This window comes from Theropithecus gelada, chromosome 4, assembly GCF_003255815.1.
Source record: "Theropithecus gelada isolate Dixy chromosome 4, Tgel_1.0, whole genome shotgun sequence".
Classification (NCBI taxonomy): domain Eukaryota; kingdom Metazoa; phylum Chordata; class Mammalia; order Primates; family Cercopithecidae; genus Theropithecus; species Theropithecus gelada.
Window position 1 is genome coordinate 125510162 of NC_037671.1, and position 144179 is coordinate 125654340.

Below are 144179 nucleotides of genomic sequence, written 5' to 3' on the forward strand. Positions count from 1 at the left end.
TCAGGAGTTTGAGACCAGCCTGGCCAACATGGTGAAACCCCATCTCTACTAAAAATACAAAAACATTAGCCGGTTGTGGTGACAGGAGCCTGTAATCCCAGCTACTTGGTTGGCTGAGGCAGGAGAATCGCTTGAATCCAGGAGGCAGAGGTTGCAGTGAGCCAAGATTGCACCATTGCACTCCAGCCAGGGCAACAGAGCAAGATCCTTTTTTGGGGAAAAAAAAAAGTTTCCATTTACGGTAGCAATAAAAATTATCTAAGAATAAATTTGGAAAAATATTTGCAAACCCTTCAGGGAGAAAGTTATTAAGCATTGTTAAGAGACATTTTTAAAAAGACCTAAATAAGTAGAGGTGCTGCCTTCATGGGTAGAAATCCTATATGTTGAAAAAGTGTCAGTTTTCCATTCTGATCTTGAGATTTAATGCAATGTTAATAGTTTTTCGCGGAACTTGATAAGCAAATTCTTAAGTTTATATAGAAGAGCAAAGATCTGTAATAGATAAAACATGATAGTAAGTGGTGGGAGCTTGTCCTACATGATATCAAGCCCTAATTTAAAGCTGTATAATACTCAAAATGGGACAGATAAAAGTATTGATGAATTAGAGTAGGAAGCCCAGAATCAGACAGCCTAGAATCAGATGTAGAAATGATTTATGTCAGATTTGTTGCTGATCTTTGGTAAAGCAATGGATGATTCAATGAACGATGCAGAGATGACCGGTTTTCTACACTGAAATTGGATCTCTATCTCATCTTAGGCACGGAAGTCAATGCTAGGTGGACTAGTGTCTGAAATGTAAAAATGTAGAACTATACAATGTTAAGAATATGGAAGACTATCCTGGGGGTGGAAATGGCTCTTTCAGATAAAGCCACAAAGAGCATAAAATGGAAAGGAAAAGTGTGATAAATGTGATTATATTACACTGGGAATCTCTGGTCACAAAGAACATTATTAAGGAAGTGAAAAGACCAGTCACAAAGTAGGAAAATGTTTTTCTACTTATAAAGCTGACAAATGTTTAGTACCGGCATTGTAGAACTCCTGTAATTGATTTTAAAAAAAATATTCCATGGTGTACTCAAAAAGATTTTGTTGGAAAATTGGAAAAATGTGATTTAAAACCATGACATCCTTTTTTATATGCCTCACACTGGAAAACCTCTTAAAATCTGACAATATCGAGTATTGACTAGGATGCAAAGGCAGGGGAACCCTTCCTCAATGTTACTGGAATACACAATTAGTGCAACCTCTTTGGCAAACAATTCAGCATATTCTAAAATTACTGAAAATACTGAAGACAGTCACTACCTAGAAATGTCCCTTCTAGGCTTATATTCACCTACAGGAAATTTTGCACATGGGTATCAAAAGATATAATTTTCTCAAGAATCTATGAGACAAATAGGAAAATTTGGACACTGGCTGGTTTTCGATGACATTAAGAAGGTCTTGTTTATTATTTTTAGATGTGATAATGCTATTATGGTTATGTTTAACCAAAAATAATCCTAGGTTTTAGGGATACATGCTGCCATGCTTCCTTTATGGATGGAAAGATGTCCAGGAGTCCCTCTAAAATCATCTAGGGGTGGGGATGATTGGGGTTGGGGGACAGATGGAGCTATATTGTCCATGTGTTCATTACACTATTCTCTCACCATCACCCTCCGGTCTGGTCTGCATGCCCATGCTGTTAGCAGGGAAAGCCAGTGCAGCAGACAGCCAGAAAGTGCGGATGGTGCAGAAATGAGGAAGTGAGGACCTTCCACGCAGGTGTGCTGACCGGCCCTGCCTCTGTTCCTTTGCTGCTCACCGTGTGGTTTAAATGAATACATTAAACTTTGTGATTTGAGGATCTTAATTTGGCTGGTGAGCTATTCTGCTTTGTGAGCTCTGTGACAGCTTTCCTGGGGGTGAACTGGAAGGCTACCTTTGCTTCAAAGTTCACTTCCCAGGAGCCTGTCACAGCCCCGCTTTCAGTAACCGCGTCCTCAGTCACTGTGCCATGTGCACTCCCTTCTAGCATGGGAAGAGAATGGTGGGGCCAGTTACTCATTTGCCTGATTTCTTAAACAAACTCCTTTAAGAGCATATAAATATGTTTTTAGTTTTCAAATAACATGTCTAATATGTTACATGTATGACAATCAGTTGAGGGGGGACCCACATAATGACGCCATCACACAGTGTGGGAAGAGGTGCCGTGGGTGGGATGAGGAGGACGGACATTAGTTTTGGGTAAGGGAGATTGGATGAGTAGGCACTAATAAGTAGTCAGTTAATTAAAGACTAATTTAATTTTACGAGGACTTCGACTTCCCTACACAATGTTGATCTCAGATAAAGACTTAGGTGGCAAGACCCCCTTGACTGTCCAATTAGAATCAACAGATTGGGGTGAAAGTCATTTTGGTTAAGAAAGGGGGAACAAAGAATTTCTGAAAAGACAAGATGCCTCTAATAATTGTTAACTGTTAATAACTGGTAAATATCTATTAATTCAGACCACTGTTAATTTCAATCTAATCTCTAAATTTGAGTACTCTCCACCAAGAAAACGTGAGACTATTGTCCAAAAATGATGGCTTATTACAGTAATAAGGGCCAAAGAGCTCTAACTCAGGTGAATTCAACTATAAATGTTTAGCCAAAACCAAAACAAAAATATATAAACTTCGTACCAAAATGCAAGTCAATAACTTCATCTAGTGCAATGTAAAAGCTAGAGGAAAGCTTGGCTGTGTTGGGTTTATTACAAAATGCTATGCACAAAAAATGTATTTTCTTTGTAAGCAAATAAAGTTTTAATGATATTTGAGCCACAAACTTCAACTTTAAAACCTGCCCCTTTTAGATAAGGTTTTGGTCTCTTCTCCAGGTAAGGAAAGAGCAGGCCCCAAGTTTCCAGCTGGCCAGACAGGCTGTGGGTTACATTTCATTCCCTGGTAACATGGGAAGAAGAGAAGCAGCCAGTGCCTTGGTTTCCTCATCTCTAAGCGAGCCATCAGATCACTGCATGAGAAGGCTGTGAAAGTCCTTGATGACTGGGATAATTTTCTTAACGCGCTTGGAACCCAGGCCCTTCCAGCTTTCCCTCCTCCTACTCTGCCTTCCTTGAGGATCTGAGTTACACCCCCCTGGTTTACCTCCAGTGCTATTACCTGGTGATGACCAGTCAAGGCTCTAGATTCCCACAGGAGGAAGTTCTGGCTCCCAGGTTTATGATCCTTATTTCTTTTAATTTAATTTTTTAAATTACTTTTTATTTTTGAGTCTTGCTCTGTTGCCCAGGCTGGAGTGCAGTGGCATGATCTCGGCTCACTGCAACCTCCACCTCCCGGGTTCAAGTGATTCTCCTGCCTCAGCTTCCTGAGTAGCTGGGATTACAGGTGCACACCACCACATCTGGCTAATTTTTGTATTTTTAGTAGAGACGGGGTTTCACCGTGTTGACCACCGTCAAACACCTTACCTCGTGATCCACCTGCCTTGGCCTCCCAAAGTGCTAGGATTATAGGCATGAACCACCGCGCCCGGCCCTATGATCCTTGTTTCTAAAGAAGGCCAACGTGTGCTTTTTGGACAACCTTGAAAGCTCTGTAGGCTCACATGAGACCTGTGACTGGAAATGCAGGCGTGAGCCCTCTGCTGGTGAGCTCACCCAGTTCCATGACTCCATACCATCCGTGTCCTGCCAACTCCTGGATGTATCACCAGCTCGGACCTCAACCCTGAGTGCCAGGAGATCCCACGGCCTAATGGGCCTCTCCATGTGGGTGTGTCTCTCAACCTTCCACATTCAACCTGTCCAACAAACCCTGTGGGCTCTACCTTCAAAGTTTACCCAGGGTTCAACCGCTTCTCCCTGCCTACCTCACTGGGCCAAGGAGATGATGTGTCTTACTCTAATCGCTGCAGTGGCTCAGTTAAGTTTCCTACCTCCAATCTTGTCCCTGTCGTTCTCAACACAGCAGCCAGAATAAATCCCCTCCTGCATCAAATCACATCAAAAATCCAATTGTAATCTTCAATATTACATATTCCTGTGGACTGAATTGCAAGGGCACTTGGGAGAATTAAAAAGTTAATGAGCTATGGGGACGGAGCTAGGAGTCGCTAAAAATTTAGTCGTGTATTCTTCCATTCCATTGGCAATGAGTAAATGTCTACTGTGATACCTGGTGGATTACTGCTGTCATAGGCATGCATTTTTTTAAAAAGAAAATGTTGCCACTTTTCCTCTTCCCCATCTGACCAGAAGACAAGAAAAGACTTAAGAAAAGAAAATAGCGTAAGTAGAATATAATCCTTAAACAATATTTTGAACTCCCAGAGAGATATACATACATTACTGTTTCCAAAAGAACACAGAAAATTTGTCAAACCTATTTATAGTGAAAGAGCAAATGAGGCCGGGCGCGGTGGCTCAAGCCTGTAATCCCAGCACTTTGGGAGGCCGAGACGGGCGGATCACGAGGTCAGGAGATCGAGACCATCCTGGCTAACACGGTGAAACCCCGTCTCTACTAAAAATACAAAAAACTAGCCGGGCGAGGTGGCGGGCGCCTGTAGTCCCAGCTACTCGGGAGGCTGAGGCAGGAGAATGGCGTAAACCCGGGAGGCGGAGCTTGCAGTGAGCGAAGATCCGGCCATTGCACTCCAGCCTGGGCGACAGAGCGAGACTCCGTCTCAAAAAAAAAAAAAAAAAAAAAAAGAACAAATGGAGAGGAAAGCCAAAATGCATATAAAGAATTTTCTTGCTTGGGCAAGGTGGTTCACACCTGTAATCATCCCAGCACTTTGAGAGGCCGAGGCAGGAGGATCACTTGAGCCCATGAGCTCAAGATGAGCCTGGGCAACATAGCGAGAGCCTGTCTCTACAAAAAAATAAAAAATTAGCCAGATATAGTGGCATGCACCTGCGGTCCCAGCAACTTGGGAAGCTGAGTCAGGAGGTTTGCTTGAACCCTGGAGGCCGAGGCTGCAGTGAGCTATGACTGGGCTACTGCACTCCAGCCTCAGCAGCAAAGTGAGATGTGGTCTCAAAAAAAAAAAAAAAAAAAAATTATAGATCGGGCATAGCTTTTGAAGCTAAGGATGGGGGAAATAGCTGAGCATTCATCATTCAGTGCACGTGTTCTGTCTTTCTCAGGGAAGGTGTTCCCAGAAGCACATTTTGAGGGTGAAGAAGATACTAAAGACCTCCATCTTCTGCAGGTCTGTTAATTGAAGCACCTTCTTCTAAAAGACTCAAAAAATAAGTCTGTGGTCCTATGCCAGGCAGGCAGTGAACCAATGTATTTTAGAAGGACCATTCCTCACTTCAGGGTATAGCTGAAAACAATACCCAGAACTAATTTTTTAAACTTCAGAAACCTTTGTATGGAGCCAACAATCCCACCTTATAAATTGTGAAAGAAACTTGGGTAAAGATACCAAATGATTTTCACATTTTAAGGCCACGGTTTACCTGATCTTTAGTCCTGTACTCTAGCCAACTAGCCAACTATTTCACTATATGTATTTCCTGTTGTAATAATAAAATTCTCACATTTTTAGGTTTCAAGGTTTCAATTAGCTTTGGTCATCTTAACACAATTTTGCTTTCCCACACACATGAGAAATACATGAAAATATGTGCTGTGCATTCAAACCTCTCCAGGCAGCACTGCACAAAGTCCCTGCGGCACCCCCCTGCTTTCCTTTCATTGCCTCTCATCTTAATCCCTCTAACACTCAAATGAAGCACTGTAGTGATAACCGTGATTCAGGTTTCTTTTTAAAGCCAGCTCCTGAAGTCAACCATGTTTGAACGTTATACATGAGCTGACACTCATACAATCATACAAGGAGTTAATCCTTGTCTTCCTATTCTTGTTTTGGAATTATCACAGTTCATTAGCATAATTTGGAATTCTAGTTACACACTAACTGTAACCTTGGGCAAACTTCTTCACCTCTCTGATGTACATTTCCTTTTATTGTGACCTTTTTTAAGGAGGGGGTTAACAGTACTGACTTCACAGGGTTCTTTGGAAACTCAGGATAATGTGTTTAGGCTTAAGCATGGTTTGGCATCTGTTTTTCTCTCTAGTGTCCACATCTGTGGTTATAGTTCAGCATCTCAGCCTGGATTGGAAGTTATTTACGTGGTGGGATTTTCTTCCCCCGGCTCCTATTATTGCCTTTCAGATTACTAAACTTTTTTTAGATTTCAAAAGTAAAGTCAACTAGTTTCCCCACCACCTCTCTTTTCCAAACACACACACTCGAGTGCAAGCACACACATACACTCTCTCACACTCGAGTGCAAGCACACTCATACACACTCACACTCGAGTGCAAGCACACTCATACACACACTCGAGTGCAAGCACACTCACACTCACATACTCACTCGAGTGCAAGCACACTCACACACTCACACTGGAGTGCAAGCACACTCACACACACTCACACTAGACTGCAACCACATTCACACTCACATACTCGAGTGCAAGCACACTCATACACACTCACATTCGAGTGCAAGCACACTCACACTCACACACTCGAGTGCAAGCACACTCATACACACATTCGAGTGCAAGCACACTCACACTCAAGCACACTCACGCACACTCCCACTGGAGTGCAAGCACACCAGATTCCTTTCATATGTGGTTGTATGAATATGGTGGGTGAAAGAAAAAAACTTGTTTCTACTTTTCACATACTTTGCTTCTACTTCTCATATATTTAACCTAGTCTAATGGAAATGACCTGTGGTTAATAAGACAAATCAGAAATCGAAATGCCACTCAATCTTTCTTACTCTTTTCTCTGAGTTGCCTTATATATACAAGAGGGAATACTACCTCCCACCAATGTCTAAATGGTAATGTATGCACAATTCCTCGCACACAATAGGCGCCAGTGAATGTCACCTCCTTCTGGGGTTCTGGGGCTGGGACAGGTTGTCACCTTGGAGCTGTGAGTGTCCGACGTAGAATGTGCTAATTCTAATTTCCAAATGGGCTTTTCTCCTCCGAGGTGTCTTTTCAGCCGAAGTCCCTGTGGTGGGAACCACTGATTCTGAATCTGTTCTCACAGGTGTGCTAAGTCCTTCCCCTTTGTCCCATTTTTACTATCAGTCTGGTACTTGATCTGTAGGGAGGACAGCCCTTTACTCCCCACCCCCATTGCAGCCTCAGCCCTAGCTTCCCTCCGAGCTTCTGTCTCTCACCCTGGTCCTCCCATTACCTCCCGACTGCAGCCTCCTCCCCTCTCTCCCGCCACTGACAAGTCCTCCTGCAGATTTCAGCTCTGTTCTGACCTGTCTTCCGTTTCTTCCACTAGCCTTCAATAGTCCTTTCAGAGTATTCTTATAATTCAGTCACTTTTTTTTTTTTGGTTCATTGTCTTTGCCTATAGTATTGATGGGAATTTCTATAGGAACCCTCTAAAAGTGCTCCATTTCCAGAATTATTGCAAGTCTCTTCTAGAGTTCTTCCTGCCGGTTCCGTTGAGGGTATTGCAATCCCATCCATTTCCGCCCCTGTTTGATCTCATCTCCTCCTAGTTTATGTTCCCTCACCACATACTCAGCACTTGGTCTCACCTAACATTTCCTGCCAGGCTTCACCCCTCCTGCCGTGACGTCCCACTTGTTCTTATTAAATAGGCGATTGTGACTTTTGAGTCTCTACTGTTATTCAAATTAGACTGTCTTCTCTCAGTTTGTTGATCTCAAGTTTGCTACAGATGCGTACACTTTATAAACCTTGTAGGTTCTCCTTCCTCAGGTGCCCAGGGGCTCTGTGGGTCCTGCAGCTCCACTCGGCCTTCCTGAGTATCCCTTGTTCTTCAACAGTAAGAGCTACCTCCCTCCACTCTGGGGCCAAGCCCCACCCCTCTCCTCTCCCCAGTGTCCTCTGGGGACCTCCTGCTGGTTTCTCCCACCCCTGCTTCCTCCAGCAAGTGTCAGGCCCTGGTGCAGGGCTCAGAGCCTGCCTGCCCTGCGGATCCCTTCAAAACAGTGATCACAGCATGTTCTGATTAGGGACATCATGTCAACCTTTCCTGCTAAATGGTGATTATGGAAGTTGGAGCTGGTCCAGCCAGAGTATGTGTGTGTGTACGTCTACCCGCATTTATTTCCAACATTCTTTTCTGCCAGATAATTTGTGGGGCGCTTCATACTTTATTCAGGGGCAAAGTAGGATTTTTCAAAATTAGTTGTAGAGGAGGGAGAAAGAAAATTTCCAGTAGTATGACATACATAGCTATATAAATATGAATTAAACGATTGCATGGGGTCCCCAGTCATGATTACTGGAGTCATTTTCAGCCTGCAAGCATGTTCCTGCCTTCTCAGCTTCAAGCTTCCCTTGGAATAGCTCACTCATAGTAATTCTTAATGTTTCATTTAATACACAATTTTCACAGGAAACCCTTCCTTGACTCTCTCCAAAACACCTGACTATTTGAATGAATGAGCGGGTTACTAGAGAAAGAGCCTTGGAGTTACAGAGGCATCCTGCATTTTAGTAAATGTGAAGGATTGTTGTTTTGTTCTTGATGAAAGTGCTCAGTAGCATATGTCCAGTGGATTTGAGTACAGTGCTACTGCTTCTTCTTAGATAGACTTGCTACTGCATTTCCATGTTGCCAACGCGGCCACTCAGTGACGGCCTGCTGAGTCCCTGTCATGAGTCAGGGGCTGGTTTCACCGTGAATAAGGCAGGCTCCACATCTCTTTCTTCCCAATGTGGCTGTGAAAGAGGCATCCATCCAGGGCGCCTGAGAGTGCAGCCCTGCGGGAGGCATGCTGGGCAGTCACCCCTATATAAGAGGAGGAGGAAGGAAAAAGAAAAGACTGTGGAGACTCCCAGAAAGGGCTGAAAGGGAAGCGGGGAAAGCGATTATTCAGAAGACACAGAGGAAAAGCAGCCTTGGGAAAAAAATAAACCATGAGTACCAGAAGATGCAGAGAATCACGGCCTCTAAGAAACAGAAACAGGACATCAAGAAGCAAAAAGCCTGCTCTAGAAGACAATGGAATAAGATGACAAGGGACGCCGAAGAAATAAGGATTACCAGAAAACTGAGGCTACAACAGAGAAATAAAATCTGCATTGGAGGCAGTAAAAACCAAAAGTGACATGGAGGCGAATTGACAGAGTGGTGTGGAAAAAACATTTCACAAGCCATTTAATATATGCAGAAAGATCTAAGAGCCGAAACAACACCGGGGGAGGAGGCGGGAGAATAGGCAAGGATCCTCAGATTCGGAAGTACAGATAACCCCCGAAGTGGAAACAGTACTCACCGTCATACCAACCAGAACTAAAGAGACTTGTTGAGTTGGAAAGGGCTTTTCCTGTATGCCAAGCAAAATCAGTAAAGGCAGATTCCCACTGAAACATATCACCAAGAAACTTATCCACAAGGGATTGAAAAGATTAAGTATCCGGGCAGAAAAACTCAAGCTACTCTTCTCCTTTGAGGAAGAGATCAAAAGCCAGCAGCCCACAGATTTCTCCTCTGGAACCTTGAATTCCAAAGAGACGGGAGCTGAAGCACTAGAGTTTTAAAGAGAAATGTTTGAAATTGTCACATTCCCAAACATTCAAGTGGGCAGGTTCGTTTGTTGTTAATGTGTGAACTCCTGTCACTAAAATAACCACACACTGTCATGTGTGACAAAGCCCACTGACTCCAAAAAATAGCTTGGATGGGATCTGGTTCTGAGATGCAGCCTGAGGCTGACAGTCATCCCTGCGTCCACCCAGTATGGCCACAGCCTCCCTGCAGATCAGGGAGCACCTCACCAAGCCTTCTCCCCAGAGCAGCAGGGAGGGGCCGGCTGTGCACAGGGTAGGATCCTTGTCCTGAGAGGAAGACTTTAAAAAACCAAGCCTCTGTTCTTTCCCACGAAACTACAATCACCCCAAACAACCCAATAGGCTTTTAAAATTTTTCAGTGGTAAAGGTCTAAAGAATTATGTTACACACCTTTGAAAGCAATAACAAAAGCCATTGGGCTTCTTTTAATGGGAGAGACAAATAAACCAATTGGTGGCAGAATTATTGGCCATGAGACACGGCTGTTATCTCTAATGTAGAACTTGTGAATGTTTGTGTTCGGTCCGCTTAGTCAGTGTGGGAGAAGGAGCTCATGAGAAGAACAAAACGAAAAAAAGACGAGGAACACACCCCAAAATATGAACATTGCTTAGTGCTTAAGGTTAGCATTTATATACATAGAGAGATATAAACATACAGCCAGCCCTCCATAGCTACAGGTTCCATATCCGTGGTTGGTTGAATTGATAGAAAACATTCGAAACTCCCTCTCCCCAATAATAAAAGAATAAAAATTACACAAAATTAAAAAAACACAGTACGACTACTATTTGCACAGCGTTTACATTGTATTAGGTATCATAAATAATCCAGAAGTGATTTAAAGTTCATGGAGGAAGTCCATAGGTTATATGCAAATACCACACCAAGAAACTATGGCATCCCTGGATTCTGCCATCTTTGTAGGTCCTGGAACCAATCCCCCACAGATACTAAGGGTGACTGTTTTACATGTATATGAAGACAGATACATACATAATACTTCTACAAGGAGTGCATATATAATCAGGAAAGAAATTCATTTTTTTTCTTGCAGAAAGAAAGGGACTAGAGTATGGGGTAAGAGTCGCGTGAGGCTGTCCTCCACCCCTCCTTGAGCCTGTTATAGCTTCACTGTTGCCTGGTCCTGAAGATAAATGGCTTTGCTTTTTCAGAAGAGATTGGGCCCAGGAAAACTGCCTCTCTGGGAGTCGAGTGGGGTGTGTGTGTCTGTGTTTTCTTATAAAATGTTTCAAGCATGTTTTCGGTGGGACAGTTGTATCCTGAGGCCCAGCCATAACGCTTTGTCCTGTTTTTCTCTGAATGGCTGGGCTTCCCAAGAAGAGATAAACCCTGGGAGCGAAACAGCTGGCAGTGCCTCTGCCCTTCTTTCCTCCCAAGGAAGCGCATTGTTATTAACTGGGAATTCTTTATAGCCGGGCTGGAGGAAGTTTTTGGCTGTAAACTGTCATGCACTGCAGCCTTCGCTGAAAAGGTGGAGGGAGTGGGCCTGGTCCTGGGAACTGAGGAACAAAGATCAGAAAATCAGCCACAGAAAGGGGAGGAAAAAGAATCGTTAGAAAGCGAAGACAGGTGACACTACACAAGTGCTGGCCAAAGTTGGTGACTTCCAACCTCTACCTCCCCCGACTTGGGTGGTTCAATTCCTGGGTCGTACTCTTCAATGCTTCGGACATTCTCTCTGGAAAGTAGAAATTTTATTACGCATGTTAGAAACGGAACATTCTTTCCTGCTGAGGTTGTATTCTTATTTGGCCGTGCCCCTCCTGTTCGGAACAGTTTTAGAGGGATCTGTCAAATCCTCCAGTCTTCTTTGGCGCTTCCCGACTGTGGGAAAAGCGGCCGCGACGCCGTCCGAGCGCAGGGAAGGATTTGGCCTTAGGGACACCGCAGAAGAGGTTTCGATCTCGTGCCTGAGGTTCCGAGGCCCTCAATTGCCTGGGACCCACCCTCGTTCCTCCTTCACCTCCCCTCCACTTTTCCCTTTTATCCTATCCTTCGGAGGCCCTGGGCCAAAGCGATGACCTCTTAGACATTTTAATACCCGGAGTAAGGAGAGTGACACGCACCACGCTCTCCGCCAAAGCCCATGGCCCGATAGGCCAATGAAGGCGTGTTAGGAGGGTCCGGCGCCAGGAGCAAATGAGGTCCTTTTGGTGCCTCTTTCCAGAAGGAACGTCCCCCCTTGGGTCAGCCCCTTGGGAATATCCATGCATCCCAGACAACAAAAGACCCTGAGAAATGCGGACCGAGACAAGCCGCCCCGGCTTCCTGACTCATCGGTCTAAGTTGGAGAAGGGCCGGAAGGAGCCGTGTCCCCCCGGGACGGCAGGCACCCTCTCCCGGGACTGCCCCTGGGAACCCTCCGCACACCGCTAGGCGGGTTGATCCCTCGCGTCCCGGGCGGGGATCCCTCGGGCGGCTTCCCCAGCCATTCCCGACCCCGGAACGAGCCGGGCTGGGCGAGGGGCAGGGGGCAGTGGGGACTTAGTGCGGGGCGCAGATACCATGTCCGCGGGAAAGCTCCCTTGCTGGGGCTCAAGACTCCTCTAAACCCGCTGCCCCACCGGATGCGCCGACTTTCTCCAGAGGGGCTGGGGCTGAGGTGCCCGCCCAGGAGACAGGGAAACTGAGGCTGCTACCCCAGGCCCTCGTCCAGCGAATGGCGAGGTGTGCAGAAGCGCAAAGCCAGGCCTTGGAAGCGGGAGCTTCTGCCTCCTTCCCCCTTCCTGGGCTCCCGTTTTAGGAGGAATGTTACTGTTTAAAGAGACCCCACTGAACTATTTCCTGCTCATTGTCACCTCTCCTTCGCTCTCCTCGCGTAAGTTCTCACCGAAAGGTAATAAAACAACCGCTGCTGACACCGCTTGGCGCTAGGCCGGGCGCGGAAAGCGCCCCGAGTCCCGCTCGTCAGGGACCACCCCGCTAGCCCCGACCCTCTCCCACCTTCTGCGAAAGCAATGACACAGCAGAAACCACGCACACGCCTGGGCACACTCGGTGCGCGCGCAGACCTCGGCATCAAGTCCTGTTTTTATAAGGGAGCGAGGAGGACACTTCCCAGAAGGGGTCGTTTTGCTTTTGCTTATTTCCATCCATTTCCCTCTCTGCGCGCGGAGCTTCCTTTTCCAGATGGTGAGAGCCGCGGGGACACCCGACGCCGGGGCGGGCTGATCCACGATCCTGGGTGTTCGTGACGCCGCCTGGGGCTCCGTGAGCGAGGGACGTGTGGGGACAGGTGCACCGGAAACTGCCAGACTGGAGAGTTGAGGCATCGGAGGCGCGAGACCAGCACTACTGGGGCGGGACGAGCGCGGCGCATCCCAAAGCCGGGCAGAGTGCGCTAGTGCCTGGGGGGGGAGGGAGGTGCGCCTGGAGCTGGGACAGGTGAGGCCGCGCGGAAGTTACAGGCTGTAGCGGCTGCGGGATCCGGGCGTGCTGGAAAAGCGAGCAGGAGCCCGCGCGCGGGAATCGGGGAGCATCGCAGGCTGCCGGGCCGCCCCTCGCGGAAGTGTGGGCTGGGGCGGGCCGGGGCGTCCAGCTCACCTTCCTCGCGGGCTTGCCCCGCCGCTTTGATGGAGGTGCAAACATTTGGGGAAGGGCGGGGGTGTAGGGGCTGGGCCGGGGCTCGGAGGGCTGGGGCCCAGGATTTACATGAAACAGGCGTGCGGGAGCCCATTGTTGGCCCCCGGCCTCCCAGACCCGCCCGGCCGGGTCTGATATGGCCGCGCTCGGCCAATGGGCGGCTGCCCGGCACTTCAAAGCGTGCGCGGCCCAATCCGCCGAGCCCCCCATCGCTGCCGCCGCGGCTCTATTTATGGGGAGGGCACTGAATTTCCGTCCCCAGAGACCTACTCTAGTAGAGCCGTGGGGAGTTCAAGTGGAATAACCTCTCCCCACCCCTCTGCCCCTGTCCCCTCCCCCCACGTCTTGATCCGCGCCCTCCTCCTGGGTCTGTGCTGGGACCCGGGAGCCGTCACAGGTCTCCGCCCGAGGGGCCCCTTTTCTTGGAAGGGCGGCGGCCAAGAAGGGGGAAGGTGGCTCTCAGGTAGAGAGTCTGGGCTTCGGGGACGGCGGGGAGGGGAGCCGGACAGGAGGATGAGCTCCCCCGGCACCGAGAGCGCGGGAAAGAGCCTGCAGTACCGAGTGGACCACCTGCTGAGCGCCGTGGAGAGCGAGCTGCAGGCGGGCAGCGAGAAGGGCGACCCCACGGAGCGCGAACTGCGCGTGGGCCTGGAGGAGAGCGAGCTGTGGCTGCGCTTCAAGGAGCTCACCAACGAGATGATCGTGACCAAGAATGGCAGGTGGGTGCGCGTCCGGAGCCCGCGTGCACCGCGCTCTTCAGCGCCTGGGCAGCCTGGAGGGCCTGGCAAGTTCCTGGAGGTCGAACTCTTTTTCTCCTGGAGGAGGGCTTTGTGTTTGCTCCCGCTCTGGTTAACTCCCTGGAGCGCATTTCTGCAAGCCCCTCTTTTGGGGTTTTCTCCGCGGAAGCTTGGGGAGGAGGAACGCGCACCCCAGGGTCCCGACCTCGAAGGCATCTGCCTGTCCCCTTGGGTTGTGGTCTCCAGCATTGAAACTCTTCGCCAGGTCCTCTCCGCCCTTGCCTCCTGAGGCCGTGGAGATGGTGGGGAGGCCACCCGGACCTGGTAGGGCTCGGGGAAAGGGGAGCTTGGGAGTCACCCTTGGACGTTCCCCAGGGGGCTCCTCCGAGCCCCGAAATAACAGAGGCCTCAGTGCCCAGTTCCTGCCTCTGGCCTACCCGGTCAGTGTCGGGGTCCTCCTGCGCCCGCCCCGTGTTTTCCAGGCGGATGTTCCCGGTGCTGAAGGTGAACGTGTCTGGCCTGGACCCTAACGCCATGTACTCCTTCCTGCTGGACTTCGTGGCGGCCGACAACCACCGCTGGAAGTACGTGAACGGGGAGTGGGTGCCCGGGGGCAAGCCGGAGCCGCAGGCGCCCAGCTGCGTCTACATCCACCCCGACTCGCCCAACTTCGGGGCCCACTGGATGAAGGCTCCCGTCTCCTTCAGCAAAGTCAAGCTCACCAACAAGCTCAACGGAGGGGGCCAGGTAGGTGTGCGGAGCCCGCCAGGTCTGGGACGAACGAGGGGGGTCCGCGTTACGCTTCTTCTCCGGAGTTGTGGGAAGGGACGCTGCTTGAACGGGAGGTGACGTCTGCCCTGGAGAAACTGCCACAGCCTTCTCTAATAAGGCCTTTAGTGCTGTTTATACTAAGCTGATAACATCCACGCCTGGCGAATGGGGAGCGGGAGCACTCCCCTTCGAAAGTCTGGAGCTTTGGGGGAACTTCTGTGTCTAGTCCTAAACTCTCCTAGGGGTGGAAAAGATATCAGCCTTGATGGCAAAGTCGCATTTAAATTTAAATATGCGCCACAGTACTTACTGCGTGGAGTCTGAACAAACTTGTAAAGTCGTGCTTTTCTAAAGAACATTCTTCAGTCGGGATTGTTCCTGGAGGACCCCAGGTTAGGCAAGTTGCAAACAAGCCCAGGCTTTTAAAAATGTCTATAGCCTTTCTGGAAGCCTTAGTACTTTATTCCACCAGGTGAAAGGATTTTGTGATGAGCATTCATTACTTTTAATGGTGTGTAGCATCTCCCATCCCGTTTCCAAACAAGCTGTGGGAATAGCACATATACACCGCGGAGAAGCCTCCCCTGGTAGAACCCCACTTCCCTCAACAGTAGAGACACTTTCCTGGGATCCAGAGGACTTTCTGCATCCTGGAGAAATGGATGTTTTGCCGTTTTAACGCAGGACTTTCTGTGCCACCAATCCTGTATCTGTCTCCCTCAGATCATGCTGAACTCCTTGCATAAGTATGAGCCTCGAATTCACATAGTGAGAGTCGGGGGTCCACAGCGCATGATCACCAGCCATTGCTTCCCTGAGACCCAGTTCATAGCGGTGACTGCTTATCAGAACGAGGAGGTGAGAAGGACACCCGGTGTGCTGCTCGGTGGAGATTCCGGGGGAGTGGGGAGACGCGCTAACCGCACCGAGAGCTCGGAAGGCTTCCTGCCCCTTCAGATAATTTTCTATAACTTGAAATGGAAGCACAGGGGACAACTGTCTAAAATAAGTCCCCATTCAAGATTTTCCCCTTGATTTCTCCATGAAAGTGTTTAAAACTAGAAACTTCTCAATGCTCAAAATCAAAAGATCTATAAAGTATTCAGGTAAAATGGTGTGAGAATTTCTTGAGAACAAGATTTGAGTGAGAGAGGGACATATCCTTCCTTGGAAATCTTCCCCAAAGGGTGGGGGGGGGGCAGCCCCTCAAATCTCTGCAGTGTGAAGACTCAACTAGATACAAGCTACTGCATAGGTGCCTGTGAATTTATCCCTAAGCCCAACCCCAAAGTACAGCAAATTGGGAATTAGTTGGATACCAGTTGTTGGTGTTGACCGAAAACTAGAACTTCCAGGTCACTATTTCCTGAGCGGCCCCAGCTTGTGTTTTCAGCCATTTCTGATTTATACACATGGACCATTGTTAGTAGTAGGCTAAATTTATTGTGAATCCCACTCAGAACATTGACATTGAAAATTTTTCATAAACGTGCTACTCTTTACAATTACTCAGCTATTTTCAGTTCCAAATAGAAAACTGTATGTGGAAAGAAGTCTGATTATATTTGAGTATTGAAAAGTGGTACTGGCGTTTCTCAATTTCTTGGTGCCAAATTAAATTCCCTGACTGATAGGGAATATATTAGTAAATGCAATTTCTTGTTTTTCAGATCACAGCTCTTAAAATTAAGTACAATCCATTTGCAAAAGCTTTCCTTGATGCAAAGGAAAGGTGAGAGAATTCTAACTATAAATACTCTTGGGCAAAGAAGTATGCAGAAAGATGATGTTGCTGCACACCCTCTTTTCTGACTTTCCTTCTTTTCGACAATTCGATATACTTTTTTGTTTGTTTGTTTTGATAGAAGCGATCACAAAGAGATGATGGAGGAAACCGGAGACAGCCAGCAACCTGGGTACTCCCAATGTACGGTTTGTTGCACTCTGTCATGGCATTCTGTGTCATCCGGACTAGACTTGCTGAGAGCTGGGAAGTAGAGATGGAGAAGAAGGGGGTTTCTGGGTGCACCTGAAATGTGAGATCACCTTTCTGTCGTTCAAGGCTCTTTGCCCTGTGATGTTGAAGCTGTGTTGCCAATCTAACCTCTGCTCTAACTGGGGCTGTGGATACTCTCCTTAGTGCTTTTGTTTTGCCCTCAGGCAGCTGCCACCATGCCTGGGGTGGATCATTGAGACCTAGCTAGGTGTTTACACTCTCCTGTGTTGGGCAACAGGAGAATCTAGCTCATTACATCCTCTTTGAGGCTTTCATTAATGGTTGAAGAGCCATCTTTCCAGTGACGCTTAGGAACAAAATTTTTCCTTAGCCCTTTGGTTCTACGAATGACTCACCAGCTCCTGCTGGTTTTGGTGGAAACAGTGGCTCTGAGGATGAGAGAGTTGGATTTAAGTCTAGCTACCTCTAGGAGTTCCAGGAGTCAGAGTGCAGGATAGAGGATTATATAGCAGCATCTGTTGGGAGAAACGCTCTGTCTCACCCTAGGCCGTCCTCTCCACCCTGGGAAGGGACTTGGAGATGTTAAATAATGAATGCGGTAGCGCTGGCTGGTCAAGAGGCTGGATGAATCAACAGGGCACACTCCTCTTTACACAGGCGTTTTCTATTCTGAATATGTTTTTCATCATTTCCTAGGCTGATTGAACAACCAGAAGGGCAGTCACTTGAGCAGAGTGAGCCACTGCTCTGGCCAGGGCCGGCTGGGTAGCGAGGCACGTCTGCACCCTTCCTTTCAGTGCTGCCTGGAGAATTGTTAGTAGTTTGGAAATTGAAGCCAGAGTTGTTGTCCCCCTAGGGGTTGCTTTTTCTCATTCAAAACAACAAAGCTTAAAGAGTATAGAAGAGGCTGGGCACAGTGGCTCACGCCTGTAATCCCAGCACTTTGGGAGGCCGAGTTGGATGGATCATTTGAGGTCTGGGAGTTCGAGACCAACCTGGCCAATATGGTGAAACCCCATCTCTACTAAAACTACAAAAATTGCCAGGTGTGGTGTTGGGCGCCTGTAATCCCAGCTACTTGGGAGGCTGAGGCACAAGAATCCCTTGAACCTGAGAGGCAGCGATTGCAATGAGCCAAGATCACACCACTGCACTCCAGCCTGGGTGACAGAACAAAACTCCCAGTCTCAGAGGAGAAAAGATGAGTGGAGAAGAAATTGTAGTTTTAGAGGAAGGAAGGGGAGTCTTGCAAGCACTTTCTGATTCTCCTGGGGCGAACGGGGGGAGGCTAAACCAGGAGAGTGAGCAGTAAAGGGGTCTATCCCCAGCTAGGAAGGCAGCTCCCAAGTCTCTGTGGGTGGTAGGAGGAGAAGGGGAGGGCACCCTTGTCTAAGCACCACCTCACCTCTCTCAGCGTCTCTCACCTGCTCTCTGCCTGTGGTTACATTGTATTCATGCTCAGGGGAGGAAAGCTGACCTGCCTTGGGGAATAGTAAATCTCAAAGCAATCCAGAGGATTCTCAGGAGGAAACAGCTTAGGTTGCCTGAGGCCAGGCTCCTGGGTTTACTCAGGTAGGATTGGAAGCCTTGGGTAACCTGTGGTAGTGAGTGTGGGGCTGATGGCCTCAGAGGTCTTGAGGCGGACTGTGTCTTAAGTATGAGACACTCAGGGTGCTTCCTCCATCAGGGTCCCTGAGGGAAAGGTGGGAAGTCCCTAGCCTGGGCTCTGCTCTCTGGAGTGATGGAGGGAGAGTCCCTGGCCTGTGCTCTGCTCTCTGGAGTGGTGGAGGGAGCACTAATGCTGGTTACTCAGCTCTCTCTCTCTCTTTTCTCACAGTAGGGGGGTGGCTTCTTCCTGGAACCAGTACCCTGTGTCCACCTACAAATCCTCATCCTCAGTTTGGAGGTGCCCTCTCCCTCCCCTCCACACACGGCTGTGACAGGTACCCAGCCCTGAGGAGCCACCGGTCCTCGCCCTACCCCAGCCCCTATGCTCATCGGAACAATTCTCCAAGTGAGTCCTAAGCCTCATTCTGCCAGGGGTTGGTGGGTGGCCGCACGACCACTTTGGGAAAGGTATTCTGCAGGGGTCTAGAATCTAAAAAAAAAAGAGACGGTTTCCTGGAACCCACACCCAAGCCCAGTTTTTTAGTAGCTCAAGAGATGACCTTCAATTTATGTCTATGCCACTGCCACCGCTGGCAGAGCAGCCACAGAGACCCAGATCAGAGGCTTGCATCCTTGCATGGGCCTTAGAGCTGGTGCTTCAGCTTTTGAAAATGAGAGATTCCTGGGCCACACCACAGAACCATGGTTGATCCTTATAGGAGGAGAGCCCAGGTTCGAGTCTTTTATGAACCTCTCTAAAGTGACAATGACGAGCAGCTAGGCTCAAGAATTCCCGACTAGACGAGCGATTCCCTAAATATGGTGCCCAGGCCAGAGCCTCAGCACCACCCGCCAGTGGGCACAGTCTCAGGCCTCACCCCAGACTGACAGGCAGCAGCTCTCGGTGGAACCCGCAATGTGTGCTTTCAAAAGCCCTCCAGGCCATTCCAATGCATGCTCCAATATTAGGAACACTGGGATAGACCATAAAGATCCCCTGGCCTAATTCTCTCTATAACACTGTATATGTCTAGACTTAATTTTGTCTGACTCCAAAAGAAGGAAAATAGCTAAAGAACACCATAAAACAATTAAGCAATTAAAGCTGATTTGAAATGAAAGGACCTTATTGGGTTAGGAAGTCACTGGGACTTGTTCAACCAGAGGCTAGACTCCGAGGCAGGAAGGCCTTAGTTCTAATTTTGCCTGGAGTAATGGTTTCTATCGCCCATTCTTATGAAGTAATCACTGGAAAAAAGGCAGGGTAAATATATATTTATTTTTAAATATAGGTAATTCCAAGTCGAGTGATTGTAAGATTCAATGTCTGCAGGGCATCTACTGATACGATGATAAGGGAAAAAGCTTGGGTTACCAGGGTATGCTTTCAAATACATACATTTGGCAATAAATCTTAGCCCCTGATAACCACATAAAGACTAATGGATTGTTTTCTATAGTTAATGTCCCAGGTACATTTTGTTTTCAGTGTTAGGTAGCTTCAGTTATTGGTGATATTTCACTGTACTTTCTTGTTCTTGGAAGACACCATCTATAATTGCAGTTTCTTACCTTCCCCCCTTAGCCTATTCTGACAACTCACCTGCATGTTTATCCGTGCTGCAATCCCATGACAATTGGTCCAGCCTCGGAATGCCTGCCCATCCCAGCATGCTCCCCGTGAGCCACAATGCCAGCCCACCTACCAGCTCCAGGTAATGTATGTCCAGGACATGGTGCAAAGCATCCTGGGAGCTCTGCCTGTGACCTCACGCTGTTCCCATTCCTATGGGCCCTTAGTCCTTATTCTCCTTGGCCCCTGTGGGTGGTTGGGTCTTTATTTAGAATTCTGTATTAGCCAGCTATGCCCAGGGATCGCAGGTGACATGACTGCGGAGTTCCTGTTTGCAGTCTGTTCGCTGGAAGGACTGGGCTCCTTTACAACCGAGGTGTGGAATGGGAGCTGTGCTATCCCATCCCTGAATGAAACCAGGGTCCCCATCCTGGTTCTGCCACTTACTGGTTCATGTGATGGACAAGTCTTTTAGCCTCTCTGAGCCTCAGTTTCCTCACATATAAAAGGAAGGTGGTAAAAAAAAAATAACCCAGCCTCGGCCTGTCTCCTACAGGGTTGTTGGGATCAGTAGGCAGAGCTTAAGGAGGTATTTTCAGAACCTTTTCCAACAGGAGCTATTAAATTAAGGAAATAAATGTGTTGGCTTTTCTATGGATACAGGATCGAAGTCTTTAATGTATGTGCTGGCTAACTGGTAACGAACGATGACTATGTTGTTACCAACTTGCAAATTATGCAGAAGCAGAATGGCTTAAAAATCAAGCAGGCTGGTAAATGTCTTACATTTCTTCATAGGATGAATATAAAAACCTAAAATACCAAAGCTAGACGTCAACCCTCATTTTCCAGGGAGGAAGGAGGGCCAAAGATACTAAATGACTGGACCAGCTCACAGCAGAGCGAGCCTGGAATTAAGTGATCTTGACCTCAAAGGCAATGCACTTCATTTTCTAGAATACCAAAATATGCCTGAGATCTTAATTCTTGTCTAGAAAACAGTTCCTTCATAATAAGAATTCCATTGCCTGTGATTAGAAACAGAGCAACAATGCATAAACAAGGGAAGCTTTCATGGGCTCCAAGAGCATCGCCCCAGAAGCCTGCACCCGATCAGATGACCGGCACACTGCAAGCTGCTGACAGGGGCCCCACCCAAGGGTCTCAGTGTGGCTCTAATTGGGCATCTTAGAACCTGAAGCTTTCATCTGTAAAATGGCATAATAATCTGCCTCGATTAACTCAGACTTGTTTAACAGTGTGGTGATGCAACATAAGGTCTCATTATTCACTTACAGAAAGACAAGATTATTTCCCAAAATAAAATCTTACCATAATTGAATACTATCCACTTCCATGTGCTTAGACTGGAGAATTCAGTAGTCATTTCCACCTTCCTCATTTTACACGTTGAGAAACGCAGCCTCATAAGTAGTCTCGGGCGAAGTGTAATGCGACAAAACTAGGTAAAGGAGGAACTGGGGATGGCTTCCTAGTCTGACTGCCAGATGCTTTTCTTGCTGCCGGGCACCATGCTAGCACACCTATGTACTGAACAAGACGAAGTGCAGGGAACTGTGTCTGGACTGGAGTTACTCTAGGGAATGTCTGCTGCTTAGTGTTTTAGGAGAGGCCGGTCTTCATTGTGAGAATGACTGCAGTGTTGGGGGTGGGGTGTGCTAGATAAAAACATGTGTACTTAAGCCCATCCTCAGTAACTTTTGATTGAGAATATCCGAAAAGTTTTCTTCTGAATGAGAGTGCAAAACTACTGGTCTGAGTCTTTTCTGTTTTGTTTGTTTGTTTGATGGAGTTTCGCTCTTGTTGCCCAGACTGGAGTGCAATGGTGAAATCCCGGTTCACTGCAACGTCTGCCTCCTGGCTTCAAGCGATCCTCCTGCCTCAGCTTCCCAAGTAGCTGGGATTACAGACATGCACCACCATGCCCAGCTAATTTTTTTGTATTTAGTAGAGATGGGGTTTCACTATGTTGGTTAGGCTGGCCTGGAACTCCGGACCTCAGGTGATCCACCCACCTTGGCCTCCCAAAATACTGGGATTACAGGCATCACCCACTGCGGTCTGAGTCATAGGGAAACTTAACAGCGCTCTTCCATGAGCTCTGAATATGTGAATAATCTTTTCAGTCATCTTCCTGATGATTTTGTTTCTTATTAATAGATATGACAGTAATTTCTTTTATTATTATTATTATACTTTAAGTTCTAGGGTACATGTGCATAACGTGCAGGTTTGTTACATATGTATACTTGTGCCATGTTGGTGTGCTGCACCCATCAACTCGTCAGCACCCATCAACTCGTCATTTACATCAGGTATAACTCCCAATGCAATCCCTCCTCCCTCCCCCCTCCCCATGATAGGCCCCGGTGTGTGATGTTTCCCTTCCCAAGTCCAAGTGATCTCATTGTTCAGTTCCCACCTATGAGTGAGAACATGCGGTGTTTGGTTTTCTGTTCTTGTGATAGTTTGCTAAGAATGATGGTTTCCAGCTGCATCCATGTCCCTACAAAGGACACAAACTCATGCTTTTTTATGGCTGCATAGTATTCCATGGTGTATATGTGCCACATTTTCTTAATCCAGTCTGTCACTGATGGACATTTGGGTAGATTCTAAATCTTTGCTATTGTGAATAGTGCCGCAATAAGCAAACGTGTGCATGTGTCTTTATAGCAGCATGATTTGTAATCCTTTGGGTATATCCCCAGTAATGGGATGGCTGGGTCATATGGTACATCTAGTTCTAGATCCTTGAGGAATCGCCATACTGTTTTCCATAATGGTTGAACTAGTTTACAATCCCACCAACAGTGTAAAAGTGTTCCTATTTCTCCATATCCTCTCCAGCACCTGTTGTTTCCTGACTTTTTAATGATTGCCATTCTAACTGGTGTGAGATGGTATCTCATTGTGGTTTTGATTTGCATTTCTCTGATAGCCAGTGATGATGAGCATTTTTTCATATGTCTGTTGGCTGTATGAATGTCTTCTTTTGAGAAATGTCTGTTCATATCCTTTGCCCACTTTTTGATGGGGTTGTTTGTTTTTTTCTTGTAAATTTGTTTGAGTTCTTTGTAGGTTCTGGATATTAGCCCTTTGTCAGATGAGTAGATTGCAAAAATTTTCTCCCATTCTGTAGGTTGCCTGTTCACTCTGATGATAGTTTCTTTTGCTGTGCAGAAGCTCTTTAGTTTGATTAGATCCCATTTGTCAATTTTGGCTTTTGCTGCCGTTGCTTGTGGTGTTTTAGACATGAAGTCTTTGCCCATGCCTATGTCCTGAATGGTACTACTTAGGTTTTCTTCTAGGGTTTTTATGGTATTAGGTCTAACATTTAAGTCTCTAATCCATCTTGAATTCCTTACTCCTTATACGATACGACAGTAATTTCTATACATCACAGGATGTGCTTGTGAATCCTGTAATAACCTGGAGAAAATGACGGTTTGAAAGAAAAAAACGTCCTATCACACAGTCACTCCGAATGGGATTTCTGGTGTGTTTTTCCGTCCTTAGCTGGCCTGCAGCCCCTGCCCAGGCCCTGCTCACTGGTGTCTTTCTGTTGCAGTCAGTACCCCAGCCTGTGGTCTGTGAGCAACGGTGCCGTCACCCCAGGCTCCCAGGCAGCAGCCATGTCCAACGGGCTGGGGGCCCAGTTCTTCCGGGGCTCCCCCGCGCACTACGCACCCCTCACCCATCCGGTCTCGGCGCCCTGTTCCTCGGGATCCCCACTGTACGAAGGGGCGGCCGCGGCCACAGACATCGTGGACAGCCAGTACGACGCTGCAGCCCAAGGCCGCCTCATAGCCTCATGGACACCTGTGTCGCCACCTTCCATGTGAAGCAGCAAGGCCCAGGTCCCGAAAGATGCAGTGACTTTTTGTCGTGGCAGCCAGTGGTGACTGGATTGACCTACTAGGTACCCAGTGGCAGTCTCATGGGTTAAGGAAGGAAATGCAGCCTCAGTAACTTCCTTTTCAAAGCAGAGGAGAAGCACAGGCCGCGCTGTTCCCCGGAGTCCCAGCACCCCTTGCTCACACCTGCAGTAGCGGTGCTGTCCCAAGTGGCTTACAGATGAATCCACCTACGGAGATGCTGCAGTCGGCCCAACCTGATTCACAGTGAAAAGATGTTTGCCAGGGTCCAGAGACTTTTTCTGGTTTATTTCTTATACGGTGTATCGGCAACTTTGGCACACCAGAATTTGTAAACTCCACCTGTCCTACTTTAGTGAGATAAAAAACACATTCTTAATCTTCTTCCTTGTTGCTTTCAAGTAGTTAGAGCTGAGCTGTCAAGGACAGAATAAAATCATAGTTGAAGACAGCAGGTTTTAGTTGAATTGAAAATGTGACTGCTCTGCCCGCTAGAATGTGTGTATTTGGAGCACATGTAGCTAATCTCTTGTGTTGTTAAACTATAGCCATTTCATACTTTTCTTTTGACAAAGTAGACAAAGACAATCAGCAGAAAGCATTTTCTGCAAAATAAATGCAATATGCAAAATGTGATTGGTCCAGTTATTAGTCAAGCCTCTCCTTTTGTAAGTATTTACTGTTTATTGTAGCTGGTGGTAAAGACCTTATCCCCAAAATGCATTTTAATCTATTACTGACTTTAATATTGTATCTAATTTGTTGCAAAACTGGAAGTGAAATTTGCATAGACTTAGTGCTAATTGCCACAGCAATTTAAAAGATGTCAAATAATATTTAAGAGATTTACTCAACATCGAATCATGAATGACATGGATAACGACAGAACCTAGAACATACTGATGGCTTCAAGATGAATATAGGATGTCCACCCTATTCAAGCTAAAGTACTATCCATAAAATAAATGGATAAAAAACCACCATTTGTCAATGTAAAGCGTAGTTACCATAGTACTTGGAATAAAATGGCATTTGTAAATGTCTTTCCCACTGCTTTTTCTCAAAAGCAAAACAGAACTGCAATGGTGCTAGATTGGGACAATTTCTCCATCTAGTGGCAGAATCCTTAATGTTGACCCTACTTCCAGCTTAGTATTCCAAATCTTGTATTCCTTACTATTCCAAGTATACCTTAGTATTCCTTAGTATTCCAAGTTACAGGTGGCCAGTAGGTTAGAGCTGGGTTCCTAATGCAGGAGTGTCAAAGCGGCATTATGAATATACTAGCAACATGGACATTAACGGTTAAGTTAAAAGGTTCAGGGGTTTGAAACCGCCCACAGGCATAGCAAAAGTTGTTTTTTCCAAGTCAGCATTGCTGACTTTACTGCTTGTCCAACTCTGACTTCTTTAGACTCCACTTAACAGTTCTAGGACAAAGTGGTGTTTTGTTTGTTTGTTTGTTTTTGCCTTATTGAGTATAAACCCAGAACTGAAGTGTAAATAGCTAGGTTTTTAGCACCATTAGTGCCTGCTTTCCAAGCGGGATGTGCTTATTGTAAGTTATCATTTAAAAGTTTTTCTTGGTTTTACTACTACTCATTTGGCAATACCCTCAAATCAGGAGATTGATTGATGTATTTTGGGAGAATATATTGAGTAAACCCACTGTCCAGGTAGCGTTGGGAAGTAGAACTAGTTCCAGTCATCTGGACTGTGGCTTCTAATTGCATAGGTGCTGGTTCTGCTGGAAGAGGGCTGGGGGACATTTGAGAAGGGGTTAAGGGCAGGCAGTGCCACTCTGTGATCCCAGTGTCCGGTGATCCCTCTGCACAGTCGACCACCTCACTGAACACTTGTCCATCTCCATGACCCTGACTGCCCGGGTTTTGTATTTTCAGGGTCTGTTCCAGTGCTGGCCCCTTTGTGGACGTCAGTGATGCTAGTGTGGGAATAAGAGGAAAACGTTGCTGACTGAGCTTGGGCAGCGGAAGCGCACAACTGGGGAACGTGGCCCCACCGTGAAGGCTGTAGGGAGACTGAGTCACATGCCCCTTCCCTGGTACCTTAAGCTCTGAGGTTGGGGGGGAAGACCATTTTCACACGTGAAAGATAGATGATGACTTGAGAGTTTGAGTTTCTAAAGATGCCCCAGAGTTCAAATTCTAGGAATTAACATTTTAATAATTCAAACAGGGTCTTTTTGGTTATGCAATGTGGGCAGTGGCAGCTGTATACTGGAAAGAGCCTGGAATTTGGTATCAAAGGCCTGGATTTCGGTGTTCATTTGGCTTACTTGCTATGAGACCCTAGGAAAATTATCTACTCCAAAACTTCAATCTTCTGAACTGTAAAAATGGGGAAGAAAATGCTTAACCATCAGGGTGGTTATAAGTAACAAAAGAAATAATCGCCGGGAGCGGTGGCTCACGCCTGTAATCCTAGCACTTTGGGAGGCCGAGGCAGGCGTATCACCTGAGGTCGGGAGTTCGAGACCAGCCTGAACAACATGGAGAAACCTGTCTGCACTAAAAATACAAAGTTAGCCAGGCGTGGTGGTGCATGCCTGTAATCCCAGCTACTCAGGAGGCTGAGGCAGGAGAATCACTTGAACCTGGGAAGTGGAGGTTGTGGTGAGCTGAGAACCATTGCACTCCAGCCTGGGCAACAAGAGCAAAATCTCTGTGTCAAACAAACAAACAAAATATAATCTCAGAGAGTTAGACATCGCAGTTAGGATTCTGAGCCCATAAGGCTCATTGTAAGCCCAGCTCTGTTTATGAAGCCCTTATAATAAGATGCTTCTGCATAAGAGAAACTCACATGAAGCTCTCAGGCTTCCTGCCCCAATTTGGAATGCACATCCCTCATGCATGCTGGGAAATTCCTATGAATTAGCCTAACATTCAGGTGAGTGCTGAACGACCCATGACCAAAGAATATTTAGTTCACTCTTTAACACGGAATTATACAATCTGAGCACCATGTCCTTGTGGTTTCAGTGGAACTGACCAATATGTAAGGTGGGAGTGATCTTTAAACCCGCAACTGTTTTAGTATCTGTGACCTGATCCCGTTTTTTATTTTTTTATTGTCTTTGTGACCAGGTCTCCGTCTGTTCCCCAGGCTGGAGTGCAGTGGCCTGATCATAGCTCACTGCTTCCTAGAGCTTCTGGGTTCAAGCGATCCTCCCACCTCAGCTTTCCAAGTAGCTGGGACTATGGGTGCACACCATCACATCCGGTTAATTTTTAAAGTTTTTTTTTTTTTGTAGAGATGTAGCCTCACCATGTGGCTCAGGCTGGTCTCAAACTCCTACGCTCAAGCTATTCTACCACCCAGGACGTCCAAAGTGCTTGGGGTTATAGGTGTGAGCCACTGCTCCTGGCCTCTGATCCTTTTATTATATGTGTTTTCCTCTGGGAAGAGATAGTAGTGGTATATAGGAATTATGATTTCTAGAAAGACTTTTTTTTTTTTTTTTTTTTTTTTTTTTGGAGATAGGGTCTTACTCCAGTCACCTAGGCTGGAGGGCAGTGGTGTGATCTTGGCTCACTGCAGCCTCCACTTCCCAAGCTCAAGCGATCCTCCCACTTCAGCCTCTGGAGTAGCTGGGACTACCTGCTCACATCACCACGCCCAGCTAATTTTTGTATTTTTTGTAGAGGCGGGGTTTCACCACATTGCCCAAGCTCGTCTTGAACTCCTGAGCTCAAGCAATGCACCTGCCTCAGCCTCTCAAAGTGCTGGAGATACAGGTGTGAGCCACCTCACCCAGCCAAGAAAGAAATATTTGAATCATGCGTTTAAAAGGTGAATTTGATGAATACATTCCTAGTTAGGAATATGGGCAAGTCAATATGTGGCATCTGTACAAAGATTAAGACAGTTGACTTATAATCAGGTTTAAAACAGCCTAATCATTAAAACTAGAAGCTAATAGAAAGTTAAAGAGATCCACTACTGTGTTAGTCATGGTTCTTCAGAAAAACAGAACAAATAGGAGATAGATGCTATGTATTTGTACTTATGTTTATATTTCTATATACGGAGAGGTTTATGATGAGAATTGGTTCATGCAGTTATGGAGGCCAGTAAGTCCCACCATCTACCATCTGCAAGCTGGGCAGCGAGGAAAGCTGCCGGCGTAATGAGTCCAAGCTGAAAGGCCTGAGAACCAGGTGTGCAGTGTCTTGAGTACAGGCAAAGATGACCGCTCCGCTCAGGCAGAGAGAGTGAATTCAGCCTTCCTCTGTCTTTTTGTGCTAAATGGCCCTCAATAGATTGGAAGTTGCTCACCCACATTGGGGAAGGTGATCTTCACTCTGTCTACCAATTCAATACTAACCTCTTCCAGAAATGCCCTCAGAGACACCTAGAAATACTCTCTTACCCATTCTCTGGGCATTTTTTAGGCCAGTCAACTTGATGCATAAACTTAACCATTGCAAAACCCCAAATCTATTTTCTAGCATACTATTATGTTTTAGAAAGTCTTAGTGTATTACTAAACAGGAAAATTATGGTGCTGTATAATATAGATACTCCACTTATTATGACAACCTACTGAGAAATATGAGTGGTTTGATATTAAAGCTCCTCTCCAATTTCCAAGGCAATAGTTTTGAGAATAATAGCTTATTTTTCTTATATTTATGCTTATAATTCTAATATCTTTCTTATCATTAAAAAGAAGAGGCTACACTAGGCATGGAGGCACACACCTGTAATCCCAGCACTTTGGGAAGCCGAGGTGGGAGGATTGCTTGAGCCCAGGAGTTTGAGACCAGACTAAGCAACATGGCAAGACCTTAGCTCTACTATAAAAAAAAAAAAATATATATATATATATATATATATATATATATATATATATTTGGCAGGTGTGATAGGACATCTGTGGTCCCAGTTACTCAGGAGACTGAGGTGAGAGGACCACTTGAGCCTAGGAGATCCAGGCAGCAGTGCCATGATTGTGCCACTGAACTCCAGCCTGGGTGACATGTGTCTCAAAAAAAAAAAAAAAAAAAAAAAGAATTCCAAAGAAATAAATAATTATACAAGTATCATATAATGAGACTGCAAAAATTTAATATTTCTCAGTTTGGGAATTTTCTTCTTTGATATATATTCATGTAACCCAATTATTGGTAAATCAACTTTCTAAACTCAAATCCTTTAAAAGTGATTATGTTCCATCTTTGTAACAATGATGCACTGGAGGATATAGAAATGAAAATACAGAGATGACATCTTTTGATCCATTTAGAGACTTGTACAACAAACAATATGTCAAGTTTTGTCTGTAACATTTAAATTTCCTATACTTTCTTTTAGGAAACCCTCTAAATGTATCATTACCCCCTAAAGCTATCATTATCTAAAACAGTACTGGAGGCCATGCATATTTAATGTAAACCTGAGTCTACCATTAAGGTTAGCCATTATCTAAATACCTGGAGGCTAAAGCCAACCCATTATTTGGGCACACATCAGCAAAATAAAAGCTTACTATTATATGCCACTCGGTTATTGTGGCTGTTTGGTCAATTGCCGTCTTCCAGGAAAGCCTGTTCATCAAACAAAGCTGATTTTATTAGACAGGAAGGCATAACATCACCTCTATAGTTATAGTTGTGTCTAAAACAAGGGAAATCAGGGTTTGAGAATCTAGGTCCTACAATTTAATCAGACACTGCAAGGCGGAGAATCAGTTGGTATTTGGTGGAGGTTAGGACACAGCTCTGGGGTGGAGGCTGCCGTGGGTGGGGTCCTGTCCTGGAGTGCGTCTTGATGAGAAGCTATTTCAGCTGGCCCAGTTTCATCTTCCAGGTGCAAAGTGTGTCCTGGAGCAAGCAGCTATTTTTTTTTTTTTTTTTTTTTTTTGAGACGGAGTCTCGCTCTGTGGCCCAGGCTGGAGTGCAGTGCTGCAATCTCGGCTCACTGCAAGCTCCGCTTCCCAGGTTCACGCCATTCTCCTGCCTCAGCCTCCCGAGTAGCTGGGACTACAGGCGCCTGCCACCGCGCCCAGATAATTTTTTGTATTTTTAGTAGAGACGAGGTTTCACCGTGTTAGCCAGGATGGTCTCGATCTCCTGACTTCGTGATCCGCCCGCCTCGGCCTCCCAAAGCTATTTTTTTTAAATGCATAATTTCAGTATTTAACATAAACAGTGAAAATCAATCCTAGTCTCATACTGCTTAAAACAGGGACAGAAAATTCTGTTGGTTTTAGTTTCCGTTATACAGCAAAAGCTAATTGCTACAGATGGTCACACAAAAGACAACTGCAATATTAACTCTTGGCATTCATTAGTAGTTTAATTGTTATAAACAACAACACTTGTTATTTTTAACTTATACATATGTCGGTAGATAAAACAAATAACTATAAGAACTCTTACAGTAATAACATTCAAGTGTTTTGGTAAAATAATTTATGCTCACTATAATTAAGAATAACTTGATTAACACTTGAGGGTGAATTCCTACAAAATAATGGGTGTATAATGATGCTTTTGCACAATTGCTGTTTTGAGTTTATCCTAGACAGAAATAGAGAGCATGTACCCTCTTGGATAATATTGCAGTTTATCTAAAAATTTTCCAGACAAACTAAAAGGCTAAGTCATCAAATTATATCAGAACAAAGGTTGAGACTTTTGCTCCCATGATAGTTCATTGAAAGGAATAAAAAGACAAATGGCATAGATATTATAATTTCCTCTTATGTACCAACAATGTTGATGACACATCCCTTCAATTCTGTCACCAAAGAAATATAAAGAAGTTCATGAAGGTAAACTTTTGGGCAAGCAATACATATGTCCACACATCAAGTTAAACAGGAAGAGGGATTGGGTGGACATGAAGAAACTAATTAACCTTCGACATAAACACCAGAGAAAGGAATTGGAAAATACATTTTTTATTCTTTAAATCTCTCTAAAAGATAATTGACTGTTCAGCAAAAATAATGACAATGCATTGTGGGTTTATGATACATGTTTAAGCAAATATATAGTAGAAATAGCTGTAGGGTTGGGGAGAAATGAAACTATAATACTGTAAGGTATTACACTCTACATTATACTCTATGTTTTATATCATACATCATGTGGTATAATGTGACTTGAAGGTCGACTAATAAGTTAAAGATGTCTGCTATAATCTCTAAAGCAACAATTAAAATAACAAAGACAACAAAGGAGATAAAATTCAATTATAAAGAATATTCAGTTCAAAGAAGGCAGAATAAGACGAAAAAACAAATAAAAAGATGGGACAATTGGAAAACAAACAGCAAGATGGTAATTTTAAACTTAGCCATAGCTGGGCATCGTGGCTCATACCTGTAATCCCAGCACTTTGGGAGGTTGAGGCGGGAGAATCACTTGAAGCCAAGAGTTTGAGACCAGCCTGGGCAACAAAGCAAGACTGTCTATAAAAAAATACTAAAAGAATAAAAAACAAGCAAACAAAAATTTAGCCATATCAATCATCACGGTAAGTGTAAATGGTCTAAACATTCCAAATAAAAGACATACATGGTCAGATACAATTTTTTTAGAAAAGATCCAATTATATGCTCCCTACAACAAATGCAGTTTAAATACAAAAGCACAGGGCTGAGCATGGTAGCTCACTGCGGTAATCCCAGCACTTTGGGAGGCTGAGACAGGAGGATCACTTGAGTTCTGGAGTTCCAGCCTGGGCAACATAGGGAGACCCCGTCTCTACCAAATAAAATAAAATAAAATAAAATAAAATAAAATAAAATAAAATAAAATAAAAATTAACTGGATATGGTGGCATGCCTGTGGTCTCAGCTACTCAGGAGACTGAGGTGGCAGGATTGCTTGAACCAAGGAGGTCAAGGGTGCAGTAGGCAGTGATTGCCTCACTACACTCTAGCCTGGGCAGCTGAGTGAGACCCTGTCTTAAAATAAAATGAAATAAATAACCACAGGTGGGGCGCAATGGCTCACACCTGTAATCCCAGCACTTTGGGAGGCTGAGGTGGGCCGATCTCCTGAGGTCACAGATTTGAGACCAGCCTGGCCAATATGGTGAAACCCTGTCTCCACTAAAAATTTTTAAAATTTTTTTTACATCATGAACTTGCTGACTTGGGCAAGGTGCTCCGACACAGAGCATTGTGAGCTCAACCAGGCTCTGCTCAGCTGGTGTGGTGGCACATGCCTGTAATCCCAGCTACCTGGGAGGCTGAGGCAGGAGAATCACTTGAACCCGGGAGGCATAGGTTGCAGTGAGTTGAAACTGTGCCACTGCACTCTGGCCTGGGTGACAGAGTGAGACTCCATCTCAAAAAAAAAAAAAAAAGTATATATATAGGTGTATATATATATATATATATAGAGAGAGAGAGAGAGAGACAGAGAGAGAGAGACAGACAGACAGACAGACAGAGGTGGTGGGAGAGAGAGAGAGAGAACCACAAATAGATTAAAAGTTAAGATGATGGGAAAAGATGTGCCATGCTAACAGCAGTCAAAAGAAAGCCAGAGTACCTATGTCAACAACAGAAAAACTAGATTTCAGGGCACAGAATGCAGCCAGGAGCAAAGCAGGTCAAGCAGGTTTGTTATGCAGTGAAAGCAAACTGTTATAGAAATTGGTACCTATAAGTGGAGCAAGAACTGAAAACAACTGGCAACACAACTGAAAACTAGTGGCATTGGCTTTGAGATATCTGATGTGAGGCAAGGGAACTGGTTTAAATCTGAGAGAATGGCCACCCGTATTAACTAGCACAAAGTGCTGGGAAAGCTGTTTACCTGCGGTAACCGGGAGGAGAGGGGAAATATATGTCATGAACTTGCCGACTTGGGCGAGGTGCTCCGACCAGAGCATTGTGAGCTCAACCAGGCTCCGCTCAGTTGCATAAGCCAAAGACCTACAAGACAGACATGAGCTCAGGGAGGAAGTGGCCAGTTTATAGACAATATTGAGAGGGGATTTAGAGATTCCAGAACCTGTTGGGAAAACGAAACAATTTCTCATCCCCAGTCTGTACAGACAGGGGACAAAGATCAAATCTAGAGTACTGCCAGAATGATGTGGTTTCAGGATAAATTAAAAATAAAGATTGAGACTGAAACAACCTTTGCAAGACCTGTAATGTATTTTGGTGGCTTACAGAAAATCCTTCCAGCTGGACTAAAGTATCCTAAAAATCGTGAGGACACGATCCCACAACTGCCCACCAAGGCGACCATGCAGCCTGAGAGTCCCCTCACCCATTGGGTGTTTTCTGAGCTACCCAGGTTAGGGGGTGCACAGCAAGCATCTACCCCCAGATGGAAACAGGAGTTTTCTCAATTCTCAACATTGCCTCAGCTGAGCTTGTGATGAAAGTGGGTGTGAAGGGAGGAGAGGGGCAGGAGCTGGAGCTGCCACTCCTCACCCCAATGCAAGAAGTACTTTGGATCTCAACATTTCCCCCAAAGAGAGAACCATTACCTGTCACAGATCAAAGTTGAGGATAAGCAAGAGGGAGCGCCAGGTGGGTATTACTGGCCAGGTCTCAGACTGGCTTTGTTCTCCTTGGTCACCGAGATTTAGCAGAGATGATGCCAGGTTCTGGTCAGGAGCTGGACACTGTTAGAAAATATATCTGTTTTGCTCAGAAGAAGCTCTTTTCAGTGGAGCGATTTGTCTCATTGGCTACTGCTAGGCCAGATGAAAAATGCTGGAAAATCCATTTAGTAAGAAGGTGCATCTGTACATCCTGAACTGTGGGATGTCAGCTTTAACACTAGCCTGCATCAGGACCTTCCTGCCACTGCCTATTAGGGTGATCGTGCATTCATTTCCTTCCTCCTGCAAAATTACCTCCCTTCATGGAATCCCATTCAAAGCCAAGGTTTCTTGAGCACTTTCTCTTCCATGAGGTCTTGTGTGTTGGGCTGCTGGTGTTTTAGAATTTGCTTTCTATTCCTGCTCGCCACTGTCCATGTTGTTCTGCAGCTGGGCATTGATCAGGATGCATTTGAATGACGTTAGCAAGATCCCACTTTCCTCAGCCCCTTCTCTGTTTTATTTACTGTTGAATATTTCCAATGATCCAAATCAAAGTGAATAAAAAAGAGCTATTGTATTGTTAAAAAAAAGACGGTACATCTTTTCAGTAATTCACCAGAAATTTTAATCAACAGTGGACAAAGAAAAAGAAGATTGTATCATACCGGAGGAAGAAAAGGCCACCAGAGAACACAGAAGCAGACATTGTGAGAATGAAAGTGTTTGAAGAGATTTCATAATGTTGGAAATGGCCCTACCTTCAATTCCATGTTATATTAGAGACTCCAGAAGATGGCCTCAAAATAGAGAAGAGCCATCGAGCTTGATACCACCTGATGTTAAAGGTTGGAATATTAACAAAACATAGAATAGACAAAAAAGCTATGAGAGATTCAGAAATTAAACATGATTCTGATGACTCTATGGTTGAGCTTGTCTTTGGATGTAAGGCACAGGACTTGAAGAAAACACTCTGAAACTCTTGAAATGTGCTGACCTTTGAATGTAGGATTCAATAGCTAATAAAGATGCCACTATACTGGAAAGCCAGAAATCTACAGACACGTTATGAATCTACAAAGAATTATTTAAAACTAAAGAAGTAGGCTGGGTGCGGTGGCTCACACCTGTAATCCCAGCATTTTGGGAGGCCAAGGTGGGTGGATCACGAGGTCAGGAGATTGAGACCATCCTGGCCAACATGGTGAAACCCTGCCTCTACTAAAAATACAAAAATCAGCTGGGTGTGGTGGTGTGCACCTGTAGTCCCAGCTACTCAGGAGACTGAGGCAAAAGAATTGCTTGAATCTGGGAGGCAGAGGTTGCAGTGAACCGAGATGGTGCCACTGCACTCCAGCCTGGGCGACAGAGCGAGACTCTGTCTCAAAAAAAAACAAAACAAAACAAAACAAAACAAAACTAAACTAAACTAAACTAAAGAAGTAAAAGTATCTTAATGAATTCAAAGAAAGGATGTTCAAATTATCAACTTCTCTGGGCATAAAGGCAATGTCAGATTGCAAAGGGCAGTTGCTACCAAGAGCAGAAGGCTGGGTGAGCTCCATACAGAGCTAAAACGCAGAGCAGATGCTATTGGGTGACCTAGGAAGCCACAGAAGAAGATTTCACTTACACTGGGAGTGAAAATGGATTGTGACCAATTTTGATTCTCAGGGCAGCAACATAACTAATAAAAAACAAGCAAGCAATGGAATGTATTAGCAGTGGAGAGCCAGCTGATCACTGGAATGAGAAAATAAAAGTTGGAGAAGAAAAAGTAACAAATATTTTCTAGCTCAACCTGTATTAACAATACATGCTAAGAAAATGTGTACACAAAACCAAGTGAGGAAAAGATTCAGTTAGGCAAAAGCAATGTGAACCTTGTTTGGAGTTGTATTAGTTAGGGTTCCCTGGAGGGACAGGATGAATAGGATAGATGAAAGGGAGTTTATTAAGGAGAATTGACTCATACCATCACAAGGTGAAGTCCCACAATAGACAGTCAAGCTAAGGAGCAAGGAAGCCAGTTCAAGTCCCAAAACCTCAAAAGTAGGGAAGCTGACAGTGCAGCCTTCAGTCTGTGACCAAAGGTCCAAGAGCCCCTGGCACACCACTAGTATAGGTGCAAGAGTCTAAAAGCTGAAGAACTTGGGGTCTGATGTTCGAAGGCAGGAAGCATCCAGTATGGGAGAAAGATGAAGGCCAGAGACTCAGCCAGTCTGCTCTTTCCATTCCTGTTTTTATGCTGGCAGCTGATTGGATATGGTGCCCACCTAGATTGAGGGTGGGTCTGCCTCTCCCAGCCCACTGACTCAAATGTTAATCTCCTTTGGCAACACCCTCACAGACACTCCCAGGAACAATACTTTGCATCCTTCGATCCAATACTATGAGCAGATGGTGCTGCCTCTGCAAAAGCAACTGAGTATCCAGGTTGCGAGTGGAAGAGGAAGAGCAGAAGCTTGTAGGAGACAGAAATAAAAAATGTGTCTCCAACACATTTCATAAAAGGGATTCTAAAAAATCAGGTATTTATTTTAATGAGAGCTTATGATTACTAGCCTGTGGCTTATGCTGCAAGAAAGAGTTAGTGCTGAGCAGAGGAAGCCAGAAACCAACTGAGAAATCACTCAAGCCAAAAATTAATCCAATCAGGAGACAGCAGTATTTCAGAGACCAGAGACTGAAAACCAATTTCGGAAAGATCTGATCATCACATTGTTCCTTTGAAAAGTCTTCTTCTTCTTCTTCTTCTTCTTTTTTTTTTTTTTTTTTAGACAGAGTCTCACTCTGTCACCCAGGCTGGAGTGCAGTGGTGTGATCTCAACTCACTGCAAGCTCCGCCTCCCGGGTTCATGCCATTCTCCTTCCTCAGCCTCCCCAGCAGCTGGGACTACATGTTCCCGCCACCACGCCCGGCTAGTTTTTTTGTATTTTTACAAAATACAAAAGAAGGGGTTTAACCATGTTAGCCAGGATGGTCTCGATCTCCTGACCTTGTGATCTGCCCGCCTCAGCCTCCCAAAGTGCTGGGATTACAGGCGTGAGCCACTGTGCCTGGCCTCCTTTGAGAGGTCTTCTAAGGCAAGATGTACATCATGCTCTTAAGTGTTGGAACACACAGCTCACCACTGCAGACAGACACAACCATCACATTCTTCTCACCTTCAGTCCAAAGCCAATACTGGAGTGAACCTATTGACTGGCCTCTGCCTGGTTCGAGGTGGCTCTTAGCTAGACAATCATCTGCCTCTGTTCAAGGTCCCAGTTCTGCCTCATTGAATAATAGTAACTAAAATGCTTCTTTTGATCCACCTGGTGTGAGTGACCAGGGCACTCCATCTTCCACTGACATACACGAATACATTGTCTTTCTTTAAATCCAAAAGATGCACCAATAAGTGCCCCCTGTGGAGACAGCTAAGATACTTCATCCAGCCCTGGGCCAGTTCTGTTACTGTGAATCATCAAGTCTTCTGTTTCTCATTCAGTATAAAGTAATTTTGAGATTTCCTTTTTTGGTCTTCATTTACTTAGGTTTGGGGTTATGGGGAGCCTCCATGTCTCAACAGTAGATAACTTTTGGATCTAGAAGACCATACCAATCTGTTCAGAGCCTTATCTCAGGAAGGATGTTACTCTGATATTTCTTATCTCCTTGTCAGAAGGAGCAAACAATCCACCCCTAAGGAAGGAGGAAATCACTTATGTGGATACCCTCTTTCACTCTGCTTCTAAGAACAGAGCCTGAACTAGCACTTGAGCAGGGGATGGTGGCATCTGATCCTAGTATGTCATATTTGACGTCTTGTACAAACACTTGTCTCTCGTTGAACCTCTATGTATCCCCTACTACTGACGATGACTCTACAGGGAGATATGGTTTGGCTGTGTCCCTACCCAAATCTTACCTTGAATTGTAATAATCCCTACATGTGAAGGGAGGAGCCAGGTGGAGGTAATTGATCATAGGGGCAGTTTCCCCCATAGTGTTCTCAAGGTAGTGGATCAGTCTTACAAGATCTGATGGTTTTATAAAGGGGAGTTCCCCTCCACAAGCTCTCTTGCCTGCGGCCATGTAAGACATGATTTTGTAAGACATGGTTTAGATAAAGTATCTTTATCTAAATGAAGACTCTTCATTTAGATAAAAAATTCATATGCCTCTGAATTTCTAGTGAGTTTTATATTGCTTACAGTTTCCCAGCTTTGTAAAACCAAATTCTACCCTTAAGCTGTGTTGATTGGTTTTCATTAGGATCATGCTGGGTAACAAACAACCTCTAAATCTCTAGAGCAGGGGTGTCCAATTTTTTGACTTCCCTGGGCCACACTGTAAGAAGAAGAATTGTCTTGGGCCACACATGAAATACACTAACACTAATGATAGCTGATGAGCTAAAAAAATAAAAAAGAAAGGTCCATGCATAAATCTCATAATGTTTTCAGAAAGTTTACAAATTTGTGTTGGGCTGCATTCAAAGCTGTCTTGGGCCACATGCAGCCTGCAGATCGCAGTTTGGACAAGCTTGCTCTAGAGCTTACGAAACAAATATTTCTCTCTCCCACACATGGCATGGCAGTGGCTACAGCTTGGGGTCTGTGGCTCTGCTCCAAGCAGGGTGGGTCTACGTATTAGTCTATTCTCACGTTGCTAATAAAGACATACTTGAGACTGGGTAATTTATAAAGGAAAGAAGTTTAGTTGACTCACAGTTTCACATGGCTAGGGAAGTCTCACAATCATGGCGGAAGGCAGAGGAGGAGCAAAATCATGTCTTACATGGCTGCAGGCAAGAGAGCTTGTGCAGGGGAACTCCCCTTTATAAAACCATGAGATCTTGTGAGACTGATCCACTACCGTGAGAACACTGTGGGGGAAACTGCCCCTACGATCAATTACCTCCACCTGGCTCTTCCCTTCACATGTGCGGATTATTACAATTCAAGGTAAGATTTGGGTGGGGACACAGCCAAACCATATCAGTCTAAGTTCAGGCTATGGGTCTTTTCACTGGGGCCCCAGGCTTCCCGACCACACTAATCTGGGCACAGTTCTCAGGGTGGAAGGTGAGGGCTGTGAAGCTGGCAGGAACTCACCAAGCTTCTTAGACCTGGCAGGCTTCCACTTTTGTTTTCACTCTTGTTCTGTTAGCCAAAGAAAGTCACATGGCCTAGCCCTACATCAATGGGACAGGAATTACATTCCTCTTATGGAATTTGGTAAGAATATTTGGAGTTAATTGTTTAGAAATGATAATACCGTTTACCTTAAACTGTGTAACTTTGAGTCAAATAATTCATTTCCAAGTACAATAGTAATTTTTACCTATTACAAATGAATACCCTTATGTGGAGGGATATCTTCATATAGCTGTTGATGTGTGTAATTTAAAAATATTGTGTTTAAGTTCTAATTACTGCAAGTCATGTATTTGATACATGATTCCAAATGTAATTAAAATATACGATATAAAATTTAAAAAGTACAAAGCAATACAAGAACAATTTTGAGCAGATGGAGATGTTTAATACCTTGATTTGGTGATGGTATCATGGATGTAGGTATATGTCCAAACTCATTGAAATGTAGACATTAAACATGTGCCATTATTTGTATATCAATTATACCTCAATGAAACATTTAAAAAGCACTTAAAAAAGGAAAACTTATCCTTCATTTATTCTTTCTTTCATTTCAACCTGCAATTACTGTACACCACTGATTACAGAGGACTTGTGTTAATAAATACTATTCTTAAAATAAAACTTGCTTCTAAAAACAAGGAGGAAAAACTTTGAATTACAAAGGTATTTATTAATGTGGGTAGAAAAATCCCTTAGAAAACAAACAAGGCAAACAAAACAAAACTTAAAGCTTGATGCTCTTATGTGAGGAGCCAGGGTGTCTCTTGTGCATTTGAATGAGAAGGGGATCCTAGCATTATGTTTTATCCCTGAGAGAAGAACGAGAATGGGGGACACACACCCATTTTTCTCTGCAGAGCGGATTTCTCTGATGAATGTTTTTGTTTTTGTTTTTTATTTTTCTTCTGAGATAGAGTCTCGCCCTGTTGCCCAGGCTGGAGTACAGTGGCAGGATCTTGGCTCACTGCAGTCTCTGCCTCCTGGGTTCAAGTGATTCTCCTGCTTCTGCCTTCCAAGTAACTGGGATTATGGGTGTGTGCCACCACGCCTGGCTAATTTTTGTAGTTTCAGTAGGGACGGAGTTTTGCCATGTTGGCCAGGCTGGTCTTGAACTCCTCACCTCAAGTTGTCTGCCAGACTCCCCATGTGCTGGGATTATAGACATGAGCCAACACGCCCAGCTGAAAGTTTTAATGAGAAAACATTTTTCCAAATCCTCAACTTCCACGTATATTCTTTCCTAAAATTGATCTGCCAGAGAAGGTTCTTGGGGTGGAAGTTCTCCCATCCCACCCCTGTCATGGTTGCCTTCTTCCACTTCAGAGAGAAAGGGTTCCTGCTGGCTCACTGGGACCTGCATTGGCCCAGGTGCTAAAACCTCCAGATGCCCAACAAAGGACAACTGGACAATTCCAAGGCATCGTGAAGGTCCCAACATTTACCTCCAATAAATCCCAAGAAGAATCTCCATGATAGAAGGTGCTCTCGTCCCAGAACCCAAACGTGTAACTTTGGTTCTAGTCACCTGCAGAAACAAACTGGTTGATCTGAATGCCAGGTTAAATTCCTGGGACACAAAACCTGTTACCATTTCGGGTACTTATTATTTGTGTGTCACTATTCTAAGTGCCTTACATATGTGAATTCAACCTCCTCAGAAACCTATCCTATTTCTATAGAAAGGAAACTGGAGGTGTGGAGAAGTGAGCTGTCCTGTGCAAGGTCCTGGGTACACTTGTCAGTGGAGCAGGCGGAGTGCAGAGCCCACACTCAGGTGCACTTCCTGATCTCACCTTGGAGGGTCCGAACAGGTACAGACATAGTGCTGCAATTCTAAGAGGAAGAAGATCTCTGTGAGTTGGTAAACTCTCGAGGGGCAGCCAGCACACCAGGTAACAGAGGAAGAATGGCTTAGCCTAGCCTTACAAAACCCAGGACTGGATGCCAGGTGGGAGGTGGTGGGTGGAGGAAGAGGCAGGTGGTGGGGGTGAGGGTGACGAGTGGTGATGTCATGTGGCAGATGCAAAATGCTGTAGGTCTGAATGGAGAATGGAGGCACGAGAGCGGCAGGTAGGCCCTGCAGAGCACCAGCTGCAAATGCGTTCACTCCCCAAACCTTCAAATGCTGCTGCTGTCACTGTCCCTCCCTCCCTTCCTTTCACGAGCATGTACTGAACACTCATTATGCACTTGGCTTGGCATTAGGTGTGCAGTGGTGAGGAACAGGGAGGGGTGAAACCTCACTGCGTTGTCTTGGCACTTGCTGTCTAGTGGAGGTAACCCACACTCAACGGAAAAAAGCTTTTAAAAGGAGATACATTCTGATGATGATAAATGTTACCCCCAAAATAAGCAGTGTCTTGGGAAAAAGGGCAGCTTGGATGGGGAGCATTTGAATCAATGTTGTCAGGAAATGCTTTCCTGGGGAGTTGACCTTGAAGCCAAAACATGAAGGTCAGAAAGAGCCAGAAACCTGAAGACCTGTGCAAGCCTCTCCAGGGCATGAACTGCACACAGAAGGACTTCAAAAGGAAGAATTGCTTATTGTACTCAAGGAGTCCGAAGGCCCACAAGGACAGAACATGGAGAGTAAAAAGGGGGAGATGGAGGAGAAGTGGGGGGTGAACAGAGAGTGGTCCTGTGTGCACTAGCAGGCTTGTGAAGCGTTTGCATGTTGCACTGCATGCACTAACACCACGTTCCGGAGGAGATGAGTTGGACTTGCCTTCCCCTCCACCGCAAAATAGTCTGTTGTTTAAGAATGTCTTGTTGTAGGGGAGCAGTAGCAGGGGACGGAGTCAGGAGGCTACTGCGACCTTTTACGTGAGGTACAATGATGCTCTAGACCTAGGGCTGACGTGAATTTCTGCTTGCCTGGCCCTTCAAATAATTTTTTAAAACTTTACGCTTTCTTGGACATTTGTTACATTGGCTGGTAAGGCTTTGATAATAAGTTTTTATAGTTGTAAAGGTTGCAATTTCCTCACAGACCTAAGTACTAACATTTTAGAATAAAGAGGTTATAAAATGCCTTCAGACTGGGCGTGGTGGCTCACACCTGTAATTCCAGCACTTTGGGAGGCCAAGGCAGGCGGATTGCCTGAACTCAGGAGTTTGAGACCAGCCTGGGCAACACAGTGAAACCCTGTCTCTACTAAAATACAAAAGAAATTAGCCAGGCATGGAGGCATGGGCCTGTAGTCCTAGCTACTCAGGAGGCTGAGGCAGGAGAACGTCTTGAAACCTGGAGGTGGAAATTGCGTTGAGCCGAGATCACGCCACTGCACTGTAGCCTGGGTGACAGAGTGAGACTCTGTCTCACAAAAAAAAAAAAGAAAAAAGAAAAAAATTGCCTTCAAATGTACCCAGTGGAATCTTGGTATCAAAAACATTCATACTTTATATTCATTCATTAGCATACATAGAGCTAAAATAATTAGGGATTTTATTTTTTGTTCTTCTTATTTTTTATTTCCATAGTTTATTGGGGTACAGGTGGTATTTGTTTACGCAAGTTCTTTAGCATTGATTTGTGAGATTTTGGTGCACCTGTCACCCAAGAAGTATACACTGCACCCTATTTGTAGTCTTTCATCCCTCACTCCCGTCCTACAGCTTCCCTGGTGTCCCCAGAGTCCATTGTATCATTCTTATGCCTTTGCATCCTCATAGCTTAGTTCCCACTTATGACTGAGAACATACGATGTTTGGTTTTCCATTCCTTAGAATGATAGTCTCCAATTCTATCTATTTCTCTGTGAATGCCATTAACTCATTCCTTTTTAATGGCTGAGTAGTATTCCATCATATATATATATATGATGGTATATATACATATACCACAGTTTCTTTGTCCACTTATTGCTTGATGGGCATTTGGGTTGGTTCCACGTTTTTGCAATTGCGAATTGTGCTGCTATAAACATGCGTGTGCAAGTATCTTTTTTGTACAATGACTTCTTTTTCTCTGGGTAGATACCCAGTAGTGGAATTCTTTTATCGGTTCTAGGAGCTTTCTGGAGGAGTCTTTAGGGTTTTCTAGGTAAACGATCATATCATCAGCAAATAGCCACAGTTTGACTTCCTCTTTACCAATTTGGATGCCCTGTATTTCTTTCTCTTGTCTGATTGCTCCGGCCAGGACTTCCAGTTCTATGTTGAAGAGGAGAGGCAAGAGTGGGCATCCTTGTCTTGTTCTAGTTCTCAGAGGGAATGCTTTCAACTTTTCCCCATTCAGTATTATGTTGGCTGTGGGTTTGTCATAGATGGCTTTTATTACATTGAGGTATGTCCCTTGTATGCCGATTTTGCTGAGAGTTTTAATCATAAAGGATGCTGGATTTTGTCGAATGCTTTTTCTGCATCTATTGAGATGGTCATGTGATTTTCGTTTTTAATTCTGTTTATGTGATGTATCACATTTATTGATTTGCATATGTTAAACTATCCCTGCATCCCTGGTATAAAACCCACTTGATCATGGTGGGTTATCTTTTTGATATGTTGTTGAATTCAGTCAGCCAGTATTTTGTTAATCAGGGATACTGGTTTGTAGTTTCTTTTTGGTTATGTCCTTTCCTGGTTTTAGTGTTAGGGTGATACTGGCTTCATTGAATGATTTCGGGAGGGTTCCCTCTTTATCTTGTGGAATAGTATCAGTAGGATTGGTACTAATTATTTGAATGTCTGGTAGAATTCTTCTGTGAATCTACCTGTTCCTGGACTTTTTTTTTTTTCTTTTTCTTTTCTTTTCTTTTCTTTTTGAGATAAGGTCTATCACCCAGGCTGGAGTGCAGTGATGGGATCATGGTCATTGCAATCTCTGCCTTCCAGGTTCAAGTGATTCTCATGCCTCAGTCTCCTGAGTAGCTGAGATTAGAGGCACATGCCACCACACCCAGCTAATTTTTGTATTTTTAGTAGAGACGCGATTTCACTATGTTGGCAAGGGTGGTCTCGAACTCCTAACCTCAAGTGATCCACCCACCTCTGCCTCCCAAAGTGCTGAGATTATAGGCATGAGCCACTGCACCTGACCCCTGGACATTTCTTGGTTGGTAAGTTTTAAATTACCACTTCAATCTCGCTCCTTTTTCTTGGTCTGTTGAGGACATCTAATTCTTCCTGGTTTAAACTAGGAGTGTTGTATCTTTCAGGAATTTATCCATCTCGTCCAGGTTTTCTAGTTTATGCACGTAAAGGTGTTCATAGTAGCCTTGAGTGATCTTTTGTATTTCTGTGGTGTCAGTTATAGTATCTTTTCTTATTAAGCCTATTTGGATTTTCTATCTTCTTTTCTTGGTTAATCTTGCTAACGGCCTATCGATTTTATTTATCTTTTTGAAGAACCAGCTTTTTGTTTCATTAATCTTTTGTGTTTTTTTTTTGTTTCAATTTCATCTAGTTCTGCTCTGACCTTGGTTATTTCCTTTCTTCTGCTGGGTTTGGGTTTGGTTTGTTCTTCTTTCTCTAGTTCCTTGAGGTGTAACCTTAGATTGTCTGTTTGTGCCCTTTCAGACTTTTTGATGTAGGCATTTAGGGCTATGAACTTTCCTCTTAGCACCATCTTTGCTGTATCCCAGAAGTTTTGATAGGTTGTGTCACTATTATCATTCGGTTCAAATAATGTTTTAATTTCCATCTTAATTTCATTTTTGACCCATTGATCATTCAGGAGCAGGTTATTTAATTTCCATGTATTTGCAGGGTTTTGAAGGTTTCTTTTGGAGTTGATTTCCAGTTTTATTCCACTATGATCTGAGAGAGTGCTTGATATAATTTCAATTTTCTTAAATTTATTGAGGTTCATTTTGTGGCCTTATTATGTGGTCTATCTTGAAGAAAGTTCCATGTACTGTTGTATAGAATGTATATTCTGTAGTTGATGGATGGAATGTTCCATATATATCTGTTAAATCCATTTGTTCCAGGGTATAGTTTGAATCCATTGTTTCTTTGTTGACTTTTCATCTTCATGACGTGTTTAGTGCTGTCAGTGGAGTAATGAAGTCTCCCACTATTATTGTGTTGCTGTCTATCTAATTTCTTAGGTCTATTAGTAATTGTTTTATACATTTGGGAGCTCCAGTGTTTGGTGCATATATACTTAGGATTTTGATATTTTCCTGTTGGACAAGGCCTTTTATCATATAATGTCCCTTTTTGTCTTTTTAAACTGCTGTTGCTTTAAATTAAAGTTTGTTGTGTCTGATATAAGAATAGCTACTCCTGCTTACTTTTGGTGTCCATTTGCTTAAAATGTCTTTTTTCACCCTTTATCTTAAATTTGCGAGAGTCCTTACGTGTTAGGTGAGTCTGTTGAAGGCAGCAGATGGTTGGTGAATTCTCATCCATTCTGCAATTCTGTATCTTTTAAGTGGAGCATTTAGGCCATTTACATTCAATGTTAGTATTGAGATGTGAGGTATCATTCCATTCATCCTGCTATTTGTTGCCTGTATACCTTGTTTTTTTGTTTTTGCTTTTTAAATTGTATTTTTATTTTGTAGGTCCTGTGAGATTTATGTCTTAAGTAGATTCTGTTTTGATGATGTTTCCAGGATTTGTTTCAAGATTTAGTGTTCCCTTTAGCAGTTCTTGTAGTGGTGGCTTGGTAGTGGTGAATTCTCTCAGCATTTGTTTGTCTGAAAAAGACTGTATCTTTCCTTCACAGGCAAAGCTTACTTTCACTGGATACAAAATTCTTGGCTGCCAATTGTTTTGTTTAAGGAGGCTGAAGATAGGGCCTCAATCCTTTCTAGCTTGTAGGGTTTCTACTGAGAAACCTGCTGTTAATCTGATAGGTTTTCCTTTACAGGTTACCTGATGCTTTAGTCGTACAGCTCTTAAAATTCTTTCCTTTTTCTTAACTTTAAAGAACCTGATGACAATGTGCCTAGGTGATGATCTTCTTTGTGATGAATTTTCCAGGTGTTCTTTGTGCTTCTTGTGTTTTGTCTAGATCTCTAGCAAGGCTGGGGAAGTTTTCCTCGATTACTCCCCCAAATATGTTTTCCAAACTTTTATAAATCTTTCCTTCCTCAAGAACACTGATTATTCTTAGGTTTGGTCATTTAACATAATCCCAGACTTCTTGGAACTTTGTTCATATTTTCTCATTCTTTTTTCTTTGTCTAGATTGTATTGGGTTAATTCAAAGAGCTTGTCTTTGAGCTCTGAATTTCTTTCTTCTACTTGTTCAATTATATTGCTGAGACTTTCCAGAGCATTTTGCATTTCTATAAGGGTGTCCATTGTTTCCTGAAGTTTTGATTGTTTTTTTATTTATGCTATCTATTTCCTTGACTCTTCCTTCACTTATTGTAACATTTTGGGTTTTCTTACATTGGGCTTTGCCTTTCTCTGGTGGCTCCCTGATTAGCTTAATAACTAACCTTCTGAATTATTTTTCAGGTAAATCAGAGATTTCTTCCTGGTTTGGGTCCATTGCTGGTGAGCTAGTCTGATTTTTTTGGAGGTGTTAAAGAACCTTGTTTTGTCATATTACCAGAGTTGGTTTTCTGTTTCCTTCTTATTTGGGTAGGCTCTGTCAGAGGGAAGGTCGAGGTCTGAAGGCTGTTGTTCAGACTCTTTTGTCCCATGGGGTGCTCCCTTGATGTAGTTCTCTCCCATTTTTCCTATGGATGTGGCTTCCTGAGAGCTGAGCTATAGTTATTCTTTTCTCTCTTCTGGATTTAGCCACTCAGCAAGTCTACCAGGTTCCGGGTTGGTGCTGGGGGTTGTCTGCACAGAGTCCTGTGATGTGAACCATCTGTTGGTTTCTCAGCTACGGATACCAGCACGGTATTTGGGGTGTTGCCTGGGTTCTGCAGGAGCAATCTGCTTCCTTCAGGGTGTCTGTGGGTCCTCTTAGCAGGGATTTTAAGATTTTCTCTTTGAATTTGTATGTTCATTTCACTTGGCCTACAAAAGTATATTCTAATGTAATATGCCATGAATATTAAAACTTTTTTTTTTTTGAGATGGAGTTTCATTCTTGCTGCCCAGGCTAGAGTGCTGTGGCACGATCTTGCTTCACCGCAACCTCCCCTTCCTGGGTTCAAGTGATTCTCCTGTCTCAGCCTCCTGAGTAGCTGGGATTACAGGCATGTGCCACCATGCCTGGCTAATTTTGTATTTTTCGTAGAGATGGGGTTTCTCCATGTTGGTCAGGCTGGTCTCGAACTCCCAACCTCAGGCGATTTTTCCACCTTGGCCTCCCAAAGTGCTGGGATTATAAGTGTGAGCCACTGCACCCCGCCTAAAACTTTTTCATTGATCTTTCTATCATATTTCTAGACACACACACATACATACACACACACACACACACACACACTGCTATGTATCTATTTACCCATTCATCCTTACAATGTATTCCATTTTTTTTCTGTTTACTTTCCTTTAAATATAAGATGTTAAATGTTTTCTTCTGGACTGAGGTATCATGATATAATTAGTACACAACTTTTCTTTTTTTTTTTTTTTTTTTTTTTTTGAGACGGAGTCTCGCTCTGTCGCCCAGGCTGGAGTGCAGTGGCCGGATCTCAGCTCACTGCAAGCTCCGCCTCCCGGGTTCCCGCCTTTCTCCGGCCTCAGCCTCCCGAGTAGCTGGGACTACAGGCGCCGCCACCTCGCCCGGCTAGTTTTTTGTATTTTTTAGTAGAGACGGGGTTTCACCGTGTTAGCCAGGATGGTCTCGATCTCCTGACCTCGTGATCCGCCCGTCTCGGCCTCCCAAAGTGCTGGGATTACAGGCTTGAGCCACCGCGCCCGGCCCAGTACACAACTTTTCAATATAGCATAAATATAATACAAAATTCAGTAAACAACTTAAAAAGTTTACAAGTAAAATTTTATTTGAAATCTTAGCCCTGATAAGATTTTACTAGTGGTGGTGATCAGTGGGAATATTGAGGTTTTTACTTTTCACTTAAGAGAATTTTTAAATTGTCCTTTTCATACAATGCCCGAGGTTTTTAAACCTTAGGTCAACGTCTTGATGGGTGAACTGTTAGCCTTTCTCTTGTAAAACTGAAAAAAAGCAGTTTTGAAGTGGGATTGGAAGAGGAGAACATGCTCCTCAGCTTGGGGCTCAGCACCTCTAAGGAGCTATTCTGTGTTTATTTCTTATGCTTCCTTTCCTAACTCACAAATAGTGTTCCCTTGTCTTCTGTTCTCAACCGATCTTTTCTCATAGTTCTCCTATCTCTGCTTTATGCTCTTGTTTTTTAGAGTTTATCTTTTAATCATCACTTTTTCTTCATTCAAAATAATTGGCCCCAATTTTAATATTTTCCTTGGTGCATTATTTCTGTTGTCTTATTATTATCATTATTGAGATATAATTAACATCTAATAAAATGCACTGGCCTTTAGTGTTCTTAATGCATTTTAACATTATATCCACCTCTGTAACAATCACTCAAAACAAGATAGAAAATATTTCCATCATCACGAAATTCCCTCACATCCCCTCCAATCAACTCTCCAACTCCCTCCACCAAAAAACCACTTTCTAACTTATATCATTATGGATGAATTTAACACAACTGGAATCATAAATTTGTACTCTTGAGTTTTTAATTTAACTGTTATATGTCTGTTTATTTATTCTTACTTTGAAATAATTTCAGATTTATAAAAAGTTGCAAAAATAATAGATAAAGGATCTATAAGTTAACATTGCACATAACCATAGTAAACTTATCAAAACCAGAAACAATACTACTGGTATCTAGTAAATAATCTACCAACCTTATTCAAATTTTGCCAACCATTCCACAAATGTCCTTTTCTAGTTAGTTAGTTTCTTCTTCTTCTTTTTTTTTAATTACTAAATACATTCCATTGTCTATCTGATCTCTTTTTGGGCCACAGAATTGTTTTCAGTTTTTATCCATTAAAAATAAAGCTGTGATGCATATTCTTGTACATATCCTTTTATGAACATATTTTCATTTTTCCTGAGTATATACCTAGAGAGAAAATTGCTCAATCATAGGGTTAGTGAATATTCAACTTGATAAGAAATTGTTGAACAGTTTCCCCAAGTTAATTGTACCATTTTAAATTTCCACCAGCAATGTGTTAGCGTTCTAATTGTCCCACTTCCTTGCCAATACATGGTGTTGTCATCATTTTTGATTCTAGTAATTTTAGTGAATGTGAAATGATATCTCATGGTTGTTTTAACATGCATTTGCCTGATGTTGAGCACCTTTTAAATATCCTTATTGCCCATTCATATGTTTTTATCTGTGGTGTCCAAGTCTTTTGCTTATTTTAAATTGGGTTATTTGTTTTTTCATTGTCTAATTGTTTCATCATTGCCAGCTTGTCAGAAGTCTCTACATATGCTGAATGAGTTCATTGCCACATATATGTGCTGTGAAGATTTTCCCTAATCTGTGATTTACCTATTTATTTTCTTAGTGGTAGACGTTCTGAGTAGAAATTTTAAAGTCTAGTTTATCAATTTTTTTCCTTTTATAAATAGTGTTTTTCATGTCCTAAGAGATCTCTGCTGAATTGAAAAATTGTGAAGCTATTCTCCTCTGCTTTCTTTCTTTTCTTTTATTCTCTCTCTCTTTCTCCCCTCCCTTCCTCCCTCCCTTCATCCTCCCTTCCTTCCTCCCTTCCTTCCCTTTTCTTCCCTTCCCTCCCTCTTTCTCTCCCTTTTCCCTCCCTCCCTCCCTCTTTTCCTCCCTCCTTCCTTCCTTCTCTCCTTTCCTTCCTCCTTTTCTTCCTTTCTTTCTTTCTGCAAGGATCTCACTCTGTTGCCTCAGCTGGTGTGCAGTAGTGCGATCTTGGCTCACTGCAGCCTCAACCTCCTGGGCTCAATTGATCCTCTCACCTCAACCTCCCAAGTAGCTGGGACTACAGGCGTGCACCACCACACCTGTCCAATTTTTGTATTTTTGTAGAGACAGGGTCTCGCCATGTTGCCCAGGCTTCGGATATATTACTGCGGAAGTTCTGCTGCTCTCAGTTTTTTGCTCAGGCCTACAACCTGCTACGTGTTATTTTCTGGCTATGGAAGGAGATGGGGTCTGGCGTTATCTCTTTTTCCCTGGGGATATCTAGCTTTTCCAACTATAGTTTTATTCTTTTTTTAAAGTTCATGAGGTTAAACAACACCAACTATAGTTTAAAAAAGAGGTTCCTTTTCACACTAGTTGAAAGTTAATTGCCCATACATGTGTGCTTTACTCTTGACTCTTTATTCTGTTCCACTGATCTATTTTCCTATCCTTATGCCAATATTTTACTGTCTTAATTACTGTAAATTTATAATCATTCCTAAATCCAAGGAGCGTAAGTTCTCTAAACTTGTTTTCCTTTGTCAAAAATTATGTGGCTCTTTTAGATTTGTTTTCGCATTTCCATATACATTTTAGAATCAGTTTGTCTGATACTAAAACAAAAACAAAAACCCCTGCTATCCTACTGCAGTTCTGCTGGGGTTTGCATTAAATTTATAGACCATTTTAGGTTAATGCCACGGTGACAATCTTGTGTCTTCCAGTCCAGAAACATGTACTAATTTTTTCAGCTTATTTAGATCTTATTTAGTTTCCCTCAGTGGGGTTTTCTTATTCTAGAATAAGACCACTTATTCTAGTAGTTTTGGGGTTTTCTGTACATATAGATCACTTGTGAATTCTGAGAGTTTTGCTTCTTTGCCAATCTGTTTGCCTTTTACATAATACTCTGGTTCTATGTCAGGTGTTAAGACCTCTGCTAAAGTTTTGAGTAGAAATGGTGACAGTAGACATCAGTCAGTGCCTTTTTCCAATCTTAGGAAAATAGAATGTAATATATCACCATTTCATATGATGTCTGTGATTAGATCTTCTAGGTTGAGGACATTCCTTTTTATTCCTATTTTTTTCTGAGAATTATTATTACAAAGGCATGTTGAAGTTTATCAAAAGCTGTTTCTACAACCACTAAGACGATCATATCGTCTTTTCTCTTTTATTCTGTTAATGTGGTGCATTATATGAATTGGTTTCAAATGTTAATCTAACCTTGCATTCCTCGGATAAACCCCGCTTGGTCATTTGGTAGTAGACTTCTTAGATACTACTGGATTTTGTTTGCTAACATTTTCATGGGGATTTTGGTTACTAAATTCCTAAGGAAGGTAGATATGGCTTTTTTTTTTTTTTGGTAATATCTTTGTCAATTTTTGTTATTAAGGTATGCTTCTCCCACAAAATGTTCTATAAAATTTACCAGTAAAGCCATTTGGCCCTGGAGGTTTGTTTTGTGGGAAAGTTTTTAATTAATATTTTATTTTTCTAAATAAATATGAAGATATCTGGATTTTCTGTTTCTTCTGCAGTCACTTTTGGTAACTAATATCTTTTAAAGAATTTGTTCATTAATCTAAGTTATTGAATTTAGAAACATTAGATTTTCTGTAAAATCTCTTATTCTTTTTAACGTCTATAGGGATGCTGGTGATGTTGCTTCTTGATTCCTACTCTTACAAATTTGAGTGTTCCCTCTTATTGTTTTATCCATCCAGTTAGAGGTTTATCAATTTTAATTGATTTTTCAAGGAACCATAATTTGCTTTTATTAATTTTCTCCCTTTTATGCTTTCTATTTCAATGATTCTACTTTTACCTTTATTGTTTCTTTTTCTCTACTTTGGGTTTAATGTAGTATTCTTTCTCTAGGTTATTAAAAAGGAAGTTCACGTCATTGACTTTAAAACTCTTTTTTCCTAACAGAAGCATTTAATATTATACATTTTTCCTCTAAAGTCAGTTCTAGCTGCATACAACAAATCTTGGTATGTGTGTTTTTATCATTTGGTCCAAAATATTTCTCAATTTTTCTGTGATTTCTCCTTTTACACATGCGCTATTTAGAAGACTGTTACTAGTTTCTAAATATTTGTGAATATTCTATATCTTTATATTGTTGATTTTTAAAAATCTGATAATGGACATTTATTTAAAAACCCACATCTAACATTATATTTAACTTTGAAACACTAAATGCTTTGCCCCTGTGGTCAGTAAAAAGACAAGGATGTCTGCTCTCACCACTTCTATTCATCATTACACTGGAAATTCTAGCTAGAGCAATCTAGCAAGAAGAAGAAATAAAATGCATCCAGAATGAAAGGGAAGGAGTCGTTTCAAAGTTTCCGAGTCCTTACAATTTCTGAGTCTCCTTCTTTTGCCTGTTCCCTGTTTCACATGGGTCATGTTGCCTTGCTTTTCCGAGTCCTTACAATTTCTGAGTCTCCTTCTTTTGCCTGTTCCCTGTTTTACATGGGTCATGTTGCCTTGCTTTTTCATGTTTTATCACATTTGATTTTTGTTGGGTATTCTTGTAGAAAGGAATAGTTAAGAGTGAAGTAGATGATATTTTCCTGCAAAGAGGGGTGAGCTGGATTCTGACAGGCTGCAGAAGGGAAGGTCCATCGCCCTGATCCACAGGTGACTGGGGTCTGGGTTTGCTGTAGTTGTAGCTTGGCTCAGTTCACCATGTGCTGAAATATTTTGAGGGACAATCAGCAGAGCCAAAGATGTTAACACAGGCATGGTTCCAGGCCCTGTCTGTGTTTTGAGCCGTTGCCTGGCATTGTCTGGAGGCCTGGGAGGGGCTCCACTCAGGCTTCCACTCTGTCTCCTGTTTTCTGAGACTGGTTCCCTGCACCTGGGTGAGACTCAGCAGGGCTCCAGGGAATACATCCTGTCCCTCAGTCCCTGCTCCCAGCTTTATCCCTCAGCGCTCAGTGAAGGGCTCCACACAGGCCTTTGGGAAAAGCTTGGAGGCTGGGTGCAGCATTGCCGGTGACTCCAGCCACAGGGATGCCAGCTGATCACCCACTTATCTGCAGATGCACACATGGGCCCAGTTTCTCCTGGCCTCCAGCCATTTCATTTTTGTCATTCTGCTGTGGATAAGTGTGTGCCTGTGGACTTCACTCCTGTGAATGGCTTGTCACTTTCTAGAGTCTGGTTTGTTTATGTATCTTTTATCCTCAGAAATCTGACGGGCTGCTAAAAACATTGTCATCTTATAGCTTATCTCTTTCTTTTTCTTGGTAGTTTAAAATCAATAGTTTTGAGCAACTTGATTTTTCATTAAAACTAGAAGAAAAAATCCTATGTGTTACTCCTCTATCAAATTATATCCTGAGCTGGTTACTTTTTCACCACTCATCTTTAAATGAAGTAAGTTTTTTTTTTTTTTTTTTTTTCCTGACCAGTGATTGTAAGAAGGAGACAAGGCCATGCTTCACACTGGCAGGACTTCCCCTTGCTCTCCAGCTGTCTGTGCACGTGCATCTGTGCCTGTACATCTCCTCTGCAGATGGGGAGATGGACAGTGGCTCGTGGTACTGTGTCATCTCCACGCCTGTCTCTGCGCACACTTGTTCTTTCCAAGATGGTTCTTTTGTGTATGTCCTCATTTTTAATAACACATCTTGATTTTTAAAGTTCTGATAATCACTTTTTTTCCTGAAATTCGTTAGCACCTCTTCCTGAAATATATAATTTGGCATGTGGCCTGCACACAGTGGCCCACATGCCAGCCTGGCTCCCTTGTGCTTTGCTGACTGTGCAGCCTGAGTTTCTGGGGTTCCTCAGAGCCATCACTCAGAGGCCACCGAGGCTCATTCCCAGGGTTTATGTCAGACTCCAGCCTCACAGTTTCTCTATCGTATTTTTGCAAGTTTTCTGGACTGTGTCCTTTCACCATGAACAGGTGTCCCTTGGCCTGCCTTCAGCCTGGAGGGAACCCTTGTCGTCATAGAAGGAGGATGTGCTCTGGACGGACACGTAAGGCAGGATGGGCAGTGAGGCGTGCGCTGGACTCCAGGTCTCACCCGTTCCCTCTGGGCACACGTGGACAGGCACAGCCTGTGGTGATACACAGAACATGAACACCTGAAGACCCCTGGGATTTTTCAGTCACAAAAACCTGAGGGAGCTGCCATTTCTGCCGAGTGTGACACCATGGTGTCTTCCAGTTGCCTTGGAGTTGCTCACTGGAGCTGCCCTGGCCTGGGACCACTGCTATCCTAAACAGAAAGTGGCCAGCAAATCTGGGGAAAGCTGCCTCTGTCATTTGTGACTCATACTCTGTAAGAGGGGCTCCAAAGCATTTCTTTCAGTCCCATTGAATTAATAGCATTTTTAGTGATATGTCTTTTTCTACATTGAAAAACTGTTTTAACTGTTCTCTCCTTCAGGTGCAGACATTGGATGATGTGGGTATGGAGAGACACATCTGCGACAGCAGATAAAAAATTACCCTTCCCTCTGACAATTAGCACCTTGTCCCTGGTCAAGGCCACCCTACCTGGCCCTTCAGCCCTTGGAGAAGTCAGCTTGTATGGGATCGTCAGTTACGTTTTAGTAGGTAGCTAGTTAGGCATGAGCAGGGCAGAAGAGCCCCCGTGCCAACACCAGCAATGTCAGGAGAGCATCAGAGGATGGTCAGGTCACTGTTAACTGTCTCTCTAAAATAATAATTCGTCATAGCCAGTACCAGGGAAAGGCCATCTCCCAACAGAAAATACCTGAAGCCAATGACCAGCAGCTTCCCCATAAGATTTCAGGAGTTGGGCCAGTGGGCTCAAGCATGCACACTAAGAGGCAAAATGGTGGAGTTTAACAGGCATAAGATCTTCCTCTAGGAACACTCGATTGGTAAGAGAAAAATGCCTCAAGTGAGCATGGGTACAACTCCAGGAAACACACTATGCATGCGGCCCCTCCCAAGAGCTGGCAGGCCACTGCACCGGCAGACAGCCTGCCCCAAGGGAAGAATTAGTGGAGAAGGGATGCAAGATCCCAAAAGCATGCCAGCCTATAAAATCCCCATGTCAAAGGCCAAAGAGGGCACTTGATCTCTCAAGCTGTGCCCCCTCGTCCTCTTCCAAGCGTCCTTTACTTTCTTTCCTGCTCTAAAATGTTGTAATAAATTTTCACTTCTGCTCTAAAACTTGCCTCGGTGGTCTCTCCCTCTGCCCTGTGTCCCTCGGTCAAATTCTTTCTTCCAAGGAGACAAAAATCGAGGTTGCTGCAGACCCATACAGATTCACCACCACGAACAATGAAAGGATCAACCCACCGAAAGGATAGAGCAATCCTAAATGTGCATGTACCAAAAAAACAGAGCTTCAATGAACACGAAGCAAAGATGGAAAGAACTGAAAGGAAAAATAGAAAAATAGACAAAAATGTCTTGAAAGATAATTACTTGAAGTGTAGAGATAGACTTCTTTAATGACCCTGCTCTCAAAATAATTTCCTGCAGCCCCTACAGGGCTTTAGAGAAGGGGTATGCAATCCCTGGGCCACAGGCCGGTACTGGTTCATGGCCTGTTAGGAACCAGGCCGCACAGGAGAAGGTGAGTGGCGGGCGAGCAAGTGAAGCTTCATCCATCTTTACAGCCGCTCCTCAGTACTCACATTACTGCCTGAGCTCTGCCTCCTGTCAGATCAACGGTGGCATTAGATTCTCATAGGAGCACAAACCCTACTGTGAACTGCACATGCGAGGGATCTAGGTTGTGTACTCCTTATGAGAATCTAACTAACGACTGATGACCTGAGGTGGAGCTGAGGCAGTAATGCTAGTGCTGGGGAGTGGCTGCAAATACAGATTAACATTAGCAGAAAGGGTTCCCTGCACAGAGACCACAATACATCAATTGCAAGACTCATATCAAAACCCTATCAGTGGGTGGCAAGTGACAATTAAGTTGCCTTGGTGGCAGGCTTTATAGTGGCAAGTGAGCTGATGTATTTCAATTGCACAGCTGCATCTGGTGGCAACTTTAAGTCAGAATCCGACACTTATTTCAATACGTGCATGGCTTACCTGTTACTTTATTGCCCACTTCTGTTCCTGCCTCTTTCCGCACTGCACACTTGTCTCAGTCACAGTTTTGTTAAGCCCACAAGCTAACCCTAGCCAAAATGAGTAAAAAATAAATGTCACTAGAGAGCTTCTTTGAAAAGGAAGAAAGACCCAATGATGAGACAGCAGAAGACTCTAAGACTGCCAATAAAAAGAAAGCTGCATTTGAAAGAAAATACCAAGAGTCTTACTTAAATTACTGGTTCATTGCAACAGGTGATTCACATTCTCCAAGTCTACTTTGTATAATACATGGCGACTGACTATCCAACAAAGCCATGAAACCTTCAAAACTGCTTCACCACATGGAGATCAAGAATCCTGCACTAAAAGACAAGTCTTTGGAGTGAACACAAAGAACAGAAGCAATTACTGAAGGCCACCACTTCATCAAATGTGTCTGCACTGAGAGCATCACTTTTAGTAACTAACTGCTTGCTAAAGCTAAGAAGCCCTTTACTGCTGGTGAAGAGTTGATCCTGCCTGCTGCTAAGGACATTTGTTGTGAACTTTTAGGAAAGGCTGCAGTTCAAAAGGTGGCAGGTGTTCCTCTTTTGTCTAGCACTGTAACTAGAGGAATTGATGAGATGGCAGAGGATATTGAGGCACAATTGTTAGAGAGGATTAATGAGTCACCGTGGGGCACAATCCAGGTTGATGAGTCTACCGATGTTGACAACAAGGCAGCAATCCTTGTTTATGTGTGATATATTTTTCAAGAGGATGTGCATGAGGATATGCTATGTGCTCTTTTGTTGCCAGTCAACACCCCAGCTGCAGAACTACTCAAGTCTTTGAATGATTACATACTGGGAAAACTAAATTGGTCGTTTTGTGTCAGTATATGCATGGATGGAGTGGCTGCCATCACTGGACGGCTTTCTGGTTTCACTACTCGGGTCAAAGAAGTCGCTTCTGAATGTGAGTCGACACACTGTGTCATCCACAGAGAAATGCTGGCTAGCCACAAAACGTCACCTGAACTTAACAACATTTTGCATGATGTGATTAAAATGATCAACCACATTAAAGTACATGCCCTTAACTCATGTCTGTTCATGTAGCTCTGCGAGGAGATGGACGCAGAGCACACACACCTTGTCATACACGGAAGTAAAATGCTTTCTAAAGGTAGATCGCTGGCCAGAGTTTTTGAATTAGGAGATTCCTTTAGAATCCAGAGATTTCTTTTTTTTTCTTTCTTTTTTTTTTTTAAAGGGTTGTTTTATTTTAATGGCTGATCTGTGTAGTCACGGAGGCCAGTATGTACAGACAAAGAGGGGAGCTTTTATTTCTTGGTCTCTTCCTCCTTGGACAAAGTCTTGATGATCTCCTCCTTCTTGGCCTGGAGGTGCTCTTCAGGCGCTTGCGTGCTTCCTTGGTCTTAGACCTGCGGGCCTCAGCCTGGTCAGCCAGGAGCTACTTGCGGGCCTTGTCTGCCTTCAGCTTGTGGCTGTGTTCCATGAGAATACGCTTGTTTTTGAACACATTCCCCTTCACCTTCAGGTACAGGCTGTGATACATGTGGCGATCAATCTTCTTAGACTCACGGTATCTTCTGAGCAGCCGGCGCAGAATCCTCATTCTCCTGATCCACGTGACCTTCTCTGGCATTCGGGCATTGGCTGTACCCTTCCGCTTACCTATGCCCATGTGCCTGCCCTTCCGGCGGGCCAAGGTATTTTTCCGGCATCGCGCCTGGGAATGGACCGTCACAGGCTTGCGGATGATCAGCCCATCCTTTGACCAGCTTTCGGATCTGCTGACGGGAGTTGGCATTGACGATTTCAATGGTCTCATTGGGGTCTCACCAGACCTTCTTCTTGCCACAGCGGAGGACACTAGAGGCGAGCCTCTTCTGAAGCCTGAGCATACCCATGGCTGCGGCCGCAGCAGCGAAAGGAAAGAGCTCCGAATCCAGAGATTTCTTTTAGAGAAACAGTCACCACTGGCAGCACATTTCGGTGACACAGAATGGGTTGCAGAACTTGCTTACTTGTGTGACATATTCAACTTGCTCAACAAACTCAATCTGCCACTTCAGGGGAGAAGGACAGCTGTGTTCAAGTCGGCAGATAAAGCGGCTGCATTGAAAGCCAAACTGGAATTATGAGGGTGACAAGTGAACACTGGGATTTCTGACATGTTTCAAACATTAGCAGAGACTGTGAAAGAGACAGAGCCAGGGCCTTCTTTCCCCCAGCTGAGGCATGATCACCTACCTCAGCGTTCAGAAGAGCTTGAGTGATATTTCCCAACCACAAAAGAACCCCGAACTGGGAAGGAATGAATCCGCGACCCATTTGTGAGTAAGCCTGGTGAATTGACTGCCTGTGCTAGAAGAGGATCAGCTGCTTGAAATGGCAAATGACAGTGGTTTTAAAAATGTGTTTGAGACAACTTCAAATCTCCAAATGTTCTGGATGAAAGTCCAGGTGGAATATCCTGAGGTTGCCACAAAAGCACTGAAAAGCCTGCTTCCATGTCCAACAACCTGTCTTTGTGAAGTAGGGTTTTCTGCAGTGACAGTGACCACAAAGAGATTACAGAGCAGCGTGGACATAAGTGACACACTTCAGGTGTCACTGTCTCCCGTCACCCCCATATGGGACTGTCTAGTTGCAGGAAAACAAGCTCAGGGCTCCCATGGATTCTACATCACTGATACACATCACCATTGTATAATTATTTTATTCTATATTATATTGTAATAATGATAGAAATGAGGCACACACACCTGTACTCCCAGTACTTTGGGAGATGGAGGCAGGCAGATCACTTTGAGGTCAGGAGTTTGAGACCAGCCTGGCCAATATGTTCAAATCCTGTCTCTACTAAAAATACAAAAAATTAGCCAAGCGTGGTGGTGTGCACCTGTAATCTCAGCTACTCAGGAGGCTGAGGCAGGAGAATCGCTTGAGCCCAGGAGGAGGAGGTCGCAGTGAGTGGAGATCACATCACTGTACTCCAGTCTGGGTGACAGAGGGAAATGCTGTCTTAAAAAATAAATAAATAAATAAATAAATAAATAAATAAATAAATAAATAAGTAAATAAATAAATAAATGCACAATAAATGTAATGCACTTGAATCATCCTGAAAGCATCCCCTCCTCCCCAGTCAGTGGGAAAATTGTCAGCCACAAAACTAGTCCCTGATGTCAAAAAGGTCGAGGACCACTGTTCTAGAGTATTCCTGACTATACGACACTCTATCAGGCAATTTCCCTTACAACAAGCACATAAGATTTATCTGGAAATATTTGGTCATGCTACTTTCCTGTTAAAGATCAGGGTTTTGCTAACATTGGTTTTGCGGGTTTGTACGACAGAGACAAGAAAGCACCGCCCCAGACACAGAGTGAAGACCTCCCTCTGGAATGAATCAAAAGAGTTGCCCTAGCGTGAGCACACACTGGGCCTCGTTTGGCTCTGGCTTCTTTGGGGGGTGCTTTTGCTTTGCTCCCTGACTGCAGGCAGAGTCCCCATCCATGCTGGTTGCTGTGTGCTCTGTTCTTAGAGGCCAAGTGCTGGAAATACACGCCATTCCTCACCTATGTGGGAGAATGTGCTCGCCAAGACAACACAGTGTTCAGACGGCACTGAGGAAAATTCTTTGGGTCTGAGTGATGGATGGAAGATGGAATGAGAAACAGGAGGTCGTGTGTATTCTAATTAGAAAGTACATGTTTTTTAAAAAAGTGGCACATCTTAATAGTCTCTTGAGGATTTATTTTTGACATGGATAATTAACTACAGTTTGAGCCAACTTATGTGTGATTTCTTTGTAGAATGTCTCCCATAGAGACTACAACTGCTGTTCTTGCGACTTGCCCTAACTTTACTTTCACACTGGGGAGAATGGTTTGAGAACTTTGCATATCCTCAAACCATATCTAAAGAACAATATTTTGTGAACTTAAATGCATAGGGACATGATTGCATATTGTTATTCAATACTCTGAGATTAAACAAAGGATACACAGATTATTTTAGTTAGAAATAGCCTGGTTTTTTCTTTTTCAAAAGAGCACAATTATACTGAAAGTATTAAAAAGCAAGAAGAAGTCGCATTAAAAAGTCTTGCATTAAGAACATTGTAAACACTCATGAAATACTAAGTATTTGTTATAATTTTTAGTTTACTATACTACCAGAAGTCAAATTGTATGCTTAATTGTATGCGTAATTGTATGCTTCAGTTTTTGGTTTTGAAAACATGGCCACTGTGTGTACGTAAGTTTTGCAAGAAATTTATTTAGTGTGATGGCCTAAGTCTTAATGAGTTGTTTCCTATACCACGTTTCATTTCTGCATTAGCACTATAATGGATAAGTACATTAAATGTGCTCATATAAGTTCTGCTTTTTTTTTTTCTTTGAGACAGGGTCTCCCTCTATCTATCAGGCTGGAGTTGAGACCACAGCTCACCGCAGCTTTAATCTCCTGGGCTCAAGCGATTCTGTCACCTCACGCTCCTGAGTAGCTGGGACTACAGGTACGCATCGCCATGCTCAGCTAATTTTTAAATTTTCGTTTTGTAGCAACGAAGTTTCGCCATGTTGCCCAAGCTAGTCTCAAACTCCTGAGCTCAAGCGATCCTCCCTCCTCGGCCTTCCAAAGTGCTGAGATTCAGGTGTCAGCCACTGCCCATGGCCAAGTTTCTCCCCTCCTATCTATGCCTTGCTCCTATTTAGTTTAGTTTCTTTTCACAAAACGAATATTTTCTCCTCCTGTTTCTCTTTTACTAACTTATCTCCTGCATCTTTCCAAATTTTTCTGCCACATCTTCGTATTCTATTTCTATTATAGATATGGACTCAAAAAGATCCGCCAGGACCTTGAGCAAGCATGATGATCATAGCTAGCATAGCTCACTCAGTCTGTGTGAGGGATTGTCCCTAATAATGCATTCCTAATTTATCTCTGCAGTAACCCATTGAGACAGGTGCTGTTACTATGTGCATTTTTACAGAGCAGAAACAGTGGGGCCTCCAGGAGGCAGCATATTCCAGAATTCCAGATGTGAACTTCAGAAACCTAGGGAGGAAAGAGGAAAATCAACAGGTCGATTTTTTGCCATAAATGTCTTCCCATAGCTATTTTTCAACACAACAACCTTGATGGGATAGATGTTGGAAGCTCTATGTTCATAGTCTGGAGTTTGAAGGTTTCAGATGCTTGCCACACTTACATATCCAGCGGAATGTGGAAATTAAAACTCAGACAAGTCTGTTTCAAAAGTCCATGGTTGTTTCTGTACGTCATGCCCAGGATATTCACAGCTAGTTACTGCCTAACGTGGTCTCTCACCACTAGTGTGACTAAATCAAAGTTACATTGTTGGGTTCATCTGGATTATTTTAGCATCATTTCTACACTATTCTTAAACAATACCACTCTTTAAAATATGACAATATATGTTTCAGACACTATGACACCTGACTCAACTGCTCAAAACTTAACACACATCTAGGTTTAAAATACTATTTTGAAAAGGCATCATTTTTTTATTATCATAAATTAATGTCATGGATAACACATTTGAAAACAATTTCCAGTGGATGACATTGAACTTCACTGAAAAGATTTTAAGTATTCTGAAGATGTGATAGAATCATATTTCCTGGAGAACTTTCCAACTTCATGTAAGTGTAGCCACAGGATTTGACCACTGGTTTCTCTGTGAGTGTTCAGCCCAGGTGCCAGTACCACAGGGGTAGCTCTGCCGCCCAGTGCCGGAGGCTGGGCTGTGTTCTGTTTATGAGATGTGAGGTCAAAGTCCCTGACTGCTCACACAGTGCTTTCTGTCTGGCTAACTGAAAGTTGGGTGGATATAAGATTCTCCCATCAGAACAAATCTGTGGCATTGGTGTGAATATTTTGCCCCATGTCACGGTGACATTTCATAAAGAGTTTGGATGGAACTTTCAGAAAAAAAATGCAGCTAGTTAGTGGTCATTAAAGTGGGTTTTCCATATGTTTCCAGAGCAGCTTTTAGGTTCCACTACTTTTAATTAGATGCAACTGGCAGTTTTAATCATCATGCTGGGGTAGTGGGGTGGCCTTAGATCAAGAATGTCAAGGCAAGGGTGATATATGAATCTTGCTTATTGCAGTCCTGACTCTGAGCACGTTCCCTCCTGATGAGGCAAACAGGCAGTGCGTGTGTTCTTGCAGGCCTGGCTGTTCATGAAGTTCATGGGTCTGACCTGAGGGCTCCTAAGGCAAATAGATAGTTCCATGGCTTGCAAAGGTAACTATCCACAAGTAAATAGTGGTTCTCCTGTTCTGCCACCTTATTTTGGATGCTTTATCAGATGAAAGAAAAACCTTCCAAAAAACTGAATTCATGGAAAGCGAATGTAAAGATGTAGTGAGGGTGGATAAGGTAGGGTGCAGGGTATGGAGAGAGGATACCTGACCAGCGCCTGGGCTGAAGCCTTTCCTCCAGCCTGAATTCTATGGCAACTATGAATGGTAAATATGAAGTCCTAAAAATACACATCACGACATAGATGTATTGCCCTCAATAGTTCCCATATCTTGATATATTTGGGAGAAGCCAAACAGCTTAATTGTTACGAGTTAAACATTAAGCTGTGTTCTATTTGCAGTCATTGGTTGGGGTTGAATTTGACTGCAATGGTTGCAGTCATTGGTTGGGCTTGACTATGCACTCACCTGAATCCAAAGTTGATGAGTTTCCATGACATGATGATTTCCTATGACATGTTTTTCTAAGTCCAAAGTACAGCGGCAGCTGCAGAGTTAATGATAGGAAGCTCTCAGGGTAATAGGATGGACACACATTGAACTTCAATGACCAGGACCCAAGGCTCTGCTGCTCTCTCTGCCTCCCACCATCCTTGGCTGCCCACCTCTACCCATTCTTCACAGCCCTTTCTCGTCCTAGTTCCTCCAAAAACCTTCGCATGACCTTGGGAATTTACAGCTCCCACTACTACAACTGCACTTGAATTCCTTTGCCTCCTATGTGAAAACCTTTTTCTTTTAAGTAACAACATCAGGTTTAGAAACTCCTGAGCTGTGTTTCTGACCTGCAAAAATAATTGGTTTCATCACATAGTGTTTTAAAAATAACTTGAATTTAAACCCTTTTCCCAGATAGGCCCCACTAATGCCTTGGAGTATCTTCCTGGTCATGAAAATATAAAAATTAACACCTTTTAATATGTAGTGTAATCTGTGGGGCAAAAAATTCTTCTTTCACTTCAAACTGTGATCCTATTCTTCAGTTGAAACTCCTGTTATCAGTTTCTCAGGTATGTTCTATTTTGAGCATTTCTTTAAAAATTGTATATATAAGGTTTTGCCTTTTGATCCAGTTTGAGAGACTGTCTTTGAAATATGAGATTAGTTCAATTGCATTTATTGTTGTGAAAGATATTCTTAGTATTCATTTTATCATGACTTTTACTTACATTTACTATTTTTATTTCTTATTTACAACTTGTTTTTCACTAAACTAATCCCTGTTTTTATTGTTTTATGTGTATAGGCTAGTAAACTGGACGTTTGTATTTTATTTAGGCAGTTACTTTTATTACTATCCATTTATACTTTATATTTTATCCCTTTACACTTAAACAACAATTTAGCTGAACAGAAAAATTCACTGGCCGTATGCTGAATTTTCTTCTCTCTTTGAGAATCTGTAGACATTGCTCAGCTGACGTGTGGGAAGGAATGCTGCTAGGAATCATTCCGGGACCACAGGTATTCTTCTCTTACAGGTGACTTAGCCTGTTTTGTCTGGATGTCAAAAGGTTTTTTTCTTTGTCATTGCTTCTCAGTAATTTCTCAGTAACTTGTGGATTGTTCTCTGTCAATCTTTAATGGCAACAGTGGACTTTTCTATCTAAAGAGCAAGCTTTTATTTCTTTATTTATAACTTGTAGCTTATTTCTTTACAATTTAGAGCTTGACATTCTGTTCTGTGCTCTTTGTTCTCCCTTTGGGAATATCCGTTCTGCATCTGCTGGATCTTGGCATGTCAGCTGAATGCATCCTTTTTACCCTTACTTCTTCAAATGATTATTCTTTCCCACTTTGCTTGCTTTTCTTAATTGAGTTCTAAACTTCTTCCACTGTGTTTTAAGCAGTTTTCCTCTCGCCCACCACTCTCTTCTGAATTTCTGTCTGTATTGTGGATGAATCGATAATAGTTTGAGCAGTCTCTTTGACCATGAATGGAAGCCATGGGGTCAGGTTGACAGAGAAGGAACACAGAAAGACCTGGGCCCCTGACATCATCATGGATATTTCATACAAGCCTTGAACTGGCTCCTCCAAGACTTCTACATCAGAGAAAATCAAACTTCAATCTGTTTAATCTGCTGTCATTTGAGTTTTCCATTTTACCTAGTAATATATGTCTCTCACCTGATATAACATCATGCATTGTAATTTATATTACTTACTTGTGGGCATTTATCTTATTTATAATATCTTGCCACAAAGCATTCCTAAGAAAAGTAAAAGAAGATTTAGATACATGAAAAGATGTATTATGTTTATTAATTAGAAGACAATATTATTAAGATGTCATTTCCCTTCAAATTGATCTATAGATTCAATTCTACTCCAATCAAATCCCAGCAGGCTTTTTTTGACAGATGTTGAGAAGCTAATTCTGAACTCTAACTGGAAATGCAAACAACCTAATATAGGCAAAATGACATCATGTGATGGTCACTTTACATATACACACATTATTATATGTATGCACACATACATGTTCGTATATGTATACCCATATACATATTCACAAATACACATATACACTTACATATTTATATATGTATACACATATACACACAACACATACTTATGTTTTCATATGCATATACATACACACATATATACATTTATATACATATACATAGGTATACATATTCATATATGTATACACACATTTACATATCAATATTGGGATACATGCACACATACATATTCATATATATGCACATATTTGTGTATTTATATATGTATACATACACAATACATCTACTCATATATACACATATAAACACATATAAATACACCATACATGTACACATACATATGTACTCATTTATGTATATATACAGATATACATATTTATATATGTAGAATACACATATATACACACATATGCATATTTATATACACACAAACATACATACACACATATGCAAGTAAGTATACATACACAATATACATATGCATTCTAATAGACACATACATACACATATATACATAGATGCATTTATATATGTATACATGTACAATATATACTGACATATATATACTCACAATTCACACACATACTATACATATTCATGTACGTATGTTCACATATATTTTTAATTCCTATTACAACCTTGTCAAGAGCTTCCTAACCCATTTTGCCAATGAGGAAAACACCTTTCTCAGAATTTGCTCACTAGGGATGCATAATTAATATTAATTAACAGATAATCTCACAAATAATTATGCTAAGTATAAGAAACCAGACAATAAAAAGTACAGTGTATTATTATAATTAGATAAAATTATGTAAAATACAAACTAAAATTCCGTTAAGAAACCACATCTGCAGTCACTTGCAGGATGGGAGATAGGGAGGGAGAGATACATTGGGGGGCACGAGGAAATGCTGGCATCCTGATCTCCCACTTCTGTAAGTCCAGAGCTCCCCTTCAGAAGATATTCATGCAGCAGCATGTCTGAGTATTCTGGTGACACAAGGGCTTGGCTCCTGAGCCTGTAGGAGTGCAGCCTGGTGCAGCCCCTGAGGTTGGCAGACCCTGGAGACCCACAAAGTTCCCCTCCTGAAGGGCTCCTGGGACTGAGAGTCCGGTCTGCTCCTTGGCTGCCCTGCCCTGTGGCCTCCTTTCTCTCCCTTCGGACTTGGCAGGTGTCACGTCCCACTGCCTTCCTAGCCAGGACTCAGCTGCCTGACTTTCAGTTCTGTGTCCCACAGTGTCCCTTGGAATTTTGGGGAAAACTTTGCTGGTTCATGCCATGTCCTCTTCCCGCAACATTCTTCCTCCCACAGACAGTCCGAGGAGCTGTTTCATGGAGACATGGTGCAAGAAAACCTTTATGTTTTATTTCTAAATGGTTTACCCTCCTTCATTCCTATTAGAAATGTGGTGGGTTAGACATGAAGTCATGAGAAGACTGACTTGACTCAGCTGTTTTAGGAAGGTGCCACTTTTCACACAGCTGTGACTCTGGCAAGACTTCCTACCTAAGGGGAGGAGGTAGAAAATGGATGCAAGTAACTAGAGAAACAACGGCAGCGTGGGTCCCAAGGCCTGCCGCCTTGAGGAAAGCACTGGAGGGGCTGAGCTCAGGGACAACACAGGTCCGTTGCTCTTGGAATTCCCACTTGCCCCAGGAATTGCCCCTGGATCCCCCAGAAGCTCTCCGGCATGAAGTCCTCTGCACTTCCTACTGCAAATGTGCAAATGTCCCGCAGCCCGGGGGCAGTCATTTCTCTCCAGCCCCAGTCACTCCTGCTGCCACGGTGACCTGGAGGTATCGCTGCCATGGAGGCAGCTGCAGCTCTCTGTTCTCCTTGGTAAAGTGACACTGGCGGCCCCATCTCCAACTGAACTCTTTGTTCAGGATGCTCAGGAAGCGAAGCTCGCTCTGCCTGCTGTGGGACCAGACACTCCAGCAGTCAGAGGGGTGCTGCTGCAAGAAAGGAACAAGATATGAGGGGGATGAGGAGAGGGACGATGTGGGGTGTGAAGAATGACACCAGGTCTGTTGGGAGCAAGAAGGGAGATGGAGGCACCTGCCACCGAGAGAGAGAAGATGAGAGGAGAACACATTTGGGGCTAGAATGAGACAATTTTAGATGTGTGAAGCTGGATGTAGCTGTGTGATTTTCAGATGGATTTGTAAAGTAATCACTTAAAGAGGCCTGAGTTGCATATACACATTCAGGAATCACTGGGACATAAATGGGCCATAAAGTCAAAGAATGGGTGAATCTCTTAGGCAGAGTCTGAGGCTGTGCAGAAAACAGGGCTCACTTTTGCAGATTGGAGAGAGGAAAGGAGCCACCAGCACAGGAGAGAAAGGGAAGGGCCATTGGACCATTGGAAGGGAAAAAGTAGTGGATAAACTGAGACAAGAGAAGAGACAGGACGTCAAAGGAGAGAGGAATCCACTGCGAGCAAAATGCTGGTCTTGAGGTGAGGACTGATGTGTGTGTGGCAGCGAATCAGTGAGGATCGTTGTTAAAGAACACTGGCTGCAAAAGGCTCCACTTTCTCCCGTTTAGTCTCAATCATCTGCAAATCGGTTGTTCCTAGCCATCGCGCTCCCTCACAGGATTTTACTGCATGTTCAGTGTCAGCATTGAGATCCAGGAGGCCACATTCACCTGAGGCTGCTTGGCCTACCACCAGTCCCCATCCTCTGGAGACCAAAAAGCAGTTCATAAAAGCTGGCTGGACGCTAAGGCTATTCCTGGTACATTTTCCCTTAAGGTAAGCGGACTGGCTATTTCCAGCACCTGGGTCCACCACCGTTTCTTTGCTGTTAATCTGGTTCAGTCCATACACACCTATGGTGTGGAAGAGTCGTGTAGATTTCTGTCTTATGTCACACAAAGAGAGAATCAAGAAGAAAGTAACAGTCTCCATAGGAATGCAGAGAAATTGGAAATGTCTGGGAAAAAGACGATGCGCGGTTGCTAGGGACGGGCTACTGTTTTCCGTGTAAGCTATGAGTCACCAGTGCTGACAAAATGTTCACGGTGGTGTGCAGAGTCCAACAAGAGAGTCTCACCGCACATTCCTGAATGGGCAGATGGCATCTCCCTGTAAAAATGAGAACGGCTCTAGTCACGGAACACACAGTCGTTGGAGGATTTTACTTCTTTGTAAAATCCTTCAACTCTAAAACTCTTGGACTCCCTTTGTGCAGTAAATGAAGGTACTAACACTGTCAAGTCTTTCAACGCAGTAGCTTTAATCCTGGGACCATAGATGGGTTCCAGGGATTCACAGACTCAGGAAATGGGTTGCAACAATTTTTATTGCCCTTTTTTTGGTGTATTTTCCTTTTATATGAAAATTTCAAAGAATTATGTAATAAACACCTGACTATGACGAAGTTTAAAAAGTGAAATGTTGCAAGTATAGTTGAAATCTCTACTGTACACCTCTCTCATTGTGTTCTCTGCACTTATGATGGCAGAAAACCATTCTCTTGAATTGGGTGTTCATTTCCATTCAATAGCTATGTTTTCACAACATACATATTTTTACCAAAGTTATTATGGTACTTTAGTTTTATATTGCATAATCTTAGATTTACAAAAATAGCACAGGGTTCCCATATATCCTTCACCAGCTTACCCTCATATTAACAACTCACATAACCATGATAGCAATCAAAATCTGGAAATTAACATTGGAAAAATATTGTAGAGCTTTTTCAAAAATTAGAATAAGGTCTATTGCATAGACCTTATTCAAATTTTTTCAGCCCAACAAAATATCTTATATAGATCATTTTATATTAACACACAAAGATCTACCAAATCTTCACTGTGTACATATATGAATTTTACTAGTAGAATATTTTCCTAGAATTGGAAATTCTGGGCCAAAGGGTATATGCATATTAAATTTAATAAAAACTACAAAATTGACCCTGAAAGAGGCTGTACCAATTTGCACAACCCATTTCAGCATACAGAATACCTTCTTAACTACACTCTCGTCAGCACTATCACTAGACATTACCATTGATAGGTGAAAAATAAGTGCTTTATTGACATAATATTCACATACAATACATTAATCCCCTTTACATGTTCAATTCAGCGGTTTTTAGTATATTCAAGGTTGTGCAACCAGCACTGCTATCTAATGCTAGGTTATTTTCATCAATTCTTACACACTAGCAATCACTCCCCATTCCATCTTCTCTTATCCCCTGGAAACCACAAATCTGTCTTCTGTGTTTATAGAGTTGCCTATTCTGGACATTTTAAATAAATGGAATCATACAGTATGTGGTATTTTGTCATTGGCTTTTCTCACGTAACGTAATGTTTTCAGAATTCATCCAAATTGCAGTGTGTATCAGTATTTCATTCATTTTTATTTTCCATTTCACTGTATGGATTCCATGTTTTCTTTTCCCATTCATCCTCCAATGGACATTTTGGTTGTTTCTACCTTTTGGCTTTTTGGAATAATACTGCTGTAGACATTTGCATACAAGTTTTTATGTGGATATTTATTTTCACTTCTCTTGAATATATTCTTAAGAATTGCTGGGTCATATAGTGACTGCATATTTAATGTTTTGAAGAACTGCCAAAATGCTTCCAAAGTTGCTGCATCATTTTACAATCCCTTCAGCAATGTATGAGGGTTCTAATGTATCTATATCCTCACCAACAATTGTTATTGTGTTAAAAACTTTTTTAGCCATCCTAGCAGATGTGAAGCAGTATATCATTATGGTTTTGTTTGCACTTCCTTATTGATTAATTTTTCATGTGCTTATTGGCTCTTTCTATATTTTATTTGGAAAATGCCTGTTCAAATCCTTTGGCCACTTAAAAAAATGGACTACCTTTTATTGTTGAGTTGTTAGAGTTCTTCATATATTCTAGATACAAATCTCTTATGCAGTACATGATTTGCAAATGTTTCTCCCATTTTGTAGGTTATCTGTCCATGTTTTTGGTGATGTCTTTGGATGCCTAATGTTTTAAATTTTAATGAAGTACAATCTATTTTTTTTTTCTGTTGTTACTTGTGCTTTTGGTGTCATATCTAAGAAAACATTGCCCAACTCAAGGTCATGAAAAGTTATTCCTATATTTTCTTCTAAGAGTTTTATATGTTTGCCTCTTACATGTTGATTTTATATACATTTTAAGTTGATTTTTGTGTGTGGTGTGAGGAAGTTTCCAACTTCATTCTTTTAGATGCTGATATCTTATTTTCTCAGCATTGTTTGTGGAAAAGACAATTTTTCCCCATTTTATTGCCTTGGCATCCTTGTTAAAATTCATCAGGAAATGTACTCAATTTCATGTAGTTTCCTCAACTTTTTACTCCCCTTCACAATTCACCTGATTTTGTGACTTTTCAGAGTCCATAAGTAAATTTCAGAGTCCTGTAATTTACGGGAAAATAGTTACACAGTGATGTGTAGGAACCTTGCCGCTCTCTGCTCCACAAAATGTCCACACAACAACCTGCCCACAAATGCTTAGAGTCCCATTTTTAAAATAATTGCCAAAGTTTGGAAGCAACCAAGAGACTTGTCAATGTCTGGCCCATCAGGCCAGTCTTGAAAAAGACCCATTCACAGAACTTATCTTTCATTGCTCTGATGCAGAGCTTGCTCAGTGGTGATAGCTCTATCCTCAGAGCATTTGTCAAAAACAATAAATACAGTTGTTTAATATCATAGTTGTCTGAGATAGCAATACCAGTTTGGACAAAAAAGTCAAAGAAGGGTATTTCTAACTTTGCTTTTGAACTTAGACAAACTTGTTGTTAGGCCTTAGCTGTGAATGGGCAGAACAGATACAAAGAAGCATAACAAAAAATGTGAGAATGAAACTGAGAGTAGAAACTCTGCCCACAAGAAAACAAGACTAAAGACTAAGTTTGTGGTCAGAATCTAACTTGGCTAATTGCCTCTTAAAACAAAAGCATCAATATTCTTAAGAGGATTGTAATGGGTCTCAGAATCAATGTATCATTCAAATATCTATTAAACAATCCAAAATTTTATACAAAGAATTAGAAAAAAAGTGACTAATCTTCAAGTGAAGAAACAATAAACAGATGTCAACCCCAAGATATACAGATGTTAACATTATCAGACAGGACTTTATAGCAACTATTGTCACTATGCTTTATAAAGTAATGGTAAATACAATTGGAATAAACAGAATGATAGTAATGACCACAAGAAAAAATAGAAATTATTAAAAAGAGCCACTATAAAAACTTAGACCTGAAAAACAAATAAACCAAAGTTAAAAATACATTGGATGAGCTCAATAGCAGAATGGAGAAAACAGAATAAAGTGTCAGAGAATCTAAAGGTAAATCAATAAAAATAATCCAATCTGAAGGACAAAGAGAAACATTACTGAAAAAAATGACAAAATGCAGGAAATAATAAGCAAATATCAAAAGGTCTAAAATATGTGTCACTGAAGTTCCAGAGGATCAGAAAGAGATTGGTGCAGAAAAAAATATTTGAAGAAATAGTGGCTAAAAATGTTCCCAATTTGGTGAAAGATACACTCAAAGAAAACAATTATAATCAAATTGTTGAAATCCAAATACAAAGAAAAATTCTTTAAAGTAGCTAGAGAAAAATGCCACATCCAGGGAGATAATAATTAGAATTATTAGATGTCACATTAGGAACTGTGAAGACCAGAAGATATTAAAACAACATATTTACTGAAAGAAAAGAACCGTCAATCCAGAATTCTATATTGAGCAAAAGTATCCTTCAGGAACAAGCATGGTGGCTCATGCTTGTAATTCCTGCACTTTGGGAGGCTGAGGCAGGTGGATCACTCGAGACTAGGCGTTTGAGACCAGCCTGGCTAACATGGCAAAACCCCATCTCTACTAAAAATACAAAAATGAGTCAGGTGTGTTGTTGCACACTTGTAATCCCAGCTACTTGGGAGGCTGAGACATGAGAATCACTTGAACCTGGGAGGTGGAGGTTGCAGTGAGCTGAGATTGTGCCACTGCACTCCAGTCTAGGAAACAGAGTGAGACACACTCTCTCTCTCTCTATATATATATATCACACACACACACACATACATATTATATATGTAAAGAAGAAAGGAATTCAGGAATAAAATCAATGTCAAGATATTCTCAGATGAAAGAAACATAAGAAAACATCACCTGCAGACCCACTCTACAAGAAATTCAAAATGAAGTTCTTCATGCTGCAGAAAAGTGGCACTTGAGAGAAACTTGCCTTTTCAGTAATAAAGGGAAGTAAATGATAAATAACTGGGATAATATTTTTTTCCTTTGAACTTCTCTCAAATACTTATGACTATTAAAAGCAAAAATTATAACATTGCCTGGTGGGGTTTTCAATGTGTGTAGACATAATCTATGACATCTACAGCATACAAGTCAATGCGGGTAGTAGTGGTAGAGGGTCCAATATGTCTGCAAGTTTTCTTTGTTTTACTTAAAGTGAGACAAGTTAACTCTAAGTCAAATGTGAAAAATTAGGTATATATATTTTAACTTATAGGGCAAACACTAAAACATGTATAGGATGTAGCTGAAAAGCCCATAGATGAATTAAAATGAAATACTAAAAAAATTAAATTATCCAAAGAAAGGAGGAAAGGGGGATTCAAGAAACCAAAGCAGAGGGAACAAATGGAAAATAAGTAATAAAATGGAAGTCTTAAACCAACCATATTCATACTTACAGTAAATGTTAATAGTCTAAACACACTAATCAAAAGTCAGAGATTGCTGGAATGGATAAAAAATAATAGCATACTATATGCTGACTACGAGAGACATGCCTTAGCCAGGCTCAGTGGCTCACACCTGTAATCCCAGCACTTTGGGAGGCCGACACTTGTGGATCAACTGAGGTCACGAGTTCAAGACTAGCCTGACCAAATGGCAAAACCCCATCTCTACTAAAAATACAAAAATTAGCTGGGCATGGTGGCAGGTGCTTGTAATCCCAGCTACTTGGGAGAGTGAGACAGGAGAATGAGAATCACTTGAACCCTGGAAATGGAGGTTTCAGTGAGCGCCATTGCACTCCAGCCTGCGTGACAGAGTGAGACTCTGCCTCAAAAAAAAAAAAAAAAAAAAAAAAAAAAAAAAAAAAAAAAAAAAAAAACACGCTTTAAATGTAAAGACAAAGATAAGTTGAAACAAATGGACTAAAAAAGACATACCATGAGCAAATTACATGGATAATAAGGCCAGAGTGGCAAATGTAGTATCAGAACATTACTAGAGACATTTCATTATCCTAATCACAAAGTGACAATTCATCAAGAATATTTAGCGGTTAACTATGTGTTTGTATTTAATACACAGCCTTAGATACATAAAGCAAAATGACAAGAACTAGGAAATACTGACAACTTCATAATTATAGCTAAGAATTTTTAAATATATCTCTTTCTGCAATTGATATAACAAACTGACAAAAAATCAGCAAAGACAGGGATGATGTGAACAACACACCACCCCTTTCATCTCAGTGATATTCATAGAACACTACATTCAGCAGCTGTAAAATAACACATTGTTTTCCAATGCACATAATACACTTGCTAAGATAGACAGGCTGGTGGACGTAAAACAAGTCTCATTAAAAGCATCGAAGTCCTACAGAGTATATTTTCTGAACACAATGGATTTTATTTAGAAATTAGTAACGAGATATCTAGAAAAACCCTTTAAATATCTGGCAACTAAAGAACACACTTCTAAATAGTTCATGGGCCAAAAATGAAATCAAGGGGGAAACTAGTAAGTATTTTGATGGGCATGACAACAAAAATACAACATACTAAAATTTGTGGGATGCAGTTGAAGCAGTGTTTAGAGAGCTTTGTCACTTTAAATGCTGATATGAGGAGTGTGAACTTGGGGATTGAGATTTGGAATTAGTAGTCATTTGCAGCCAGGTGTAATGGATCAACGAATACTTCACAAGGAGAAAAGCAGAAGCCAAACGTGCACCTCAAGAAACACCAGCTCTAAAGAGAGCACAAAGATAGTTACAGGAGAAGCAGGTGAGTGCAGTAAGTCCTATCAGCCTCTGACTTCATCCCACCGGCAAAGGAGGCAAACAGGTATTATCCTCATGATATAAACACAGCCATGAGCCTGTAGCCGCAATAGTCAAAAAGGCCACACGATGGCGTGACAGCACCAGCAAAGCTGCTTATGCCTTTGTATTTTTAATTTCGCTGTGTTAGTGCTCCCTCTTCTGTGTGTGCACAGAATCTATCAATTTATTAAACCACTTACAGGTCCGACCAATACTCACTGAGCTGCTGCTACATGCCAGGTACTGTGCTACTACCGTGAACAAGACAGTTGCCTTCCCAGCAGTGGGGTGGGGTATAGAAAAAAAAAAAAAAAAGGAAGTCAAAAGGGATAATTTCAGAGTGTGGTAAAGGGTTTGAGAAAAACAGATGGAGAAGCAGAGACCTGGAACAAGACATGGCACAACCACGTGATCAGGATGACAAGAAGTGACTGCCCCTCACATCTTACTCACAACTGCAGTGTGACAAACTCCACACCCATGTCGAGCACCTAGGTTCAAACTCACAGTTACTGTTTCTGGTCAGCTTTCTGCACACTTCAGTAAACAACTTATTTTGCTTATCTGTGGTTCTGACATTGTTTCTTGTGTACGAATCCAGTCTATCTATATATCTACCTACCTATCTATATATCCATCCCCCAACCATCCATCTATTCATCTAATCATCCATATCCATCCATCCATCCATCCATCCATCCATTCATCCATCCATCCATATCCATCCATCCATGCATCCATTCATCCATTCATCCATCCCCCAACCATCCATCCATCCATCCATCCATCCATCCATCCATCCATCCATATCCATCCATCCATGCATCCATTCATCCATTCATCCATCCATCCATCCATCCAGCCAGCCAGCCTTCCAGTCAGTCACCTAAGCAGTCAGCCAGCCAGTCGGCCATCAGTTTGTCATCATCTATCTATTCTATGTTAGGTAGAACACTACTTTTCCGCCTTAGCTACCCAATAACTTAGCTCCTGGGACCTCATTCCAGCTGAGGACCTACCCACCCACCTGTGTCTGCCCCAGAACTGGAGTGGTGAGCACCCTGCTCTACTGTGTGCAGATTCTTTGAGGCAAGCAAAATTCAGAGTTTACGGATGGGTAAGTTGGAATGGGTGCGGTGACAGGAGAGTGGAGAAAAAGAAGGCATATTTAATGAATCCAGGTAAAGAAACTGGGCTGTTATCTGAAGAGAGGAAAACTCAGGGTTGTGGGGGGAGATGAGGGAGAGGTGAGAGCCTTCAGAGTCTGGGGTGATGGTGCAGGGGACAGGGAAGATCTCACAGGGCAGAGTAAAAGGAACTGTGGCAAGGCAATGTGGATGGAATGAATAGGCACTCCCCGACATCCGCAGCCAGGTAAAGGTGCGCTGCCCAGCACACGGGGCAGGGAGAGCCCACCGTCACCACTGCAGGGCCTAGAGCTGCACCAGCCGGGGATATTGGCGGCAGTGGAGGAGACAGTGGATCGATATTGAACCAGATAACATTTGTTTGTTTGTTTGTTTGTTTGTTTTTTTGAGACGGAGTCTGGCTCTGTCGCCCGGGCTGGGGTGCAGTGGCGTGATCTCAGCTCACTGCAAGCTCCGCCTCCCAGGTTCCCGCCATTCTCCTGCCTCAGCCTCCCGAGTAGCTGGGACTGCAGGCGCCACCACGCCCGGCTAGTTTTTTGTATTTGTTTAGTAGAGACGGGGTTTCACGTGTTAGCCAGGATGGTCTCGATCTCCTGACCTCGTGATCCGCCCATCTCAGCCTCCCAAAGTGCTGGGATTACAGGCTTGAGCCACCGCGCCCGGCCCAGATAACTTTTTAGATTTCTTACGATTCTGAAATTCTTAAAAGAAATTGAGCCAGTCAGGAGAGAGTAGGAAGAAGAGTCAAGAAAAGAAACCAAACAAGTTGGCAAAATTGGAGTGAGGCAAGAAAGCACAAAATGGAGGCATGAAGCCCAGGGCAGCAGGCTTGTGGGGTGCTGAGAGGTTCTTGGTGCTGTCAAAGTTGACAAACAGAAGACAGAGCAATGACTTGGCTATAGCAATGGTCACCGGACCTCTGGGTTTCCACACAAAGGAGGATTAGAGCCAGACTGAAAGGGCTGAAGAGAGAGAGGATGGCGCAGCGGGTAGACAGGGGCCTGTTCTTCATTAACTTGTGCATGTGGCAAAGGAACAAGATAGAGCTGGATGAGGAGCTGGTAGGAAGGTGCAAAGGTGTGTTTATCTGCATATTTGTTTGTTTATTGTTTAAGTATTTTGCAAGCAAAGGAAATGTACTTAGCAGAGTAGACGGTCAGGGAGATGTAAGTGACCACTGGAGATGTAAGCAACGTGGAAACATTCAATCTCTCAAGGAAGAAGCCTGGGGATAGCATGGGGTATGATGTCAACATCAGATCTTGGCAAAGCAAAGGTCTGTCTGTGACATTACCATAGCGAGACCAAGGGAAAAGGCAGCTGAGAAGTGGGTGAAGAGAGGACTTGGAATTTAAAACAGAGCTGAGCCTGGATTTCAGCCCTGGCTCAACTTCTTCCAACTGTGGAATCTTGGACAAACCACATAAGGAGAGGAATCTATGTTTCTTGTTTGTCAAATAATCAAATGATTGCTGTTATTTATTATTTACTAAGTCCCAGCCCTACACCAAGTAAGTGCTTTTCATGTATCAGCTCAGGAATTCTTCTATTAACAACTCTGTGGTGCTGGTAAAATAATTTCCCAAGGTTACAAAACCGATGCATGCCTGTTCCTCTAAAAACTGGGATTCAGGGCCTCCTTAGTTATTTGCCTCCCACAGTTGTTGCAAAAATTAAGAAATAACAAATATTCAAAGTTGTGATTCTTATAGTGGGATCATGGGCTTCCATAATCTGACAAATATGCCTCTATTAATATAGCCCAATATTTTCAGTAATTATGCTTCATAGTAAACGACTGTTAAACTTCTAGGGCATTTGGTTGATTTTTAAAAACCTATGCAATAAGTTTCTTGAAACCTCACCTCATCCTCCACCATATCTTAAAAATTTCTTTTGATTTCTTTCAGTCTTCTGACAATGCAATATCTTTCTTCTAATGTTATTCCCTGAGCCTTCATCTCTGTGTTTGAGAACTGACAACATTTAAACTCTGCCTCCTTTTCTTCCTCTTGGTACTAAAAGCTGGGATCAATATATCTCTCTCACTGACCCTTGTTTTTAGAAACATCTGTGATCCTGAGCAGTGCACACATTACCTCAGATACTGCAAGACCTCGAAGTTGGACCATTTGTGGGTGATATAGTTTATGTCACCTGCAAATCTCATGTTAACATGTAATCCTCATTGTTGGAAGTAGAGCCTGGTGGGAGGTGTTTAGCTCATGGGAGTGGATTCCTCATGAACGGTGTGGTACTATCCTCCCAAGTGTGAGTGAGTTCTTGAGAGATCTGATTGTTTAGAAGCATGTGGTACATCCCCCTCACCCTCTGTTTTGCTCCTGCTCTTGCCACGTGAGACTTGTGCTCACACTTTGCCTTTCACACGATTAGAAGCTTATTGAGGCTTCCCCAGAAGCCAAGTAGATGTGAGCACCCTGCCTTCTGTACAGACTACAGAACTATGAGCCAATTAAACCTCTTTTCCCTATAAATTACCCAGCTTCAGGTAATTCTTTACAGCAATGTAAGAATGGGCTAACACAGAAAATTGGTACCAAGGAGTGGGGTGTTGCTATAGATACCTGAACATGTGGAAGCAACTTTAGAATTGGTTAATGGGCAGAGGATGGAAGAGTCTGGAGGGCTCAGAAGAAGACAGGAAGATGAGGTAAAGTTTGGAACTTCTTAGAGACTGGTTAAATGGTTGTGACCAAAATGCTGATAGTGATAATAACTTGGCCGTATTGTGTTCATGCCCTAGGGATTTGTGGAAGTTTGAACTTAAGAGTGATGACTTAGGGTATCTGGAGGGAGAAATTTCTAAGCAATAAAGTGTTCAACATGTGACCTGGCTGCTTCTAATCTGGGTGCTTCTAACACCCTATGCTCAGATATGGCAGCAAATAAATGACTTAAAGTTGGAAGTTATATTTAAAGGGGAAGCAGTGTGGAGAAGTTTGGAAAATTTAACGCCTGGCCATGTGACAGATAAAGAAAAAGCATTATCAGGAGAAGAATCAAAGTGGGCTGTGGAGCATCCACTTGCTAGAAAGATTTGCATGACTAAAAGGAAACAAGGTGCTGACAGTCAAGGCAATGGGGAAAAGGCCTCAAAGCCATTTCAGAGTTGTTCCAGACAGCCCCACCCATCACAGGTCCAGAGGCCTAGGAGGGAAGAATGGCTCTGTTGGCCAGGCCCAGGACCCCAATGCCCTGCACAGCCTTGGGACAGTGGTCCCCACATCCTGGCTGCTCTGGTTGGTGTTACAAAGGGTACGAGCCATAAGCCTTGGTGCTTCTATGTGGTGTTAAGCCTGAAGGCACAGAGAATGCAAGGGTGAAGAAGGCTTGGCAGCCTCCCCTTAGATTTCCATGGAGGTATGGAAAAGTCTGGGTGACCTGGCAGAAGTCTGCTGCAGGGGTGGAGTCCTCACAGAGAGCTTTTACTATGGTAGTGTCAAGGGGAAGTGTTTGGTTGGAGACACCATACAAAGTCCCCACTGGGGCACTGCCTAGTAGAGTTGTGGGAAAAGTGCTGTGTACTACAGACCCCAGTATGGTAGATCCATCAGCAGCTTGCACCCTGCACCTGGAAAAGCTGCAGGCACTCAACTCCAGCCTGTGAGAGTAGCTGCAGGGGCTTTGCCCTGCAAAGACACAGGGATGGAGCTACTCAAAACCTTGGGAGACCATCCCTTGCACCTGTGTGCCCTGGATGTGGGACATGGAGTTGAATGGGATTATTTTGGAACTTTAAGATTTAATGACTGTCCTGCTGGGTTTTAGTGTGGGGCCTGTAGCCCTTTTCTTTTGGCAAATTTCTACCTTTTGGAACAGGAATATTTACCCAATTCTTCTACTCCCATTGTAGCTCAGAAGTAAATAACTTGTGATTTCACAGGCTCACAGGTGGAAGGAACTCATTTGGATTTGGGACTTCTGAGTTAAAGCTGGAATGAGTTAAGAGTTTGAGGGACTATGGAGAAGATATTATTTTGCAATGTGAGAAGGACCTGAGATTTGGGGGGTCAGGGGCAGAATGATATAGTTTGGATGATCCCTCCAAATCTTATGTTGAGATATAATCCCCAGTCTGGGGTCTGGTGGAAGGTATTTGGGTCTTGGGGGTGGATTTCTCAGGAATGGTTTGGTGCTATCCTCGTGAGAGTGAGTGAATTATCATGAGATCTGGCTGTTTAAAAGTGTGTGGCACCTCTCCGACCCCACCTTCTCCTGCTCCTGTTCTCATTATGTGAGATATCTACTCCCCCTTTGCCTTCTGCCATGATTGTAAGCTTCCCGAGTCCCTCACCAGAAGCCCAGCAGATGCTGGCCCCACACTTTCTGTAAAGCCTGCAGAACCATGAGTCAATTAAACTGTTTTATTTATAAATTACCCAGCCTCAAGTATTTCATTATAGAAATGAAATACTATAATTTCATTTATAGTGAACAGCCGAACACACTGGGTTTCTAATCCCCTTTTGTGGATTTGCTTGTGTATCTTTCTGAATGACCTTGAATATATTCTATGGCTTATTAATGGTTTACCAATTAGAACCAAACTAATCTGTTTGATCATGCATGCCATGTGCCTGATGAAAAACAAGGTTTTGGGCTTTCAAGTAGAGGGACTTACTTGTCTTACCTTTTCTCACAATGAACCATCCCTTTATGGTCTCTGGTGTTTCCTCCAATGTCTATAGTATCTTTGAGGAATAAAGAAAACGAAATAACAGTCAAGGAAAAATTGTGAGGCATTTATTGTTTCAAAATGTGCAATCAAAGCAAAAAGTACAAAATGCAACTTTCAGATCGGTAAAGTAATTTGTGTTTCCACAGTCCAAGTGTTACTGTTATTATTATTATTATTATTATTATTTGAGATGGAGTCTCCCTCTGTTGCCGGGCTGGAGTGCAAAGGCACTATCTCTGCTTATGGCAACCTCTGTCCCCTGGGTTCAAGCAATTCTCCTGCCTCAGCCTCCTGAGTAGCTGGGACCACAGGCACCCACCACCACGCCCAGCTAATCTTTGTATTTTTTGTAGAGATGGAGTTTCACCACGTTGGCCAGGATGGTCTCGATCTCTTGACCTTGTGATCTGCCCACCTTGGCCTCCAAAGTGCTAGGACTACAGGCGTGAGCCACCACACCTGGCTGTTATAATTATTTTTAAAAGGTGGATCGTTTGATGAAACGCTGTCTCTGCAACAAATACAATAATCAGCCAGGCATGGTGGCCTTCACCTGTAGTCCCAGCTACTCAGCAGGCTGAGGTGGATGGACCATCTAAACCTGGGAGGCGGAGGTTGCAGTGAGCCAGGATTGCACCACGGCATTGCAGCATGGCTGACAGAGTGAGACTCTGTCTCAAAAAAGAGAAATGATGCATGTGTTCACGAAGCTCACAACTGAATGGGTGAGGCCAATTGTTAGTCAAATAATCTTTTAAAGAAAGCTCACCTTGTAACTGTGACAAGAATAGAGCAGAGGGTCCAGATCCACCTCTCTTGGCCTCCCATAAGGCTGAGATTACAGGCAGAAGCCACCATGCCCAGTTATTTTTATTTTTATTTAATTTTTGCTAATAATTTAATCCTTAGTGACTGACACATATTAGGGGCTCAAAACAAGTTTGAGCAAATGCAAAAAAGCACTACAGTTTTTATCTAATGATAAGCGTAGTGTCCTTGAATTATCCTGAAACCGTCCCTCCCACTCCTGGTCCGTGGAAACATGTTCTTGCACAAAACCCGTCCCTGGTGCCAAAAAGGCTGGGGACTGCTGACGTAGATGATGCATACCTATGGAGGAAATCCAAGCCTAATAGAAAATTTAAAAAAAAAAATTAAAATCACTTAAAAACTTGTAACCCATTGTTAACATTTCAGTAAACTTCTTTTCCCAAATCTCTCTTTGCACAAGTACAGACACGTCGACGTCAATCACATCTCATTGTGCCGGGCAGCTTTCTTCATGATACAATGCACCATGGAGTTCTTGCCATGCTAATGCCATCAATGAACATTGTTCTCTCCGTGGTTGGGTCATTTCCCTCCAGGGATGTAACCCACTGGCAGGTGGCTAGTCCCACGCTGATGGACATGAGTTGACTTCCAATTTTCCGTTATTTCAAATAAAGTTAAGATTCAAATCCTGGCACATACACCTTTGTTTTCTTGTTTGATTATCTCTTAGGGGCAAATTACTAGATTCTTTTAATACTTAAACACATGCAAAGGAGGCAACGGGTAGGCCTCACTTCAATTCAGCCTAGTGAGACATTTCCACCCTCACTGCCTTCCCCGGCTGCCATCTATGATCCTGGGAGTACGTCCAGTGAAACTGAACCGTTAGCGAGGGCTGCGTTTCAGATGCTGAGAAGCACGAGACACATTCTCATCCCTTGAGAAGATTAAAATCGAGCGGCTCCAGGGACTTCTTATTAGTTGGTAAGTAGTTTTTCTTGTTACTCCTCTCTTTCTGTGTTGTAGCAGACACGGAATTTCATTTAGAGGAATGTTAGAAAAAGAGGGGTTCCCGGAAGATAAGGACATTTGGAGGGCAGATACCTGGATATTCCAACAGAATGAGGACGTCTCTGGCCCAGAAATTCTGCAGGCTGCCAGGTCACGGATACCCACACAGGGGTGTGTTCGCGTGGCTTCTCGCTGGGCTGTAGAGAATCTTGATCCAGCCTCTCTGACCACTAGGCCTATGGGAGAAGTTGTGTGGTCTCATTCCCTGCAAGGGGTCACTTCGTAAGTGAAATATTAGTGATCAGTTACTTTATGCCACCATTTTTCTTGCAACTCTCTCTGTCCACGGTGCTTGGCTAGATTATTTGCCACGTCTAAGGCAGGTTCCTGCTGGCTTCGGTTGGTTTGAGACGGTGTAGCTCCGAGGTCCGCGCAATCCCGGAGCAGCCATCCGGAGCAGCCGCCAGAGGGAGCCCCCACTTGCCTCAGAAGTCTCGGTGTTCGCTGCCAACAGCCTTAAGGTTCTACAGAAATTTTTCACCAGAGCAAGCAAGTTCTCTGGCTTTTTCCAAAGTTTAACATGAAGGCACTACATTATTATTATTATTATTGTTTTCTAGTTGCAAAATTGAATTGGAAACTTCTATTTTTCAATCGTAGTAAAAGTGTTTGTTTTGGCCGGGCGCGGTGGCTCACGCCTGTAATCCGAGCACTTTGGGAGTCCGAGGTGGGTGGATCACGAGGTCAGGAGTTCGAGACCAGCCTGGCCAAGATGGTGAAACCCCCGTCTCTACTAAAAATACAAAAATTAGCCTGGTGTGGTGGCGCGTGCCTGTAATCCCAGCTGCTCGGGAGGCGGAGGCAGAGAATTGCTTGAACCCGGGAGGCGGAGGTTGCAGTGAGCAGAGATGTCGTCACTGCAATCTAGTCTGGGCAACAGAGGGAGACTGTCTCAAAAAAGAAAAAAAAAAGTATTTGTTTTACAGAAAGGAGTTGCATACATAATTCGGTTTTAAAACGTATGATGAAGATAGGTTGAGTTTGTTGAACTGTATTCTGTTGAAGTATGTGATGTGACTCTGTTTCTCAAATTCCCTAACATTTTAAGAGAAAAGCTTATCCAGTATTTTCTAGTGGGATTGCATCAGAGTTCTAGTGCTGACTCTGTGCAGACCTTGGTCAGAATAACTGGGGACATTTCTGTTATGTTATGGGTTAAGAGCAACCCTACAGCTGTTGTTATTTAATAGTTTGGTTTCAGATTTATAAACAACCACCCTTCTGGGAATAATAATGTGTGTTCTGCCTATCTTCTTAATGTCTGCCTCCGTGGGGTAGTTGGTGATCTCCACTGCACAGTGAGATCCCTTGGATGCAGAGGTGAGAGTAACACACGGTCTTCTGCACAATGGGAGGTTAGTGGATCGTAAGGGTCAGATAAAGCCTCCAGGGTTGGCCTCATTTCTGTTGCTTCCAGTTTTGAGTAATTATGAATAATGTTGCCATAAACATGCAGGCCCAGGTTTTTCAGTTAAAGATAAGCTTTTCATTTCTCTGGGACAGATATGTAGAAATGAGGTCCCTAGAAACTGGGCCTTACATAAGCAAATATTCACCTCCATAAGAAATCATCTGCCTTCAAGACAAGAAATAACCAAAATCAGAGGTGAACTGAAGGGGATTGGGACAAGAAAAACCACTCAAAAGATCAACAAATCCAGGAACTGTTTTGTTTAAATTAATAAAGTAGATAGATCACTAGCTAGGTTAATAAAGAAGAAAAGAGAGAAGATTTAAATAAACATAATCAGAAACAAGAGGGATATTACCACTGACCTCACAGAAATACAAGTAACAGTCAGAGAATATTATTAATACCTCTATGCACATTAACTAAAAAATCTAGAAGAAATAGATAAATTCCTGGACACATACACCCTCCCAAGACTGAACCAGGAAGAAACTGAATCCCTGAACAGACCAATAAGGAGGTCTGACATTGATCGGTAATAAATAGCCTGCCAACCAAGAAAAGCCCAGGACTAGACAGATTAACAGCTGAATTCTACCAGATGTACAAAGAAGAGCTGGTGCCATTCCTGCAGAAACTATTGTAAAAAAGCTGATCAGAAGGGATTCATCCCTAACTCATTCTATCGGCCAGCATTATCCTGATACCAAAACCCGACAGAAACACAAGAAAAAAAAGAAAACTTCAGGTCAATATCCTTGATGAACATTGATGCAAAAATCTTCAACAAAATACTGGTAAACCAAACCCAGTAGCACATCAAAAAGTTTATCCACCATGATCAACTAGGCTTTATCCCCGGGATGCAAGTTTGCAATGTTCAACACAGGCAAATCAAGAAATGTGATTCATCACATAAACAGAACTGAAGACAAAAAACACATGATTACCTCAATACGTGCAGAAAAGGCTTTCAAAAAAATTCAACACCACTTCATGTTAAAAACTCTCAATAAACTACGGTATTGAAGGAACATACCTCAAAATAATAAGAGCCATCTATGACAGACCCACAACCAACATCATACTGAATGGACAAAAGCTGGAAGCATTCCCCTTGAAAACTGGCACAAGGCAAAGATGCCTTTTTTTACCACTCCTATTCAACATATTATTGGAAGTGTTGGCCAGGGCAATCAGGCAAGAGAAAGAAGTAAATTACATCCAAAAAGGGAGAGAGAAAGCCAAACTATCCCTGTTTGCAGACGACACGATCTTTATCTATAAAACCCCCATAGTCTTGGCCCAAAAGCTCCAACAGCTGATAAACAACTTCAGCAAAGTTTCAGGATACTAAACATCGACATTTTTCATGGAACTAGAAAAAAACTATTTTAAAATTCATTTTGAACCAAAAAAGACTCCGAATATCCAAGGCAATCCTAAGCAAAAAGAACAAAGGGAGACGCATCATGTTACCTGACTTCAAATTATACTACATGGCTACAGTAACCCAAACAGCCTTGTAATGGTACAAAAACAGACAGATAGACCAACGAAACAGAATAGAGAACTGAGAAATAAGGTTGCACACCTACAACCATCTGGTCTTCAACAAACCTGACAAAAACAAGCAATGGGGAAAGGATTCCCTATTCAATAAATAGTGCTGTGATAACTGACTAGTCATATGCAGAAGACTGAAACTGAATCCCTTCCTTACACCATATACAAAAATTAAATAAATGGTGCTGGGATAACTGGCTTGCCATATGCAGAAGATTAAAACTGGATCCCTTCTTTATACCATATACAAAAATTAACTCAAGGCGGATTAAATACTTAAACGTAAAACCCAAAACTATCAAAACTTTGGAAGACAACCTAGGCATTACCATTCCGTACATAAGAATGAGCAAAGATTTCATAGCAAAGACACCAAAGCAATTGCATCAAAAGCAAAAATTGGCAAATGGAATCTAATTAAACTAAATAACTTCTGCACAGCAAACTATCAACAGAGTGCACAGACAACCTACAGAATGGAAGAAAATTTTTGCAAACTATGCATGTTACAAAGGTCTAATATCCCGCATCTGTAAGGATCTTAAACAAATTTACAAGAAAAAGGTAAACAATACCATTCAAAAGCAGGCGAAGGACATGAACAGCCATTTTTCAAAAGACATATATGAAGCTAAGAAGCAAATGAGAAAAAGCTCAAATCACAGATCATTGGAGGAATGCAAATCAAAACCACAATGAGATACTATCTCACACTAGTCAGAATGGCAATCATTAAAAAGTCAAAAAATAACAGATGTTGGCGAGGTTACAGAGAAAATAGGAATGCATATACACTGTTGGTGGCAGTGTAAATTAGTTCAACCACTGTGGAAGACACAATAGTGTGCAATTCCTCAAAGACCTAAAAACAGAAATACTATTTGACCAAATGATCCCATTACTGGATATCATTACTGGGTATATATCTAAAGGAATATAAATCATTCTGTTGTAAAGACACATGCATGTGTATATTCACTGCAGCACTACTCACAACAGCCAAATCATGGAATCAACCTAACTGTGAATCATTAGTAGACTGTATAAAGAGAATATGCTGTATATACACCATAGACTGCTATGCAGCCATACAAAAGAATGAGATCATGCCCTTTTCAGGAACATGGAGTGGCAAGGCATTATCCTTAGCAAACTAACGCAGGAAGAGAAAACCAAAGACTGCATGTTCTTACTTGTAAGAGGGAGCTAAATGATGAGAACACATGGACACATGGAAAGGAACAACACACACTGGGGCCTATTGGAAGGTGGAGGGTGGAAGGAGGGAAAGGATCAGGAAAAATAACTGTTGGATACTAGGTTTAGTACCTGGGTGAGGAATTAATCCGTACAACAAATCCCCTATGACACAAATTTACCTATATAACACATGTACCCCTGAACTTAAAAGTTAAATTAAAAAAAGAAAGAAATCATCTGCCTTCTTTAACCACACTCCATTCTTTACCAGTACTCTTTCCTTAGATGACTTCATTCATTTCCAGAGCTATAAATGTCATTTGCAAATTGAGAAGACTCCAATTATATCCCTAACTCAGATATTTCTTCTGAAATGATGTCTGACTATTACATCATGTTAGGAACACCTCTTACTGGACGTTTCACAGGCAACTCAAATGTAACCTGTCTAAGATGGAATTCCTGATTCCTCCTCCCAAACTGCTTCCTCCCCATCTCAGTAAGTGGAATCACCAACCACACACCCAGTTTCTCAAACTAGATGGTCACCCCGATTCCGTTTCCCCGTCATCCTATTCTTTAGTCAGTTTTTTGGTTTCAAGCTTCGAAAGATATCTTAAAACTCCCACTTTTCCCTATATCCACTGCCACCACCTTCATCTATACCATCAGCCGAGAGTGGGCTCAGAGGAGCCTGAGTCAAGGACAGTCTTTGTCTAAGGATAGCAGAGTGCAGAGATGTGTCCATCTGAGACCCTGAGCCTCAGATGAGCTCTCTGAGGGACCGTGTTTACCAGCTCTGGGGTACACCTACCTCTGGCATTCTTGTTATGTGAGACTATAAAGGCCCTTATTATTTTATGCTTTAAGTCAGCTTGAGTCAAGTTGTTATTGTTGTTGCTCTGATTGTAGATTTTTTCGTTACTTACAGACAAAAGCATTCCAACTGGTAAAACACAGCTTGCCAGAAAGTAAATAGTTATAATTTTAGATAAATAAAAACATGCTCCCATATTAATGGTATTAGCACTTAAAGTTAACTTGCTGAAGAGGATTTTAAAAAATATATATGTGGGCCGGGCGCGGTGGCTCAAGCCTGTAATCCCAGCACTTTGGGAGGCCGAGGCGGGTGGATCACAAGGTCAACTATCCTGGCTAACATGGTGAAACCCCGTCTCTACTAAAAATACAAAAAACTAGCCGGGCGCGGTAGTGGGCGCCTGTAGTCCCAGCTACTTGGGAGGCTGAGGCGGGAGAATGGCGTGAACCCGGGGGGCGGAGCTTGCAGTGAGCCGAGATCGCGCCACTGCACTCCAGCCTGGGAGACACAGTGAGACTCCGTCTCAAAAAAAAAAAAAAAAAAAAAAAAAAAAAAAAAAAAAAAAATATATATATATATATATATGTGTTCCTTTAAAAAATATCAATGGCCTTTATGGATGAGATATCACATATATTGAAATGTACCAATATATATGCATAGTAGGTAAAATGTTAATATATTTTACTTTAATTGTACTACAATTACAAAGTATTTTCTAATAACATGTTCTGTTTGATTTTCCTTGCCCTATGAAGTAGACAGTGCAAGTTTTATTACTAAATATAATAATTTTCATCTACTCCTCAAATATTTATTAAGGACCTACTATGTGTCAGGCATTGTGCAAAGTGCTGGGCACAATGTTAAGACAGTCTGAGCCCAACACTAACAGAACTTGCTCTAGAGCAAACAAACAAGGCTGTCACAGGATGTGGGAGATGGAACTAACTTCATGGAGTGTGATGTTTTCTTGGACACAAAGTGTGAAAAAGGCTAGTCATACAAATTGTTTGGATAAGAGAAATCCAGACAGAGGAAACAGCTTGTATGAAGAACCCTTCAGTTAAAAAAAAATGTGGCATATGTGGCATATTCTAGGAACCAACTAAATGTCATGTGAGTGAGTTGAGGGAAAGAGTAGATTAAGATGAGGTTAGAGAGATAAGATAGGTAAAAACCTGTAAGACATGCAGGGTTGTAAAGGTCATAATAAGAAATTTGGGAAATCATTGAGTGGTTTTCAGGAAAGAAAAAGAGGTTAACTGAAGGAGCTAAGACACAGTAGTAAGTACAGAAAGGCCTGTTGGGTGCTAGCATTCATCTCCCTGGAAGATGAGAGGACACATTGGACACCTGGAGACAGAACCAAGAGGAGGACTGGGATCATTCAGGAAGTGGATTGACCAGGTTTGCTTGGAGTTGGATGTGAACCTGAAAACAAAGTGGGAGTTTGTGTGCAATGCCTAGGGTTAACTGAATGAATGGTATCCTATGTACTGAGGAGGAGTCTGGGTGCCGCCTGTACATTTCAAAGAGTTTCTTTTCAGACATACTGAGTTTGAGATGGCTGGGATATCACATCAGTTGGATATAAAAGTCTGAAGCTTGGAAGAAAGTCTGGGCTAGAGATTAACATTAGAGTTCATGGCATAAAGATGATAATTAAATTCCTAGGAAAAATGAGAAAGCTTGGGATCACAACATATTTAGGGTTCAAAAGGGGAGGAGAATCTCACCAAGAAGACAGAGGAGGAGTAACTATCCAGTGAAAGGAAACCCAGAATAGAGCCAAATGGCAGAAGCCAGGAAGGATGGTGTTTTTAGGATGGAGGCTCAGCTATGAAGACAGCTACCTGAGGTAAGATCAGGACAGAAATTTGATAAAATGGAGGTTTTGCATGACAAGTGGCATATGGGGGGTGGAAGCTAAACTAAAGGATGAAGAGAAATAAATCAGTGGTAAAAATGAAGGCAGCATTTGTAGACAAATCTTTGAAAAGCTGTGCTATGGTTTGGATGTATTCTGCAAATTTCACGTGTTGAAAATGTAATCTCCAAATTCATGTGTTGATTGCAGGTGGGGCCTTTGGGAGGTAATTAGGATTAGATGAGGTCATCAGGGTGGAGCCCCTATGATGGGATTGATGGCTTTTTAAGGAAGGGAGGCCTGAGCTAACAGTCACCCTCTTCCCCTTTTGCCATGTGATGCCCTCTATCGTGTTACAATGTAGCAAGAGGCTCTCACAAGATGCCTGTGCCATGCTCTTAGACTTCCCAGCCTCCAGAACTGTAAGAAGTAAAATTCTTTTGTTTTTAAAGTATTGTGGCAGTCTGTGGTATTCTGTTATAGCAATGCAAAATGGACTAAGGTAGTTTGTCTATGAAGAAAACAGAAATGGGGTGTAAAATCAAGGTACAGATTTTTAAACAGAGATATTCTGGAGATCGACTTGACTTGATGGGAATCATTCATTAGAAATAGAGAAATTTCTGGCTGGATGCAGTGGCTCATACCTGTAATCCCAGCACTTTGGGAGGACAAGGCAGATGGATTGCCTGAGGTCAGGAGTTCAAGACCGGTCTGGCCAACATGGTGAAACCCAGTCTCTACTAAAAATACAAAAAAAATTAGCTGGGCGTGGTGGCGTGTGCCTGTAATCCCAGTTACTTGGGAGGGTGAGGCAGGGGAATTGCTTGAACCAGGGAGGCGGAGGTTGCATTGAGCCGACATCGCACCCCTGCTTGCCAGCCTGGGCAACAGAGTGAGACTTCATCTAAAAAAACAAACAAACAAAAAGAAATAGAGAAATTTCCAATGCAGTGGAGGGCCAGGGTGATCACAGAGCCACTGTCCTTGAGAATGTGTCCATGATGGGACACAATAAATGGATGCAATCGATTATCTGCTGTTGACCACCAGCTTGCTAAATCTCAATGCAGTGCTGAATGAACTGTGATAATGCCCCTTTTACCAATTCAGAAACTGAGTTTCAAAGAGGTTAAATAATTTGCGCAAAGTTGTAACGTGGAAAGCAGGATTCAGAGCCAGTTTGTTCAACTCCAGTATTTTTTCCTCATCTTCCACGCAGGGACCTGCCCTATAAGTGTGAGAGCATTTTATGAACATTTGGGATGGGTACATCCCTACAAGTTTTCTCAGCAACGGTGGTGGCAGGGAAGGAGGAGAAACACCCTTTTCTTGCTTGTGCTTCATCCGCTACTCCCCCTGCAGAGTGCACTGGGGTTGGGTGCCGCTGCTACCATGTGCGATGGGAGTGAGAAAGATCAGAGTAAAGGAGAGACAGGCACACTTAAATCCATACTGTTTTCTAGGCCACTGACTGAAGGAGCTCCTGCAGACTTCAGTGGAAGATTGTGGTGGAAACTAGAGGACCTGAAATAGAACATTTAGCAGATTGAAAGTCCTTCAATCTGCAGGATTGGTTATTTGAGATGAGAATGTATGGCAAGTTTTAAAGTGGAATAGCTTCAAATATACTAACAAAAGTTTGAGGTGAATGCATTTTAAATTTCCCCTTGAATACTCTTCCAAGCCTACAGTGACTCTGACTTAATTCTAAGGTACTTTATACATAAACCCATGATTAGGGTTGTGTGTGCTTCATTTTTGGGTGCCCTTTAGAAAACATATCCGTACTCATGATTCCTCTCACCCCACCCCCCGTGCCTCCCTTTCCTCCCTCTTCTTTCTCTGGCAAACAAAAGGTACACTGGGCAACTGGATACTTTTTAATCTATACCACTCTCTTGACCCATCAATTTTTTCTAGGTCTGTCTTTGTTATGATAAGACATTCAGATTAAGAAAGGATAATTCCAAATATTTGTCAAACAAAAATATGCAAATCTGAGAGCTACCTCTCAGGGTAGTCTGTGCTTCCCCTCAGCTTTTAGAGAGTGGGGGAGGCCCCCTAGGCGGGTAGCTGTGTGTGACAGAGGAACAAAGCCAGGTACCTCGGATGGAGGCTGCCAGGTCTTTTGACTGCTCCTAGGTTTCCATGTGGCGCCTGTTCGTGGTCAAACCATTTGCTAAATTTTGGATGTTACCTGAGATTTTCCAAAAAGAGGCTGACTTTCCTTGGGATATAAATTTAATTTCCACAGTGGGGACCTTCCCTCCATCCACTGGCTGAATTCTTTCAAACTCAGAGACAAAATCATCATTAGCCTGCCCATGTACTTTTTTAGAGCAAGCATTTAGTTTCAACACAAAACCACACAGACTGAAAACATCATTAGAATCAGTTTCACCTTAAAACCTAAGCAGATGGTGGGAGCCTTGTGTGAGGTACAGACCTGTCATTGTCACTTGAATTTGACCTGAAAGTCATGTCATGTAAGTTGGTGCTAAAGGATCACATTTGTGACCAAGATTCTCTCTGGAGAACCTTTAGCTCTCTCGGGCCAAATCCATTCCAGCTCCAGCCACGTGGCCTTCCAGGAGCTGCAGCAGCCCGTGGAGGAGGCTCAGGAGGCGGTTTGAACACTTGGCCAGGTAGACATGACCTACCAAACTATAAAACAAACACACGAACACACAAAAAATCATTTCGCTGTCATCAACCAATTTTTCCATATGGCTACATTTTCTGCATTTAGAGTTTGAAAAATAATTGAGCCTTGGTGGTAAGAGTCTTCTGTGAGTGTAACATATGCATTAACTGTGACCACCCTCTCCTGCCATTCCTGGACACACACACACAACCACACACACCCACACACACCCGCACAACCACACACCTCACACACAACCACACACACCACATACACAACCACACACAACACACACACAACCACACACACCCACACACACCCACACACCCACACACAACCACACACACCCACACACACAACCACACACCTCACACGCAACCACACACACCCCATACACAACCACACACAACACACACACCCACACAACCACACACACCCACACACACACAACCACACACACCCACACACATCCACACAACCACACACTCACACACAACCACACACACCCCATACACAACCACACACAACACACACATCCCATACCCAACCACGCACCATCACTCACAACACACACACAAACCACACACAACACAAACACTCCACACACAACCACACCCCTGCACACGACACACCCCCCTGCATACAACCACAACCCCCCACACAACCACACACATCACACACAGAACCACACATCCCACACACAACCACACTCCCCACATACAATATCACACACTCCACACACAACCATACACCCCACACACAACCACACTCCCCCACACAACACACACACAACCACGCTCATCCCCCCACACACACCCTGCTGGGGGCAGTCTAGTTGGGCCCTGGGTAATTCCTGCCTCATCAAGAAGCTGCGTGTTTTCGTCAGGCATGGGTGGGGTGGAATGGGCCTTAGGGGAATTTTCAGATTCCTGAGGTCTGAGCTGCACCTGAGACTCCCTGTATCTGCTGACAGTCCTGCACTTCCCTTCCTGGGCCTCACTCGTGGGCTGCTTCAGTTCCTGGGAGGCCTTGCGGCTGTGGTGGGAATGCACTTGGTCTGAGGGAGCTAAGGGTTCTCCAAAGACCCCGCCTCCAAAGACCCCATTTCCCTGGGCAGGAGATGGGTCCCAAGGCCCAGCTTAGAGCCTGCCCCGAGCTCACGTTCCGCTGCCGTCGCTTCCCTTCCCTGTTGGGGCTCACTCTTCAAGTCCAGTGTGTTCTTCACTGTTCAGAGAGTTAATAATCCACCTAGAGCTAACTGGGCGGCCGGGCAGAGAGAACGCTGTGTTTCCTTCCCTCCTGGCCCCGCGGCTGGCTCTCCGTGCCCTGCAGTTAGGGGAGTCGTGGGGCTGGGCTACCACCAGGAGACGAGGCGATGTCTGCCACTTCCAGGCCTGGTCTCTAAAACATCACCCGAATGCAGAGGACCCAAGAAACTTGAGACTCTAGAGAACGGCAGAGCCACTAGAAAGAAGAGAGCTGGGCCCTGAAGGACAGTGTGCAGCCCCAACTCCACGCCTGCCAGCATAAAACGAAACTATAGCTGTTAGAGCAGCGAGACAGCCTAAACTAACACAGTGGCCACGTTTTCCGCACCAGAACTAAGGATTTATGATCCAATAGAATGTGCTAAAAGGAGCGATGAGGCAGAACTTTAAAGTTAGGGCTGTGCTCGACAATCTAGGGCACAGCATCTAAATAGGTGTGAATAACACCCCTCTGCTTAGTCCTCACTAGCTGAACTGAGCCAGGAGCAATGAGTTGGATGCTGGTCATCAGGAAACACACTGAAAGTAGACTGGAAACAATTACTCAGGCCTTCCCATTGTTCTATCTTGTTTCTAATAAAATATTTTAATGCACTTTGATAATCCTTTTGGCATTTGGATTATATTTCACTGTAAAGTTCTTTTTCTTCCATTTATCCGACTAGGCAACCCTAGGAAGCCTAAAACGCCATGCTGCCTAGAAATAGCGTTCTCCTCTATCTCCCTGCTACTGATCGTGTGGTCCCCAGAATACAGAGTCGGCATCACCAGGGCGCTGGGTAAAGATGCACAATATCTGATCTCACCCCAGACCTGCTGAATCAGAACCTACTTTTCAACAAGAGACTCAGGTGATTTGTATGCCAATTAAATTTGAATTTTTAACTTTTTTTCTGTCTTACACCACCTTATAACATCACGGTAACTGGTCACCCATTTCATGGACTAAGAAATTGAGGCACTGAGAAAATATATTTCCTCCCAAGATCGTGAGCGTATCCCTAAAGTACTTTAATTTTATTTTTAAAAATAAAATGCAGTTCCTGCTTTATTAGATTATATGGTTGACATAGATGTACATCAACCCTCATCATGCGTTCACATAGAAAAGCAATTGCCATAAACAATACCCAGGCAGCATGCAAGCTGGTAAGTGAGCACACGCCCAGCTGCGGCACCGCTGGAAGTCCCACCATCACCGTATTGCCTTTCTCTGGCTCTTGGAAGCGTATCTTCGACTGGCTGGAATCCACAGTGAGTTGGTTTGTGTTTCTTTATGTGAGAGCACAGAACAGTCTGGAAACTGCCAGTGAGCCCGATTCCCGGAAATGTGGCTGTTGGATCGCCTGTTTTGCACGCTCCCTGTTGGCAGCTGTTGCAGGCATGGAGTCCCCTTAAAGAGCCTGCCCTGAGCGTGGTATCCCACCTGCGCTTGGGACAGAGCAGCTTTCTCTGCCTTCATTCTCCTTTAAAGAAAAAGCGATCAAATGGTTTGAACAATCACAGGTTTCCACCTCTAAATTGGCCCTGAATATGTATTTGGAGTCTGGTAAAAATAGCCAGTTATATGAAATGATTGGTTTGGGGGGACGCTGGAGGTATTTACTTTTCCAAGTGGAGATTCCACCTACATTTATGAAAAAATCTAATGGCTGCGTCTCTTAAAACATACCGCCTACCCACCATAATAGCTATGGGACAGCTTACAAAGTTTTGGAAAGGTACCGCGTTTTAAAATATTGATTCTAAAACTCAGATTTTTTTCTAATGTGTCTCAACAGTCAATAAAATTGGTCAGAGGAGCCTGCTAAGCAGCCCAGCAGAATTCTTAAAGAGATTTAAGGGTTTCATCATCTGTTAGAAACAGATGCAGTTGAGAAAGAAAAAGAGAAAAACGGAAGGTTCGGGAAGACGTGTTACTGGAGGCTCTTCGATTTAGGATAGGACATGGAAAGGACATTGAGGTAATCGAACTCCCACAACAAACATGACATCAATTTTCCAGGACTAGCATTTATAATAAAACGCCTGTGTTTGTAAATAACCTTAAAATTTAGAAATTGCTTGCACAGTCATTATTGTTTCTAACCCTCATTCTAGAAGTCAGCAATTGCTATTCTAAATTTATAGATGCATAAACAAATTTATATAAGATAAGTGGCTTGCCTGTCTAATTCATAAGCAGCAGGTCTGCAGAATCACTTGTTATTTTAAAAGTGTATGTTTTGAATGATCTGTCACTTTCCTGTCAGCCCTAGAATCTGGCCATTTATGAATACGGGGTATGGCTGAAAAATGTAAGGGCAGAATATTTTATATGTTGAATAGTCGTTAGATTTTTTTTTTAAAAAATGCTTGAAACAGGTAAAAACGCCACCTTAAAAAAATCAGATGGGTGTGTTACTCCAATGCTACTAAGCAGTATTAAATCTAATTCCCCCTTTCAGTACAGAGAATGTGGCACGACTGAAAACAAAATTCTATTTATTGACTTTGAAAGTCTGAGAATAAATGTGTCTGTATCTGCATACGTATACTTACATAGCATATGTACAATTACACTGGATATGTATATGTACATGCAAACATATGTGTATGTTGTGTATGTGCAGTCATCCCTCAGTATCTGCAGGGGATTGGCTCTAGGACTCCCTGCAGATACCAAAATCCACAGGTGCTCAAGGTCCTGATACAAAGTCGTGTAGTATTTGCATGTAATCTATGTACATCCTCTCGTATATTTTAAATAATCTCTAGATTACTTATAATAGCTAACACAATCTAAATGCTATGTAAATAGTTTTTATGTTGTATTGTTTTTTAAATTTGTATTATTTCTTACTGTTGCATTGTTATTATTCATTGATTGGTTAATTTTTTTGATCTGCAGTTTGTCAGATTCATGGATGTGGAACCTTTGAATACAGAGGGCCGACTGTATATGTACATTGTGTACATACATGCACATGTATATGTATATTGTATATTTATATGTACATGTGTATTATACATGCATAGGAAACAGCAACTCATGCACTTTTTAAATTTTGTCTATTTTATTTTCTTAATTGGCAAATAGTAATTGTACATATTCATGGGTATATAGTGATGTTTTGATGTGTAATGTACAGGGATCAGATTACGGTGATTGGCATATCCATCATCTCAAACATTTATCATTTCTTCCTGTTGGGAACATTCGACATCTTCTTCCAGCTATTTGAAGCTATGACTGTTAACTCTGGTCATCCTGCAGTGGCATAGAACACTCGGACTTATTCCTCCTGTCTAGCTGTGATTTTGTGTCCTTTAACAAATCTCCCCCATCCTTCCTCCCTCCACCCTCCCCAGCCTCTAGCATCCTCAGTTCTACTTTTTGCTTCTGTGAGATGCACTTTTCTTTTTTGGCTTCCACATATGAGTGAGAACATGTGGTGTTTAACCTTCTGTTCCTGGCTTATTTCATTTAACATAATGCCCTTCAGGCTCATCCATGTGGCTGCAAATGATAGGATTTTATTCTTTGTGATGGCTCAATAGTGTCCCATTGTGTATATATGCCACATTTTCTTTATCCATTCATCTGTTGATGGACACCTAGGTTGGTTCCATATCTTGGCTATTGTGAATAGTGCTGTAATAAACATGAGGGTGCAGATATCTCTTCAATATAGTGTTTTTCTTTCCTTTGGGTAAATGCCTAGTAGTGGGATTGCTAGATTATAAGGTTGTTTTACTTGTAGTTTGTTGAGAAACCTCCATACTGTTCTCCATAGAGGTTGTACTGGTTTACATTTTCATCAATAGTGTGTGAGAGTTTTCTTTTCTTCGCATTCTTGCCAGCATTTTTTGTTTTTTTTTGTCTTTTTGATAACAGCCATCCTAACTGGGCTGAGATGAGATCTCATTTTGGCTTTGATTTGCATTTCCCTGATGATTGCTGATGTTGAACGTTTTAAAATATAGTTGTTGGCTATCTGTATGCCTTCTTTTGAGAAATGTCTGTTCAGTTCATTTGCCCACTTTTAAATTGGATTGATTATTTTATTACTGTTGAGATGCTTGAGCTCCTTGTATATTCTGGATATTAATCCTTGTTGGATTTGTAATTTGCAAATATTTTCTCCCATACTGTAGGCTGTGTTTTCAGTCTGTTGATTGCAGGATGCAAAATGAATATACAAAAACCAGAAGTGTTGCTATACATGAACAATGAGCTAGCTGAAAAAGAAATCAAGGCCGGGTGTGGTGGCTCATGCCTGTAATCCCAGCACTTTGGGAGACCAAGGTGGGTGGATCATGAGGTCAGGAGATCGAGACCATCATGACCAACATGGTGAAACTCTGTTTCTACTAAAAATACAAAAAAAATAGCCATGTGTGGTGGTGGGCACCTGTAGTCTCAGCTACTCAAGAGACTGAGACAGGAGAATCGCTTGAACCCAGGAGGTGGAGGTTACAGTGAGCTGAGATTGTGCCACTGCACTCCAGCCTGGGTGACAGAATGAGACTCTGTCTGGAAAAAAAAAAAAAGAAATCAAGAAGGCAATCCTATTTAAAATAGCTGTAAAAAGTAAAATCCCTAGGAACAAATTAACCAAGGAGGTGAAAATGACCTCTACAAGGAAAACTACAAAACACTGATGAAAAAAATTCAAAAGGATACAAATGGAAAGACATCCCATGCTCTTGAATTGGAGGCATTAATATTATTAAAAACACAATACTACCGAGAGTAATCTACAGAGTTAGTGCAATCCTTATCAGAATAACAATGGCATACTTCACAGAAATAGGAAAAAAAATCTAAAATTTGAATGGAACCACAAGAGTCTGAAGAGACAAAGCAATCCTAAGCAGAAAGAATAAAGCTGGAAGCATCACACTACCTGACTTCAAAATATACTACAAAGATGTAGAAACCAAAATAGCGTCGTACTGGCCTAAAAACAGACACATAGACCAATGGAACAGAATAGAGAACCCAGAAGTTAATCCATGTATCTATAGCCAACTGATTTTTGACAAAGGTGCTAAGAACACTCATTGAGGAAAGGACAGTCTTTTCATTAAAGGCCTGGGAAACCTGTATGCCCACATGCAGGAGAATGAAACTAGACCCCCACCTCTCACCCTGTACAAAAACTAACTCAAAATGGATCAAAGGCCTAAACATAAGACCTGAAACTAAAACCACTGGAAGAATACATAGGTAAAATGTTTTAGGTCATTGGACTGGGGAAATATTTTATGAATAAGACATCAAAAGCACTGTCAACAAAAGCAAAAGTAAGCAAATGGGATGATATCAAACTATAAAGCTTCTACACAGCAAACTCATGCATTTTTATTTTTAATTTAATTTTTTTTTTTTTTTTTTTTTTTTGTGACAGAGTCTCCCTCTATGCCCCAGGCTGGAGTGCAGTGACATGATCTTGGCTCATTGCAACCTCCACCTCCTGGGTTCAAGTGATTCTCATGCCTCAGCCTCCGGAGTAGCTAGGATTACAGGCGCCTGCTACCACACCCAGCAAATTTTTGTATTTTTAGTAGAGATGGGGTTTTGACATGTTGGCCAGGCTGGTCTCGAACTCCTGACCTTAGGTCATCCACTTGCCTCAGCCTCCCAAAGTGCTGGGATTACAGGTGTGAGCCACGGCGCCCGGTGGAAACTCATGCACTTTTGTAAGGATGCAAGCAGCAGGACTCTTTGCCATGGTGGCGCTCTGAAAACGTGAAATCCTTATATTAATCTTTACTATTTTAGAGATTAACTTATACAGAATTTAAAAATATAATTCAAGCGGGTTATGTAACTACTTGGTGAAGAATTCTAAGCCTAAGGAACCTGTTTGGTGCATTTGCCATGGCTTCATTTTTAGTTGGTGCCTTAACATCTGTGCTGTCCATTGCTCTAAACACGTGTGTAAGTTTCAGCAAACTATGCAGTATGGACATTGACTTACGGGGCTGTTTAAAAATGAACAATCCACACTGCAAACTCCACTTATGACAATGTGGCATGAAGGAAACTTCTGATGTTTTCCAGGATAATAGAAGCATGGAGTTCCCATAGTATGTGTGTTTCAGGACTCCAGGTAGAGGAGCTAGCCAAAAGTTAATTTTTCTTCCTTTCATGTCTTCACATATTGTTTTTCTATATTTTCCTCTTGTTTTGCTATTTAAATATCTTGATCCTTGTAGGTCAGAGATATCAGTCCTGTGACACTTTCCTCCCCAAATTTAGAGGGCTGCATGTTAAACGCATTGTTAGGGTTCCAAACTGTAAAATAGTGTTAAAGAAAAGGTCTATGCTTCTAAAATTTTCACGTTTCTTAAAATTATAAGACCTTGTTGTTGAGTAATATTAATTTGTTTATGAATCCAAAATGTATTGAGCCCTACCACATGCTGGGAGATGTTGGCATAGGATGAATATGCAGTCTGCTTATAATGACTAATACTGTAGTGGGAGACTGACTTATAAAGGAGGCGTTGGCTGTAGACAGTGCTGCATCTGGGTGTGCAAGAAGCATCTTGGACACTACTGAGCTGTGGTCACATCTACTGGCAGCTGACTTCACTGCTCAGGGAGAGAAAGGATGTGGTAGCTCCATGCATGCGTGCCACATGTGATATCTTTTACTCCATATGAGGCACTTGAAACTTCAAGACCTAATTTGAGTCTCAACAGTCTTGACAATTAGATGGTATTTTCATCCGTTTTTATAGATATGGGCCAAGATGATAGTGACGTCATGCAAGTCACTTAGCCGGTCAATGTGAAGTCAGTGTTTAAGTCCTGGCCTAAAATGCCAACGTCAAAATTCTTCTTCCTAATTTTTATTTTTGATTTTTTTTTGTTATAGAAGTAAAAATGTTCATTTAAAAATTCAGAAAAATATGAGGAAGGATAAAACGTACAAATTTCTACCAAACAGTCTTTTCTTACAGAATTTTAATGTGTCTATATTTTATGTTCATAACTTTTAAATTCTGGTGCCCACGTGGGCCACTTGCATTTGTAGAAGCACAATCTAGTAACCAAAAATAATTGGAAAGGAAAGGAAATCCAGCATCTACTAGCTTTTTTCGAAATACTCTAAAAGAGATCAAATTCATAGCCTGTGGCCCCATTGATCCCTTCCACAGCACTTTGGAGTCTTATTTGTTAAATATGGTTATGGTGCACGTGCTGGGTCCCCTAAAGGCACGTTAAACATTCAAACCGTGTATTTGTGCATGACCTGCGGCAGCCTCAAAGCTTCTGTATTCATCCATTTTCTCCTCTTTGAGAGGAGCCTAATGATGCCTAATGAGATAATGTATGAATCATGCTCGACAGTGGGGACTCAATACGTGTTGTTCTATTCCTGGTTTCCTTTCACTCCTCTCAAAATGTTTCATGTCAAAAAATACTTCTTGTATAATACATTGACCAAAAAAAATGTAGGTCACAGCCCTTCAGGAACATTGTAGTTAGGGAGAAAATTACACACAAGAGAGTCAAACAGCAAACCTTAAATGTCTCTGATCATGAAAGGAAGGTCAGGGTCATCCCTTGATTCACATAAGGTCCTGACATGATCCTCTCCATTGCAGCAATTCACTGAACTCTCGGGCTCCAATGGGGTGGTTGTACGCTCAAAAAGTCCAAGCACCTTCACTTGCAATTGAAGGTTGTACTGGTTTCAAAAATATCTCTCGAAAATTCATGTTCACCGCGACCCTTAGAATGAGACCTTATTTGAAATAGGGTTTTTGAGGTGTAATCAGTCAAGATATGGTGAGGTCATACTGGATTAGGGTGGGTCCTGATCCAGTGACTGGTGTCCTTGTAAGAAGAGGGAGATGAGACACAGACACACAGAGGGTCAACCCAGGCGAAGACACAGAAACATACCGGGAGAGCACATTTGGCAGTGGGGGCAGAGATTGGCGAGGTGCAGCCACACACCAAGAATCACCAAGGATTTCCAGCAACACCAGAAGCTGGAAGAGGCAGGAAGGATCCTTTCTGGAGCCTTCAGAGAGAGCATGACCCTGTGGACACCTTGATTTTGAACTTCCGGCCTCTAGAGCAGTGAGATAATACATTTCTTTTGTTCAAGTCATTCAGGCTGTGGTTCTTTGTTACAGTGGCCCTAGAAACAGCTACAGAGGTGTTGTTCTCTGTCAAAGTTCCAACCATGCCTCCAGCACTGTGACTCTGTCCTCCACAAGGCTACATTGTCCTGGAGCATGGACACTTCCAGGCACCTCCAGGCCTTGTTTATGACGCTTTTTCCACCTAGATGGAACTTCTCTTCCCATACTCTCTTCCACCCACACTTCTAGCTTTTTGATTTATTTAGGGGCTCTACCCAAAACCCAGGAGAAGGAATTAAGAGCAAAATTTTTTTTGCTCTTAATTTTTAAAAAATCAAGACTCTCATTTTTGGTGGATGTATATCTTTTGTTGGGGATGTTTTGTACAGTTGTTGGAAGCACTTTTTGATCCTGTTAGCCATAAATAGCCATGATGTTCTTTAGCATTTAACCAATTGAGAGGTAATAGCCTATATAATCCTTTGATTTATTTAGTCAATCAGGAAGAAATGATGCTCCATGTGAGATGTTTTATTGCTTTTTTTGGACTTTGGAGGGGGGCCTTAGAAGGTGTTTGAATGCATGTGTTTTAAATTTTTCCCAAGTGTGGAGCTATGTTAGTAACGTAATGCTATTTGGCAAACTAGCCCATAACTCAGTGCTGAAAGGAATAACCATTGGTCCCTTACTGTTCTGTGGTATGGATGGTGCTCAGCTGGGCAGTTCTGTTCACTTCACTTGGTGTTACTCATGTGGCTGCGAGATGACTTCACTCACATATTTGGTGCTTCTGTTGGAATGGCTGTCATTGCTGACGGCTGGCCAAATATTTCTCCACGTGGTCTCTCCAGCAGCCTAGCCACTCCTCTTCACATGGTGTCAGACTTCAGTTGCTTCTTAGTGAGCAACTAAAGAGGGCTTAGGAATGCACTCATCCACACAGTTGTATTCTTGGCCGGTCACACTTTCTCTGCACTGCTCATTTGTTGGTCTGGTAGGAAGGCCCAGTGCGAGCAACCTTGAACCAAATCTCCATTCTAGCTGGTCTTGCAACCCAAACTGGGCTTTGTGGGATTGTCTGGTTTACGAAGCTAAAATCACCTTGGCCATTCTCTGTGTTGTAATCAATCCAGAACTACTTCCTGAGGAAAACTTTGAATCTGTCTTTAGATACTGCCTCTGAACTCCTTCCTGGGAAAGAGAAATGCCTTGGGTTGCATTAATTTGACCCCAAATAGAATTTAATTCACTAAAATGTGTTTTGGTTATTGTGCCTTAAATTGACAGTAAAGGGCACCATTTTCCATACAAGGTTTTCTTACAGTACTGATGTTGTTATGTACCTTGTTTACTATGCCACAGGGAATCATCTCTATGTTCCGGAGAAATATATATCAGGGCTTAGTTAAATTAATCTGTGCTTCTCTGGAAAACTAGTTTTTTTTTATTTTTTATTTTTTATTTTTTTTGCATTGCCAATTGGGCAATAGATTGTTTTTCCTCTTATCTTTGGCTGGTTGCCAAGTGCAGTGCCCAGTTCCCAAGTGTTCAGAAACATATGATATTTATTTGTATGATATATATTTGTGTGATATATATTTTATGATATATGCTTTTATGATATATATTTTTATGACATATTTGTATGATATATATTTTATGATATATTTGTATGATATATATTTGTATGATATATTTTTGTGTGATATATATTTTATGATATATGCTTTTATGATATGTTATGATATATATTTGTATGATATATATTTTTATGATGTTTTTATGATATATATTTGTATGTTATATATTTGTATGATATATATTTGTGTGATATATATTTTTATGATATATGCTTTTATGATATATATTTTTATGATATATATTTGTATGATAAATATTTTATGATATGTTTTTATGATATATATTTGTATGTTATATATTTGTATGATATATATTTTTATGATATATGTTTTTATGATATATATTTTTATATGTTTTTATGATATATATTTGTATATATAATTGTATGATATATATTTTTATGATATATATGTTGAGCACTGGCTGAACTCTCACTTTTATCTTATGCTTTCTCTCCTGTTGTCTCATGTCCTTAAATTCCTATTAGTCATTTCCAATGATATATGTATCTTGTCTTTGTCATTTTGTTCTTATAACTTCTTGTGTAATTTCTTAGACATGGTAAATGCTTTGTTATACATGTTCATTGCCTATTAGCCATTTAATGTCTTCAACAGTCCTAGGGCATGCTTTAAAAATCTCTTTTGTGCCAGAGACGTTCTCCTCCTGGTTGGCTACCTAGAAATGTTTAATTGCTTTTCAGGTAACAGTCCAAAGATGGTGGATAACCTTTGTGAAGTTTTTGTAACTTTAAGAAAGATAGACAGGTACTCCTTCTCCTGTGCTCCCTGTTTTCATTCCTCACCTCTCAGCCTAAATGCTTGACTCATAATTATTGCATAATAAATATTGTAGTGATGGCAGTGGTGGCCTGCCTCGAGCAGTGGCAGCTGGTCTCGAGCAGCTGCTACCATCACACTGGCTGTGGCAGAGAGGCATGGCCGGGGTTGCACACTCTGTAGAGCTGGCAGGAGCCAGAGACAAGTGGGAGCCCCACGCTTTCCAAGTTGGTGGGACAGGAGCTTCCTGGGTGCAGCTGCAGCCACCCAAATCCTGGCTGCAGACTCGGGCCTCTGGCTCCACAGAGCCAGCCCCATGCCTCCTCAGCTCCCTTGGCATTCTGGGTGCCAGTGAGCATAGGAGGGAAGCTGAGGGGGTGTGGAGGGCAGCTTGGCACTGACCTGCAGGCACCCCTTGGCACCTACAGCCTGGGTGCCATGAAAGGCAGCAAGAGGCAGACAAGTTCTTGGGTAGAAGGGGGTGGGTCCCTGGTGAAGCTCCACCTTCAGGCCAGGGAGAGACTGAAGGCTGTGGGCTGGGCTGCTGGTCCTGCAGACTGGAGTGGGAACTTGTGCTGCTTTTTCTGCACTGCCCATTGACCAATCAGCAAGCACTTCCACCCCTGTGAGGCGCATAAAAGCTCCAGGCTCAGCCACAACTGAGCAGACATCAGAATGACCAGCTGCAGAGAGGAGCTACCCTCTCCAGGGTTTCCTCTGAGCTATCATGTCACTCAATAAAGCCCTTCTTCACCTTGCTTACCTTCCACTTGTCTGCACACCTAATTCTTCCTGGATGCAGGACAAGAACTTGGGACCCGCTGAATGGCAGAGCTGAAAGAGCTATAACACAAACAGGGCTGAAACACACTCCTTGCTCACCATGTTGAGGGTGAAGAAAAGGAGAGAAGAGCTGTGGCCCTTCAGGGAGCCCAGACCTGGAAGCTCCCTAAACCATGGCTGTGACTCCCTCTGCCCTGTTGTTCCTGGAGTCTCCAGGCTTCTGGGCACCACCGCATTCCCTAGTGGCACCTGTGGAAGTTGCTTGTGGTGCACCTAGTCCAGCTGCAGCCTTGCAGAGAACTGGCACCCATGCCAGCACCTGGAGCTGCCCACTCTGCTGCAATAGCCAGAGTGCCTGACTGTGCACAGTGGCCAGACCCCATGCTTGCTTGCTCACATACCCCTCACTGCTCCATGCCTGGCTTGCCCTTGGGAAGTGTGGGACCCAGGCTGGTAGTGTGAGCTGAGCACAGCCTGCCAGGCCAATTGGGTGGGATGAGCCCAGTGGGCCTCAGCAAAACTCAGGCAAAGGTGCCACCAGTCACAGAGGTTTCTGGTCAGAAAAGCAACACCCCAAGCATCCCATCACAGTAGGATGACTGATTGAGTGATCATAGTTTTTGCTGAATGTAGTTTACACATGATCTATTTCTCGCATAACTAAGAGGTGAGAGTTTTCTTTTTCCACTACTAATGGCAGCTGTTGGCTTCTTGTCTATCACTCTGCCACATCTTGTAGCAGCTCCACCTAGACTATCCCAGGGAAATTCCACACTACATCCATATCTATGCTGACACAGAAAAAGTCGGGTCTTCTACCTAACCAAACATCCAACTGTGGTGGTATGGTTTTTGCTTTGCCCACCACCGAAACTGTGAGCCAAATGACCAAAAAAGCCTTTAAAATGTATCGGTTGTCGTCAGAATTTATAATAAATTTTTATAAACAGCCTCTGGATTTCTGGTTCAGTAAATTGTTCTTGGCTGTGTGGATGCTTTCAGTGCAATAAATTACTCAATAGCCAAGAGTTTCCCAAGAGCTTCAATAGTTAGTTCTGATCCCTTTACATGTGCAAATGCTGAAATCGTAGCATGTGTAATATTTGTTATGCTAGTTATTTCCATATGGTACTGAAATATATAATACTCAGGTTAACTTCTGTAAGCTGAGACCATTTGCGTGCCTGCCATATTCAGCATTTTCTTGTGTTCTCATAAAGAGTTGGTTCTCAAATATTAGAGGAGAAGAAATCCAGGAAATTGGAGATGTTTACAAAATTTGGAAATACATGTGATTCTGGTTATTTCAGCCTCAGATGTTTTGCTTAGAAAAATTTGTGAGAAAAAGTGCTTGGTGATTGAAATTTTTAGCTTTCACAAACTTACGTATTTATGATTTTAATAAATATCCTCAGTTTGACAGTACTTCATAGTACCTTATAAATGCATTTAGAAATTTCTTAAGAATGCATATCTGAGATCACTTTCTAGGTAAAGAGGAAAAAAACAAAGAAATGGCTTATTTTTAACATAATGGCATTGTTGAAATTTTTAGTTTGTGTCACAATCCTAAAAATTTTGTAGATGTGAAGCACTTCTAGAAAACTACAGAAAGCAGTCATGTAGATGGCCACTATTTTATAGTGAAAAATGTGGAAAAATTACAGAAGAGTTTTATTTTTATGACTTGGTAGAAAGAGAACCAGGCAAGCATTTGGGGACGTGAGGTTAGCCTGAGCTTGACCCCTGTCATTCAAGACTGAACAGAGTGGCCTCCCAGACCCCTTCCTTCCAGAGGCAGCCATGCTCTCTGAGTTCATTTTTAATTCAAGAAGTTGATTGGACATTTGTTCAGCTTTGGCACTGATACCAATGGTTCTTGCTCAACAAAGAAAGGTGTAAGAAGAGACTGAAGCCCTCTAGCAGTCCTCAGGCATCTTTACCACAGTGACCCCCAGCACTCAAGCCCATAAATTCTGGATCACTTAGCCCATGTCCAGAGCAGTTTCAGGACCCAAGGGGAATTATACCTCTCAGCCCCAGATAGAGGCTCTTGCTCATGTTACGTGTCAGTTTGATAAACGAGTTAGCTCCTGAATGAAAGGAAGCTGCACTTGTTCGGGGGTTTAAAAATGTCACCAGTCTAACAGCAGATATTTCTCAATTTCTAGAAAAAGATATGGAAGAAGAAGAAAATTTAAAGTAACAATTTGGGAAACTCTTGGTCAGATTCCTTTCTGGGGACTTGTTTATGGACCCCATAATTGATGGCTTGGTTTTCCTTTCTTCGGAAATAAAATGAAGTTTAAAAACTACATCCATACGTCTCACGATGCTTTCTGTGATAACTCACCCACAACACCCACAGTGTTTCTGCTGGAGAACAGCAGGGCCTCCTGGCACCTCAGACGCTGTGGGACTCGTAAGTGGAAATCGCCACAGCCACTGCTTCTGCCTCAGGGGAGGCCATTTCCTGCCTCGGAAGCCTGATGGTCTCCTGGGGTGTCAGCTAAGCACCTGGAAGAATGCTCCTCCACCTGTTCCTGGTTAGCCAAAAGCATCATAGCCTGAATGGAGGATGGAAAACAGAGCAGGAAAAAGGTGAAGATTGGATGAATATGGCCTCACATCCCTCCATGGGGGTCCTAGGAAGGCATGCAAGGGACTCTCTCAAGCCCAGCCCCTCTCTGTGATAAGTGTGAGGGCACCGGCCCAGGTGACAGCTGGCAGATGACCTATACTTAGTGTCGGTGAGAAATCTTTAATAATTGCCAAGTAGATGGAAGCCGATTAAGAAGCCTTACTTCAAGAAAGAGGCCACTTGAAAAGGAATGAAGATGCTGGGTTCTGTCACCACTTCTGCTCCTGATGACTCCTCCAGTTGGTGGTGAAGAGAGAATGCAGGGCGTGTGTTCTCAAGGTGCCCCGGTGCAGCATCTCAGGACTGCGTGAGTGGGAGCAGCAGGGCTGCACCAGGTGATGTGGGAAGAAGCCAGGCATTGACTCTGCACAGCCACCTGCCTGCTGGGTATGCACAGGGAAGGTGATTTCGCTGGCAACAGGATTCAGGGGTGTGTGTGTGTGTGTGTGTGTGTGTGTGTGGCTGAAGGGTAAAGTGTAGACATATCTAAAAATGATGTACTCCAAGATTCAACAGAAACATTTTAAAAGTTTTGTATTGCATATAGGAGAAGATAAATCTCATTTGAGTCAAGATCAAGAAAGTTTTTGGAAAGAACAAACTTAGTTAAAAAGAAATACAAAGAGGTAAAAATAAAATATCAGATTTTACAATCTGCAATGAACTCCCAAGAAAGGGTTACAGCAGCTGAAAGCACAATCACATTCTTGCAATGTGTGCTAGAAGCAGTGAGAAGACAGACAGTGTAGGGCAGCTAGTAGGGGCTGTGGAGTATGCCCTTGGAAAGCTTGCGGGAATCCGGGGGAAGTGGAAAGAAAGATGAGAGATTAGTTAATAAACACGGGCATAGAGAGTGAAGAACCAACTTAACTAAGAAAACAAAATCAAACGAATTTGAGGTAATCGTAAGAAGAGTTTCCTGAATGGAAAAGAAGTTGAACGTGCATTGAGAGGGCTCACTCACGAAGAAGAACAAGAGGAAACAGAGTAAACAAACTGGAGTGTGGTGGTGCGTTTGGCACTCCTCCCAAACTCTGGGAGACAGCGATAAACTATCTGATCGAGGGTAATGTGACTAATAAGGATGATGATGTCGATATGCGCATATACAGTGGAGATTTGTATCCCCAAAGTGACTACATCCATGGAAATATTTCAGTATTCAAGAAACAGATGCTTTTAGCATCTGATACACTAGAAAGAAAAGTGCAGTAAATACACACACACATTGGAAAGCACACAAGAGCTACCACTCTGTTTTCTGCATCCCCGGTGTGGACCCTGTGAGCACTACAGCAAGTCGAGGGGGTCTCACGGTGAAGGAGCTCCTGGGGAGATTCCTGTGATGAGTGGGGTGGGAACTAAGCCAAAGGAGGGAGGTAGGATGGAAAATCATGATCCTGGTTACTTGAAAGTGGTGGGCAAGATGGTTTTATGGTGGGATTGACTATAAAGAGAATGTGCCACAAAAGAAATCAATGAGCCTGAAGAATAATCAATTACGTTAGATTAAATTCCAGGAGGATCAAACCAGCAAATCCAGGAAACAGCACATGTGGAAACAATGCAGATAAGATTACTACACTCCATGCTAGTCAAAGTTGTCTAGTTAAAACCCAAAGCACCACAACACAAGTAAATGAACAACTTGCTATTTTTTTCAGAGCTGGGTGTGCATGGAGGGTAATATATACACTGCTAGGACAGCACGAGTTTGTTGCACCATCTTCTGACTGTTTTTTTCCTAGTCTTTGATTATCCCCCAACACCTATCCCATTCCTCTATTCAACATAAAGTAACGGGGTGTGCATGTGTTCAGGTATAACATTTTCTTTTACCTTCTAAGTTGTCAACTGTATGTTTTGATCAACATCAAATAAAAAGGAGCTGAGAAGAAAAATTGGTTCTTAGAAAATACACTTTTTTCTTCATAGTGACATGCTTACTCAGATTTTTATGTTGATATTTCAGGAAGTTACTTTGATCTGAATGTTTAACAGTAAACAAAGCAAACAAAAATAAAAACCTTGCATTTTTTTATTGTATAATTTCAATATTTTGCTTTGATCATTTTTATTTGTGCCTGTCATTTATAGGGTCTTCTCTGTCTTTCAATAGGAGTGAATGATCCTAACGAATCTGATCCTATGTAAATTCTCCTTCAAGTCTAGCACGTTGTTTAAGAAGTGTCTTTTGAAAAAGTGTATAGGTCGTACACTCTTTAAAACATCAAGGTTGTGAAAGACAAAGAAAGACCAAGGAGATGTTTCCAATTAAAGGAGGCTGAAGAGACAAGACAGCCAAGCACAGCGTGAGATCCTGGGCTGCAGCCTGGACTGGAAGCCTGCCTGTTGTTAGTTTCCCTATAGAGAGAGTTAGTGGAACACCTGGTAACATTTGGAGAAGGTCTGTCTATTAGATACCAGTACTCTATCAAGGTTAGTTCTTGATTTTAATAATTGGACTGTGGTTACATAAGATAATATACTTGCTTTTAGAAAATGCACACTGAAGTATTTATGGGTAAAATGGCATTACATTTGTGGCATTATGTATGCAGTTGTGGCGGGCAGAATTCTAAAGGCAAAGACAATCAAGGAAATAAGAAAGACTCAAATACGTTATGTTAGGATTAGGGATGGCTATGTAAGCAAAGATAGAGAAGAGATTGGAAAAATTATAAGCATATATTCTGCGCAACTCCCTAATACGAAAATTAGAAAATTATGTCAAATTATCAAATCAGGCTTATAAAAAATCATAAATTGTACCCTTATGAAGCTTTGCTAGTGATTCAAAAGGCACAGATAATCACAAGGCTGTGTTGAAGCAAGAATACTAAGACCACCAGTGTGATCACAAGTTGTTAATTGCCAAGATTTATCGTGTAAAGTTGTAGTCATGTGCTGAGCATTGCTTTCACAAAGAAAGGATTTCAATCATGAATACATCTCCATTTTATACTATGATAATTATACCTTTGACATTAACATTTTCCAGGGGCCCCATTGCAATACAAATCTATAAATCCTGTGCTTACTTACCATATGTAACTTAGGTAGATCAGGGACAGCCTGCTAAAAGCATTCTATAGTTGAGGATGCTCCATTATCTTTCCACCAGTAAATATCATGAAGAAATCTGATTCATATCTTTACAGGGAGATTTGACTGGGTGGTTTCTTCAATTTTTCTTTGTTTTCCGTGGGTCTCTGAGAGAGAGAACAGGTTGCAGAGCAGCAGCTAACCCTTTTCTTGACAAAACCCACAATATCCCCTGGTTTGTCTAGGAGTATATTATTTTATATCTGTTTTCTTTGCATCCACCTGGTTAGCATTCATTTTTACCCTCAAAAGTGCTCCACTTCAGAAAACATCTTGCCTGTTCTTTGTACTTACAATCAATCATAGAAGAAATTTTTTAAATGCACCAATACTAGGTAGTTTTATGCAAATAACTTCAAAAATGTAAAGAGAATTATTGTGCCATATATATTATTTCAGAGAGTAGTAGATATGATGGAAAACTTTCCAATAGTTTGCTTTATAACAGAAATAGCCCTAAGACTATTACAGTACAAGGACTGCACAAATAAAAATTAGTACAGATCAATCTATGTTTATTGGCTTTTGTAGCATGACTGGACATAAGAAGCAATTGTTCAAATAAAAAAATTCATCTTTGGTTCTGTTATTTGTGTCTGATTTTCCTCTGTGCTGGCTTCTTCCCAGGGCAGGCACTGTATTAGTCTGTTCTCACACTGCTATAAAGAACTGCCCATGACTGGGGAATTTATAAAGGAAAAAGGTTTAGTTGACTCACGGTTCTGCATGACTGGGAAGATCTCAGGAAACTTACAATCACAGTGGAAAGGGAAGCAAACATGTCCTTCTTCACATGGTGGCAGGAGAGAGAAATGCCAGGCAAAGGTGGGGAAAGTCCCTTGTGAAATCATCAGATCTCATGAGAACTCACTCACTATCATGAGAACAGCATGGGGGAACCACCCCCATGATCTATCTAATCACCTCCCACAGGGTCCCTCCCCCAACATGTGGAGATCACAATTCAGATTACAATTCAAGATGAGATTTCAGTGGCGACACAGTGCCATATCCTATTAGGTACTCCTCATGTGTATATCAGTTACCTAATACATACCAGTAAGATAAGTATTCATGCTGAACACTATCCATATCAATGTTGTCTCTCATGTTAATAATAAAACTTAGTCTGAACCTTCTTTAGTCTGCTCATTGATCACAACAAATATCTAATGGGTGGTAAAGACAAAGGAAAAGCCAACAGCCCCTCTGAAATCTTGGTCAATCAAAAGTTTCAATAGCAGCAATTCTCATTAAAACAAGACAGAAAGGTGAATTATAAGGAGCTTAGGAAAGGACTTTTTTTTTTCTGAATGAAGGCAGATTTGTATAAGAATATTCACATGACTATCCACATTTAAATATTTTGTTCATGCCTCTATAATATCCCACACTGCCTTTCATCATGGAAATTTTGTAGAAGGCTGTCAGCTCTACTGCATTTTTAGCTGTTTGAGAAAAGAGACCGTGGTGCACTACTTTTATCACCCAGAATTCCCTTTGCATAGGGGCAGCCAATACATGTTTGTGCAACAATTGAATGAATTCATCATCATGTTCTCCAATCTCTCCTGTCTTCAAAAGTTTGATATTTAAAGCTTTCTCCCATTTGACTCTTATTTCGTGCAGCATCCATATGAAGATCCTGATAAGAGCTCTAATTAGGCCATGTTACGTTCTGCTTAAATACAGAAACAGCTTCTGGGAAAGAATGCTTTCTTATTTAATAAGTGAGGGAGGTCTGCTAAAATTATGTCATTAGCTAACAAACCAGTTGGTATCATTCTTGTTTTCACAATGCAGGTCAGTGTTTGCAGGTTTTAAAAATGTCTTCACCAGTATTTCTTAATGTTTTTGACCTATGGACCAGAAGTCAGGCAGTGGGGCAGCCACCATGACCACACTGTCTGAACCCCAGACATTCTGCTCTGCTGGCTGCTCACCCCACAAGTCCTGAGATGCCCCTTGGGATCCAGCGGGAGCTCTGGTTGTCTGGTGGCAGACTTACATCCCAGCGGCTCTAGAGACCCAGGTTGCTTCCTCCACTGACTTTGCCACAATTGTGCCTTGACGTATTTCTGCTCCCATGCCTCCCGCTCACTCCACACTAACACTTTCTCTGTGCTCTGCCTCACGAGCTCCACCACTTGCCCTCTCCCTGCATTATGTCTGCTCCTGCCCACCACCTTTGTACATCTCCCATTTATATTCCCAGGGAAGATTTCAGTGGGGGCCACTTGGGGTAATTTGTCCCCAGTCCCCTGCGTAGATGTCTGCCTTTGGTTCAGGCACCAATCCTTGGTCCGGTCGGTTGTGGGAGGGTGGTAGGAAGCATGGGTTAGCAAACAGCTTTCAGGTTCTGTTAGTAACATTGTTAATCAGCAGTAGCTAGAGATGAGTTACCTCTATAACCTGACACCAAGTGCACTGCTATAACTTTCAAAAAGCCAAGACTCAATTCTGCCTCCCATGTATTTATTAGTTGTCAGGCTCCAAAGCAGATAGACATTGCATTCTGTGGTCCAGTGGAGTCCAGAAACGTGTCCATGGGTACAAGTGGCAAGCCCAACCGTACTGATGCACAGCAGGTGAACACCAAAATTGGGGCTTCGCCTGGGAGAGTGCTTGGCCTCACTCAGAAAAGAATTTAAGAGCAAGCTGGCAGTAAAAGAAAGTTTGTCAGAGCAACAGTGTACAGCAAAATGGCTATTCCACAGAGCAGGGCTATCTCATAGACAGAGCAGGGCTATCCCATAGACAGGGCAGGCCTATCCCATAGACAGAGCAGGGCTATCTCACAGACAGAGCAGGGCTATGTCACAGACAGAGCAGGGCTATCTCACAGACACAGCAGGGCTATCCCATAGACAGAGCAGGGCTATTGCACAGACAGAGCAAGGTTATCTCACAGACAGAGCAGGGCTATCTCACAGACAGAGCAGGCCTATCCCATAGACAGAGCAGGGCTATCTCATAGACAGAGGAGGGCTATCCCATAGACAGGGCAGGCCTATCCCATAGACAGAGCAGGGCTATCTCATAGACAGAGCAGGGCTATCCCATAGACAGAGCAGGGCTATCCCATAGACAGAGCATTTGGTTGTCCATTGACTTAGCAGGAGGATAACCTGTGAGTTTATGTGAGTGTGGATGTGTGGCGGGCCTACATCTCTTGAGTATTAGCCTCTCTGTTGTCTATTTTCTTATTCCCTTTTTCTCGTTTGTTGGTACCTAATAAGCACTTCTAGCTAACATCAAACTGAAAGCAAAGTCCCAAAGACTCTTTAACCCAAATGTGAGTTGTCAAGACTCAGAAACTTGGTTCCTGAATAGGTTTTTTGCCTCAAAGACTAAGTCATCCTGATACAGGAGGAGAAAAAAAAACACCAAAAACAACAGATACAGGGTTGAGAAATGAGCCACAGAGAGAAAGAGGGAGCTGTGTTCTTGATTTACAGGATTTCTGTTCCCAATGACCAGTGAGTGGTTCAGTGGCCTAGTGTGGGTGACCCAACCCCACATCACCTGGGGACTCCTTGCCCTCCACAGATGGGATACTTGTAGGTAAGACCCTTGGGCAGAGGCTGGCACTTGGGCAGCTTGTGAAGACATGGGGGCCCAAAAGCAAACTTCCATCCCTTGGCCAAGGTGGAATAGACAGAATTGGCTAAAAAATCTCCCATGGGCTGTGGCCATGGTGGACTCACTAACATTGTTACAATAGTTTATTTCTAATACTTGAAGTTTAAGGTGCTAAAGGACAATTTGTATTGGGTAGAATAATTGACACCTATTTAGAGTGAGAGGAAGCAGGTAGGTCTCCCTCAGGCTTCCGGGCCAGGAAGCGGGTCAATGATAATGGGTACCCAAATTTAATCAGTTCAACTAAAAAACATCTACTATGTGCCAGGCAGTGTGACTCATTCAGGAAATATGAAGAGGGTGGGAAGTGACTAGTAGAAGAGAAATAGAACCCTGAAACCAAGTTATGCCAAAACTAAGTGCTTCATTGACTCCATTAACCAGGGTCTTTGAAATTGTTTTAACCATATTTTTAATTGGCACCCAGTACATACATATAAATATAACACTAAAGATATCTTTCTCCTCACTAAGTCTCTAAGGCTCAGATAGTTTTATTAATAAGTTCTACTAAACTTTTAAGGAATAATTAATTCCTGCTTTAGATAAGTTATTTAAAAAAGACCAAAACCTGCGCCTTTTCTTTGAGACAGGGTTTCACTCTGTCACCTAGGCTGGAGTGCAGTGATGTGATCAGAGGTCACTGCAACCTCGACCTTCCAAGCTCAAGTGATCCTTCTATCTCTCATCCTCCTGAGTAGCTGAAACAACAGGCACACTATGCCTGGCTAATTTTTGTATTTTTTTGTAGAGACAGGGTCTCACTATGTTGCCTAGGCTGGTCTCAAACTCCTGGACTCAAGCAATTTGTCCGCCTCTGCCTCCCAAAATACTAGGATTATAGGCATGAGCCACCGTGCGTGTTCCCACTTTTCATTCTATAAATAGATAAGGTCGATCCACCCCAACAATTATAGGCATAGTTCATTTTGAACACAGATGTAAATATCTTAAATAAGATATAGTTAAGAAAACCCAAGTGTATGATAAAAAGTCACAATAATTAAATAAGACTTACTCATGGATGCAAGATGACACACCATCATAAATATATCAACAGAATTTATTACATCAGCTAAGAGTAAAGTATAAAACGCAGAATTATTTGAATTGATGCCGAAAAACTTCTTGATCAATTCAACAGATATGTATAATAAAACTGGTTAACTGGAAATAGAAAGGAACTTCTTCAACTTGTTAAAGTTGTCTACTCTAAAAGTTATGTTAAATGTTACACAGATTAGGGGCATTTTTCACATTTTCTCTGAAATTGTAAATGATGTAAAGATGCCCATCATCACTCCTGTTAATTAACACTTGTATGTAAGCTCGCCACCAACTACAAGGAAAAATGAATAAGTAGGAGAGGTAAGACTTGAAAGGAGATAAAACTGTTATTATTTGCAGATAATATAATCATCTGTCCAAAAAAATCCAACTATTAGAACTAGTAAGATAATTGAACAATTCCTTTAGATAAGAACAACTTAAGAAATCTTGGTATCTTCTACACTGACAATGCAAACTAGGAAATATAATAAAATATCATTCCAAATACCAGTCAAAACTAGAGAATTTTAGGAATTAATCACTAATCCATAGAAACTTTATAGAAAAAAATTTTATTTATTTATTTTTTTGGCTGAGCACAGGGGACTTTATTGATGGTACAAGACAAGGTGGGACTTCCTAGGCCCCTTCCTCTTCAGGGGGTCTGCATGGAAACTGTGAGGAGGGGAGATTCTCACTGTGACTGGGGACTGAGTGTGTCAGGGACTCCCCATCAGTGAGGGCCTTGCTCTTCCTCTTGTGCTGTCACTGGGGCTGGTGGTTCAGGGGGTCTTACTCCTTGGAGGCCTTGTGGGCCATGAGGTCCACCACCCTGTTGCTATAGCCAAATTCATTGTCATACCAGGAAATCAGCTTGACAAAGTGGTTGTTGAGGGCAATGGCGGCCGCAACATCAAAGGTGGAAGAGTGGGTGTCGCTGTTGAAGTCGAAGGAGACAACCTGGTGCTCGGTGTTGTAGCCCAGGATGCCCTAGAGAGGGCCCTCTGACGCCTGCTTCACCACCTTCTTAATGCCATCATATTTGGTAGGTTTTTCCAGATGGTAGTTCAGGTCCACGCCTGACGTGTTGGGAGGGGACACAGAAGGCCATGCCAGTGAGTTTTCCATTCAGCTCAGGGATGACCTTGCCCACAGCCTTGGCAGTGCCAGTAGAAGAAGGGATGATATTCTGGAGAGTCCCACCACCGTCATGCCAGTTTCCCAGAGGAACCATCCACAGTCTTCTGGGTGGCAGTGATGGTGTGGACTGTGGTCATGAGTCCTTCCATAATATCAAAGTTGTCATGGATGATGTTGGCCAGGGGTGCTAAGCAGTTGGCAGAGCAGGAAGTATTGCTGATGATCTTGAGGCTGTTGTCATACTTCTCATGGTTCGTGCTCATTACCAACATGGGGGCACCAGCAGAGGGGGCAGAGATGATGACCCTTTTGGCTCCTCCCTGTAAGTGAGCCCCAGCCTTCTCCATGGTGGTAAAGATGCTGGTGGACTCCACAATGTACCCAGCACCAACATCACCCCATTTGATCTTGGAGGGATCTCGCTCCTGGAAGATGGTGACGGGATTTCCATTGATGACAAGCTTCCCGTTCTCAGCCTTGATGGTGCCATGGAATGTGCCATGGGTGGAATCATATTGGAACATGTAGACCATGTAGTTGAGATCAATGAAGGGGTCCCTGATGGTGACAATATCCACTTTACCAGTTAAAAGTAGCCCTGCTGACCAGGCACCCAATACGACCAAATCCGTTGACTCTGACCTTCACCTTCACCACGGTGTCTCAAGGATGTGGCTGGCAGTGCGAGAGGAGATGCGGCTGTCTGCTGAATTGGAGGAGGAAAGAGCTGAAAAAAAACATTAATGAGTGACACGGAAAGTTCAATGGAGAGACAATCCACGCTTTTAGATGGGACATATTTGTATTATAAAGATGCTGGTTTTCCCCATATCAAAGTCTGAATTCAAGACAATTTCAATAAAAATTCCAGTTGAATTGTTTTGAGGAAGGAAAATACGTTACCATAATATTTATATGAAAGTTTACAGGTCCACATAAAAGTAAGTACAATTTGAAATAGAAGCACAAATAGATGAGACCTGCCCTACCAGTCTATGAAGACATATTACAGTGTTAAGATTTTAAAGAATTTGTATTTTACCAAGAGCAGATAAATAATCCAGTGGAACAATATGTTAAGAGACAGATTCCTGTATTTATATAGGCATTTAGTATATAATAAACCTGGCAACCCAAGTCAACAAAAAGTAGATTATTCAGTACTTGGTGTTTGGAAAATTGGCTCAATATATGGCGAAAAATATGAGAGAATTCCTACTTAACACCATACTCAAAGGTGGACTTCAACTGGATTAAATACACAAATGTGCAAGATTAAACTCTAAAGTTCACACAAGATAATGTAGGGGATTATGTCAGGCTGTTCTTGCATTGCTATCAAGAAACTTGAGATTGGGAAATTTATAAAGAAAAGAGGTTTAATTGGCTCACAGTTCTATAGGCTGTACAGGAAGCTTGGTGCTGGCATCTGCTCAGCTTCTTGGGAGGCCTTAGGAAGCTTACAATCATGGCAGAAGGTAAAGAGGGATCAGGCACATCACATGGCAAAAGCAGGAGCAAGTGAGAGAGAGAGTGCGGGGAGGTGCCACATGCTTTTACGTGACAAGATCTCATTAGCACTCACCATCAGGAAGACAGCACCAAGCCACAAGGGCCTGCCCCCATGACCTGACCACCTCCTGCCAGGCCCCACTTCCAGCATTGGAGGTGATAATTCAGCATGAGATTTGGGTGGGGACAAATATCCAAACTATATCAGGGATTATCTTTGTGACATAGAGCTGGGGACAAATTTCTTAAATCAAATCTTAAAAACACAATCTTTAGGCAAAAAAAATTGATGAATTTATTACATTCTGGTGGTGTTACAGTCAAAGTTGACAGATCAGAAAGATGTTTGTAATATCCAAAACCCTCAGTATCTAGCATAGATAGGATTTCCTTCAACTGACCAAGGAGGCAATGATAGAAGTTGCTGTGGTGTAAATGTTTGTTCCTTTCAAAACTTGTTAAAATTTAGTTGCCTTTGTAACAGTATTAAGATGTGGAACCTTTAGGACATGACTATTTGTAACAGTATTAAGATATGAAACCTTTAAGACATAACTAGGCCGTGAAGGCTCCCCACTCATTGGTGTAATCGTTGTTTTTATAAAAGAATGAGAAGTTCAGCCCCCTTTTGATCTCCCTTGCCATCTTGCATTCCCCCAGATGATGAAACAGCAAGAAGGTCCTTGCTAGCATCTTGATATTGGACTTCCAGTCTCCAAATCTGTGAGCCAATACATTTCTGTTCATTATAAATTACCCAGTCTCAGGTATTCTGTTACAGCAGCACAGAGTGGACTAAGACAGAAATTGGTATAGAGAGTGGGATCGTTTCTATAACAAACACTTGAATATGTGGAAGCAGCTTTGGAACTGGATAATGGGCAGAGGCTGGAAGAATTTGGAGCATCAGATTAGAAAAAGCCTATATTGCTGAAAATGAGCATTAAGAATGATTCTGGTGAGGGCCTAAAAAATGAGAGCTGTAGGGAAAGTCTGAAACTTCTTAGAGATTACTTAGATAATCTCTAAGTAGTTGTGATCAGAATGTTGGTAGAAATATGTATGGTAAGGCAATTCTGATGAAGTCTCAGATGGAAATAAAGAACAAGGTATTGAAAACTAGAGAAAAGGCTATCCTTGTTATAAAGTGGCAAAGAATTTGGTTGAATTGTGGTCATGTCCTAGGACTTCATGAAAAGCAGAAGTAGAGGGCGATGAATTAGGAAGTCTGGCAGAAGAAATATCTAAGCAGTAAAATATTCAGAATACTGCATGGCTTCCTTTAACTGCATGTAGGAAAATATGAGAAGAAAAAATGATTTAAAGATGGAATTTATAATTAAAAGGGAAACAGAAGTTAGGGATCTGAAGGATTCTCAGCTTGATCCTAATAGAGAATGAAAGAGCATTTTCAGGTGAGGAAATCAAGGCTGTGGCCAAGTGGCCATTTGATAAGGAGATTAGTATGAACAGAATGAAGCCAAGGCTATTCATCAGGACAACGGAACAATGACCCCAAAGGTACTTCAGAGACCACCAGTACTGCCCCTCTTATCCCAGGTCCAGAGTGCCAAAACCTGGGACAAGAAAAATGGCAAAAGAGAGACCTAGAGTGCCTTCAGGAACTTGAAGTTCCCAACCGAAGGTCACGTTAAGTCTCTACTTTTGGCATTCAGGAACAGTGCTCTTTAGCCACTCAAGCTGTTGGTAAAGCAGGCCCAGATGTGGCTTGGGCCACAGCTGCAGAGGGTGCACCAGCAAACCTTGGCTGTGGCCACATGGTGCTAGTTCTGCAGATTCATAGAATGCATGAGCTGTGGCAGCATGGCTTCCACCAGCTAGAATTCAAAGAAGGTTGCAAACAGCCTTGGGGACCAGACAGAGATGTTGCAGGGATAGAACAACTACAGACAGCCCCCACTAGAGCAATGACCAGAGAAACTGTGGGGCCTAAACTGCCACAGAGAGTCCTCACTAGGACAAAGCCTAGTGGAGCTGTGGGGTCAGAGCCACCCCTGAGACTCTAGACCTGTAGAGCTCCCATTGTGAAACATCAGCATAGGAGAGTGAAAGACACAAGACTCCAACCTGTGAGAGCTGCACGGTGGACTGAGCCCAACAAAGCTGTTAGAATAAGGCTATCTGACGTGCTGGGGCCCAATCCCAAACCTCCTCACCATCACTGTGTCCAGAAAGCAGGACATAGAATCAAACAAAGATTATTCTCAAGCTGTGAGATGTAGTATTGTTTGCCCTAATGGAGTTTGAACATGCTTACGACTTGTTACTCTTTTCTTCTTTCTTATTTCTCGTGTTTGAAATGGGAATGTCCCCCTTGAAAACCAGCACAAGACAAGGATGCCCTGTCTCACCACTCCTATTTAACATAGTATTGGAAGTTCTGGCCAACACAATCAGGCAAGAAAAAGAAATAAAGCATATTTGAATAGGAAGAGAAGAGGTCAAACTGTCTGTTTGCAGATGACATGATCCTATACCTAGAAAACCCCATCATGTCAGCAAAAAAAGCTTCTTAAGCTGATCAGCAACTTCAGCAAAGTCTCAGGATACAGAATCAATGTGCAAAAATTGCAAGCATTCCTATACACCAACAACAGACAAGCGAGAACCAAATCATGAATGAACTCCCATTCACAATTGCTACAAAGAGACTAAAATAACTAGGAATACAGCTAACAAGGGAAGCAAATAACCTCTTCAAAAAGAACTACAAACCACTGCTCAAGGAAATTAGAGAGCACACAAACAAATGGAAAAACATTCCATGCTCATGGACAGGAAGAATCAATATCATGAAAATGGCCATACTGCCCAAAGTAATTTATGGATTCAATGCTATTCCCATTAAATTACCATTGACATTCTTCATATAATTAGAAAAAAACTACAATTCATATGGAACCAAAAAAGCCCATACAGCCAAGACAATTTTAAGGAAAAAGAACAAACCTGGAGGCATCACACTACCTGAATTCAAACTATACTACAAGGCTACAGTAACCAAACCAGCATTGTACTGGTACAAAAACAGACACATAGACCAATGGAACAGAATAAAGAACTCAGAAATAAGACCACACATCTACAACCATCTGATCTTTGACAAATCTGACAAAAACAAGCAATGGGGAAAGGATTCTCTATTTAATAAATAGTGCTGGGAGAACTGGCTAGCCATACACAGAAAATTGAAACAGGACCCCTTCCTCATACCTTATACAAAAATTAACTCAAGATGGATTAAAGACTTAAATGTAAAACCCAAACCTATACAAACCCTAGAAGAAAATCTAGGCAATACCAGCATGGACAAAGATTTCATGGTGAAAATATCAAAAGCAACTGCAACAAAAGCAAACATTGACAACTGGGATCTAACTAAACTAAAGGGCTTCTGCACAACAAAAGAAACTATCATCAGAGTGAACAGACAACCTACAGAATGGGAGAAAATGTTTGCAATCTATCCATCTGACAGAGGTCTAATATCCAGAATCTACAAGAAGCTTAAACAAATTTACAAGAATAAAACAAACAACACCATTAAAAACTGGGCAAAGGACATGAACACACACTTCTCAAAAGAAGACACTTATGAGGCCAACAAACATATATACATAAAAAGTTCAACATCACTGATCATTAGAGAAATGGAAATCCAAACCACAATGCGATACCATCTCACACCAATCAGAATGGTGATTATTAAAAAGTCAAGAAACAACACATGCTGGGAGGCTGTGGAGAAACAGGAACACTTTTACACTGTTGGAAGGAATATAAATTATTTCAACCATTGTGGAAGACAGTGTGGTGATTCCAGCATTAGGTTGCACTGACACTGGAGATAAAAATCTATTCCTTTTACTACATTAAAATCCTTAATTATTTGAAAACAGCATTAAGCTGAACATCACCAGTTTCTTTCACCTTTCCCTCACCCTGTTTGCTCACACCTGGACCTATATGAGTTGGCCAATGCCCTCCCACAGTGAGCCAGCAGACCCTATCACACTGTTCTGGGTGAGTACATTGGGATTAACATCTCCCTTGCTTCTTGAACTTCTTTTAATGTGGTCCAAGAGCAGACCCACTGGGTTTTTGCTCAGTGGATTATGCTAGAAATTCCTGGGAAATTTCAAAGTCTCTAAATTACAAAATCCTTTAGTTATAAAGCACTGTTAAGTAGTGGTATTGGATTTAGACCATCATTTCAGACTGCTGAGGCTTGCGTTTTTTGTTGCTGTTGTTGTTGTTGTTTGTTTGTTTTAAATTCAACCTACACTTTTACTATCTATCAGAGTTTTCTGTCTTGAATGAATGTGACCAGCAGGCCATTATCTTTCAAGACTCTTTTCTAAGACTATGTTGGAAACTCTGTGGCATTCCACTAGAGACCACCTTCCACTCAGTATTGTTCCATCAATTAGTATTCTGACCTCATGGATACACCCAGTCATACAAACATCAACCCTATATAGACATGGTTTCCATTCATAGACAAGAATAGTAAATTTTAAAATATCAGATGTACTAAGAGGTAAATTTTATGATTGTTAATATGATTTTTACTATACCTTCATGTAATTTTTCTTTCCATAGGAGTGCATGTTTGAAATGAAAATGGAAATTAGGCTGGGCATGATGACTCATGGCTGTCATCCCAACATTTTGGGAGGCTGAGGCGAGTGGATCATTTGAGGTCAGGAATTTGAGACCAGCCTGCCCAACAAGGTGAAACCTCGTCTTTACTAAAAACACAAAAATTAGCGGGGTGTGGTGGCAGGTGCCTGTAATCCCAGTTGCTTGGGAAGCTGAAAGGAGAATCACTTGAGCCCAGGAGGTAGAGGCTGTAGTGAGGCAAGATCACGTCATTGCACTCCAGCCTGGCCAATAGAGCAACTCTTCTCAAAAAGAAAAAAAATAAATAAATTAAAAAAAAAAGGAAGAAAGAAAAAAAATTAATGGGAAAATGTGGCTGTGTATAAACTTTCACTGACAGACACATTTTCTGACAGAGCCACGTGGTGATGTGCAAACACGATTTGGATGAAGAGGAGCTGCTGGAAGCTGTGGAGTTGTTTCTGTGAAAAACGTTTAAGTGAGTCAGAATTTCTAGAGCTCAAGAGTGAGCGGGAGGAATTAGAAACAGAAGGTGCATTCATCAGGTTTGAGATGGTAACAGAGGGGCCTGGCTGACTACTCTGTACCCTGTGAGCCTAATAAATATCATTCAAATTAATGCTCTAAGAATTGTATGCGCTCCAGTTCCTTTTTCAACCAGATATAACTTGGGAGTGGATAAATGTGAGAGAATTGAGGTCAGTATTTTTTTAAAGGAATGCAGAAGGGAGGAACAAGAGAGAGGCTGATTCAAGTCAGAGACTTGAAAGAAATGAAGGTTTGATATGAGTGTCCTTGCAGGCTGAGAATGAAACAGGGCTGAATAAGCACAGAGAGGAGGGCTGAATAAGCACAGAGAGGAGGCGAGGTTCAGGGTGAGCTCCTCTCACCTGCTGTATTTACAGGAGAGAAGACGATGGGCGAAGTTAGGGAAGATATTAATTGTATACCCAAGTTAAAAATTAGTAAATATCTGTCAAATTTCAAGAATAGAGTGAGCATGAGGGAATATGAAGAAATCGAAGGAGAGATTGAACGGTGTCAAATTGTCACTTAGAATATGGGCAAAGTAATTCCTACAGGTGGACAGGTGGACTATTCCATACTTTAGCAGCACAGAAAGGCTGAGAACGTAAGGACTCAGAACTTGGCCTGGTCAGCAATGTGGTTTTTCGCTCTTCCTTTTTCTGCTTCTATTTTCGGAGACATAGAATGGCTCTCACATCCTATCATTACATTAGATTGCCAACAAAACAGGACAGATTTCAGATTACAGTAAATGCTAGCATAAATGAGATGTTTTATTTTCAGAAAACATTCTCTATTTACATCATGAATTGTACTCGTTTTGTTTTTTCCACCCAATTGTATGCGAAAATACCACTAGTTTTGTTATGGAATTTTTCTATTTGATTTACTTGCACACTATAGTGGCAAAGAGGTGTACTGTTTAATGAGCCTAACTGAGGTAATGATTTGTCCTCACACACAAACTGCAAAACAAAATATTAATTCACAGACCTTGGCATGCAAGTAAAGAGAACTGGTAAATCAATTGTCACCATGTCTGTAATCAATTGCTTTGTACTGCCTCGGCAGCTCTTCTGTGCAAAAATCTTCATCTTCCTTTTGGATTAAGAAATGTGAAACCGTAACAGAGTCCATTCAGACATTTACAGAAATTAACATTAATATATTGAGAAACAAAAATATAACTAAAAGGATCATCAATTAGAATAATTCACACTGAATTCCTTTAGTTTCTGTTGGTATGGTTATAGGCTGAGAATAACATGACCAAAGATTGTAAAGGCCACAGATTTCTTTGTGGAGAAAATTGTAGAAGATGAATTTGAATACTGAGAAGGAAAAGTGAGTTGATAACACTGGATAGAAGAGAGAGGAGCGTGTGGGAGTAGGCTGACTGTGAGCTCCTTCCAGACTGGGCTCTGCCAATTGACGTCAGCCTGCCATGAGCCTCCCCCAGATTCTGCAGACCAGCTGGGCCGGCCAACTGTGCAGGCTGTGGAATTGGTGTTAAAATATTTGGATATGGCCATGGGGAGTGAATTGACTCTTAGAATCACAGACTGTTTTCAGTGCTAGCAGAAGCCTTGGAGATTAAACTCCTAAGAGAAAGGATAGTTTCCTGAATTCATTTTTTGTCATTTATGTAAGCCAGAAGAATTTATAATTTTAAATCAGATTTGAATTTAGTAATAAGATAAATGAGTTAACAGCTTTTGAAAATAAATTATTTTGTAAGTTCATATTGTAGGGCTCAAGAATATGACACTCAGTATATGGAGGAGAATCAGGAGATTTTTTTAAAACTGGGAATAACATATGGAGAAAGGGGAACTTAAAGCTAAGCCACCTAGACTCAAAGTCAGTCATCGATAGATCCAGCCAATAATTATTGGGCGCTTTCTGTGGGCCAGGCCATGCTCTAGGCACTGGAACAAACTCAGTGCCACAGAAGAAAACAAATAGAACTGCTTGCACTCATGGGACTGATAGCCTAGTAGAAGAGACAGAAAATTAAAAAAATAGACATAAATAAGTAAATTGTTTAGTCTAAGATGGAAACAGTGTTTTAAAAAAGCATGTGAGAGTATTTGGAAGAGGCATTGGGGGGCTGGGAGACAGGTGGCAATTTTAACAGAATGGTATAGAGTATTGGTCTTCTTGGGAGATAGTTATTTGGGCAATGACTTGAAGAAGGTGAAGGACTGAGCTGAGCAGACATTCGAAGGAAGAGCTCTCCAGCAGGGGAGCAGCTGCTGCAAATGCCCCAGGGCTGAACCACACTCAGGGGATTCAACAGTGAAGGGCGGTGTTGCTGTAGCAGGGAGCCAGGGCAGAAAAGCAGGAGACGGGAGCAGAGAGGGTGCTGAGAAAACCCATCAGGACCTGAGGCCATTGTACAGCCTTATCCTTTACTCGGAATAAAATGGAGAACGATTAGAGATTTTTAAGCAGAGAAGCCAGAGTGGGGTGATCCGACTTACAGGACAGCAGCAGAGAAGGGAAAGAAGGTCCAGACTGAATATACTGCATCTCGAAGGTGGCATCAACTGGACAAGGTGAAGGAAAGAAAGTGAGATGTGAGAGAAAAAGATGTGTTAAGCATAACCTGATGTTTTTGGCCGGAGCTACTAGAGAGATGTTTCCATCAGCAGAAGTAGGGATTAAAGGATTAGTCTGTCACCTACTGTGTGCTAAGCCTGGGGCCAGGGGCCAACTCCCTTAGCATGAGCCAGGTCAGTATTTTTTCATCTCCAGGTCATGACCTATTCGATTTTTACAAGTTAGTGATTCTTAACTAGAATTTAAAAAAATCAAATGGAATAATGTTGTGGATACTTTGGTGCTGCACCAAGACAGCTGAAGTGCTGCTGGGAATATCTGCTGCTGCTGGCTCATGGCTGCACTTTTCATTGGCTATCACGTGTGACTACAGTGAACCACTTGCGTAAGGAGAAGCACAGCCAGTGGCTGGCTGATGTGGATACAAGGTCGAACCTCTTGTTTTCGGTTTGGTAAGTATCAGGAGAATCAACCCAGTTCCAGGGCTCCCCAGAGGATGGGCTGAGGCCTCAGCAATGAAAAGCTTCATCTTCTTCTTCTGGAAACAAAGCAAATATCAAGGGACAAATCCTATTGAAGTCATGATGACATGCTGAACTTGCCAAGACAATAGAGGTCTCTGAGTGAGGTGAGGGTTATCTCACACAACAAGAGGCACTGGATGTTATGAAATATCTCCATTTTATACCCAGATAGATAGTTGCATGGCTTATGTGACATTTTTCAAGGAACTATGCACCATAAATCCGTAGCTTCTAGATTTGTTTATGTTAAGCCAAAAACCTTCAATAGATGAGGACTCTTCTGGAAAATGTAATTATCAGGAGGTCCAGTTATAAATATGTTCAAAAACAGATCAGACACAGTCGCCTACCTATTTTCTTTCCTGGGAGTGTCTCCCTGCTGATGTACTTTCCCAGGAGCTCTTTCCCCCTAGACAAAATTTAAAACCCTGGCAAGAACTCTGGAAGATAATGCAAACATAAAGTCAGGCTGACTTGGGACTTTGGAAGTGATTGCTTTTTCTATTAAGTGAAATGGGAATCCCAGAACTTCCATGATAGATGGCGAAGGGAGAGATCTTAGAAAAGTGGTCACAAGTGAATATACAACCTAAGTCCAGAAAACCCACAAACTGACTATGTTTTGAGGAATGCCCATAGGACACCCTATTTACTCTATTAATATGGAATGTGCAAAGAACTTCCACTTCCAGCCCAGATAAAGTAACAGGGACTGCATTTACCCTTCCACTTTAATACTATAAGAACAGACAAAATACAAAAACCATGGTTAACAGACATTGGACCACAGGCAGGGTAGGAATGAGATCCCAGAAAGAAGGGAGACAAACGAGGTCAGCTCTATGATTGTCTCAGCACATGACCTGGAGGCAGTTCCCAGACTGCAGGGCAGGGAGGAAAAACCAATGAGAACCTGGCAGTCCTACCAACTTTAGGAGACATATATTGAACTTCAGGAAGGTCAAGGAGGCTAGAATGTGCTTGTGCAAAATATAAGAAATGATGGAATTACAGAGAGAAAGTAAGAGTTTCAGAGATTTGCAGAGGGGTTCCCCTGACTCACTGAGTGAATACCGCTCTGTACATACATGAAAGGCAATTACCTGGGGCCAAAATCAGAACAATGGCCAATAAAAAAAGTAGATATTACAATTTTTATTTTTGTAGCTCACACAGGACTTGACTAGTTCATGTATCCACTAACGAGACTGAAAGACCTCTTACTACATGAGGCATCAGACAGATCTTCATAGGGGTCCCACTTTAATACTGGGGCTATATTTCAGCCCTAGATTAAAGACTGCTCTGAACTTACTCTAATACAGCTTTAAAGATAACCTCAAAAGGATACAACTAATTGTAATTTTATAAATGAAAAAAAATTCAACAGTTTTTAGAAGAATACAACAAAATCCAGAAACCAACAATTTAAAATGGATGATATCTAGGAGATAATATAAAGCTAGCTAGCAGGCAAAAAACAGGAAAATATGAGTCATAATCAGGAAAACAACAAATCAATAGAAACATAACTAGAAGTAAAAAGAGATGGAACTAACAGAAAAGGAGAATTAAAAGATATTACAAATATACTGCATATATCCATGAAAGTAGAGGTAAATATGAACATAATGTGGAAATAGAAGATATTAAAATATCAAAACTGAACTTTAGAGATAAAAAATTCAATATATGAAATTCATTACATATTGGATGGGATTAATGCTACATCTTGCTGGTATTAAAAAAAAACCAGTAAACTTGAGAACACAGCAATAGAAACTATCCAAACTGAAACACACAGAGAATTAAAAAGCTGAAGAATGATGAGCACAGCATCACCGGCCAATGAAAAATATCAAGCAGTTTAATATAAAAGTAATTGGACTCCCAGATGATGGTGGGGAGGGAGAATAAAATGTATTTGAAAAAATAATGGCAAAACAATTTACAAATTTAAGAAAAACTTTAAACCTACAAATTCCAGAAACCCAGTGAGCTCCAAGCAACCAAGAAAGAAAACAAAAAGTAAGAAGAAAAGAAAACCAAAGCCATGTCAAGATATGTTATTATTAAGTTGCTAAAAATCAGAGATAAGGAGAAAATCTTACTGGTAACCAGAAAAATAAAACATTGCACACAGAAGAATTATGTTAAGGATGACATCAGACTTCTTATCAGAAACTATGCAAACCAGAAAACAATAGGATTATTAAAATAATTTAAAACCATTAAAATAAAGTTAAAATGATTAGAAAAAATTAAGAGTAAAAGTAATTTTTCAAAAATTAAAGTTAAAAACTTTTTTTTTCAGAGAAACAAGACTTGATAGAATTTATAATCAGCAGAGCATGAATTCAAGAAATCTTAAAAGAAGTTTTTCAAGCAAAAGGAAAATAGTTCCAAATAGAGAGTTGATCTAAACAAAGAAATAAAGAGTATCCCAAATGGTAAATAGGTAAACATATGTAAACTTTTTCCTTATTTTAATTTCTTTAAAACATAATTGATGCCTTGAAGCAAAACTAACAATAACACATTGAAGGATATATAACATATATAGAGGTGAAATGTTTGAAAAGAATGGTCCAAAAAACAGAAGGATTTAATGTAAGTAGACTGTTGTTGGGTTCTTATTTAGTACATAAGGTAAGATGTTATTTGAATGTAGATTGTGAGAAGTTCAATGCATATGTTGTAAATTCTAAAGCAACTATAAAAAAGAAAACCACAGAAAAGTATAGCTAACAAGCCACTAGTGAAAATAAAATGAAATTATTAACAAAACTCATTTAATCTGAAAGGAACAGAGAGGAATAGGACAAACAGAAAATAGCAAAGTGGTCATTTTCAATCTATCCATGTTAATAATTACATGAAATAAAAAGGGCCTAAATGCTCAAATTAAATGTCAGAGACTGTCAGACTGGATATAAAAGCAAGATATAATTATAGGCTGTCTATAAGAAACCCATTTTAGATATAAAACCACAACTTAAAAGGAAAAGGATGAAAATAATATCTCATGAAAACACTAATCAAAAGAAAGTTGGAATGACTACCTTACTGATAGTCAAAGTAAATATCAGGACAAGTAATATTACCAGAGACAAAATCAACATTTTACAATAAGGAAAGAAGAAATTCATCAAGAGAACATGATAGTCTAAAACGTGTTAACAGGGGTACAAATAACGAAGGTACAAAAATACATAAAGCAATAACAGATAGAACTGGAAGGAAGAAAAGAACCCATATCTAAAGTTATAGTTGGAAACATCTACATTTCTCCTTCAGTAATGAAATAAATATGAGTCAGGAGGTAGATGATTTGAACAACATTATTGAGCTAGTTTCCCATGACTGCTATAACAAATCACTACAAACTTCACCATTTAAAACAAAGCAAATTAGTTTCATGAGCTGTCACAAGCGTGCCACTCTGGTGGGGGATGTGGATAATGGAGGAGGCTAAACAAGCGTGGGGCAGGGAATATATGGGAACTCTCTGTATCTTCATTTCAATTTTTCTGTGAACCTAAAACTGCCCTAAAAATGAAGTATTAAAAAGATCAATTGGCCAAGAGATGGTCAATAGGTTAGTGGCTTCTGGGGGTTAGGAATGGTGCGGGGTGTGGGAGGATAGGAAGAAGGAGATGGATATGCCATAAGGGGCAGCATCAGGAAGATATTTGTGGTGATTCATGGATTCATGGAATAATTGTGTATCTTTTTTCAAAAGTCTTCTTCTTCTTTTTTTTTTTTGACAAGGTCTTGCTCTTTTACCCAGGCTACAGTGTGGTGGTAGGAACATAGCTCACTGCAGCCTCGGATTCCTGGATTCAAGACATCCTCCTGCTTCAGTCTCCAGGATAGCTGGGACTTACAGGCATGTGCCGCCATGCCTACCTACTTTTAAATTTTTATTTATTTATTTATTTTTGTAGAGATGAGGGTCTTGCTATGTTGCCTAGACTGGTCTCATAGTTCCATATCTTGGTTGTTGTGGTGGTGGTTATGTGAATCTACACATGTGGTAAAATGACACAGAAATAAAACTATATGCACATATTGAACCAATGCCAATTTTCTGGTTTTGCTATTGTACTGTATTATATAAGACATATTGTGTATTGTATTACACAATTGCTATTGTATTACATTAAACAAGATATAAACACTGGTGGAAGCTGGGGAAGTGTACAAAGGATCTGTACTATCTTTCCAACATCTTTTGAATCTATAATAATTTCCAAATAAATACTTTTTAAAAATTATTCTCTTAGATTTCTGGAGGTCAGAATTCTGAAATGAGTTTCGCTAGGCTGAGACCAAGGTGTTAGCAGGACCACCTCTCTCGGAGGCTCTAGGGAGCATTCATTTCCTTGCCTTTTCCACATTCTAAAGCCGCATTCTTTGCATTCCTTGGCTCAGGATTCCTTTCTCCATCTTCAAGACTAGCAAGGTATCATCTCCACATCTCTCTCTGCTGTCTTCATATAGCTTTTTTCCTTCTGTTTGCCAATTTCTCTCTGCCTGCCTCTTACAAGGATTCCTATGATTACATTTAGGGCTCAGATAATCCAAGATAATCTCCTTATGTCAAAGTCCTTAATTTAACCACGTCTTCAAAGTTCCTGATATTATATAAGGGAACATTTATAGGTTCCAGGGACTGGGACCTGGATATGGTTATGGGCCATTATTCAGCCTGCTACAACTAACGTACAACTTTCTGTAATTGACATTAATAGCACACTCATCCAATACAGCAGACAACACATTATTTTCGAGCACAAATATTTATCAAGATAGATTATATTCTGGGCTGTAAAGGAAATCCCCTAAATAAACTTAAGAGGGCTGAAAGAATAAACATACATTCTTCCTTCACAACTAGAAATCAGGCCAGGCTCGGTGGCTCATACATGTAATCCCAGCACTTTGGGAGGCCAAGGCGGGTGGATCACCTGAGGTCGAGACTTTGAAACCAGCCTGACCAACATGGTGAAACCCTGTCTCTACTAAAAGTAAAAAAATTAGCCGGGCATGGTGGTACATGCCTGTAATCCCAGTTACTTGGGAGGCTGAGATGAGAATCACTTGAACCCACGAGGCGGAGGCTGCAGTGAGGCGATATTGTGCTATTGCACTCCAGCTTAGGCAAAAGAAGGAAGGAAGGAAGGAAGGAAGGAAGGAAGGAAGGAAGGAAGGAAGGAAGGAAGGAAGGAAGGAGAGAAAGAAAGAAAAGAGAAAGAAAGAAAGAAAGAAAGGTAGGAAGGAAAGAAGGGAAGAGAAAGGAAAGGAAAGGAAATTAAGAAAAAAGAATAAATTAAACCTCTGCAAGATGAAGGAAAAATATTAAAAATAAAATAATAAATCAATGAAATAGAAAACGGAAAACAAGTAAAGAAAAATCAATAAAATCAGAACTGTGTTATTTGAAAAAGTCAATAAAATTAATGAACTATAATCAGACTGATCACAGTAAAATTGGGAAGACAAAATTTACCAAAGTCAGATAAAAGAGAGAGCCATCACTACAGATTCTGTTAGCATTGAGAGGATAATAAGAGAATATTATAGACCACTTTATTTCACAGAAATGAACATGTTAGTATAGATGAAATAGACGTATTAAAGACGTGAACTAGCGTACTTAAGAAATGAATAACCCAAATAGCACTATATCCATGAAGTAATTGAATTCTAATTAAAATGTTCCAACAAAAAAATAAATAAAACCCTCCAGGCCCAGATAACTTCATTGGTGAAGTCTATCATACACTCAGGGAAGAAATAGTACCAATTGTACACAAACCCTTTCAGGAAAAAAAAAGATGGAATACTTCCCAACTCAATTTATGGGATTGTATGACCATAATATCAAAAGTAGATTAAAATATCTCATTATCAGAGATGCAAATATCTGTAGCAAAATATTTATAGAACAAGTCCTGCCTAATATGAAAAATAATTCATCATAAATAGGTGGGTATAATTTAATGATAATAAGGGTTGATTTAACATTTGAAAACCAACCAAAGTAATTGACCATATCAACAGACCACATGGGAATCACCATAAGATCATCTCAACAGACACAGGAAAGACATTTAACAAAATTCAGCATTCATTTTTGATAAGTTGTTGGAAAACAAGGCATATAAATAAATTTTATCAATAGGATAAAGTACATCATTAAAAAGCCTACAGCCAACATTGTATGTAGTGTCAAAAGACTGTATGCTTTCCCCCTAAGATCTGAAACAAGGCAAGAATGTCCACTTTTGTCACTTATATTCAAGGTCATATTGGAGATCCTACACAATGCCACAAGGCAAGGGAAAGAAATAAAAGCATACAGATTGAAAAGGCAAAATTAAAGTTGACTTTATCCACATACTACATGTTGTCTACATAGAAAAATTCCTAAGAATTTATGTAAAACTACTAGAACTGTTAAATGATTTTAGCAAGCTGGCAGGTCCATAATCAATACACAGAAATCACATATTTCTATGTGTTAGCAATGATTGATGGGAAATTAAAATTTAAACAATATCATTTATAAGAGCATCAAAAACATGAAATATTGGGGATACATTTAACAAAATACATTGAAGAAGTCTATACCATAAACTTAAAAAAACCAAGCCAATATTACTGAAAATGATCGAAGACTGAATAAATATAGGGAGATACCATACTCATGGAACAGAGAAATCAATGCACTCAGGATGTTTCCTTACTCCAGATTGACCTATATCTTCAATGCAATCCCAATAAAAATCCCAGCAGGCATTTTTATAGACACTGACAAGCTGATTTTTAAATTGTATTTGCAAATGCAAAGGACCTAGAACATCCAAGACAGTTTTGAAAGCTTATGACAAAGCTGAAGGAATTGTGCTACCTAAGTTCAGGGTTATTATAAATAAATTGTGGCAAACGCATGTCACAGAATACTATCAGGGAGTAAAAGAGAGCATATCACATATTGTTGTGCACTATACGCAACAATATGGCTGAATGTCAAAGCAGTATGCAAAGTCAAATAAGCCAGATGTGAAAGATGGCATACTGTATGATTCTGTTTTTGTGAAATTCTAGGAGAAGCTAAACTGTAGGGACAGAGATCAGATTAATGGTTGCCATGGCCCACGTTTGTGGGAGTGCACAGAATGAAAAGTGATATGAGGGAAGCTTTTGAGGTAATAAAATTCTGTGCCATGATAACACTCAATTCTGCAGTTAAACTGCCGAATTGTATTGCATGTAAACTACATGCAATTATTTTTTGATTTTAAAAAATAAATGGAATGGTAAGAGAAACACCATTATTACTTAGAGTCTCTGCCTTAATCAATAACTGTTATGTGGTGCTATGTTTCCAAGTGTGATATATGGGTCTAGGAAACAAGGGGGTGGAAGAGAATAAGGTATTGCCTCACATCACCACACCATTACCACATCACCACAGAGTCACCCAAGGATGATGTATGCTTTCAACTTTAGGTTTTGCAATTCTAGAGGTCCTGGTTCTCAGAGGGCAAATGTTTCCATATTTCCATGTGGAGACACAATAAGAGTTTCATTTGATTTCAAGCTATGGCTGCTGCCCAGTCAGTTCAGGATCCTTGTGTCAAAAGATCAGCAGGCAAGGAAAGAGGACTCATGTTGGCTTGGGCAATGGACTGACTTTTGGAAGAGCTGGGCCTGTCGCTTCACATGGTGGAAGAAAAGAATATGTTCGTTGTTCAGGTGACGCACCAGTGGTTCTAGGCTCGACTTCTAAATTGAATAAAATGAAATAATCTCAAACTTACAGAAAAGTTGCAACTAAGAAAATACAGAGGATTTTTTTTTCAGTTGAATATTTTGAGAGTAATTTGCCAAAATGATGTTCTGTTGCCCACTAACACTTCAGTGTGTACTTTTTAAATATGAGTAAATTTTCCTACATAACCACAAAGGAACCATTAGCACCAAGAAATGAAATGACACTGCTATCTAATCTGCAGACACCATTCAAATTCCACCAGTGGAAGCTGTGAAGCTGTGTAAACATTGTTGGTGACAGTTTCAGCCCTTGGTATGGTGGCATTTCAGTGGCACATTTAGAACCAACTGTGACAGCATCTCCAACAATGCAGGGCAGGTGTGGGCTCAGGGACTCCAGCCCAGGGGTATTAGCTTTGTGGCCTCTGGGAATCACTTGTTCATTTATATCTTCCAACCTTCTCCTCCCTTTTCCTCTTTCAGTTATTCCAACGTATCACTAATCAATTTCCTCTAGAGCTGAAGTACTCAGTTTCTGTTTTCCGGACTGGATCCTGGCTGATACACAGAACCAGTGGAGGACAGAGCAAAGGCTTCATTGTGACTGTTGGTGATACTCTTGAGGCCCTACAATGTCCGTCCACGCCTAGACGGGTATCTTCTTTGCACTGGAGTTCTCAACAGGTTGATTCATGAATATTCCACTTATTCTCTCTTGCCAGGTACATTAGGTGGAGCTGCACTTTCCACCCACTTTGAAGTTAAGAATAACCATGTGGCTTGCTTGGCTAAGAGACACCTCAAGGAGGAAGTCTTAAAAATCAGGGCACAATCCCTCCCTTGGCTATGGAGGAAGCACATCTTCAGGGGAGCCCTCAGTCTGGTTTTGAAAAGACCACAGTGAATAAAGACTTTCTACTCACAATGAACATGAAGCATGAGCAGGAAATTAATACTGTTGTTTCCAGCCACTTAGCTATGGGAGCTCTTTGTCCCGTTAACATAACCAAGGCTAACCTGATTCATACACTAACAATGGACTTGAAATTTCCTGAGGATTGCTCATCTCCGGAGCGGCAGTGTGTTTGGACTAGGCTGCAGACATCACTTTCTTATATAAACATGCTATTTCTGTAAAGTTAACACATACTTGCTTCCTGCCCTTCCAACTTGGCTCACTGGAGGTGGATTTTTTTGGGACCCGTTATATGCATAGTGTTTGCATTTCTTAAAGACATGCAGAAGTTCAAGCTGTCGACATTGGGAATAGCAAGTGACCATCTCCAAGGCAGTTACTTCTCCCTGTGTCATCACATCAGAGGGTTGTGTGAGATAATCTTTTTATTTATAAGATGAAATTCGTAACTTTCAGAGGTCTGCCTCTTTCTTCTTTGCATTCCTGGCCTGCACACTGGCATCAAAAAAACCTGCACATTTGAGGACAACTTCAGGAGAGTGATTGATTTCACAGAAGCCAGAGTTTAGAGGCCTTTCATTGGGACATTGCAGACATACGGCTTTCCTCATCGTTCGGAGAGATTTTGTTACTTATTTCAGGGGATTTTTAATTATTATTTTTTTTAAAATTCAGAATTTAGGAATGCATCATGCCATGAAATAACCAATAATCCATAATCCCAGTCTTCATTTAATTACACATCTTTACTCTGGCTTTGTACATATGACAAATTTAACTTGTCAAGTCAGCAAATTGGCTCTAGTTAAAATCATTTATAAAACACATAGAAGAGAATGCAGTCACGTTGAACACATCAAGCTCCCTCCTCCCCCAGGTTTCTGAGTACAATGAATTATCTGGGATACTATTTCTCCTGCTTTTCTTCTGGCTAACTCCTATACAGATAAAAGTCTCCTTTCTCAGAGAACTTAATGACCTGATTTCCAATGTAGGTTCTCTTATTGTATTCTGCATTTTTGTTCTTAATCTTACTTAAATTGGTAATCATATACTTTTTTTTCATAGTTCTATGTTGATGTCTACATCTCTGCTAGACCACAGGCACCAAGAGGATAAGGACCACTCTAGAAGAAGACAGCTCACCATCATATTGCATCATCTAGAACACTCCTTGGAACAAAATAATGACTCAACTTATATTTTGTTGAATGAGCTAACTGGTTAATAAAAAGGCAGAACATACTCGTCCCCTGTGCCTTTGTTCATCACTTAGCCTTGCAGTACCAACTTAATAGCTGTGTGACCTTGGATAAATTACAGAACTTCTCTGAGCCTAGGTTTCCTCATCTCTAAGATGTGAATTAAAATAGTACCTACATGTAATCAGCTTAGTCTATTTTTCCTCTTCCCAGGATACGGATCCTGTTGGAGACCAATGCCTCATAGTGGGAGGTTTGACGGAAGGTGACCCACCTTCCACTGGAGGGAACCCCAAGGTGACAAATCAACCTTCTCCCTGCAGCCCCAGCAGCTAAGACATGAGAGTACGACTGAAGTTTAACTAATCAGTTGCCCTTCCGGGACATTGATCCCAAGGGAGTGTTACAAAGAAGAGAGGAGAGTTGAGAGGTTGTTGGTCGCAGCTGGGGCAGCTATTGGGTCAGTAGCGGGGGGTCCTAACCAGGTGGCTCCTGGAGATGACCGTGAGTTGTGGCCTATAACCTCCCTCTCCTCATTGCCTGAGCCTTGTCCTCTAATTTCTCTAACATCGATTTTATAGGATACATCAGAGGCATCCAAAATACTCCATTTCTATACATTAGCCCTTGGTTTCTGTGAGTAGCCACTAGGAACTCGGACTATATAAAATGTTTATGAAGATTAAATGAAATAATGCATTTCAAGAGCACTAGAACTTGGTGCTTGATAAATGCTCAACGAGTGTTCGCTTTTGTGCTGTGCTCATGTGCTTCTGCCTGTTTACCTTTTCCGGATATAAATAAATGAAGAGGATAATATTGTATATAGCGTCTAATGTTCAATTATACAAACAAAATAAAATAATATGACTGAGACACAACAGGTTCTCTGCATAGCTTCAGAGCCACAATAAACATTCAATTATCTGTTTGTTCATTTAGTTAATCTGTCATTCAACAAATATTTACAGGACACCTTCTATGTGTGGCACCCTGTGCTAGACACTAGAAATACTGATCACTGGACATTCTACGAAGTAAATAGAAAATCAAGACAAGAAGAAAAGATAAAAAGAAGAAAAGTAAGACAAAAAGCTGCAGGGAAGATTGAGGAAACAACAAACCGCATGTCCTGGGAGGGCCTGTATTACCTCAGTGGATTTTAGCCACATCTACCCAGTGACAATTGCCTTGTTACTTGATGATGTTTGGTCTGGGAAACAAAGCCCTGGACTGGGAAGCATGTCTTGAGTCTGGTCCCAGATCACCACCACCTTGGGCCCCACTTCCTTTACATCTAGCCCATTTCTCCACAGGGATTTGATGAGAAAACATCAAGATAATAAATAGATAATTACTTGAAAATTCTCAAGTTATTGAGACTTCTGTTAGGTCAGCCATGATTATCACTGTTACTAATATTGTAACTAGTGATTTACACTTCTGATATTTCAAAATTTGACATTTTTTTAGCCTCCAATTGCACAGTTCTAATGTTTTGACGAATGCTGAAGAAAAAGTTTCTTTCCTTTCTAAACAAAATTTAATGGACATGAAACATACCTTGCCATTTTATGGTGGATTTTAAGAATTTCTATTAAAAGCCTTTTGCTTTTTGGAAAATCGAGGATGAAGGAGAATATGTTTAGGTTGTTTTCTGTCCTGAGAAAAGTAAGATCCTTACAGGTAGCCTCCAGTTCAGATTTCAGCATTTTACTGAATCCCCATGAAAAGACACCCGATATCTCTCCAAGTGTCACTGCCCAGGATTTCAGATTCTTGGTGTGCTAGATGATGCCCAGTGTCTTAGACCTGGTTACCAAAACAGTAATTCACTGTGACACAACAGCATGGGCTTACTTTAGCTTAATCTAAAACAAAGAGGAAATGCAATCTTAAAGGAGGAAAGAACCTTCAACATGATAGAGTCCAGCAGCTTCATTTTACAGACCAGGAAACCAGTCTGAAGATAACAAGCAGCTCCTCCAAGTACCAGTCATGGCAGCCCCCTCCTCTCCTCACTTCTCTTCACTCCCCTCCCTCCCCAGCCTCTCCACCACTCCTCATCTCCCTTTTACTCCTGTTATTTCTTTCTCTCTCAGTGGAACCAAGTTGCACCACAGAAAACGCCCTGTGGAAACACGTAGGATTTTAGGGTTTATCAGGTGTGAGTTTGGTTTGACTCATTCCTTTCCTCACTGTTCCTTTTATTTTGTTTTGTTTTGTTTTGTTTTGTTTTGTTTTATTTTGTTCTATTTTATGTTATTTTTGAGACGGAGCCTTGCTCTGTCACCCAGGCTGGAGTGCAGCGGTGCGAAATCGGCTCAATGCAACCTCCACCTCCCAGGTTCAAGCGATTCTCCTGTCTCAGTTTCCGGAGTAGCTGGTAGTATAGGCGCGTATCACCACACCCGGCTAAATTTTGTGTTTTTAGTAGAGACGAAGCTTCACCATATTGGTCAGGCTTGTCTCGAACTCCTGACCTCAGGTGATCTACCTGCCTCCACCTCCCAAAGTGCTGGGATTACAGATGTGAGCCAGCATGCTCGGCCCTCACCATTCCTTTTATAACAGGTGGGCATTAGTGTTTATATTGCTACCACAGTGCCCTAAGTCCTTCTAAATTTTAAACATCAAATCCACTTCCCTGGTCTTTTTGGGGGACGGCTGGTGGGAAATGCATGCACCAAGACACGGGATGGATCTGAGACTCCCTGGCTCTCCCTGTTGTACTCTGAGTTCTGCCGATGACCTAGGAGGGTAGAACACCTCTAGCATTCGACATGGGAAAGGACCTACTGGATCCAATGCTTAATTGATCTTTACTTCTAAAACAGTGCAGGGGTTCTCATGTCTGTAATTGTGTTAGAAAACCAGCTTCTGCAGTCATCAATCTTCTTAAAGTAATTTAATCAGAACGAATTTGAAAAGACTGCCTCAAACATGGCTGATATACAGGAGATGGAAGACAAGTCTTTATTGGGGACCTCGGAAAAGGAAATTCTCTATGCAGTTCACCAGGAAAAAAAAAAAGAATTTCTCTGCTAAACCCTTCATTGTCAGCACTTTTTCCAGTTTCTCCTGAGTCTTTTTCCTTAGATGCTAAGCTTCTTTCTAGACGGAACAGTCAGTTCTCCGGGCTCACCCAGGACAGTGTCCTCTGTGTATACCAGAAAACAAGGGTCCCTTAACATGTGGTTGACGGAGCAAGAAAAATAACGTCGATAAGTTTTCCATTAAAGGTGTTCTTACTGCGGAAAGAATACACAGAGACATTCAAATTATGGGTTTTTTTTCTGCCTACAAAAACTGCATGTCATGTGACCCAGTTTTTCCACTTTTAGATATCTGTCCTAGAAACACGATTCCATGCAGGAGATAGAAAGTTGTAAAGATTGCCATTCTCACCTTAGTAATAAGAAGAACCTGGATAATCTGCAGAATCATAACTTCTCTTGAGCTTATCGTCAAGCTGACAGCTATCTTTGCAAGGCTGCCAAGTAATCTGGATTCCAAAGACTGACAAAGTGCTCCCAGGAGAGGTGGCGTGTTTCCCTTTAGCATAGCACAGGGGAAAGAGTTGTTTATAAAAAGGGTAAAGAGAAATCACCAAAATTTCATCAAATGATTAAAGCATGGGCTAGTGGGTCCTTTTGGAATGGCTGCGGGGGGGTCTCTAGCACAAAAAGGAGTTTGCACTCCCTTGCAAGCTCCTTTGCATGAGTCCCGTTGGGTGCTCACAAGACAAATTGGAGTAGGAAGCCAGTAAGAGCCCCCACTGGGTGGTACAGATGAACGTCAACTTCTGCCCCCGACCTGAGTCCTCATTCCCCACTGAATCCTGGCTGCCACCTGCTGGCCTTCACCTCTGACCTGTGGGGATTAGGAGTAGAAGAGAACCTTGCCTCCTCTGTCAGGGCTGCGGGTTGTGGAGGGGATTCCTCCAGAGAGGAAGAGAGTGTCTGGCTTGGAGACGAACAACAAAACCGAAACTGACTTGATTGACTCACCTCTACACTAATGTCTTCTCCATTTCCAGGTATACATAATGATCTCCTCAGTCTCTACTCTTTCACACAGTGTCCACTATTCAATTTTGACATAAGACAATTTTCTTTAAGAAGATTATGAAATACTAAATAGAGCAAGCTAAATATTTTTCAAGAGATAAAGCAATCAACAAAACTGGACTCAGAGATAACTCAGAAGATGAAACTGTTGTACAGCCAAACTGAGGTCTCCTCACCTGGTGCAATAAAACCAGATATCCACATGGAGGTTTTGCAGAAAGGAAATCATTTATCTGCAGGGCACCAAACAGGGAGGACCAAGTGGCTAATGCTCAAATCCCACCCTCCCCAGTGGCTTGCAGGTTAGGGGTTTTAAAGGCACGGGTAAATTTCAGGAAGGCAGAAACTACAGGTAAAATTGTAAATTGATACATGGAGGGTATACGTTGGCTTTGGCCTAAGAGGGGCAAGATGTCTTGAAGTAGGGGCTTATAGGTCGTGGGCTGATTCAAATATTTTCTGATTTGCAATTGGTTAAGAAAAAGAAGCTTTGTTTAAAAATTTGGGGTCACCAGAAAAGAACCTCAGCTCTGACTTATGGGTGTGACTTTCTCTAGGTCCCTCAGGACGAAATTTAGAACAAAGAGCAGTGGTCAGAGTTCAGCCTTCAGTTCCCCCTTATCTGAGGTCTATGTGCCAGTGGGTGGTGGGGGTCCTTGGTGGGGATCCGGGTTTCTGAAAGACAACTCAGGGACATATGTTGAGATGCTATCTTCAGTTTCTATAGGGAAAGCAAACATCTCTGGATTCTAACTTCCTTGACTATTGTTTTAGGCTACCTTGCTTATCAAGTTACTTCCTTATTTCTCATGGCTAGCTAGATACCTGGAATTTCCCTTGAAGGAACTCGGGGTTTTCCTTTATTTTCATGCTTGTGGGCCCGCTAGACAACTTTAAGGTAACTATTTATTAATATGTTAAATGCTATGATGGAAAAGGTGGATGGCGTACATGAAGTTTATATCAAACCAATGGGTAAGGGTTGATTATTCAGCACATATTGCTGGAAAAATTCTTTATTCAAAAAACTTTTTAGAGTTCTATCTCACTGTGTCAAAATTAATATAATCTGGATTAAAGAAATTAATATAAAAATAATCGATGTAAACTAGAAAAATAATGGAATATTTTAAACTATCAGATAAGGAATGAGATTTTAAACAGAAAACAATGAAAGACGCAAAATATTTTTTATGTAATAACATAAAATGCACAGCTTTTATTCCTCAAATAACATCATAAGTAATAATATAAGCAAGTAAATTGTGAACATCTGCTGCAACGTGATGCAGTCTGCTGTCTTCAGAAGACTCACTTAACACATAAGTCCTCATGTACTTAAAGGGGTGAGAAAAGATGTTCCATGCAAATGGACACCAAAAGTGAGCAGGATTCGCTATTCTTATATCAGGCAAAACAAACTTTAAAGTAACAGTAGTTAAAAAAGACAAAGAGCGACACTATATAATGATGAAAGAAATACTCCAACAGGGAAATATCACAATTCTAAATACAAATGCACCTAACACCGGAAATTCCACATTTACAAAGCAATTACTACTAGACCTAAGAAATGAGACAGACAGCAACACAATAATAGTGGCGGACTTCAATACTCCACTGGCAGCACTAGGCAGGTCATCAAGACAGAAAGTCAACAAAGAAACAATAGACTTAAACTATACCCTACAAAAATATGGACTTAATATATTTACAGAACATTCTACCCAAAAACTGCAGAATATGCCTTCTATTCATCAGGACATAGAACCTTCTCCAAGATAGGCTATATGATGGGCCACAAAACAAGTCTTAGTAAATTTAAGAAAATCAAAATTACATCAAGTACTCTGTCAGATCACAGTGTAATAAAATTGGAAATCAACTCCAAAAAAATCCCTTGAAGCCGTGCAAAATACATGGAAATTATAAAACCTGCTCCTGGTGATTGTTGGGTTAACAATGAAATCAAGATGGAAATTTAAAAATTCTTTTTAAAATTTCTTCTAAACTGAATGATAATAGCGACATAGCCTATCAGAACCTCTGGGATACAGCAAAAGTGTTGCAAAGAGGAAAGTTCATAGCATTAAATGCCTACATCAAAAAGTCTAAAAGAGCTCAAATAGACAACCTAAGGTCATACCTCATGGAACTGGAGAAACAAAATACATCCAAATCCAAACCTAGCAGAAGAAAAGATGTAACAAAGATCAGAGCAGAACTAAATTAAATTGAAACAAGAAAAAATATTACAAAAGATAAATGAAACAAAAAGCTGGTTATTTGAAAAGATAAATAAGATTGATAGACCATTTGCAAGATTAACCAGGAAGAGAGAAGATTCAAATAAGCTCAATTAGAAATGAAACGGGAGATATTACAACTGATAACACAGAAATACAAAAGATTAAGGCTACTGTGAACACCTTATGTGTATAAGCTAGGAAACTTAGAGGAGATGGATAAATTCCTGGAAATATACAACCCTCCTAGATTAAGCCAGGAAGATTAGAAACTCTGAACAGACCAATAACAAGCAGCAAGATTGAAATGGTAATTTAAAAAATTGCCAACAAAAAAAGTCCAGGACCAGATGGATTCACAGCTGAATTCTATCAGACATTCAAAGAAGAATTAGTACCAATCCTATTGACACTATTCCAAAAGATAGAGAAAGAAGGAATCCTCCCTAAATCATTCTATGAAGTCAGTATCACCCTAATACCAAAACCAGGGAAGGACATAACAAAAAAAGGAAAACTATAGACCAATATCCCTGATGAATGTAGACGCAAAAATCCTCAACAAAATACTAGTAAACCAAATCCAACAGCATATCAAAAAGATAATCCACCATGATCAAATGGGTTTGCATACCAGGGAAGCAGGGATGGTTTAACAAACACAAGTCAATAAATGTGATACACCACATAAACAGAATCAAAACAAAAATTACATGATGATCCTCTCAATAGATATGGAAAAAGCATTTGCCAAAATCCAGCATCACTTTATGATTAAAACCCTTAGCAAAATTGGTATAGAGGGAACATACCTGAAGATAATAAATGCCAACTATGACAAACCCACAGCCAACATTATACTGAACAGGGAAAAGTTGAAAGCATTGCCCCTGAGAACTGGAACAAGACAAAGATGCCCACTTTCACCACTTCTATTCAACATAGTACTGGAAGTCCTAGCCAGAGCATTCAGACAACAGAAAAAAATAAAGGGTGTCCAAATTGGTAGAGGAAGTCTAGCTCCTGCTGTTTGCTGATGATATGATTGTATACCTAGAAAATCCTAAAGACTCCTCCAAAAAGCTACCAGAACTGGTAAATGAATTCAGCAAAGTTTCAGGATACAAAATTAATGTACACAAATCAGTAGGCATTCTATACAACAGTGACCAAGCTAAGAATCAAATCAAGAACTCAACCCCTTTTACAATAGCTGCTAAAAAATAAAATATTTACGAATATGTCTAACCAAAAAGATGAAAGACCTCTACAAAACACTGCTGAAAGAAATTACAGAGGACACAAATGGAAACACATCTCATGCTCTTGGATGGGTAGAATCAATATTGTGAAATTGACCATACTGCCAAAAGCAATCTGCAAATTCAATGCACTCCTATCAAAATACTACCATCATTCTTCACAGAATTAGAAAAAAAATCCTAAAATTAACTGGAAAATTCAATGGAACCAAAAAAGAGGCTGCATATCCAAAGCAAGACTAAACAAAAAGAACAAACCTGGAGGCATCATATTACCCGACTTCAAACTGTACTACAAGGCCATAGTCATCAAAACAGCAAGGAACTGGTATAAAAATAGGCACATAGACCAATGGAACAGAATAGAGAAACCAGAAATAAAGCCAAATACTTACAGCCAACTGATCTTCGACAAAGCAAACAAAAACATAAAGTGGGGAAAGGCCACGCTATTCAACAACTGATGCTGAGATAATTGGCAAGTCACATGTAGAAGAATGAAACTGGATCCTCATCTCTCACCTTATACAAAAATCAACTCAAGATGAATCAAAGACTTAAATCTAAGACCTGAAACCATAGAAAATCTAGAAAATAGCATCAGGACAACCCTTCTAGACATTGGCTTAGGCAAAGACCTCATGATCAGGAACCCAAAAACAAATGCACCAATACAAAGATAAATAGATGGGACTTAAGTAAACTAAAAAAATTCTGTATAGTAAAAGAAATAATCAGCAGAGTTAATATATACTCAAAGAGTGGGAGAAAATCTTCACAATTGATACATGCGACAAATGACTAATATCCAGAATCTACAATGAACTCAAACAAATGAACAAGAAAAGAAGTAGAAGATCCCATCAAAAAGTGAGCTAAGGACATGAATAGACAGTTCTCATAGGAAGATACACAAATGGCCAATGAGCATATGGAAAAATGCTCGACATCACTAATAATCAGGGAAATGCAAATCAAAACCACAATGTGATATCACCTTACTCTTGCAAGAATGGCCATAATAAAAAAAAATCAAAAAATAATATACATTGGTATGGATGTGGTGAAAAGGGAACACTTTTACAATGTTGGTGGGAATGTATACTAGTACAACCACTATGGAAAACAGTATGGAGGTTCCTTTAACAACTAAAGTAGATCTACCATTTGTAGATCTACTTGTTATCCACCCAGAAGAAATCCTACTACTTGCTATCCAGCAACCCTACTACTTGTTATCCACCCAGAAGAAAAGAGGTCATTATACAAAAAAGACACTTGTACATGCATGTTTATAGCAGCACAATTTGCAATTGCAAAAATATGGAACAAGCCCAAATACCCATCAATCAACGAGTGGATAAAGAAAATGTCATGTGTGTGTGTATATATATACTACAGAATACTACTCAGCCATAAAAAGGAATGAAATAATGGCATTTGCAGCAACCTGGATGTAATTGAAGACTATTATTCTATGAGGCGTAACTCAGGAATGAAAAACTAAACATTGTATGTTCTCATGCATAAGTGGGAGCTAAGCTATGAGGATGCAAAGGCATAAGAATGAAACATTGGGCCGGGCGCGGTGGCTCAAGCCTGTAATCCCAGCACTTTGGGAGGCCGAGACGGGCGGATCACAAGGTCAGGAGATCGAGACCATCCTGGCTAACCCGGTGAAACCCCGTCTCTACTAAAAAATACAAAAAAACTAGCCGGGCGAGGTGGCGGGCGCCTGTAGTCCCAGCTACTCTGGAGGCTGAGGCAGGAGAATGGCGTGAACCCGGGAGGCGGAGCTTGCAGTGAGCTGAGATCCGGCCACTGCACTCCAGCCTGGGCGACAGAGCGAGACTCCGCCTCAAAAAAAAAAAAAAAAAAAAAAGAATGAAACATTGGACTTTGGGGACTCGGGGGAAAAGGGTGAGAGTGGGGTGAGGGATAAAAGACTACCCACTGGGTATAATGTACATTGCTCAGGTGATGGGTGCATCAAAGTCTCATAAATCACCACTAAAGAACTTATTCATGTAACCAACCACCACCTGCTCCCTAAACAACCTATTGAAATAAAATATAAATTAATAACATAAAATATACTACACATATTTTATTCATTTTCCTTCCAGACCTTGGCATTATGAGTTGAAATGTGACCCTCCAAAAGATACGTCAAAGTCCTAACAGCAAGTACCTCAAAAGATTACCTTATTTGGAAATAGGGTTGCTGCAGATGTAATTACTTAAGATGAAGTCACCCTGGAGTCAGATGGGCCCTTAACCCAATATACCTGGTGTACTTTTAAGAGAGATGGCATGTGGAGACACAGAGACACACAGGGAGAGGACAGCCATATGATGCTGGGAG

The 144179-nt window shown here is 41.9% G+C and overlaps 1 protein-coding gene and 2 pseudogenes across 4 annotated transcripts; 1 reads left to right on the forward strand and 2 right to left on the reverse strand.

Moving 5' to 3' along the window:
• Nucleotides 1-12690: 12690 nt before the first annotated feature.
• TBXT (T-box transcription factor T) lies at nt 12691-24403 on the forward strand. Of its 2 annotated transcripts, none has more exons than XM_025383364.1 (8): nt 12691-13029; nt 13657-13946; nt 14447-14711; nt 15459-15593; nt 16406-16467; nt 16601-16662; nt 19886-20015; nt 23466-24403. In XM_025383364.1, exons 2-8 carry the CDS (start codon nt 13741-13743, stop codon nt 23737-23739), a joined length of 1134 nt encoding a protein of 377 aa, XP_025239149.1. In that variant the 5' UTR covers nt 12691-13029; nt 13657-13740; the 3' UTR covers nt 23740-24403. The 2 variants fall into 2 exon arrangements, with proteins under 2 accessions (XP_025239149.1, XP_025239148.1); XM_025383363.1 differs by lacking the exon at nt 12691-13029 and adding an exon at nt 18533-18706 and having other exon boundaries at nt 13470-13946.
• Nucleotides 24404-56581: 32178 nt separating this feature from the next.
• On the reverse strand, nt 56582-57253 carry LOC112623177 (annotated as a pseudogene). Its single transcript, XR_003119101.1, has one exon. The product of XR_003119101.1 is annotated as a 60S ribosomal protein L19 pseudogene (transcript).
• Nucleotides 57254-113985: 56732 nt separating this feature from the next.
• Nucleotides 113986-115217, reverse strand: LOC112622911 (annotated as a pseudogene). The gene has a single exon (XR_003119052.1). The product of XR_003119052.1 is annotated as a glyceraldehyde-3-phosphate dehydrogenase pseudogene (transcript).
• Nucleotides 115218-144179: the final 28962 nt, after the last annotated feature.

Coding starts and splice junctions, on each gene's coding strand:
- TBXT (XM_025383363.1), top strand. CDS start 13,741: ATGAGCTCCCCCGGCACCGAGAGCGCGGGAAAGAGCCTGCAGTACCGA. Junction 16,663..18,532: donor GCAACCTGGGTACTCCCAAT/GTACGGTTTGTT, acceptor TTCTCACAGTAG/GGGGGTGGCTTCTTCCTGGA. Junction 20,016..23,465: donor AGCCCACCTACCAGCTCCAG/GTAATGTATGTC, acceptor TTTCTGTTGCAG/TCAGTACCCCAGCCTGTGGT.